Genomic DNA, 144,179 nt, shown 5'->3' on the forward strand with positions numbered 1-144,179 from the left:
TCCATCCTGCCTTCGAGCTGGAAGAAATAAGTTATTTTATGCGCGTCGCCTCGCCTGCTGCAGCGCCGCGTTGAACTCACCGGCCTTCTCAGCATCTTCACATTTCACCGCATCCTCCTGCATGTTACCGCCGCACTCTGGCACCTAAGGAGAAGACAAGAACAGCAAGGTGAGCCAAGGGAATACACAGAGGAATACCCCCAAATAGACTTACCTGATTTTACCACCGGGGGTACTATTCTTCTTCACGGGTCGGCACAGCTTCCACTGCTCCTAGCCGAACCCCGGCCCCTAAGGGGAAACAAAAGGACAGCAAGGTGAAACAAGGCACTAACAAGGGGAACCCTCATCACCACAAAAGACTTACTTAATTTTACCACCGGAGGCATTATTCCCTGAGACTTCATACTTTCTCTCAGCGCCTGAATAAGGGAGAAAGCAACAGGTTACATATGGACATTATTTTATCGAACTGTGTTGGATAATACAAATCCTTACCAGAACATTACCGGTTGCCACGAGGAACTCTTCAGTAGGGTCAAGCTGCAACCTGCAAGGAATCGGACAAGAGTGAAAGTCAGGCATTTGAACTCTTACGAACAACATACTTATGACGTCTTGCTGGGAATATCGGAGTCAATATTGTCCTCGAACTCACCAATTCCTTCGAGCCAGGTGAAGCAACTGGTTATCTACGTGCCCCTGCGCTCAATGCAGGATGGAGAGCTCATCTTTTCAAATCATCAGGTGAGACTATAAGAGGGAACATCCAAGGTGATCAGTGGGGAGAACAGCGGGGTGGGAGGTTTTACGCTCAACTCCACGGGTGGTTAATTCCCTTTCTCCACTTGCAGAAGAATATTCCTATGGGCCAAGCGAAGGAAGCTAGGTGGGCCAGTCCAGTCCGTCATCTCGGCCCTACGCATCACATTGGTGCAGACCGCAGCAGTCCAGTCCAGATCGACGCCTCTGTCGGAGCCAGGTGAGCGTAACACATACAGTAATAAAGCTGGAATCGCTGGTTCTTTTTCTGTGAAAAAAACTGTGTAATATGCTAGCAGGATAGTTTAAAAGCTTTAATTGCATAACATTTTACATGTACATTTACTTTCTTTGACCCGTTTAAACAGTATATTCTATGTACTATGTTTGGTATAACATTAGTGTGGGCAACACTGTTGAAGTATTGACATTAAATAATCATTGGCTCATTAGAAGAACAATAGAGGATTAAAAAAAGCTATTATAATTATTTGAGTGTAGGTGTGATAGTATGTTTGAAGTGTGTTGTAATTAAGGGAATGTAAAGTAGTTGGATACCTGTTGGCGTATTCTAACTATATTAGACTTTACAAGACGTTTTGCAGTAACGAGAACTGTGATGGCCTTTTTGAAGTGTATTGCAATGAAGGGTATTTTTTAATTAGTTAGATACCTGTTGGCGTATTCTAACTATCTTGGCTTTTAATTGTAGCATTATGGATGTAGTTAGATACCCGTTGGCATATTCTAACTGTTTGGTGTGCTACACTTTAGTGAGTACATTTGGGTTGAGGGATTATTAAGGGGGCATTAGTTAGCTTTGCTGGTAACCTATGTTTTGGATTAACAGAGGTGTTGTTACATTCAAAGCAACCCCTTATTTTTTTTGACATATGCAGCATAGTGGCCTGGAGTGGTTGTAGCACCAGTGTGTGAGGGTTTCCTTGCCAAGAGATACTTGTCCGTGTGTGTAGCCTTTAGGCGTACATCTGCATTGTACCTTAGAAGCATTAGTATCACATATTGGCCGTGTGAGTTCATTTGTATATTGGTACGATTGTTTGAATTAAAACCAAGGCATAATATGCTATGATTTGCATTCTGCAGAAGCTGGTGAAATTGAATGAATTCAGAAGTTGGTATGGATGCATACACAAATCGTTCATTTGGGATGTGCTCTTGTGAAACATAACATGGTTACAGAAAGTGAATGTATGTTTCCACATGTATGAAATAGGGATGTTTGTGGTTTCTAGTACTTGTAGTAAGTATATTAGGAATTCTTGTGGATCTTCCTGTATGTTTATGGTACATTTCACCATTCCTGTACAGTAGTCCAATTATTGCCTTATACCTGAGACACTGTAAGTGCTGTCAGGATTATTTGTGGCATTTCTATGAAGGATGAGCATTTGCGAACACAACTGCTCTGAGCTGTTTAAGTAAATGTTGCAAACAATTGAAGGCAATCGGAAGAGAAGATTGATTGTTACATTTGCATAGCAATTTACTCCAGGTGTGTTGCTGAATTTAAATGAACCAGCAAGTTGTGCCTCTGCATCCGTTGATGGGCCTGTAGTTCTTTTTTGAGGCTTGATATTTGTCTCTTTGTCTTCTGATGCACTTCCAGTTGAGCGTCTAATAGGCAGTTTTGTGGTTGTATTATTTGATGGAGAAGCAGTTAGTCATTGCTTCGTTAGCGGTATTGTTGGGAGATCTGATATAGGTTATGTTTTTATTTGTTTTCTTTTGAAAGGTTTTCTTTTTCGAGGTACGGAGTACATATCCATATGGGGTGTACAGTGCACATAGACTGTTGTATTTGTTACGCTCACCTGGTATCCACAGGGACGCCACCCAGCTGGGTTACTCGCTGGTATGCTTCTCAGCTTTGCCCTGATGCGGTCTGCTGGAAGGTTCTGCCTTGTGGTAGAATTAGGCGTGCTCTCCGTCCTGCCTTCTTTGCAGGGGCGCGTTGTCTTTCATGGGCGAGTGCGGTCCAGTTACTTCACTGACGCCGGTCCCGTTTGATATTGTTCAGGTAGGTCTTATTGCTGTTCTTTAGTTTTGTTGCTATCCTAATGCCTTTCTTTGTTTAAAATGTCTCTTTTTTCTCCCTTAGGTATGCGGAGCTTCAGCGCGGCGAACTGGCTTGGTTGAGCCCCGCTGGTAAATGATGGCGCATTAAGAGCGCTATGATGCGGTAAATAAGCGCTATCTGCAGCGCTGCGAAGTCTTGCCTTTGCTAACCTGTGTTTTCCTTCCTTGTAGGTCGCAGTGTTCTTCAGCGCGAGTGGAATGTCCGGAGTGGTGCCAGCCGAGAGGCGGCCAGCCAGGTAAGCCTTTTGAGCAGTTTGTAATTTGTAAATGTCTCTTGCCTCTATCTTCCTCTTTCAGGTCGTTTTGTCCGGGGGGCGTGCAGATTCAAGGAAGCTGTTCTCAGTAGCTACAAGTGTTTAAAGATGAAGACTGCAGGTAAAATGCTGCTGCTAATGATGTTCCTTTTGTCTCCTTGCAGGTTCTGCTTCTCCGAGGTTCGAGGGAATAGCTGGACACAGTGAGCGTCACATTGCAAGCTGCAAAGTAACACGAAGCATGTTCTGCAGTCAGGGTGTGGTTTATATAGGTAAAGTAGTACCAGGGAAAGTAGCTCCAGGCCTGCCACACCCAAAACACTAGACCCCATAGCTTGGTTCTTAGGGCCCAAGCTATGTGGATGCTTCCATGTTGGCTGACAACACAATAAAGTTGTTCCCAAGCACATTGTTGTTCATGGTGTATGAGCCTGGTGCCTTAGGCACCAGGACTGGCCCCATGAGGGCTTTTGAAGAGGATGCCAGGCTCTAGAGGCCTGAGTCCTGACTCCACCTGGCCAATGGGTTTGCCAGAGGGGGTTTTGGGCGAGGGTCGTGACAGTATTCTAGGATGCAGCAAATGTCAGCATTGACTTTGTTTGCATCAAAGTTAACTAGGAATAGACCATTGAGTGTATGAAGACATGAAAGTGCTACATAACTCATACCTTCTTTAAAGACTGTGCTGCCAATGTCAATCAATGCATGTTCTAGGGTTAGACCATGCGATTTGTAAACAGTGACAGCATATGCAAGAGATAGAGAGAATTGTTCTCTGCGTATCTACATGTCTTTGAAAAGAAGGAAACATACTATTGTGCAGCCTATTTTTTTAACTTCTGCAAGTTTGTCAAAGTGGATGTTGACAAACTGAACGTTGTTGTCATGTGGATATGTTTGAAAGCCAACAACTGTACCAATTGCTCCATTGACTAAACCTTATTCTACATCAAGGTTATGTTTTAGAATTACTCTGCAGTTTAGACACAGAGTTAATACTTTTTCTAATCCAGCTGTGTTGGAGATACATTTTTCTAAGCTATTTAGCCATGCTGGTGCTTGTTGGCACATTGGAGTGTCATGCCATGCACTTCTAGTTTGTCTGTGGAGCTAATATGCAATATGGGTTGCATTTCTTTTTTTAACATTGTCTTGTTGAATTGACTATAGCTTGCAAGTGTTGGCATTAAGGACATGCCTTTTATATTTTGTTGAGTTAATTGTGCCATGACATCAGGAGCAGATGTGTTTTGCCCATGTGGCTCATGGATTAGTCTACTATTTAAGATGGATTTTGCATCTTTAGTAAGCAGACCAGTTCTAATGCTTTTTAAAATGTTAGCATGGGTGAGGTCTGCAGACTGATGCATGTTTTGAGTTAGTTCTCTGTAGTGAATATGTTGCCAAAGATTTACATTTCCAATGCTGCCAAGTGTGTAACAGCATTGTTTGTGTCTTAATGTTTTGAAAATAGGTTGGTGTTTTACTGTTGTTAATTGTAGGAGGTCTCCGAAAACAATAGTGTGTTTTCGTCCGAACAATTTTCATAGTCGTTTTTTTTGGACTTCTTGCATTCTGAGGTGAATTAAAGCCAACATGAGGTTGGAAACCATGCCTACTTCATCTATCAGGAGCACTTTCATTTGTTTCAGAATTCGGTGTACTTCAGTAACAGGTTGTTTCGGTGTTCTACTGGGAGGAGCAGTAATCGGTGTAAAGTTAGACTTCCTATGTTGTAGACAGCTAAACATGTGGGGGCTGTTACAACAGCCGAAAGGTTATTTGTTACGTTTTGTAGAAATATGCTGATTATTTTAATTAAGAATGTCTTACCAGAACCAGCTTCACCACATACATACAGGAGCAGAGGTTTATCATTTTTACAGCTACAAGTTTTAGTTCCATGTTTAAAACCATGTTCAATTTCTTCAGTGACTTCTAGATAAATGGTGAGTTGTTCATCATTTACCTGTAATTTGAGCACTGATAAGTCTTCTTCAGATTGTTTATATTTATACACGGTATGTTCTACCTCAGTCATGGCTATATCTGCTTAATTAAGTATGGGTGGTTCTCCAAGTGGTTCTTGGGTTCCTCCAAGTTTCAAAAAGTTGCTGTAGGGCCAAGTAATAAAGTACTGTATGTTGCAGAGATTTAAATGATAACTTTATATTACTAATTCGGCTGGGTTTGGTAAGTTTCACTAGGCTTCTGTGACAATTTGTGAAAGCCTTGAATAAAGTGTCCCTTTGGTTAACACTGGTTGTACAAAAAGAATCATCAACCTGTATCAGATGCCGTCAATAAGCTGCAGTGAGAATCCATCTGGTCACTCTCCCTTTGCCTGAGACGAAACACGGGGAAGGGTGAGTTTTCAGGGAAACCTTCTGGGGGAGAAAACCCTGTGTAGCGCCATGGTGGGATGCACGTCTCTCGATGAGGTGACGGGAAGTGGCCCTGATGAGGTGCTCAGTAGTGGATTGCTGGAGCTGCGAAGGTAAGGGAAGGTATTAGGGATTGGTTCAAGACAGGTACAGGGGCTTCCCTATGGAGGGCGGGGGTGTACCTGAAGCTCGAATATATTATAGGAATGGCTCTGGGTCAGTTTCAGTGTTGCAGTATGTAGTCGTGTCTCTCTGTCGGTGGAAGGTAAGAGTGTGACAGAGAGAGAGCACAAAGGAGTATTGTAGAATTAGATGGCAGGATCTATACCTACTAGGAAAGGTAGCCGTGAAACGCTCACACGCGGCAGCTGTTGCCTGGATACGAGCTCGCTAGGAGTCAGGGAATGCTTGAAGGCACAGAGAAGTCCCGGAAGAACGGGGAGCTGTTCTGTTGCCGGAAAGGAAGAGCATACACGGTAAGTGAGGGAATAGGAATAGGGAAAGAGCCCAAGTACGGACCAGGAGGGAATGAAAAGTCACATAACAAAACAGGGCAGAGTCTCCGAAGTTCCGATGTGAGGCGTTGTCCTTGGGAAACCGCTGAAAGTACAATGAGACACGGAAAGGGAGTCTGAAAGAGCAGGAAGGAGAATGAAAAAGTAGCAAACATTGTCAGCAGAAAGGTACGTACAGATTTAGAAAACCTAGGCAAACTTACAGAGTGTGGTTTAATACAGAGTAGCAACGTGAGGTGGCTCTGACAGAGGCTGCTGATAAACTTCCACCCATGTGGGGGGAGGAGCCAAACCCACAGAGCTAACATGGAAAACTGAAATGATACCCAGAGATCACACCACCATATTAGAGGGAATGAAACAACGCACTGCTAAGCGCTTCCACATGTCCCACACAGACCATCCCCTAGCCCGAGGCATGATAGTATGGCCCCTCTGAAAAAAGACAGCACCTGGCTTACCAGATACTGGCGATGAAAACTGCACACCAGGCACGGGGCAGGAACCCCCAAAGTATGTTCCCAAGTACACTCTGCCGGGGAATACCCCTTCCAATCGATGAGATACTGGACTGTGCCCCGTCGGTATCTAAAGTCACAAATACCAGCAACTTCGTACTCCGGGCCAGAAGAGGTAGCTACTGGAGGAGGATGAGGTGGTCGAGACTGGAGGTAATGGCTAGGGACATCCTTCTTGAGTTGAGAGACATGGAACACTGGGTGGATCCTGTGCCATGAAGGAGGCAGACGAAGATGGAAGGCAGCAGGACCACGCAAACCACGCACTATGAAGGGACCAAAGTATCTGGGAGACAATTTGGAGGGTACCAAATGCCAGAGGAGAAATCAAGAGGCCAACCACACGTTGTTGCCAATCTGAATCACTAGAGCAGGGGTCCTCTGCCGATCCGCAAAGTATTTTATCTGATCCTGAGCATTCTGCAGGGCTGTACGGGCTGCCTTATGGCCTTGCTGAATCTGCACAAACAAGCTGTCGATGTCTGGGAAAACCGTAGCTGGAGGAAGAAGGGATGGAAAGGTAGCAGGATGGTAGCCATCGGTGCACGAGAAAGGGCTGATTTTGATGGATGAATGAACCGCATTAATATAAGCAAATTCTGCCAAGAGGAGCAGTTCCTTCCAATTATCCTGGCCAGCAGATATGCAACAGCTTAGGTATCCTTCGAGAGTTTGGTTCACTCACTCTGTTTGGCCATTGGATTGGGGGTGATATCTGGAATTTAGCACCCGTTTGATACCCAATTTAATGCAGATCTGCTTCCAGTACCTAGAGGTATACTGCGAACCATGATCGGACACAATGATTTTGGGAAGACCATGGAGTGAAAAGATGCGGTCGATGAAAAGACGTGCCATTCGGGCTGCTGAGGGAATTCCAGGCTACGGCAAAAAGTGGGCTAGCTTGGTAAAATAGTCAACTGTGACTATTACAGTGGTGCACCCATGTGAAGGCGGTAAGACTATTATAAAATCTGTTGATATTCTCTGCCAAGGCCTGTCCGGCAAGGGTATGCGGGCCAGATTTCTGACCGGTGGAGAACGGGGTTTCTTGTTCAGTAAACACACAGCGCAGGAAGATACTTACTCCTAAACATCAGACTGCAGAAAGGGCCACCAAAAGTGTCTTTGGATGTGTTCCATGGTGTTGTTCTCTCCTCATGGACCTGCTGCTACTGAGTCATGGCATAGCCATAGTCCTCTCTCCGAAGCGTCTCGTGGGTAAGTAGGCCTTGTTCTCCAGAAAATAACACCCCTGGTCCTGTTCGGGCTGATATTGTGCAACCACTTGAGGGGCCTGTGTCTCTAAGTTTTGAGACTGAACAGCGAACTGTTGTAAGAAATCAGTGATGACGTGAATTAACTTAGATTTCAGAAAGGTGCGTTCAGAGTGAAATTGAGAATTCCGTACAGGGTCCTTCTGGGAAAGAGCATCTGCTCGAAGGTTATCACGGCCTGGAATGAACGTGAATTCAATGTGATAAGGGGAAAAGAAATGGGCCCCCCTGGCTTACCTACTGTTGCAGGTTTGAGCATATTGGAGGGCCCAAAGGTTATGATGGTCGGTGCGGACTTCGATAGTGTGTTGGGCTCCAAGCAAGAGATGCCACCATTCCTCAAATGATTGATCGCTAAAAGCCCTTTTTCCAAGACTGTGTAATTTATCTCAGCTGGTGTCAGGGTCTTGGAGAGATAAGCAATTGGCCTTTCTTCCCCTTGCTCTTCAACCTGTAATAGTACTGCTCCAATGGCATGAGAATTGGGTGTTGAGCTCGTCAAAGGCTTGCTGTGCACCTGTTGTCCATTGAAAGGGTGTGTTCTTCTTCAGTAGAGATGTCAGAGGTCAGATACAATCTGAAAATGTGGGGATGAATCACCTGTAAAAATTGGCAAAACCTATGAATCGCTGAATCTCCTTCACCGAAGATGGGGACGGCCAGTTCATGATTGCAGCCACTTTCCGCGGATCCATAGCGATTACGTCTGAGGAGAGGATGTAACACAAATAGGCAACCTTGCACCTATGGAATTCACATTTTTCGATCTTACAAAAAAGATGGTTTTGTTGTAGTCATCATAACACTTCTCTGACATGGCCTTCTTGTTCGGAAGGGTAAGAGGAAAACACCAGAATATCGTCCAGATAGACAATTACATAGTGGAGTAGAATATCTGAGAATGTATGGTCCATAAAACGCTGAAAAACAGCCGGTGCATTGCACAAGCCAAAGGGCATTACTCGATACTCGTAGCGGCCGAATGGTGTTCGAAAGGCAGTTTTCCACTTGTCCCTTTGTTTTATTCTAATGAGATGGTAAGCACATCTTAAGTCTAGCTTGGTGTAGATAGTAGCTCCCTGCACCTCCAAAATATACGGCATGAGTGGTATGAGTGGTATGGGGTACCAGTCTGGCACGGTTATTCGATCCAAGCCACAAAAATCAATACAGGGCTGTAGTTCTTGAGAGTCTTTTTTGAGTATAAAAAATAGAGACACCCCTGCAGGGGAAGTAGACTCTGCAATTAGACCATTTTGGAGATTGGTCTCGAGATGGTCCTTCAACACTTCCTTTTCCTGTGCCGACAAGATGTACATGCACCCAAAGGCAATGGATGGTCGGGGATGAGAGTGATCTCACAGTCATCTCTATGATGGGGTGGTAATGTGGAGTATTCAGCCTTAGTAAAGACTTCTTGGCACTGAAGATAACACTAAGGTAGCCCCTGTATATGGTTGAGCATAGTAGGATGGGATGGGTGAGAATGGCAAACCGAAGGCGTATGTTGCCCTACAGCCCCTTGAGATAAACAATGAGCAAGGCAGTATTCTGACGCTAAGAAGAATGTTCCGGCAGTCCAATTCACAAAGGGATTATGGACCCTTAACCACAGTAAACCCAGGATTATGGGATATTCGGCGTCCTTTATAATGTCAAACATGATCTCTTCTTGATGGGAAACAATGTTCATGAGGAGCGGAAAAGTCTGTTCTTCAATCCCTGAGGTGAGATGACTCCCATCCATGCTCTCGAATGGGATGGAAATGGCGTTGGAGGCGCGGGGTGTGCTATGTTGCGCTGCCCACATATCGTCAATGAAATTGCCTGCCACTCCACTATGCACCAGAGCTAGAATGTTGATGATCTGTGACTTGCCAAAGGTGAAACAAAGTTGGAGAACCTTCATGGATGTCTTAGTAGAAACAGAGCTATGAGAAGCAACGCATGAATTTGGGGAACCATTGTGATTGTTCCGAACCGTGGTTCCCATTACGGTCAGACGGGGGCATTTCCCAATCTCCTAGGGGGAATGATGGGGCATTCCTGTACTATATGGTCCTTAGACCCACAATACATGCAAAGCTTGAGGTTCCTCCTACGAGCGCGTTCCTCCGGGTACAAAGGTCCTCCCGCTATCCCTAATTGCATGGGTTACTCGGAGGAAGCGGGTTTGTCGTGTAGGGGAGACAAATCAGGAAGTGCACGAGAAGGGAGATTTCTTCTCCTCTCGGAATGTCTTTCTTGGAGCCTATAATCAAGCTGCATGGTAAGGGATATCATCTCTGCAAAATGTCCTGGTCTTGGTACCCATGAGACCTCATTTTTCAGTTTTTAAGTTAGCGCTCAACGAAATAAGGTAATGAACGCATCGTCAGGCCAGGTGGTGTCAGCCGCCATCTGTTTGAATCAAGTTATGAACGTAAGCAGATCCTGACTTCCTTGCTTAAGTTCCAAAATGCGCTCCTGAGAGGCCACAGTGATTTCCTGCCTCCCAAACATAGTCATTAAACTGTTTGAAAAGGCGGGGAAGGAGTCTAGGATAGGGTTATTCGTGGTGATTCATGGGGTTGCCCATGCTAAAGCAGCCCCCGTTTGGTTGGAGATCATATGTCCCACTTGTCTCTATTCGTGGGAAAAAAGGCTGCCTCAAAGGCAAATTGCACTGTGCAAGATTCCAGAAACTCTTTTAACCTATGGGGGTTTCCGTGGAATCTACCTCCTGGAAGAGGGCCCGGGGTAGTTTGGAGCTCTGTGGTGAGCGAACCATTTGTTGTCATAAGACTTCATTTTCTTGTTTGAGGTTTTGGGCCTCTGAAGGTATGGATTTCAATGCTACAACCAGCTGCTGCATCTTTTCCATGTTGGTAAACATTCAGGTGTTGCTAACTGTGACAATTTGTGAAAGCCTTGAATAAAGTGTCCCTTTGGCAAACACTGGTTGCACAAAAAGAATCACCAACCTGTATCAGATACCGTCGACAAGCTGCAGTGAGAATCCACCTGGCCACTCTCCCTTTGCCTGACACTAAGCCCGGAGAAGGGTGAGTTTTCATGGAAACCCTCTGGGGGAGAAAACCCTGTGTAGTGCCATGGAGATATGCATGTCTCTCGATGAGGTGACGGGAAGTGACCCTGATGAGGTGCGCAGTAGCGGATTGCTGGAGCTGCAAAGGTAAGGAGAAGTATTAGGGATTGGTTCAAGTGATTCCCTATGGAGGGCAGGGGTGTACCTGAAGCTCGAATATGTGATAGGAATGGCTCTGGGTCGGTTGCATTGTTGCAGTAGGTAGTCTTGTCTCTCTGTCGGTGGAAGGTAAGAGTGAAAGAGAGAGAGAGAGAGAGAGAGAGAGAGAGAGAGAGAGAGCACAGAGGAGTATTGTGGAATTAGACAGCAGGATCTACACCTACCGGGAAAGGTAGCAGTGAACTGCTCACACGCGGCAGCTGTTGCCGGGATACGGGCTCGTCGGGAGTCAGGGAATGCCTGCACGGATAGAGAAGTTCCAGAAGAACAGGGAGCTGTTCTGTTGCCAGAAAGAAAGAGCATACACGGTAAGTGACGGAATAGGAATAGGGAAAGAGCCCAAGTAGGGACCAGGAGGGAATGAGAAGTCACGTACCAAAATGGGGCAGAGTCTCCAAAGTTCCGATGTGAGGCTCGTCCCTTGGGAAACCGCTGAAAGTACAATGAGGCACGGAAAGGGAGTCTGAAAGAGCAGGAAGGAGAATGAAAAAGTAGTAAACGTTGTCAGAAGAATAGTATGTGCAGATTAGGAAAACCTAGGCGAATTTACGGAGCATGGCTTCATACGAGTAGCAATGCGAGGTGGCTCTGACAGAGGCTGCTGATAAACTTCCACCCATGTGGGGGGAGGAGCCGAACCCACGGGGCTAGCAGGGAAAACTGAAACTATACCCAGAGATCACACCACCATATTAGAGGAATTGCAACAGCACACTGCTAAGCGCTTCCACATGTCCCACACAGATCATCCCCTATCCCGAGGCATGACAGCTTCCTTCACATGTTGGGACTGAATATTTGCCAGTTGTCTCATATGGTGTGACATTGTTTTTGTAGGAGTAGTTTTGGGCTATGGAGTACAGGCACATGTTTTCCAAAGCAGTACTTCTGTTTGGGTAGTATGTGTCAGTTACATTGTTTTTAAAAATGTCCTGGTTGTTTGGATCATTTGTGGCTATTGTTTCTATCTCTTGATAGGATTTTAATACTCTTTTTCAGAATTAAGCTGGACCAAGGTTTAGCCAGACATTGGGCCTCATTACGAACCTGGCGGAACGGGTTAAACGGCGCCGTAAAAGGCCGTTCAACCCGTTCCGCCACATTACGAGGTCCCCTCGCGGGACACGTTAAGCACGCCTGGGAAAACCAGGCGTGCATACGGGTCCCGCGAGAGGAAGAGGGAGCAAACAACGGGCCATCTCGTAATGGCCCGTTGTTTACTCCCTCTCCCATTCCCATTCAGCCCTATGGGGACTGAAATGGGAATGGGGATGAACCGTGTCCGTGTCCTCGAGTGAGGAATTACCGGGCCATCCGAACTCGGAATGGTCCGGTAAGTCCTCATTCCGATGACACGGACACAGATGCGGTTTTGCCGGCAGCCATGCCGCCAATAGCAGCATGGCTACTGGCATACCTTGTAATGAGGCCCAATGTGTTCAGATTTTCCATATAAGGCTGTACCTGTTCAGTCTGCAGCATCATAGCACCCGCATTCTCTATGGGAGAGCATTTTTATACCGAAGATGTACAATTTATAGGAGAATGTTTTGTCAGATGATATGGTACCCCAGAAGTCTTTTAGCTCTGTTTTCTCAGCTTTGGTGAGATAGGCTGTGACATAGCTGGCAACTACAGTGGAATTGTCTGCAATGTATAGTATGTCTATATTTGCATTCCACAAGAGGGCAATGATTGCATTGTAATCGTTGATATACATGGATCCTTCATCCCTTTTAAGGTTGTATGTGTTTCTAGGGTATTTGCCTTTTACACTATGTCTAACAGAAGACATCAAGCTATTTACTTGTCCTTTTTGCAAACTGGTCTAGGGAAGCCAAAGCGACATTTGGTATAGTATTTACCTTTTGTTTTTATACCTACGTCAGCAGTATTTGCCACACTTATTTTTTTAGAAGGGTAAGATTTGTGTACTTAAGTTACTATGTGTGGTTTCTGAAGGGATGTTGCAGGTAATGTATTTTTAATCACTGTCATGGCTGGATTTGGGAGCATCTTTTATCCACAAAAGCATGTGGATGTGTGGTACTCCACTGGATTGATATTCTTTTTGCCAGAAGAAGCGTTGCACTTCTCTGAGCGGGAGGGGTAGTTTTATTGCAGATGAAGTGCAGCATAGCAATGAAGCGATGGAGAAAGTACCTTTATACATTGACAGGGTCAACAGAACATAATTCTCCTGGTGTTTTAGATCTACCATCTTTATTTTGGTTTGCAGTGTGTAAGAAGTCGTGCAAGTCATTCCATGTGTACTCTGCACAACTTAATGTAACATACCACGTGGGTGGGCCTATGTTCCTTGGCATACAATGTACATCAATGTATCGTCAAAACCAGTATTCTTTTGTACCATGCATGTTTGCCTAGAGATGTGTGACACTTGACTGCAAAACTTCATCTTTATCTTTTATCTTTTGGAGCAGTTGGGTAGCAGACATGTTTAAAATATTAGAGCCTGTTTTTAATGTGTGTTCAACTGCATAACATAAGTTGCTAGTTCACTTTCAAACAGGAGGTGGAAAATGTATTCTATATTTTGTCTGAATCTGGGGTCTTCTGAATACATTCGTAAATAGCGATATTCTAATGCACTAATTTGTGTAAATCTTTCATCATATCTTCCTCCTTGTCCTGTAGGAAAGGGTAGAGAAAAAGAATGTTATTCTACACTTTTTTCCCATATGCTCATTGGGGATCCTTTGGCATGACGCATTCGATAGGTTTCTAATACATCTTCAATGATGTCTTTGGAGTGTAGTGGGTGAATTGTATACTGGTCTTAAATGTTGGCTGCAGTAACAGGACTATACATTCAAATTGGCCAGTTGCTGGTGAATCTTGAATTATTTGCGTGGTTTCTCTAAAGTCTTCCTCTATGTTTATATCTTTGTAGTATTCATTGTTTTCTTTCAGATATTGTAGGACTTAACTAACTTTGTTTAAGTTGAATAGTTTTTGTCAAATATTTGTGTCTTTTGTTGGTACACCATTAACTAGTAAAATCAAAAATTGATCTGTTGGCCATTGTACTCCTAGAGTTTCTGCATTCTCTTTAGGATATAATCGCAAATATACTACCTTGCTACAGATGCTTTTTATTTACTCAGATGGAGGCAATTAGGCTGTTTTCAGTTGAAGGCGTATTATAGCTTGAAATCGGTGTATTGTTTGGATTATAATGCTCTCATACAAGTTAAGTTGTTGGAGATAATTTGGAAGTGGGAATATTTCTAAGTTATTAGTGATAGCATGTGGTAACATTTGGTTATTGTCAAGCTTTGTATTGGACTACATTTAAACTATTGAGCGGTCCGTTATTTTGTATTTATCTTCTGCTGTTAGATATAAAGCTAATTGGAAACATTGGGATTCCTCATTGTCCTCTATTTTGTAGGTCATATCTACTATTTTGGTGCTCTTTTTATGAAAGGTTTTGTGACAAATGACACATATTTGTTCTGGTATGACCAAATACCAGCAGATGTGTTTTGAAACATAACTATTTCTTTTTTGTATGTGTTTGTTAGGAGGTTGGTGTTCATGAGGTTTTCGCTAATGTTTTCTGAAGTTACAGAATTTTGTAAGTCAATTTCAGTTCCAAAGTATTTACTTTGGATGTGCTCTATTTATCAAATGAATTCTTTGGCTGTTCCATGTAGGAGAATGTTTTTTTAAAATTTTGCAGTTCTAGAGCAGGACTTTTTGCATAGTATAGTCTATGCACAACATTCCGTATAGCGGAATGGTGTGTTGCTAACATTTTGATGTGGTTGAAGGTGCTTTTGCAAGCAGTTCCTGAAATGCAGACTAATGAATGTCCTCGAAGTCCAGTGTGGCTGAGCACTGGACAAGCATCCATGGTTTGTACATTTTCATTTTACTTTTGTCTTTTAGTTTCACATAGTGATTGAGGAATTGTCTAGAAGATTTCAAGTATTGTTGGCGTACTTTACACATTGAGATGAATGTCCATTTACACATTGGATTTTTTTTTGTGTTAAAGGAATATTTGGTGGAAAGTTTGTTGGGGAAGTTTTTCTGTAAGGGTTTCTGCTGCCATAATGGTGTCTCCTACTATTTCACACCCTCGGCCATTACTGTCTACAGAAATTGTTTTTTGTCCTGTGCTGCTTGTGTGAATCCATTCACCTTCACAAAGGTTTGAAAAGGTATCAATACTGACATTGTGCATGTTTAGAAGTACTTTTTGTAATTTATTGATTCATTTAGTTAGTGGTTTCATTCTAATTAAAATCAATGTAAAAAACATTCTCTTTAGTAGAAATGCGCTGTCAGTTAGAGCTTCAAGGATTAGTATTCTGTGGTCCTTTTTAAGTGTAGATCGTGACTTTTCAGCTGTCTTTATAAGATTGTGAAGAACTCTACGGTAGAATATACTTTGTTAAATACATTTTTTGGAATGCTTTAGTGTGGCTACGTTAACATTGGTAGAAATAGTGTTAGGTTCATTAGTAGGTCTGCTTTTGTTTGTACTTCTTTTTTTACTTTTAGATTTGGAAGAGGGGCTGTACTTTTTTTAGTAGTCGCTCGTTTAGTTTTGTTGAGTGAGGTTACTAGCTGTTTTGTTTTAATGTTTTCTATACATTGTTTTAGAGGTGGATGACTATATGACTTGTTTTTATTCTTATCTGCTCTATGTTTCATTTGTTTTCGACTGAGTTGCTTTTCAGTAGGCATTCTGTTATGTCTGTTGGAAAAAAATAAAGTTTGGGTTTGAAAGTTGTGAAATGTATATGCATGTATTGTGGATGAGTGTGTGAGTGTGATTGTAGAGATGTATAGAGTGCTGTGTGATTGTGTAGTGTGATGATAGGTGTAGTTGGGAAGGTTTTAAGAGTAAGAGTCGATGCAGGTGTGATGGGCTTGGGTTAGTGAGTAAGGGAGTGATGGTGTGAGTGAATAAGTAGGGACATTATGATGTTTTGAGGAAAAAGGTGGTTGTTATAATGATGGTGTTTAGATAAGAATAGAATACTGTGAATGTTGCAGTATAATGAGTAAGAGTGAAATAAATGGTGTTGATTCGAAAAGAATACTCTAGGCTAATATATAGTGTAAGTACATTGTTGCAATTAGAAAGATATACATTCTGCATTAATGTACTTACCTTGAAGGATGTGAAGAGTGTTCTTTTTTCACTAGCTATCTTTGTCAATCTTCTTCTTTCCTGTAATTGAAAAAGAAAGTTACTGGGTATATGTGTTAATGGTGAAGTACTTTTAGTAAGTGAGGTTGTTATTTATGAAGGTAGGAGTATTTGTGGGAAAAACGAGTGAATAAAGTTGTGTTATGGGCGGTGTACGAAAGCGTGTTAAGTATGTTGTTAAAACAATTGGAGTATGAGTAGTGCTGTTTGGCACATTAGAAAGAACAGGGCAAAAATGGGTGTGAGAAAAAGGTGCATATCTAGGTTATTTTTGTGCTGCTGATTTTAGTTAAAGAAGTGCTGTGTTTGTGGTGTAATGTATTTGTAATATGTTGCAGTGTTTTTACCGAATATGAAACTGTCACCTACTGGTAATGCAATATTGGATTGTTGTTGCAGAAGTGTTTGATGTCTTATAGCAAAGGTTGGGAAAGAAGAGTACTTTATACATAAGGTGAAGTGTTGTATATTGATACTTTGGCAGTATACACATGTGTGTGAGCTGTTGGAGAATGGTGGCAGTGTAAGGGATGAAAAGAGTGAGGTTGGAAAGTGTGACATTTATATGGAATGAAAAATGGAAAATGTTGACTGTTTAAAAATGTTTTTCATGAAAGTTAAAAAATGCAGATGTGCATTTATAGCAGCACTGTGTGTAACTTATTTGTAAAAGAAAAGAAAAGCAGATGGAAAAGATTTGTAGCAGATTGTTTTTAAGTGGCAGTTGGTGTGTGGAAGTTTATGTTGGCAGTACATGCATACTTGCCAACTTGATCCATTCCAATATGTAGGTGCTTATGAAGTCTTGTTCTTTTTCTTTGCATTCTGGGAGTTGTAGTTGCTCTTTTCCATTAGAAAACTTGGACTACAAGTCACAGAATGCATAGAAGAACCTAGGACTGGATAAACACCTACAGATTGGAATGAGTCATTTTAGCAAGTATGCATGTACTGTCAAGATATTAAACTTCCACACACGATGTGTCACTTAGAAATGTTGTACACATGTTTTGCATCTGCCTTTTCATTCTTTTACAAAGAAGTTACATACAGTGCTGCTGTAAATGCATATATGCATTTCTTAAATTTAGCATAGCATAACATAGCATTTTCCAATCTTCATTTCATATACATGTGACACTTTTGAATCTTCTAGTCCAGTCCTGTTTTTTTTTTATTTTGCATTCTGGGACTTCTATTCTGAGTTGTGTAAATAGGAGAAGTGGTATTTTAAGTCGCAGAATTCAAAGGAAGAAACCAAGATTTGCTAAGCAGCTATAGAGTGGAATGGGTCATGTTGGTAAGTATGCATGTTTGTTTGTTTTTTAATTTATTTATGTAGCACTCCAAACCCAGAGGTATCTGGGCATGTGACAGGTTTCTTAAGATACTTTTTACACAATAAATTGTTCCAGTTACAAGAAAGTACAAATTACATAACAATTAATACAAATAAGGTTTTCACATAATTTACAATATTTACACAGTTAAACAGTCATCAGAGAGTAAGGTCTACTGGGGAAGGTGACCCTAAGATGTCGGTCCTAGATCCCTAGCAAGAAGCCAACATTCTGGGGGGTTTCTGAAACTGAAGAATGAAGGCTCAGCTCTTAAGTCTCTTGTCATGAAATTCCACAACTGTGCTGCAATGACAGGAAAACTACTTCCCCGTGCCTTTTTGAGGTTATATCTGTGGACTTTCAGAGAATGTAAGTACATAGTCCGGGTTGGTTGAGTAGATATATTTCTGGCAAATTTATCCACCAAATATTTAGGTGCTGAATTGGCTAGGCATTTGTGGGTCAGAGTTAATGCTTTAAGTTGTATTCGATCATTGACTGCAAGCTACTTGGTGTTTCGTCTAGCCACAGAGATATGTTGCGTTTTCGAGATGCTTAGTCCAGTTCTAAGAACGTTGTTTTGCAGGATTTGTAATTTATTGATGTTTTGTTTGCTAGAACCAAGATATAGTGCATTACAATAGTCTAGTTTTGATAGGACTAGGGCTCTGGCTAAGGTAATGCAGCTGGTTGTCGAGAGGAAAGAATTGCATGCATGGATAAGCTTGCATGTGTATGCTGTCACCGAAGCAGTAGCGTTGACTTGCCTGTGTAAATTCAGAGCAGAATCTAGGTGGACATGCAGGGTTTTTACATCTTTAGCCATTTTGATATCTTTTCCATCAATGTTAAAAGATTGAAACTGGTTACTAAGTTTGCTAAATTTAGCTGGAGCCCCAATGATCAGGAGTTAGTTTTTTTTCATCATTCAGACAGTGGCCATGAAAGGCCATCTAAGTCCGAATGAAGAAGTAGAGTTTATCCAGCAGGGCAGAGTCAGCCTCATAATCACCAGACATAGGTATGAGGATCTGGGTAACATCTGCACAATTAGTCTAGGTGACACCCGGATTGTCTAGGTCATCAAACAGCGGCTTAATGAAAATGTTGTGCATCAGAGGTGATACACATGAGCCTTGCGGGACTCCACAGGTTATCATGTCAGCTCTGCTGATACAGAGGGAGAGAGGACTCTTATGGAGTCATTATCTAGAAAGGATTAGACCCAAGCCATTGCTTCTGGAGAGAAATGGGCAGCTGTAGATAAATGTTTGCATAGCGCTTTATGATCCACTAAGTCAAACACGGCTAACAGGTCTAGTAGAAGGAGGAGAGACAATTTTCCTTTGTCCTTTATGTCATCTATTTGGGTTTTCAAGTCGACCAGGGTGGTTACTGTGCCATTTTTAGGCTGAAAGCCAGATTGTCGGACTCCCAGCAGATTGTGAGTCTCAAGGTAGGCCTGAATTTGAATGTAAGCAGCTTTATCAATAATTCTTAACAGAAATGGAACCGTAGTTATCAGTCTGTAATTTATTGGGATATTTGGATCCAGAGTTGGTTTCTTTAATAATGGGAGGACCCAGGCATCCTTGAGATTTTTGGGAGCCGAGAAGGAATTGAATAAAGCGTTAATTAAGGTAGTGATAAATGGGGCTAGGACCCTAGCTGCTTCTTTAATTATGTAAGCCGGGCATGTGTCACCCTGACTTCTGGATGGTTTGAGGGAAGTAATGATGTTCTCCACATCCCAGAAAGAGACAGGTGAGAATTTGAATCGATTAGGTGGTTTGATAAGGTGTGGCAAAGTTCCCTGCGGAATAGGGGAGAGCTGGAAGTATTGTATTTTAGTTTTGATTTTATCTTGTAGGAGTGATATTTTTTAGACAGCGCAGATTGAATATTAGTGCACCAGGCCTTATCCTTGATGCACATATCAGTTGGAGGTGAAGGAGACTCAAGTTCTCTTAGGATAACAAAGAGCTTTCTGGTAGTTGAACTCGCTTTGTTAATCCTTTCACTCTAGGTATCACATTTGGTTTGGAGGATCTCAGATTTGTATCTAGCTGAAATTTTGATGAGATTCTCCATATTTAGTAGTGAAGGATTGTTTTTCCACAGGTGTTAAGCTTTCCTTTTTCTGCTCGTAGGGCTTTGAGATTGGGGGTGAACCATGAATTAAGGTGGGCTCTCGTTTTACCTTTGCACATTTTTTATGGAACAATATTATCGATGGCTTGATTAATTGTTGAGTTGTATAAATCTACTAGGGCTGCCAGGTCAGAGCAGATAGGCATAGGAGTAGTAATGGGATGGAGGAACGGTCGTAGATTGTCCACTGTTATATTCTGTTTATTTCTCGTGAGTAGAGGGGGTGCCAGGAGGTCAATCCGTGTGAGTTGTAGGCTATCCTGGATAGTGAATATTAAAATGTGATGGTCTGTCCATGCGCACGGTTCATTGGACAGTATAGTAGTATCACAGTTAAGGTCAGCCAACCAATCTAAGGTTCTACATTTAGAATGTGTTGGTGTGTTAACGCTCTGAGCAAAGCCTAATTCTGCAATAGTATATGGCAAGTGCCAATGCATGCTGATCCTTTGGGTCACCGAGACCTTGATTGAAGTCTCCAAGTATTATTATTTGAGAAGAAGGTTTGGTATTGGTTGAGAGTAAAGTTGTGATGTCTTCTTCAAAAGAAGCAATGGGGCCAGGTGGTCTGTATATCATGGCATAGTTATGGTCCGTGAGGCAGAGAGTGGCAATTTAACTGTCAAAAGTTCACATGATGGGAGAGGCTGAAGAGTTGAGACCCTTAGTTCTCGATTAGTTCTGGCTATGAAGGCGATGCCCCCTCCTCCAGTGGTTTCTCTATCAAGTCTCAGAATGATAAAATTGTCTGGAATAGCAAGTGTGAGGGCGGAACCTGCAGCTGCATGAAGCCAGGTCTCTGTAACTGGTAGAAAGTTGGATTGATTGACTGTTATCAGGTCTGCAATGTCTAGAGCATGGGTAACCATGGACCTTGTGTTAATAAGAGAGCCTTTAAAGTGTAGAGACTTAATATTTGAGGCATTGGGCACAGTTAACTGGTCAGACAGGTTGGTGGTGTAGTTGGTTTTAGGTTTTGGGCTCTTCTTTGCCAGAGGTTGGCACGTGGAGTTGTCCTTGAGAGCAGGAGAAGCTGTGTATGTTCTTTGCTGGTCCCCCTCAATCTCTCAGCACTCCTCGCCTCCCCTGTCTCTACCCACCACCTCTCTCCCGCAATCTCCGCCTTCCCCCATGGCCCCCCCTTCCTGAAACCCCTCTCCCTCGATTTCTCAGCAACTGCAACTAAAACTCCCAACCGCCCACACCTCTCCCTCAAATCCCCCAACCCAAACCCGATCATCCTATCACACCCAGCCACCCAGCCCTACCCGAAACCTGCCAATTTTTCCGCCCGCCCACTATTCCCTTCTAGCATCACCCACCTTACCCCCCGTTCCACTCCCACCGCCTCAACCCGCTCCAGCACCGAGACCTACCTTGCCTGCCGATGTGAACTGTATCCTATTTAACGCCCGTTCCGTAGCAAAAAACAGACATTCCATCTATGACCTCCTCGCCTCTGCCAAACCTGACCTAGTTTTTATCACTGAAACCTGGTTCTCCGATGACTTTGGCCCAATTCGCTAGTGAAGCCTTTCCCCCTGACTAATCCCTCTTCCCACTGAACCGTCCGTCCAGAGGAGGTGGGGTAGCATTCGTCTTCAAATCTCTCTTCCGCGCCTCAATCATAGACAACCAATCCTCCATCCCATCCTGCGAATCTCTCCTCGTTAAACTTTCCCTCTCCCCATCGCTCTCACACAGCTTCCTAATAATCTACAGGCCCCCTGTCTACGATAGACAATTCGCAAACAACCTTTGCGATTCCATTGCCCCTCTCCAACTAAACCATCCCAACCTCACCCTCCTTGGTGACTTCAACATATGGCTCGACAACCCCATCAACCCTATGACACACTCCCTGGTTGACGGTTTAGATGCAATTAATCTCCAACCCCACATAAACGGCCCAACCCACTACAAAGGACACACTCTAGATGCCATCTTTAGCTCCAACACCCTGATTCATTTAAAGCCCCCCACCCCAGTAATCTGGTCCGATCACTTCATACTCTCATTCGCCATCCACTCACCCAACCCCCTTCCCGTACTCGCATCCGAACCTCCGAATTTACGCAAATGCTGGAAAAAACTAATGATCACCCCGGACCTAGCCGAGGCACTCCTCCAATCTCCACCACCCACCTGCCGTCCCAATAACCAACTAACCCCTGAGGCCTTTGACTCATGGCTCAATGCATCTCTTCTGCGACTCAACCCCCCATGTAAACCATCAACCCGCTGTGGCCCTTTCCCCAGATGGTTCACCCCTGAGTTAAAGACCACTAAACAAATTTACAAATACCTAGAACTTAAATGGCAGAAAGAGAAAACCCACGAGAGCAGGACCACCTTGGCCCGACACCTATATCAATACAAGGCCGAAATTCGGAAAGCAAAAAAAAGCCCACTACAACTCCCGAATCCTAAACTGCAAAAACCCAAGCAAAGAACTCCACAAAATCATCTCAGAATTCACCAATCCAGCTTGTAATACAACCGTCCCGACCCCCTCACAATCACTCTCCCTCCACTTTTACAACACGGCTATTGAAAGAAGAAAAACTCTAAATACCAAACTGGCTCTACTACAGCCTCCAGGCAACCCTCTGCCCGTACCGGCCAGCCCTTCACCCGCGACCTCTACGCAACCAACGTTTGAATCCTTTAGTCCAATATCACCAGAACAATTTCTCAAACTTCTATCTGCTCGCAAACCATCTGGATCACCACTGGACCCTTGCCCTGCCACAACCCTTAAAGAAATTTTTGCTTCCACCTGCGCAGGCGAACACGCAAGATCTATCACAAATTCCTCCCCTCTCCTCCGGTATCTTTCCCGACGCATTCAAAATGGTGCACGTTAAAACCTCTAATTAAAAAACCTTCACTCGACCCTCTCGAGCCCAAAAACTACCGCCCAATCTCAAACACCAAGTTCCTTGCCAAACTCATTGACCAAACCGCCTACTCCCAACTAAATGCCTTTGTCGAAACCAACAACCTTCTAGACCCCGCCCAATCAGGCTTCAAATCATGTCACGGAACTGAAACCACCCTAACCTCGATCTGGGATGACCTTAAAATGACAGCAGACTCTGCGGGATGCGCCGCACTAATCCTCCTCGACCCATTGGCCGCCTTTGACACGATCAATCACTCAATCCTCCTAGACCGCCTCCACTCCCTAGGAATTCGTGGAACCGCCCTTAAATGGATTGCTTCATTCCTCAAAGATAGGCACCAAATAACGACACTCTCCAGCTTTACCTCACAAGCCCAACCAGTCGACACGGGAGTCCCCCAAGGAGCATGTCTATCCACCCTCCTGTTCAACCTCTACCTGATCACCCTCCCACCAATAATTCGTTCACACAATATCCTGTGTTACAACTATGCCGACGACACTCAACTAATTCTAAAACTCCTGAACTCGAAACACAACTCCCGACCTGACCTGGCATTCTGCCTCCTTAACATAGAACTCTGGATGACCCAAAGCCACCTCCTTTTAAACCCCTCCAAAACAGAAATCATGGTCTGCGGCAACTCCGACCTTCTTCCGCACCCACTACCCTGGCCACCCGCCATGGGCAACTCACCGACACCCTCCAACACAGTGGAAAATCTTGGATGCACCCTGGACTCCGACCTAACACTCTCGCGCCAAGTCAACAATGTCTCGAAATCCTGCCACTACCACCTCAAAAACCTTAGCCGCATCCTTCCATACCTCTCATTTCCCAACAGAGTCTCTGCACTCCAATCAATCGTCATATCAAGACTCTACTATGGAAACCCCCTATACCTCGGAATTCATACCTACCAACTAAATAAACTCCAAAGAGCACAAAACGCGGCAGCCAAAATGCTACTTGCGCTTGGTCCACGAGACCACGTATCCCCAGCCCTTAAGACACTGCACTGGCTTCCAGTAGCCCGGAGGGTGGCTTTCAAAACCTTATGCCTCTCCCATCGAGCACTGCATAAAACTGGACCTCAATATCTTCAAGACAAGCTAATACCTTACCACCCCACTCGCACCCTAAGATCAAGCTCAGCCGGCCTCCTAGTAATTCCTAAGACAAACTCAGTCAGGTTAGGCGGATCATCATTCTCAGCCCTGGCCCCAACCCTGTGGAACTCGCTCCCATCCCACAACCGCCTAACTGAAGACTTAACGGCCTTCCGCAAACTACTGAAAACCTGGCTCTTCCCCTAAGACTAAACGGTTCCAAACTAGCTTCATCACAATAACACCGACCCAGCAATCGACCTGATGCAAGAAATTTACAGCTGAACAATCTCAAATGTAAACTATAAAGACAAACAGTACTAAACGAGCAATGTAATGATGAGCGCGTAGAGCGGATGAACGCGTAGAGCGGATGAGTAGGAACGAATGTAGAGGATTAATGCAGTTGGAGGAAGAGTGTGGAGGGCGGAAGAGTGTGGAGGGCGGAAGAGTGTGGAGGGCGGAAGAGTGTGGAGGGCGGAAGAGTGTGGAGGGCGGAAGAGTGTGGATGCATACCTCTTATCACACCCCACGCTTACTCTCTCCTTACACCACCATTCAACTAGAACACAGAGATACTATGACACCATTCGGTATAACTGTTCTCATATCAACATCTGCCGCTCACTCCCCATCACTCTAAGTAAACATTGCTGGTCTCACACCCCCAGCCAAGCGTTCTCCTCAGGCCTAACGCTGCCACTCTCGGTCTGGATAATTCCGGCCAGATCGAACACATACTCCTGATCTATCAGCCACCACACCTACCGCTAGGAAGCAGCTGCCACAGGAATTCCGCACCAGCTGCACACATACCTGGTGCGCACATGCACCTTTGGACTCTGTCTACTCCCTCTACTGACCAGGACTTCGGCTCCCAAGGGCGTTCAACCTACCAGCGCCTTCAGACCATACCAATGGTATATAAGGCGCTATATAAGTGCAAAATAACATAACATAACATAACATATCAACCTATAGTTTCTTATGTTAGTGGGACAGGATTGGTTAGGAGTAGGTCTAGTGGCAAATTGTCAAATCCATTGGTCAGGAGTTAATGTACAGGTAGAACCCAAGTTAGCCAATTTCGGGGAGATTTAGGTTATTGGCTACAGGATTTTGTTGCGGCACACTTATAGTCGGTTTTGTAGTTTTAGCCGAGGGCAATGTTTTAGGATGGTCAGTGGTTGGAGTTAATGGGGGAGGGAATATGGTAGGATTGCTGTCATATCCTAAAGTCATAGAAGTTGTCATAGTATGATAGCTCCTGTTAAAAACCTTAATGAAGTTGCAGGTGGCAAATGTTAGGCGATCAATCTTATAGTTGGCAGTATCTTTGGCTACAGCAGGTTTACTGTTGCCAATCAGTAGTATCAGTCTACCCACAAATAATAAGGTGATGGCATACATAGCTTGGGTTACTAGTTGGCTTCCAAGTCAAAGAGTCCTTCAAAAGTATGAAGTATTTTAGTCAGAGGTAGACCTTAATAATACATGGTAAAGAGGAGGTTATCTTAAGGATTATTACCTGACAGACCTAATGGGAAGCCTAACATAATGGCACGGTATGTTAGGATGTGACAGGACACTACTACAAGTCCTACAAGATAGGCTATCACGTTTATACAGTACATAGATTCAAAGCAACAGTCTTATTCTGCATGCCGAGGCGAACGTGTAAGACTGTGGCCGATCTAACACAATGCATTTTGCTTGTAGCCAAGGTGGAAGCAAAGGTAACACATTTCTGATTTAGACAACTATGTAGGTGAGATTGTGACCTTTCATAGTGAGAGTTGATTGTCATGAACGTAAACGGTACATAAAATTGCACTAAAAATACTATTAACGTGATGCTGCTATATAAGGAATAATGGCAATCAGTATGCTTAGCAATGACAAAGTATCATAGTTCTTAGTGTAAGTGGAGACACCAATTAGCAGGAACCGGTCTTTTGGGTAACAACAGAAAGAAGCATAAAAGTACAGACTGCCGGTCTTACGGAAGTGTTACAATACAAATGTAGTAGTGTGGTACAATGAGAAATAGGTTATAGATGCAGGAGCTGTGAGAGCCCCTAGGACAATTAGTACATGCACAACCGATCGTAGACACGTTCCGGTAATTATCGATAAGTGCTGTGGGTAGTCATGTACATTGGTGTAGCAAGTTGATCAACATGAAAGACAAGACTTTGCAGCTGTTTATGGACTTACTATAGTGTTGCCGGTCATATAGACCCAAGGTGGCATATTTTCTTACACTACAAGCAGAATGTCCCCTGGTGCTCGAACGAAGTCAAGAGAGCTGGTATCCCGTTGGGCGTCTGATAGCTAATAACTCGGTGCCAGCGCAACGTGGCGGCGCAACATTCGGTTCGTCCTAGGGCAATGGCCCGGTATTGGGGTGCAGTTTCCTCAGGTTGCAGGTCAAACAAGAGCAGCGGTGGCCATCTTAGATTGGTTAAACCTCATGGTTAAATTATATGAAGCGTTTCAGTGCAGCTCAGAAACGAACATTCGCACTAACTCACATTTCGCCGAGGATATATCACTAATAATGCTGCCAAGTGGGGTGCTCCATACAGATAAAGGTGAGGCACATATATAGTGGCAAGAAGGAATCAGAGCCTGTAGGCTTATCTCCTGTAGTAGAATAATGATGCATGTGTACTGCTCCTGCAGAACACATGATGGTGGAGCTCCAGCTCTGGACAACGGGGTAATCGTAGAATGAGGCTCGGGACAGGAGCCTTTGATGGTGGCCTTCAACAAGGGGTTGGCTTTGCCTCCGGCTAGCCCTGATTGACAGGATAAGCAAAGCAGCCACCAATCGGCAGTGGGGGGCAGTTTCTTCAGGTTGCAGGTCAGACAAGAGCAGCAGCACCCATCTTAGATTGGTAAATGTACTGAAAACAATTTAAACTTCCACACACCAAGTGCCACATAACACACATTCTACTAATCTTTTCCATCTGCTTTTCCTTTCTTTTATACAAATGTTTATGCACAGTGTTGCTATAAATGCACATATGCATTTTGTTAATTTCATGAAAATGCTGCTAAAAAGAAACATGTTTAAACACACTGCATTGTAAGTAACTGCCAATTGATGTGAGCAGGTGCTGAATGCTGCAATACATTCATGTCATTTGCAAGATTGCTTAAAAAAAGAATATGCTTATTGAGAAGCTTATTACAGGGTAAGTGGCAGGAACCCTGTATATATATATATATTTGCAAAAGAGTTGAAAAAAATACTTTAAAATATATAAGCACACCTGTAGTATGTCTTATTAGATGCAGATGTCTTTGAATCTGCAACTAGAAATCTTGGAGAGTTTTACTGTTGTTTTTGATGCAGATGGCTGTGAGTAACAGGAGGCATGTACTCTGAGATTTCAAGAGTAGATCTGAAGTGTTGAACTGAGATGACAGGGTTACATGTAGACTTTTTGGGTATTCTTGGTGGATGGATGTGTGACTGTTTGAAAGCAATTAATGAGGGAGTGTTACAAACATGAAAGTAGAAAGGGTAAAAGGGCTGCCCTGTGCTACAGTGTCCGCGGTCCCCCCGGTATTCCACCCATGCCACCTGGGTCTTTTAAGGCTGCCTGCCATGGAAACAGGACAGTGGAGCCCATGGACAGTTGTGGTGTCCGCAGACATCAGGGGATCAGCAAATCAGGTTTTGTGGCTGTGGTGTACAGGAAAACTGCGTAGGAAGAGTTATCTTTGTTGTGTGCAGTGAAGATGACTGTAGCTATGTGTTTGAGGAAGCAGAGGTATGGATTCTGGGAGACTCTTGGATCCATTGGCTGAAGGTGTATTCTGAGCACCATGGATTGTCTGAGAATCTTGGATTCGATGAATTTCAAGTTTCATGGTGTGGAGTTTGAGGAATGATGTGCACAGAATTCTCCTGTAATGTGAGAATATGGTTCACTTGAAGCATCCGGACATCATTGTAGTTCAATGTGGAGGCAACACTTTGGGCTATGTTACCGGAATATCATTACAGTTTGAAATGAAGGATACATTTGGAAAGTTGATGGAACTGTTTCAACATACAAACATTATTTTTTCTCAGATAGCTTAGAGACAAATGTTGATGCATTTGAATTTATTTTGTCCACAAATTGAGGAAGCAAGGCGCAATGTGAACAAAGTTGTATATGCCTTTTTGTGGGATGTTCGCATGACATCTTTTCACAATGAAAATATCAAATATGATATTGTCAACATTTTTCGAAAAAGATGGAGTGCATCTAACTGATGTGGGCAATCTGATTTTTCTTGAAACGTGCAAAATGCATTGAAGCAGTTTCTGTGAACACATAAAATATGATTTGTGTTTTCTTTAGTACATGAATTAAACAAAAAGGAAAAAAAGAAAAAAAATGAGAAACACTTTTTGTGAAAGTTAGAAAAAATAATTAAGCTCAGCAGAATATTCGTTAGATTAGTACATGAAACCAAATAATCAAAAAACTATATACAATCCAAAAAGAGAAAAATAAAAGATTATTTTAAGAGCCACCATTTTTTAACGGAAAACAAAATAAATTTCCTTCCCCCACCCCACGCCTGAAATTTCCGCGCTGTGTAGGCTTCAAAGGGGGCTGTGATTTTATTTTTCAGTTCTACTTTTTAACTGTGAAAGGTCGCTCCTAAAGGAACCGTTTCTTTTTAGTTTAGTGACTTAGGGCCTCATTACACGGTAGGCGGTGAGCCATGGCGCTATTAGCGCCATGGCTCATGCCGGTAAAATACCGGCACCGCCTTGGCGGAAAGGGGATTTACCGCCCCATTCCAAGGTTGGAGGGGCGGTAAATCCCCTTTCCGCCATTGCCCTTCCCCATTCCCATTTCTGCCCCATAGGGCTCTATGGAAATGGGGAAGGCGCTAATTACGGCACCGCAATTTTGCGGTGCCGTAATTAGCTCCGAGGTCCCTTAGCGGGTTGGATTTTAACGCCTGCAAGAAGCAGGCGTTAAATCCTCCAACCCGCAAAGGGACCTCGTAGTACGGCGGTAAGGGTTAACGGTCACCGTTGCCATTAACGGTGACCGTTAACCCTTACCGCCGTCCGTGTAATGAGACTCTTAGTATTGTTTTGGCTTTTTTGTTTTTTCCAGGAGAGGCAAGGTCAGGTGGGGGAGGGAAGGGACGGAACAGGCACCAACCACAGAAAGGGAAGGGCAGGTGGACAGAGGAATATGTTGGGGGGGCCTTAAATCTAAGGTAGGTGGAAGTGTTTCTCGTGCTCCTTGACCGCGGCCTCAAAATCACTTCGAAATTGCTCCCTCTGCAGATCGGTGCTTCGCAGTACAAACATAGTACTGTGACCCTCGAAAGGTAAAGGTCAACAGTGTTCTGAATGGCCTGTGAGGTGGCCGCCAGGATCCACTGCCCTAAAGGAGAATTTTGTGTGGTGGCAGGAGTGGTAAAGGAAGATGGAGAAGAGGCCATCAACCTGCTTCTCCCTGAGAAAGGAACAGCCTTTCTCAGAGCACGCAAGTGGTTGGATCTTGTGTGGTGGTGCATGGAGGTGGACCCGTAGGAGTACAGCCCAGGTTTTCCATGACTGAGTATGTCTCTGCACTCAGTGCATCTCACCTTAGCTGCCTGAGCCTTTGGTACACCCCCAATGGTGGTAAAAAACCACCAAACCCAGGACTCACTTCGGGGGCTGGAGGTAGGCACTTCCTCTACCCCATCTTGATCTTCCTCTTCATCCTCATCTGCATCTCCACACCTGGTCCTCTTTCCAGGCCCTCCAGAAAGTGATGGTGTTGGTGGGGCTGGCTGGTGAGGAGGCATGGCCATGACAGATGCCATTGGATTGAAATGTAGCTGTTCTGCAAAGCAGGTGCTGTGAGCTGCTCTCCCTGGATAGCCAGATTGAGAATGACTGGAAATAATGGGTGGGTCCCTTCAGAGGAACCGCCCATGGACCGGCCAACTGTCTGTGGTCTACCGAGTCGAAAATAGGCCTGGGAAAGTTGCAAAAAGTTGCCAAATCAACTAAGATTGGGTCTAGGAGCTGTGGGAGGGTAAACTTTCAACTTGAAACACCCTAGATTGGCTGCAAATGCAGTTTCAAACTGTCCGTGGTGACAGACTGTGTCTGCAAACACACCGTCACGCTGCACGGGTGCAGTCACATGATGATGTCTGGGGATATCTGCGATGCTGACAGCTGTCTACAGACACCAATCGGACAGGAGATACAGGGCACATGTGCATTGGTGCCTGCAAAAAGGCATGCAGTCCGCGGACTAATTAAAAGTGCGTGATGCGAAAACAGCCATGTCCATACACGCCGTGCTGTCCGCGGATGCCCTATTTCATAGACCGGAAAAAACCTGTATAGTCTGCAAAATATTCACTGGGGTTTTAAAAAAAAATTATTATGACAGGATAATATACAAGATTTCTATAGCATACAAAATTAATATATTTATGAAAGGGATGGGGTATCGGAATGGGAAACATAAATGGAATAATTTGGAATTTCTAGACAATGATGATCAGGGGTGGGAGGGAGGGAGGGAGGGTGTGAAGTTTCATCAAAGCGTCTTTCATTTCTATTTTGGGAATTTGATGGGGATGTTTGCTGGGGACAATGGGACAGGTACAAGAAGAACAGTGATAATCTACATTTCTAATTACATGATTTTTGACATAATTTCAAAGTTCCTTAAAGTCATTACTAAGTTCATCCAATTTTGCAGACAAGATCATGATTTCATTATGTACAGTTGGGGATAGTGATTGTCTTTGTGATTCTTGGGATTCTCCATAATTAAATTGGGGTGTTGTTTCTTCATGTAAAGTATGTACTATATGAAAAGAAAAAAATATTATTTCACTGAGGGCTGTATAAATCACATTATTTGTTTATATTGAAATGTATATTGTTTACCATTAGAGATGTTATCATCACACATTTCTTATTTTGGCAAGTTTTCTTCCAACCACTCACGTTTGTTTGCCATTTCTAATAGAATAAAAAATGTGTGATATTCAGATATAAGAAATATTTATATAATCAATGGTAATGATAAAGAAATAAATTCAGTGTAGTTACTATTTGGTGAGAGAGTGGGCTTCATTACGAGGTTGGAGGTAGCCTTGCCGGTTTTGCCAGCATGGCTATCCCCAAACTCGGCTCCGGCACCCGCGAAAGGGGAATCACTGGGCCATTCCAACCTCAGCAGACCCGGTAATTCCCCTTGTCTGGGTGCCGGAGCCGGTACGTCCACATTCCCATTAAGCCCCTATAGGGCTCAATGGCAATGGGGAGGATGGTAGCAGCGGTACGGTTCATAATGGTACCGTTGCTACCATCATATTCTGCTCACAGGTGCCGGTACGGCCACCTGATCAGACCAGGTGGCTGCTAGGGCACCCACGAGCAGAAGTCCTAATATGGCGGTATGGTAGCAATGGTGCCGGTAGCGATTCCGGCGCCGTTGTTGCCTTACCGCCATACTCATAATGAGGCCCATTGTTTTGGAATGACTGCCTGGTGTATGTGAGTCTGTATGAACAGTTGTATGGAAGTGATAATATGAGGTGTACAGTTATAGTTTGTGCTTGGTGCATTCCATTATATTGTGTGATAATTAAAATAATAATTTGGACATTTTGAAGTGATGATTTGTTCAAAAAGGTATATTTGGGTGTAGTAAATATAAATAATGTTTTTTTATGCATATGTGTTTGTTGGTTGAAGGGTACAACATTTTCTGTTGTCCACTGTGCTTCTGGGCCTTATGAATACCACCTGCTGTCTGCGCATTTTCATACTGTCCGCGGACTTCAGAGCCTCCTTTCCCTCTCTCATCTCTGATTGACTAACTGCCATTCAAGATTGGTGTGCCGCCAATGATCTTTGTCTGAATGCAAGCAAGACGGAGATCCTCCTCATCGGCACACCTTCACCATCCTTTCCCCTCACTCTCTGGCTGGCCTCCCTTGGCCCTCCTACTACCCCCACCTGCGAGGCTAAGAACCTCAGGGTCATCTTTGACTCCACACTTTCCTTCTCCGTCCACATCTCTGTTGTCTCTAAAAAGTCAAACTTCCTACTGCACCTCCTCAGAGGATCTCTGCCTTTCCTCTCCTTCCTCCAGAAGCTCATTATCTCCCAAGCTCTCTTTCTAAATCTACCTGCCTCTCTGTCCTCTACAACTAATCCAGACCAGGACTGTCAGACTTGTCATTCGCCTCATGCCCTGAGATTGTATCTCTCCAGCTCTGAAATCTCTCCATTGGCTCCCAGTGGATGCAAGGATTAAATTCAAAAACCTCTGCATTGTCCACAAGGCTTTCTGGGGCCTGGGTCCAAAATACTTTCAGCTATCCCTCTGCAAATACCTCCCCTCTCGAGCTCTTCGCTCCTCTACCTCTAACTCCTTCAGGGTCAGTCGTTTTTCAAAGAATCGTGTGGGGGGTAGATCTCTGTCTTCGCCTGGGGCCTCCCTCTGGAACAGCCTCCCTGCCACTCTAAAACTTGAGGAGAACCATCTCCGGTTCCGGAAGCACCTCAAGACCTTCCGCTTTGCTTCTGCCTTGCTCCCCCTCTCCCCTGCTGATCTGTTCTCTCTTGGCACCGTGCACCTGGCCACCCTCTGTCCTCCAGGCCCAGGTACCTGCTCACCCTGCCACCCTCCTGCACTCCCTCCGGGCTACCCCTTGCACTGGGGTCTGTATCTGTACCCATACAGTCCTCCCCCCTTTTTTCTTCCTGCACTTATTAGACCTACCCTGTCTGCTGCCTTAAACCCAGCACTTGCCAATTGCTGGCTGCACTACCACTGTTTGCTGCCTTTATTATTTATTTATTATTGTTTATCTGTTTCTCCTTTGCTCCCCACTTTCCACTTCTCCCCACTTCCATGAACTTTTCCCCTCCTCATCTCCCATGCACTTGCGCGTTCTCAATGTGACTGGGCCTAGTAAGATCGTTGTTTTGTTCTTCCCTGTTCCCCTCCCTTGCCTTGTCACGCTCTGAACCACATGTGTACGATTGCGATAAAAATGAAATATCAATATCACTATATAGAAAACCCACGGGTTCGATGCTTCAATACATGCCACTCGTGGTCATCCAAAAAACCTCATATGGAGTAAACCTTATGGTGAATTCATCAGAATATGAAGAAACTGCACTAACATCACAAAGACTTTGACACAGCCAGTAAAATCACTGCATTTTTTTTTTAAACAGCAATATCCCAAGAACATCGTCGAACAGGCTTATTTGAAGGCGCAGGCCTTGAACAGACATGTTCTGCTAACCAACCAGCGATTTAACAACACAAGTAACACTAACGATGATGCCACACAACTAATTCTCACTTTTGGAAACCATACACAACCTGTCAGGCGCATCCTGAATAAATATTGGAAAGTATTAAAAGCAGACAAAGATCTTGTGGTAATACTTAACGAACACCCAGATATCACTTTCCGGAAAAGTAGTTCTATTAACAGCTTTATGAACTCAGAAGATCCGATTGAAAGAAAAAATTGTCTGACCAACAGTGGAGAGGGTTTTTTCAAGTGTACCCGGTGTAAAATTTGTAAATACGCCCAGAATTGTAATATTTATAACCATCCAGTACTGGGGCATCCCATCAACATCAAAGGAAAAATCACATTCCAATCAGAATTCGTAGTCTAAATCCTGGTATGTCCCTGCTTAAAATAGTACATGGGAAGCACACAATGTAAATTAAAAATCTGGATCTTGCAACATGTAAGAGTGATTAAAAATAAGGACAGTGCCTATCCATGGCCAATCACTTCTCTGAGCAACATGGAGGAGATCCAATAGAAAAGACTTTCTTTGGGATATACAAAATAGATGTAGGACCTAGAGGAGGGGATAAGGAACATCTACTCCAACAGGAAGAGACATGATTTATCATAGACTTTGAGAGCAAGAATCCAGGTGGACACAATTTGGATGAGGAACTGCATACATTTTTGGGAGTGGAATGAACGTGTGATTTCCTCCAACTTCAAGGAATGAATTATTTGTCCTTAGTCGCCGTACATCTGCCATCATCCAGGCGGGGATAGGAACCTCTGCATTTGTTGTTCTGAACTTAGCTGCTAGTAACATTTGCTGCTGCTTTGAATTTAGATGTGCCCAGTGACTACCCTATGCTACCCCTTCCTGCTTTTCCCCACATCCTGTCTACCCCTCCACCCTCCCTCCGCTACTATCTCTTTCTTCCCCTTCCTCCACGACACCTATGACACTCTCCGTCCCTCCCATTTTCTCTAACTGTTTCTCCATTGACTATCCTAAGTCTGGCAGGAAGAAGTTCAAAAAGGATATCTTGGCCTTAACCCTGGTCTCCCTTTCGCTGACACTTACTCCAGCGACTTCCTTTATACAGACCCTCACCGACATCCTCTTTATCGTTCCTTCGCTGGAATTTTGGACTCTTCGTATGGTCTCTGTGCACTCTCCTTTCTCTTCCTCGCCCATTAAAGCTGGCACCCTTTGGGAGGCACTCCTGGACCCCTTCCACTCCTCTAAGTTAATCATTAATGTCTGCCTGAATGGCACTGTCATGGTCCAAGGTCCTCAGGCCAACCTTCTCCTCTTTGATAGATGCTTACCACGCCTCATCAATTTCATTTCATCTCCTGCTGTCTCATCTCTCCCTTCTGCTTCCCCCATCTGCCTCTTACTTGGCTACCTTGCCCTCTCCTCCTTCCTCTTCCGCCCCCCTCGTGCCCCCTCTACACCTCCACAGGGCGTACCTCTGATTTATACCCCTCCCCAGAAGTCCTTGAGGGATGGCAACCTTCTCCATATTGCCACTCTCAATTCTCGCTCTGCTGTCAAACACTCCTCTGACATCTGCCACCTCCTTGAAGAACTTGATGTCAATGTCCTCGGTCTCACAGAGACATGGTTCACGGCCAGCTCTGTCACAAGTTTTGACACTCTCCTCGCTGATGGCTACAAGATCCTATCCACACCCAGACCCAAACGTTCCGGAGGTGGTGTAGTCTTCATCTTCCCGGAGTGGACTCCTGCCACTGTTCTTCCTATTGTGGGCTACATTGACCCACTCAACAGAATTCTTCTCCATAACCAAGCTGCGGTTCTGCAGCCAACAGCAAAATGGCTGCGCTGGCTCTTTGGGGGCACCGTTGCGTCAAAACTGCACCTTGCAGCGACAAAAGGATGGCTGCACCATCTTGCCAAACACAAAATGGGCGAGTTGGAACAGGGAGCACACAGAGAAAGGTGCAAGTGTGTACTGGGGTGCACCCAAAAGAAGCAAGTCAAAGCAGTGCTGCTCTGCTGCTTGCAAAAACAAAAAGTGCCCATTGAAAAAGGGAATATTTCAAATTAAAAAGAATGCTGCTCTGATGCTATTTTCATCTGTTTTTCACCAAACTACTTTTATTAATAAGGCCTTGCCATGCCCATCCATTTCTACATGGTGCTTCAGCAGAAGAAAGCATGACCCCTGAATGACAGGCTCTGTCAAGCCAAACTTGGGAAAATAAAAAGAAGCTTCATTTTCAGCCGCACGGGAAACACTTTACTTTTTGAGTTCCAAAGTGTCAAAGACCAATAATTCTAAGAAACTCCAGCTCTGTGAGCTGTGTCAATTTCAGTGCATCTGTGTTCAAACAAATTGCTGCCTACAAGAAACTAACTATGGCTGCAAAACAATATTGGGAAGTCAGATGGAAAAACTGAATTTGAAAGGAAAATGCCAGCTTTCACCACATGTGTCAAAATGGGCTTTTGCATACCAAAGAAAAAAGGCTTGTTTTAAAAATACAATGTTGAATTAAAACGTATCCTTGCCTAGCAATGTGAAAGGGGATTGTGCTGTGATATATATATATGGGAGGTTTTATTCAGCAGGCTTTCTTCAGATTCAGGACAGAAAATAAACAAGATAAGGAATTATGAAGAAGTGGCTACATGGGGGAAAATTAACTTAAAACAGGTTTCTGCTTGGAGGATGCTAGCAACAGAAGGCCCCTCACAGTAGATCCTAGAAAACAAGTAATAATTGCTACCTTTACAGACTTTGGTCTGTGCTCCAGTCTCTTACAATAGGATTTCTGGGACACGGATGTGCGAAGTGGATAAGGGGCAATAAACCTTCAATCAAGCTGGGAAACCCCCATCCTCCCTCTGGGGGAGATGACAATTGGTGGTAGCTGAAGAGAAAAAAATAGTCCAGTGAAGGACAGAGGCCAGCCCATTTGCTTCCAAAGACTATGTTATTAATAAAACTTGTAAGACTTTTATCTTTGCAACAGGACTTCGCAAAAATGTAAAAGGTTAACAGTTTAAATGTGATTTTATGGGCTTTAATTTAAGATGTTGTGGACTTTACTGCCATGTTGGGAACAGAAATGGCAAAGAAGTGGATATTCTGAGGAAAGTGTACTGGATGCCACTGTAAAATGTAATACTGATATGCCTAATAATAATCTATACACATGTGTAAAGTTATAGAATTTTAAGTAATATAATTCTCACTGAAAAGTGCAAAAAAACTGGTAGAAGGGCGAAACAAGGTCCTACAACTGTGAGGATTGGACTGCTATGCTCTACATAAAATATATAATCTGCCCATGTGATTTGTTTAAGTGCCACAACTGTACAAATGTGTAAATTATGTTATGATGGATTTTTGGCAAAAAGGACTGTGGGAAGGCTTTCACCTCATAAAATGCAACCTCATAAACTGAGACTCCTCCTCGAGGAGGCGATTAACTTAGGCTGACCTATCCGAGTCTTCGAGGCAGGCCTAGCTCTGTTCTGCCCACCAATAATTCTGTGATGTTGTCAGGAATAAGGGCAAGCGTGTGTATACTGGGCTCAGAGGGCTAAAACACTGAAAGATCCAGCAAAACTACAATTCCCAGCAGTACTTGGGAGGCTGGGTAGTTTACTGCCGTGCGCGCGTGGGGACCAGCTGATCTTGATTGCTAACGGTTTATGAGCGGCTCACGGCGCACGGCAGGTGTGGCTTATTTTGTTTGGAGGTCGAAGCTGCGTCGGTCGAAGCTGCATCTGAGAAGTCAGGAGCCGCCCGCTATGGAATTGGTATGAACGCGGAGGCGGCGGGCATGAGCACTTTACAGCGGGGAGAGGAGTGATCCCGACGGCTGCTACGGGCAACAGCATTCAACGTCCGGGAAGGCTCAGGAGCTTCCCGGACACAAGATAAGTGCAGAAAGGGCTAATCTTTTCTTTGACGAAATGCACACGTGATTACGAGCATGCTAACAGAAGTACCCAGTGTTTGTTAGGTGTATGCTTTGCAAAACGCAAAACTTGTTTGTCAAAACTATGGGCAGTACGCAGAGGTGCCTTTAGAATTGCATTGTCCCACATTGTTCCAACCCAGCAGGGGTTACTACGGGGTATTTATGGAGACAACTACATACTGAGAGACTGTGCATATCTTTCTCTTATGATGCAAGGAAGCACTTGACAAATCTTTATGTTCTATACGTTTATGTGCTTGTTAGTAACTATAAGTGTTGCATATACCAGCCCAGGGGGCCATGTGTCATGTCTTCATCTTGGGAGTATTCCCATTGTATGTTTCATCTGGTAACCATGCTTGTTTTGTTTCATGTCAATGACACACAGTGTGTGAGATACATGTATTAAGGTGTTCTCAAGATATAGGTTATCAGGTAACAGGTGTCATGATCTCTGCTTCCAAAAGATCAGGACTTGCCCGACTCCCTTGGAAGCAGACCCATAACCCCGGTTCCGAGTGCCAGCCAGTCCCAATTGGGACCTTTTGGACCCTGTCCTGGCGCCAGTGGCACCAGGCTCATAAAGATGCCCAGTCCCAGCGCTGGAAGCGCCGGGCTCATAATGCTTGGGTGGACTTACCTGCAGTAGAACATGCTGCTTACTTACCTGCCAGTTGAACCCCTGATCCTCTTCTGTTTGGGACTACTTTTCCTGTTGGGTGGGGCAGGAGCCACTCCCTAGGTTCAGAATACTGGAACTCTTCTGGAAAGCAGGAACTCTTTTCTTACCTAGGCGTGGCTGTGGAAGGAGACACCTAAGCACTACAGGAGGCTATTTAAACCACACCCGATGGATGAATCTTGCTTTGTGTTATTCTGCATTCTCTGCAGCAGAACGCTCATCGTGTCTTCTGCTTCTGACCCTGGGCCTAAGGGAACAAAGGCTTACCATCCTGGAATCCAGTCTTCAGCAGCACCTGTAAAGACAAAGAAAGAACAGGTTAGCACTACGGTCTTCAGTGGAAGCACATCTCTTACCTGGTCCATCGGCTGTCACCAACGCCTCGCGCTGCATTCCGGCATCTGAAAGACAAAGGCTTACCTACTCTTCGCATGCTCCGGAGGTCTTCGCACTGCATTCCGGCATCTGAAAGACAAAAGCTTACCAGCTCTTCACACGCTCCGGAGGCCTTCGGCGCTGCATCCCGCATCTGAAAGACAAAAGAAGGTGCGTTTAAAGACATTGGGCAACTTTATTACTCACATGCCATTACTCCTTCCCACGCCGAATCCAGTGGGTATTCCAGCACCCTTCAGCTTCTCTAAAGCTCCGAACTTGTACCTGCAAGATAAAAGGGACAGTTAGTGCGCATCGTGAAGCAGGCTACAAGGGCTTACTTACGTGCTTCCAGGCGCTTCTATTCCTCACGCGGGTTCGATCCTCAACTCTCATCAGCCCGCCATCCGCCATCGCCGGAACCCTGCAAAACAAGAGATATCATTACAAAAGACTTTTAAGACATTTGAAGTGCCCAGAACTTACCGTTCGTGCAGTTAACGACGGACAGCAGTCCTCTGAGGTCAAGAGGCCTGCACCCTTATCCAGTGAAGAAACTGGTTACGGCACCCTGCCCCGAGGCAGATGGAGAGCTCGGCGTTCACTTACCTAAGGTGAGGGCGTTAACCTTTGGGGTTCTACAGGAGAAGAGAAAGGGAAGAGGAGAGAGGCACCCAATAACCCCAGTTCATTAATCCCATATTTTCTATCTGCAGACATCTTACTCTTCGAGTCAGACATACAGTGCACAGAGGTCCAGCCCAAAGAGCCAACCGTGTGTTACACATCACCTTTGAAGATACGGCATTCACCCAGTCAAGACCGGCGCCTCTGTGGGAATCAGGTGAGCGTTACAGAACACAAAGCCTACCGCAAAACTCCCACCCAGGCGCTATGGAAACCTCGGATACCGACCAGCTAGCCCAGTTACTTGGGGAACTAAGAGCAGAAGTGCATGCAGCCCGTCAGGGGACGAATGCTCTAAGAAGGGAACTGATTATTTCCAAGGAGCGAACAGACGATCTCGCTAGACAATTGCTACAGTCACAAGCCGGACAAACTCCGTTACCTGCATCAGGGGCAAATCTTCCTTCAACATCCTCTACGAACCCAGTGCAGATTAACCTACCTGGGAATGTACCTCTGGCTCCGCCCGAACGATTTTCTGGTGACCCAAAGAGGTTTGCAGTATTTATTAATCAGTGCCGGTTGCACTTCTTATGCCGGCCAGCAGCCTTTCCAACTGATCAAGCTAAGGTAGCTTTCGTGCTTTCGTACCTTAGTGGCAATGCGGCAGACTGGTCGATCCCTCTAGTTAATCAAGATGATCCGTTTCTCCATGATTTTCAAGCTTTTCAGCTCAGTATGGAAAAACTGTTTGCAAGACATTCACAGGGGCAGGCCTTGGACAATGAGCTCCTTTCATTGCGACAGGGTAATCAAGACCTTTTGGCTTATATTGCGTCTTTCAACAGACTGATAGTGGAAACTTGATGGCCTGAGGACAAAAGAATTACGCTGTTTTATAGAGGTCTACGTGGAGAGCTCAAAGATGTGTTAGCCCAAGTAGTGAATCCCCCGCAAGACTGTTCGGACTATATTGACTTAGTCGTTCAAATTGACCACAGACTGCAGAACAGGAAGGCCGATCGTTCCAAGTTTGATGCTCGAGTATTTTCCAAACCACCAACTTCTACCAAAGGAGTAGACTCCGGGGAACCCATGCAAATAGGGGGCCTGAAAGGACCACTAACACAAAAGGAGCGGGAAAGGAGAAAACAGCTGCAATTATGCCTCTATTGCGGAAACTCGGGGCACTTTCTTCGAGACTGTCCGGTGAAACCAGCCAAGAAGGCAGTAGGAGCTGCAGTTACCAGGGTCACAAACTCTGAGCAGGGAAACGACCTCGCCCGACAAGAATAGAGGTCCTCTTGCCGAGCGTTAAAACCAGTTCAGTGACCTCGCATTTCGTGATACCTATGGTCCTCATTAGCCCTGAACATCCGGATCGATTACATGCGATTGAAGCTTACGTCGACAGCGGTGCCATCAGCAATTATGTGGATCATGAAATGGTTTTGAGGATGAATCTGACTCTTTGTCCAAAGGCTGTAAAGGACGTCATTACTACGGTGGATGGTACGGAGATAGCCTCCGGACCAGTAACACATACCACCCAAGAAGTGACGCTAGTAAGTCAAGATGGACACCATGAGAAGATCGTGTTCGATGTGATCAAGGCCCCTCAGTTCCAGATTATTCTAGGAATTCCTTGGTTAGAGAAGCACAATCCTCAGATCGATTGGCGAGCAAGAACGGTTCAGTTTCCAGAATGTGTCTCTACTTGTCACCCTCGACCTGGTGTTGCACTGGCAGCAATTTCCTCGGAGGCTCCCCAGTTACCTCCTGAATACCTAGAATTCCAAGATATTTCCGGAAGGATCAGGCTAACTCTCTACCTCCTCATAGGTCTTATGACTGCCAGATAGATCTGATACCTGGATCTACTCCTCCTTGTAGTAGAATTTATGCCCTCACCGAGCCTGAGAATCTTCACCTCCGACAATACCTGGATCAATACCTAGCGAATGGGTTTATTCGTCCTTCCAAGTCCCCTGCTTCCTCAGCTTTGTTCTTCGTTCCAAAAAAAGAAGGGGCCCTTAGAACTTGTATAGATTATCGTGCCCTGAACCAGATCACTGTTAAGAATAGATATCCGTTACCTTTGATCCCTGAACTCCTGGACCAAGTCAGAAAAGCATGCATATATACAAAGCTGGATCTTAGAGGAGCCTACCACTTGGTACGAGTAAAAGAGGGCGATGAATGGAAGACGGCCTTCCGCACCAAGTATGGGCTATTTGAATATCAGGTCATGCCCTTCGGACTTTGCAATGCCCCGGCCGCCTTTCAATATTTTATGAACGATGTCCTCAGAGAGCTCATAGATGTGTGTGTTGTTGTTTACATTGACGACATCCTCGTTTATTCTTCATCGGAAACTGAACATCGGAAACACGTGAAAATGGTCCTCGAGAGATTGTGTCAACACAAACTTTTCGCTAAGTTGGAAAAATGTGTTTTCAATGTGACTGAAGTTGAATTCTTGGGATTCATATTATCACCTAGCGGAGTGCGTATGGATTCAAAGAAGGTCGATGCAATTCTCAAATGGCCATCGCCATCCTCCGTAAAAGGTGTTCAAAGCATGTTAGGCTTCGCTAACTTTTACCGCAGGTTTATCCCCGAATTCTCTCGAATAGTCCAGCCCATCACCGCCTTGTTAAAGAAAAACAAACGTTTTGAATGGTCTACCGAGGCGGAACAAGCTTTCCAGAATTTGAAGACTAGATTTATCTCTGCACCGATCTTAAAACATCCTCGCCCAGAACTCCCCTACATCGTAGAAACTGATGCTTCGAGCCTTGCCATGGGGGCAGTTCTATCACAAAAGGACCCAGTAACCAATCAGTTGCATCCCGTGGCATTTTGGTCCCACAAATTCTCGCCTCCTGAAATCAATTACACTATTACTGATAAGGAACTTCTAGCTATCAAGTCCGCCTTTAAGGCTTGGCGGCATTATCTTCTGGGGGCCCGACACACCGTTACTGTGATTACAGATCACCGAAACCTGCAATATTTGAAAACCGCAAAAGCTCAATCCTCTAGGCAACTCCGTTGGGCACTATTCTTTGCCGAGTTTGACTTCATAATTACCTATCGACCTGGTACAAAAAACGGTAAAGCTGATGCCCTTTCTCGGATGGGAGTGGAAGAACATTTGATCAATCCTAAACCTGTACCTATCATTCCCGAACAAAGAATTCTAGGTGTAATCGCCACACAATCCATAGAGGAAGTTAAGGATAAAGCCAGGCTACTGGTAACTCCAGCAGACATACAGAATTGGCATCTGCAGGGAAAGGACTTTACGGTGAAGGACAACCTATTATATTTCCAAGAACGGTTATACCTGCCCAGCACAGATTTACAGAAAAAGGTAATCTCTTGTTATCACCATTCTTTAATGGAAGGACATCCCGGTATGACCAAGACCTCGGAAAAGATCAAGCGCTACTTCTGGTGGCCGTCTTGGAAAAAAGATATCAGAGACTTTATAATGTCCTGTGGAGTATGCGCCCAAAACAAGAGTCAAAAGGAAAAACCAGTCGGCCTCTTACACCCTATTGACATCCCGCCTCACCCTTGGCATACGCTTTCTATGGACTTCATCACCGATCTACCTCCATGCTCCGGTTACAATATGATCCTAGTAATCGTGGACCTATTCTCCAAGATGGCGCATTTCATTCCACTCAAAGGCTTACCAACAGCAGCAACTCTGGCCCGAGAATTTCTCGAAAACATCGTCCGACTGCACGGTTTTCCTTCAGTTCTAATTTCGGATCGAGGTAGTCAATTTATTTTTCATTTTTGGCGAAGTTGCTGTCGGTCGGCTCAAATTGATGTGAGACTTTCGACCAGCCACCACCCTCAAACCGACGGACAAACCGAGAGGACCAATCAAACTCTGGAACAGTATTTGCGCTGCATGCTACAACAAACTGAAAAAACTTGGAAAGATATCCTTTGGATAGCCGAATATGCCTACAATAACTCTGTCCACTCGGGAACTGGGAAGACCCCGTTTTTTCTTTTATACGGTAGTCACCCTCGAACCTCGGAGTTGGATCCACTCCAAGATCTTGGAACACCAGCATTAGACCACCTGCATTCTACAATCACCCAAGCCTTTAAGGAAGCCGTTTCTCACCTTCAAAGGGCTAAAGAACAATACAAGAAAGGAGCAGACCAACATCGGAAGGAAGTCCCCCAATATCAAGTAGGAGATCAAGTCTGGTTATCCACCAAATATCTACCTCTAAAAGGACCACGCACATTCAACCCAAGATACCTTGGTCCCTATTCCATCACTACCATAGTAAATCCAGTAGCGGTCAAGTTGGACTTGCCCCCTCACATGAAGATACATCCGGTCTTCCACGTCTCTCTATTAAAACCCATGCAACCTCAAACCCGACTAACTACATCTCCAAAACCTATTCTAGTTGATGGAGAACTCGAGTTTGAAGTCAAAAGCATCCTGGATTCCAAGATCTCCAAATCTAAACTATTTTACCTGATTGACTGGAAAGGCTACGGTCCCCAAGAAAGATCCTGGGAACCTGCAGAATATGTCCACGCGCTTCGTCTAATCAAAAGATTTCATCGAACATTTCCTAACAAGCCCAAACCCCCGGAGAAGCCCGGTTTGGGAGGGGCCTTGAGGGGGGCTGCTGTCATGATCTCTGCTTCCAAAAGATCAGGACTTGCCCGACTCCCTTGGAAGCAGACCCATAACCCCGGTTCCGAGTGCCAGCCAGTCCCAATTGGGACCTTTTGGACCCTGTCCTGGCGCCAGTGGCACCAGGCTCATAAAGATGCCCAGTCCCAGCGCTGGAAGCGCCGGGCTCATAATGCTTGGGTGGACTTACCTGCAGTAGAACATGCTGCTTACTTACCTGCCAGTTGAACCCCTGATCCTCTTCTGTTTGGGACTACTTTTCCTGTTGGGTGGGGCAGGAGCCACTCCCTAGGTTCAGAATACTGGAACTCTTCTGGAAAGCAGGAACTCTTTTCTTACCTAGGCGTGGCTGTGGAAGGAGACACCTAAGCACTACAGGAGGCTATTTAAACCACACCCGATGGATGAATCTTGCTTTGTGTTATTCTGCATTCTCTGCAGCAGAACGCTCATCGTGTCTTCTGCTTCTGACCCTGGGCCTAAGGGAACAAAGGCTTACCATCCTGGAATCCAGTCTTCAGCAGCACCTGTAAAGACAAAGAAAGAACAGGTTAGCACTACGGTCTTCAGTGGCAGCACATCTCTTACCTGGTCCATCGGCTGTCACCAACGCCTCGCGCTGCATTCCGGCATCTGAAAGACAAAGGCTTACCTACTCTTCGCATGCTCCGGAGGTCTTCGCACTGCATTCCGGCATCTGAAAGACAAAAGCTTACCAGCTCTTCACACGCTCCGGAGGCCTTCGGCGCTGCATCCCGCATCTGAAAGACAAAAGAAGGTGCGTTTAAAGACATTGGGCAACTTTATTACTCACATGCCATTACTCCTTCCCACGCCGAATCCAGTGGGTATTCCAGCACCCTTCAGCTTCTCTAAAGCTCCGAACTTGTACCTGCAAGATAAAAGGGACAGTTAGTGCGCATCGTGAAGCAGGCTACAAGGGCTTACTTACGTGCTTCCAGGCGCTTCTATTCCTCACGCGGGTTCGATCCTCAACTCTCATCAGCCCGCCATCCGCCATCGCCGGAACCCTGCAAAACAAGAGATATCATTACAAAAGACTTTTAAGACATTTGAAGTGCCCAGAACTTACCGTTCGTGCAGTTAACGACGGACAGCAGTCCTCTGAGGTCAAGAGGCCTGCACCCTTATCCAGTGAAGAAACTGGTTACGGCACCCTGCCCCGAGGCAGATGGAGAGCTCGGCGTTCACTTACCTAAGGTGAGGGCGTTAACCTTTGGGGTTCTACAGGAGAAGAGAAAGGGAAGAGGAGAGAGGCACCCAATAACCCCAGTTCATTAATCCCATATTTTCTATCTGCAGACATCTTACTCTTCGAGTCAGACATACAGTGCACAGAGGTCCAGCCCAAAGAGCCAACCGTGTGTTACACATCACCTTTGAAGATACGGCATTCACCCAGTCAAGACCGGCGCCTCTGCGGGAATCAGGTGATCGTTACAACAGGCAGTACTACCGCATAGGATATCAAGTAATCAAAGTATTGCAGGTTATGGTGTTACAAGTATTACTAAGTGTAGGATTTTTCCCTGTACTTTCCCCAGTCCTATCCAAACTAGGTTTTCCTCTACCCTCTATCCGGTGTTCCTAAAACTCCTCACCCTGTCCACAACCTCTCCCTAACCCTCTTCCCCCCACTGGCTGCCACGTGGTATCCTGTCTATATATATATATATATCAGGTACCTGTGCCAACCACGGTGGGAGGGTCGACTTCATTCGGCTTCTGTGGTTCAGGGGAGAGTGTCGACCTCTCCTCCTATTATTGTGTATCTTGACATAATAAGCCACCCCCATATTGGGATACTCAAACCACCCAAGCCAAATGGAAGCGACTCCTCCGCCTTTGGCCGATGTGCTAAAGGCCCTCCAAGATATGCAGTTGGAATTAGCTCAGACAAGACAAGAAGCTGATAATTTGAAGACTCAAGTTCAAAGTTTGGTTGCTCAGAGAACTCCATTGGAGGGAGCAAGTGCAATGGGAGTTGCCTCTTCCAGTCAGAATTCCACGGTAATTGTCCACCCTCCCAGTAGTGTCCCTTTGGCAGCCCCCGAACATTTTTCGGGGGATCCCCGAAAGTACATGATGTTCCTTACACAATGTAGACTACATTTCCTGTGTAAACCTACAGCCTTCGAGACTATCCAAGCTAGAACGGCTTTTGTCATTTCTTATTTGAACGGGGATGCTGCAGCATGGGCGATGCCCTTGGTACAAAAAGATGATCCTCTATTATATAACTGGGATGAGTTTTTGATGGAATTTGGTCGGCTATTTGATCGCAGAGAGGTGCCTCTAGCTCAGGATAAGGAATTGTTGGGATTAAAACAAGGAGTGCGAGATCTAGTAAAGTATGTAACTCAGTTTAACAGGTTAGTCATAGAGACGGAGTGGCCAGCAGCCAAACAAACAGTATTATTTTATCAAGGATCACGGGAGGAACTAAAAGATGCCATTGCACAAGTGGAGCCTCAACCGCGCACATGTACTGCTATGATAGATTTAGCGCTGAGGTTGGATCATCGCATGAACGAAGGAAAGGTGATAAAAAGAGACCGGAAGTAACACCTTTTGTACGACTAGACAGAAGTAGGGGAGGAAGGGCAAGTGAAGTAGAGCCAATGCAGATTGGAAGTGTCAGAGGGCCATTATCGGCGGCAGAAAAAGAACAACGTAGGTCCAATAAGTTGTGTTTGTATTGTGGGCAAGCAGGGCATTTTATACGGACATGTCCCAATACCCCTCAGAAGAGTGGTGAAAAGAGTTCGAAGGAGGCGGGAAAAGAATTGGGCCAGCCTTGAGGGGAACACAGGTGTCAGGCCCATTAGAAGTAAGATTCCCCAGGTGGATTGCAAACACGGTGGATGGTAAAACTTCCCATTTCTACATTCTTGTTACATTATGTTTTGTTTTCACGAAACAGGAGGTTAGGGCTATGGTGGACTCAGGGGCCACAGGTAACTTTGTAGAAATCTCACTGGCTACTCAGTTAGGGTTACCTGTAGTTGACAAGCAGCAGGTAGAAGGAGTCCAGTCGGTAGATGGTTCAGCATTAACATCAGGTCCCATACGACAACAGACTGAGAAATTGGAAATGATTTGTGAAGGAGGTCATCAAGAGATAATTACCTTTGACCTTATAGCAGCCCCACAGTTTGGGTTGATTCTGGGAATGCCATGATTAAAATTACATAACCCGCAAATTGATTGGGTACTACGGACAGTAAGGTTTGATGAACAACGGTGTCAAGAACACATTCTACTCGAAACAGGCCCCACAGCATTGTTAATTGAGAAGGTAGCAGGGCCCCAAGTGGTGAGAGCAGTGGAAAAGAGAATTCCCTCACAGTACATAGAATTTGCAAAAGTGTTCGACAAAAGAGGGGCGGAGCATTTGCCTCTTCATAGAACCTATGATTGTGTTATTGAACTTGAAGAAGGGGCGAAATTACCTTGTAGTAGAATATATGCCCTTACGGAGAAGGAAAATGAACACTTGCGAGAGTATCTTGATGAAATGTTGTCTAAAGGATTTATTAGGCACTCTACTTCTCCAGTTTCTTCTCCATTATTTTTTGTCCCTAAAAAGGAAGGGACGTTACGCACTTGCATAGACTATCGTGCATTAAACAAGGTGACCATCAAGAATCGATTCCCTTTACCTTTGATTTCGGTTCTATTGGACCAAGTAAAGAATGCAAAGATTTATACCAAATTGGATCTAAGGGGAGCCTATCATTTGATACAGGTAAAAGAGGGTGATGAGTGGAAGACGGCATTCAGAACAAAGTTTGGATTGTTTGAGTATCTTGTCATGCCGTTTGGTTTATGTAATGCCCCTGCCGCTTTTCAGTTTTTTATGCAAGAAGTATTGCATGAGTTTATTGATCTTTTTGTAATTGTGTACATTGATGATATTTTGATTTACTCAGATTCTCCAGAACAACATGTAAAACATGTAACAGCAGTGTTGAAAAGGTTACAAGAATATCAATTATGTGTGAAATCAGAGAAATGCGCATTTCATGTAAGCCAGGTGGAATTTCTGGGGTTTATATTGACAAACACCGGGATTGTGATGGATCCAAGGAAGGTGCAAGCAGTGTTGAATTGGCCTTCTCCACAATGTATAAAAGACATACAATCCTTCTTGGGGTTTGCTAACTTCTACAGACGTTTCATTGGCAATTTCTCCAAGATCGTTAGTCCAATTACACAACTACTAAAAAAGGCAGTGAGATTTACATGGAGTGTGGAGGCAGAGCGAGCATTTCAACAACTAAAAACAGCATTCACTACCGCTCCTGTGTTAAGACATCCTAAACTAGAGAGAGCCTTTCAGGTGGAGACAGATGCTAGTAATGTGGCAGTAGGAGCTATTTTATCGCAGAAGGATGAAGAGGGAATTTTGCATCCTGTGGCCTTTTTCTCTAAGAAATTGTCAGGGTGTGAACAAAACTATTCTATTACGGATAAAGAATTATTGGCCATTCGATTAGCATTTGTGGAATTGAGACATTATTTGATGGGTGCAAGACATCAGGTGGTGGTAGTAACAGACCATAAAAATTTGCAATACTTCACAACGGCACAATCACTAAGCCCTAGGTAGCTACGTTGGTCTCAATATTTTAATGAATTTGACTTTGTGGTTACATTCAGACCAGGTAGCAAGAATGGAAAAGCGGATGCTTTATCTAGACAACAAAATGTGGATAATTCAGTGGGGGAAATTAAAACTGTTATTTCACCTGAAAGAATTGTCGGGGCTATTACACAGAAAGTCATTGAACAGGTCAAGAAGGCATTACCAGTTAGACAACTGCAGGAATGGAGTAAAACTCATCCCGCACGTACCATACGAGAAGGTTTGCCCTATCATCAGGGTAGACTGTATTTGCCCACCAAGGAATTACAGAAGCAAGCATTATACTGGTGCCATAATTCTCCATTGGCAGGGCATGCAGGTTTGAGAAAGATGCAAGAGATGCTAGGGAAATATTTCTGGTGGCCCACAGTAAAACAAGACTCTGAGAAGTACGTAAGGTTGTGTGAGAATTGTGCACGTAACAAGGCAGAGCATGGGAAGAAGAGAGGGTTGTTACAACCCTTACCAACCCCAGGTCAGCTATGGACTTCCATTTCGATGGATTTCATTACGGATTTACCTCCTGATAATGGTTATGATACCATTTGGGTAGTAGTGGATTTCATGTCTAAGCAGGCTCACTTTGTTCCATGTGTAGGAATACCAGGAGCAGGAAAGTTGGCAGAGTTATTCTTGCAAAATGTGGTCAGATTGCATGGACTACCAAAGTGTATAATTTCGGATAGAGGTTCACAATTCACCTCCAGGTTTTGGCGTGCCTTTTGTCAGATGCTGGGAATCAACTGTGTGCTCTCTACTAGCTATCATCCTCAAACTGATGGGCAGACAGAGCGCGTGAATCAGACCCTAGAGCAATATTTAAGAGGGTACTTGGGTGATGGCAGAGATTCTTGGGTACAAGCTTTATGGTTGGCAGAATTCACATACAATAATACCTATCACACTTCCCTGGGGATGGCACCAAATGAATGTTTATATGGACAAGTGCAGAATATGATACCCAAACATTTGCCAGAAGTGGGACAAATCCGTGCGTTACAAGAGCGAAAGCAGTTGCTTCTGGAGATCAGGCAAAAGGCACGGGCAAATTTAGAACAAGCAAAGAGACAATATAAAAGTCAAGCTGACAGACATAGACAAGCAGGTCCTAAATATGCAGTGGGAGATAAGGTGTGGTTATCCACACGAAATCTAGCCTTGATAGGCTCGCGGAAATTTCTGCCTCGTTTTATTGGGCCCTACGTGATAATTAAATGTGTGTCAGCCACTGCTATGAAATTGCGTTTGCCAAAAAATGTACCTATCCATCCGGTATTCAATGTCTCTTTACTTAAACCCGCAGCTCCGGGGATGACTGCTAAGAGACCACCAGCCATCATGAAAGAAGGTCAGATGGAGTATGAAGTGAAAAGTATTCTGGATGCCAAAAAAAGGAATCAACGCTTATGGTACCTGATTAACTGGAAAGGTTATGGGCCGGAGGACTGTTCTTGGGAGCCGGCGGAATCAGTACATGCTCCAGGGTTGGTTAAACAATTTCATCGACAACATCCGGGTAAGCCAGGTTCTGGGAAGGGCCCTCGGAGAGGAGGTAATGTCAGGAATAAGGGCAAGCGTGTGTATACTGGGTTCAGAGGGCTAAAACACTGAAAGATCCAGCAAAACTACAATTCCCAGCAGTACTTGGGAGGCTGGGTAGTTTACTGCCGTGCGCGCGTGGGGGCCAGCTGATCTTGATTGCTAACGGTTTATGAGCGGCTCACGGCGCACGGCAGGTGTGGCTTATTTTGTTTGGAGGTCGAAGCTGCGTCGGTCGAAGCTGCATCTGAGAAGTCAGGAACCGCCCGCTATGGAATTGGTATAAACGCGGAGGCGGCGGGCATGAGCACTTTACAGCGGGGAGAGGAGTGATCCCGACGGCTGCTACGGGCAACAGCATTCAACGTCCGGGAAGGCTCAGGAGCTTCCCGGACACAAGATAAGTGCAGAAAGGGCTAATCTTTTCTTTGACGAAATGCACACGTGATTACGAGCAAGCTAACAGAAGTACCCAGTGTTTGTTAGGTGTATGCTTTGCAAAACGCAAAACTTGTTTGTCAAAACTATGGGCAGTACGCAGAGGTGCCTTTAGAATTGCATTGTCCCACATTGTTCCAACCCAGCAGGGGTTACTACGGGGTATTTATGGAGACAACTACATACTGAGAGACTGTGCATATCTTTCTGTTATGATGCAAGGAAGCACTTGACAAATCTTTATGTTCTATACGTTTATGTGCTTGTTAGTAACTATAAGTGTTGCATATACCAGCCCAGGGGGCCATGTGTCATGTCTTCATCTTGGGAGTATTCCCATTGAATGTTTCATCTGCTAACCATGCTTGTTTTGTTTCATGTCAATGACACACAGTGTGTGAGATACATGTATTAAGGTGTTCTCAAGATATAGGTTATCAGGTAACAGGCAGTACTACCGCATAGGATATCAAGTAATCAAAGTATTGCAGGTTATGGTGTTACAAGTATTACTAAGTGTAGGATTTTTCCCTGTACTTTCCCCAGTCCTATCCAAACTAGGTTTTCCTCTACCCTCTATCCGGTGTTCCTAAAACTCCTCACCCTGTCCACAACCTCTCCCTAACCCTCTTCCCCCCACTGGCTGCCACGTGGTGCCCTGTCTATATATATATATCAGGTACCTGTGCCAACCACGGTGGGAGGGTCGACTTCATTCGGCTTCTGTGGTTCGGGGGAGAGTGTCGACCTCTCCTCCTATTATTGTGTATCTTGACAGATGTCACCATGCTCTATATAAAGGGTGGCTGACAGGACTTTAGAAACTCTTTCCTGAATTTCCTGCGCCTGCGTTCCTGATCTACCAAATTCATCCTGTCTGATTCCAGATCCCACTTCAAAGCCAAAGCATAGCTGATTCCGCTGCAAGGCCAAAGCATTACTGATCCTATCCCCAGCAAGATCTGAATCAAGAGAATCCCACTAAAGAAAAAGTCCAATTAACCAAAGGGAAAAGCTGTGGTATTCTTTTGGCAAGCATCCTGAGACCAGCCTGGCTTTTTGCCCACTAACTGCATTCCCGCTGCAACCCTGACATCCAGCTGTCCTTGTTATCCGGTGACCAGACCTTTCCCCAGCTGTCTTTTACCAGGAGAGTCCGCCATCCAGTGACCAGAATCTTTGATGACCAGAACCCAGACTGTTCCAAAATCACAAAGCTCAAGCGTGGACTGTGAGTATATGCCCATCCCAGAGAAACACATAGTCTCCGCATCTTGACCCTTTGGTCTTTATTCCACTCTGTAAGCAATCCCTTAGTCATATTTTGAGTAATCAAACTAATTTCCACATAAAGTTGAACGCTGGGGTGACAAGGTTGACGTTGCAAATCAACCTTGGCTCTTACTGTGTCCCTCTTTAACAATATAGTCTTCATAATCTAGTTTAAGTGAAACTGTCCTGTTTCTAAGCTGATTTTCTCTCTTCCACAGCTTTATTTTACCAAAAGTGAACCTGCTTCTATCTTGCAAATCTCATCCAGTTCTGTAGCTAGAGACCTCCTTTCACCTCTATATTGCCCCTGTGATGGGGGGCGTGGCTAACTGCCATGTAGAGCGGACGTGTCTCCTGTGTGCTCCGCGCCGATGTGCCATCATAAGCTGTTTTCATGTAATTTTGCTAACTTTTAAATTTAAAGTTGCAACTTGCACCATTCGCCGCCGGATCCCATCCGCAATCGTTTGATCCGCCTCTCAGACGGCTGGGGACAACTAACGCCGCCATATGCCGAGTGAGCAGTGCCGGAGCAGAGAACAAAAATGGCGGCTCCCGCGTCCTGAGTCTCGGGGGACTGAAGCGCGCCTCCACCGCAGAAGACGTCGCCCACCGGAGCGCATAGAGGAGCCGGAGCAGCCAGCCTGCGCCGGGCTCTCGAGAGAGGAGCGGAGCATCTGTGCTCGCAGACGGAGCGGGCCGGCCCCTGGGCCTTCATCCAGCAGCGTCCTGCCCGTGGAGCGCGGCGGAGCCCCGCGAAGACCAGCGGGGCCCTGACAAGACCAGCGGCCGGCCGGTGCCGCGAAGGTAAGCGGGGCGGGGGGTAACCAGCCCTGACTCGTGCTTCGGGAGCGGAGTGATAGAGGACCCGCGGTCGCATAGTGCTCCGTCCCCCTGCTGCGGGGCTGGCCTCCCCGAGTTGCTGGGACCTCGGCCCCCTGGCCCCCGCCAGCGCGAATCTACATCAGGGTGAGTCGCATGAGTGGATCCCAGTAGTCCCCCGTCGGCTGGAACCGCCTTGCGCCCCGCAGTCGACACCGAGGGCGGCCCAAGCCCGGCGCACTGTGCACCCACAAGAACTGGTGAGCCCATGGGCGGCCATAGCTGACCCGCCACCCAACATTGACTACACCCACAGGACGGGGCGTGGGCACGGTGCAACTCCCTGACCTCACCACCTGCCACCTCGGATGTACGGAGCCCCACCTTGGCGCCCAGAAATGACCGCCTAAAGGCCCCACTGCTCGTTCACCACGAAAAGAGGGTGCCAAACAATTGTAATACGGCGAGGGATCGGAGCATAACCACCTTCGAGCAGCCTGCGTATTACCCCTTCCTTGACATCTGAAACGGGTGCTGTCTGCCACCTTACTGGGCCGAAGCTTCTCCCCCCTCTACAGTGACCTTTGGGTCCCCCCGGGACACACGAGCAGCCTCACACCTTCACCCCGGTCCCGAGCGGTACGGCCTTGTGGGCCCTGCGGCAACAGTGAGAAGCACCCCTCCATGACTGTGACTAGCGGCCAACCACCTGCGCCCCCGGTGCCCTCGGCGTGAGGGGACTGTGTGCTCACAAGATGGCTGGTAAAAACGGTAGGCCCAAGCAGCGACAGACCACCATGGACACTTACGCAGCCAGTCAATCTCCGAACCTTGAGAGCTTGAATAGAGTGACCACAGACGTCCAATCAGACCCTACGGCAACGACAACACCCGAACCCAGGAACACCCAGCTCCTCGAAGCCATCAGACTACTCCAAACAACAATGGAACATAAAATCGATCCCGTTGCCATAGACCTGGGCCTCCTGCGCCAGGATGTCCGCTCCTTAGCCGGCAGGACTGAGGTGCTCGAAACACAAGTCAAAGAAAACACTGAATCCAAAACGCACCTCCTCCGAGACGTCGACGAGCTACAACAAAGGGTCAAGAGCTTGGAGGATAGGGCAGAGGAAGCGGAGGGAAGAACCCGTCGTAATAATATTCGTCTCCTCGGGCTGCCGGAGGGTCCTGAGGGCTCCGACCCCAGTAACTATGTAGAGAACCTCCTGCTACAGCTGATAAACTCTCCCAAGGCTTCACCACTGAAAGGGCCCACAGATCCCTTGCTAAGAAACCTCCACCGGGCGCCCCATCCAGGCCGGTGATAGCAAAAGTTCTTAACTACAAGGACCGAGAGGTAATCCTGGCTTTTTCCCGAGCAGATGGCCAAATCAAACGGGACTCCGCCACAATCGCTATCTACCCTGATTATACCTTCCAGGTTCAAATGAACAGAGCCCAGTTTATACACACGAAGGCCAGATTGAAGGCAGCTGGGTTGCGTTATATGCTCCTGTACCCTTCAAGACTCAAAGTGCTGCACAACAATAGGGCACACCTGTTCGACACTCCGGCACAGGCCAGAGACTGGATGGACGGACTGCAAATACCTGATGTTGAGTAAAGAAAGCGGAAACCGAGATAATGTTTCTCCCGCCGTCTCTATAGGAATCATGCAGCCTCTACCCACCGCCGGCGGGCAAATTGAGCTTCCACACAGCTGATCAGATCCTTACACGGAGACACTGGAGTCAAGGTTCACTCCACCCCCTGGAAAATTTCTTCCCTTTTTTGGGTGTACATACCCACCCGTAGGGCACCTGGAGACCTATGCACGGTCCTACGGAGCAGAAACGGGATTGTCATAACGAGGGTGACCTCGCTGCGCTAGTTCTATGTTTGGGTTGTTTACAGTTAAAGGGGGGGGTGGGAAACAGGGAGTTATTATTGCAGTTGGGAATTACAAACAGAAATTACCGAGACCACAGAAGCTCTCGATATGCACTGCTGCACTAACTAGATCCTGAGTCCTGCTGGCCCCACATGTCCGTCTACGGAACACCTATGGCTGACACAGTAAAGATCGTTACTTGGAACGTCAGAGGCTTGAACAGCTTCGTCAAACAGCGACGCGTCCAATCCTACTTGAAGAGATGCAGGGTCGGAATCGCCATGCTCCAAGAGACTCACCTAACTGCCAAAAAGCTAGATGCCCTAGCCAAAACCTGGCATGGCACCCTAGTGGGTTCCACTTACTCCTCCTATGCCACAGGGGTCTTGATCTGGATTGCCCCCACGGTCCCCTTCAGGCTTACTAGTGCCAAATCGGACAACGAGGGGAGGATGGTTGTGGTTTGTGGCTCTATCGAGGGAAAAGAGCTATGCCTAGTTAGTACTTACGCACCCAACCACGACATAACTGTCTTCTTCCACTCCCTCTATACACGGCTCACACCATATATGGACAGAATTATGATATGGGGAGGCGACCGTAACTGCACCCTTGACCCTCTACTGGATAGGTCCGACAATAAACACGATCGCCCCTCCCCCCTGGCCAAAATACTCTCCAAACTAGTCCAACAATTACAACTCAGTGATATTTGGAGGGACCAGCACCTGGAGCAACGTGAGTACTCCTTCTACTCCCCACCACATGCCGTGCATACCAGGCTAGATTATATTTTTCTCAGCCAGATACAACAGTCTGCATTTGTTGACGGGCACTATTTGCCAAGGGTACTGTCCGATCACTCTCCCCTGATGGTCACCTGGGAGGTGTTCCCGCCTAGACCCCCCATTCCCACTTGGAGATTGAGAGCGGAAGCCCTACTTGACACAGCAGTCAGAGAGCGCATAAGAGACGGTACTGAAGAATATTGGCAGAACAACCTACATAGCGTTAAATACATGAGCACCGCCTGGGAGACATATAAGGTGGTCATGAGGGGTGAGATGATCGCAGCAGTTGGGGGTGCCCAGAGATCCATCACAACCCTGTTGGAACGAGCCGAGGGAGACCTGTGTGCCCTCGAGGGCAGGGCTGACCCATCCCCTGATCATTTACTTAAAGTTACCGAACTTAGACAAACCTGCTTAAAGCATTGGAAAGCCCTAGGTAAACTAAGCTACGCCAAACACACGGAAAGAGTCCATGCCCTGGGGGACAAACCCAGGAAACTCTTAGCTTGGCTCTATAAAAGGGAAACCCCCAGGCCACCCATTTGCCACATACTCACACCAGACGGCACTGCCATGCATACCCAACAGGAAATTAATTTGTTTTTCACTAACTACTATCGCAACTTGTACTCCGAGACCCCCCCCTTCTGACACAGGGATCGAAGACGCCCTCAACGTCATCAACTTACCTAAACTAGACTCGCATATGGCTGAGACCCTTGACGAGCCCATCACTCCCGACGAGGTCAAGGTGGTAATTAGATCTCTACCAGCTGGGAAAACCCCGGGCTCGGATGGCCTCCCCGGGGAGTTCTATAAAACCTGTGAGGAAACACTCGCCCCTATATTAGCTCAGGTCTATAATGAGGCCTTCGAGCGTGGCGCCCACCCGGATTCCCTGAGCGAGGCCGTGATAATACCCCTACTCAAACCAGGGAAGGACGGGGCAGATTGTGGCTCATACAGGCCCCTCTCTATGCTAAATGTAGACTGCAAGATCCTCACAGCACTGCTCGCTAACAGACTAGGCAGAGTGATCCCACTGTTGATTCCCCAAGACCAAACCGGATATGTCCCCGGACGATCCATCACTGAGAACCTGCGTAGGTTACATAACGTCATTTATAGTACCGAGGGAAGACCACAGAAACTTGCAGTGGCATCACTGGACACCACCAAAGCTTTTGATTCCGTGAGGTGGGAATGGCTATATGCTACCATGGCAAAGATGGGAATAGGCCCCGTATTTCTGAAATGGACTCGGCTGGTTCACGCCAACCCCACTGCAAGGGTACGAACCAATAGAACCTTTTCCGCTAAATGGTCCCTACACAGAGGCACCCGTCAGGGTTGCCCTCTGTCCCCCATGTTGTACATCATTGCCGCTGAGCCTGTAGCAGCCTACCTGAGACAGGAATATGGAGATGGGGGCATTAAAATAGACGGAGCGACTCACCTCATCTATATGTATGCCGATGACACCCTCTTGTACTTACAGGACCCTGAACACTTCCTACTCTACATTCTTGAAACCCTGGACAGCTTTCACAAGCACACCGGGATCCAGATTAATTAGAGTAAATCTTGCCTCTTCCCCCTAGCTGCACTACACAGTGAAGATTATGGATCTCTCCCTCCCCTAGACCTCGAATGGCAGGCGACATCGTTCAAATATTTGGGGATAACTATACATCGAAACCCCACCACGGAACATATTCTTAACACCGTAAGGGCCAAAGCCTCTCTTAAAATCCATGGAGTTTTGGGGGCGGCTCCTGCTTTCGGTGGCCGGGAAGGCTGGCCTCCTTAAAATGGTCGCCCTACCCTGCCTATTACATAACTTCACTAACATTCCCTTCTTCATCCCCCCCGCGTTCTTTAAAGACCTCAACAAACTCTATAGGGGCTTCCTCTGGCAGGGAGGCAGGCACATGGTGGCACTGGAGACTCTCCAGAGACCATACGAGAGGGGTGGGCTGAAGATCCCCAATTTCGAACTCTACTTCCTTGCTAGCCAGTTACGACACATTGTGCGGTGGATGGCCGATGAAAGCACAACAGACACTCACCTCCTCCAGCCGGCCCTCCCCCAGCTGTTACTTAGGGATTTGCTGTGGACCAGAAAGAGTGCCATTGAACATTGCCCTTACCTCGTTAAGTTGGGGATCCGACTCTGGAAAAGGGCCTGCAAGCTAGTCGGGTCCGAGGATCCGTACTCCCCACAGATCCCCATTGCAGCACTCATGTCCAATCATTCCTGGGGGCAACTTGAGACTCGTACACAATGGGAGCCCTTCGGGGTGGCCACACTGGGGGACCTGATCCAAGAACAGGCGGTTTTGGACTTCCCGGATCTCTGCGATGCCACGGGCCTCCCGGCCGGGCAATTTCTATTGCACAGAGCGGTCATACAGGCCTTGATTAGCAGATGGCCTGTCACTATCGACCAGACTGATGAAAACGAATGCATCAAAACAATACTGAACGCTGCTGAGGGGGGTCACGAAACCTCATGTATCTACGAGGCCCTACTATTGGGCTCCACCAAAGATGATCTCAAATGCCGAGACAAATGGGAGACCGAATTAAACCTTGTTTTTGAAGACAAAACCTGGGGTGATATAACCCACTACCACAAAAAAACTCTCGAAACGCCTGCTTACAGCTCATCCAACTGTATATTATGAACAGAGCGAACCTCACCCCGGAATCTATATCAAGGTTTACCGGCGCAGGCACCCAATCATGTCCCAAATGTAGTGAGCCCAAGGTTGGTATGACTCACATGTTCTGGGGATGCCCAGTGATTAGAGAGTTCTGGACACAAGTGAAGGAAAGAGTGGCTGGTGCAGACATTGACATTGAAGTGGACGAACCCTCGGCATGTATCCTGGGCGGGCATAGGCGCAGCAGGAAGAATAAACCCCTGAATAAGCTTAGATACCTTTTATATATAACGGCCAAAAGGCGTATAGCCATGTGGTGGAAAAGCCCCAGAGGCCCGCTTATGCCCCTATGGTGGGGTGATCTTGCGAAGTGGATCACAGCCGAAACCGCGGCATGGGAAACGGCGATCCAAGTGCAGAGACTTGGTTCTAGCGAGGAGCTACACCGTTGGGTGGCCTTAACAGTACCCCTGCTCCATCCAGAGTCGCAGGAAGGTGAGACAATTGGGGAAGGCGACCCAGGCCTGGGCCTGGACTCATAATGAACAAAGAACTAACCGTGGTCTTGGAAGGGAAGGGGAGGGATGGGTGGAGGGGAGTTGGGGTCTTTATTTTTTTGATATGCTTGACCTACCGCCACTGATGCCAGTTTTGTAATCCTATGTTATGAAACCAATAACATATATTTCAATATTGCCCTGTGATACGCATCTATCCCCTGCCCAAAAACCGCATTCCAATTCAGTGTTTTCCCCCCGTTTTCTGAAAAAAACTTTTTTTTTTTGCATTTAAAACTGCAAACCAGAAAAAATTCAACTTTTCCATGTGTGAATCTGACTGCTCAGGGTTTTCATTTTCAATCTGTTTTGTGAACTGTATGCTTTTGTGATACCTTGCCTGATGGTTGATAGTGAGATAACATCCCAGATACTGTGATAAAACATATGTATATCATTTTTTAACACACATATAATTAATTATTTTTCAAAATCCGAGTGTGATTTAGGCTGCTTCTTATCCCTGACTACCTGCGGCTTCTTTCTATCCACTCAGAATTCGATTATATGTGGGTTGAGGGAACATTGCAGGGGGAAACCTTAACTTGGGTGCTATCTACCCTAATTCAAAAACTGCTCCTATTCACTTTGCGATTTGGATATGTTCTACTAGAAGGTTAACCAAGTGCATTGCTTCCATTTCCGTTGTCATTATCACCCCATTGGTGATTGCTGCCCAATATAAAAATGTGTGTGATTTTAAAAAATAAATCAACATTGTATTTTCACCAACTGGCCTGGTTCATGGTCCATTGTGATCCGGGATATTTGTAAAAGGGGCTGTGAGACGGGTTGGGTATCGGCTCAATTTGAATTTGTTGAAATTAAAGAAAAAGCATTCCTATTGAGCACCACATCCCAGGCTAAACCCAAGTGTCCTGGTTCAGTGTGTGACGCCCGATTGGAATCCTTAACAAATTGGGGGCTCGAGTCAGGAATTTAGTTTGTTTATTCACCCATGACAGCCTAACACAGCAGACTAACCTTCAAGGTAGTAATACCTTCTGTAGTTGGAATAATGGGTTACACTGTAGAAGTGCCTCCCCAAAACAAAAATCCTAAGTACCAGGCCTGTGTATAAAATTAAAGTTAAATTAACCCCAAAAATAGATTGGCCACGGTAGGGATCAACATAACTAGGGAACACCTTCTGCACAAATTATTTGTCAGGGGGGATGGCCAGAACAAGATGAAAAAGTCTGGCTAGAAGAAATAACGCAACAGGTCACCGCCATAGACATGGATATATGGCAGGACGGTGCAGGACTGGACTGGGAACTAAAAGAGGCCCTGGAAATAATTACTGGGGACCAAAAGAGGCCCTGGAAATAAAGTTCAACGTGGCCCTGTATGACACCTTTTCAGCAAGCCCAATGCTTTTCCTATGAGAAAATTTGGAAATACCACAGAAAAGAGGCCCAGGGTGCAGAGGCCCACCGGGAAATCTCCAAAGTTCCCTATGGGCCAGTCCACCCCTGGGACGCTCAAGCTTTGAGCGAATTATACATGACTCCGAAAATTAAAGAGGAGCAGATTAAAATTGTCAGAATTGTGGCCTATATGTATCTTCATATTGGAGTGATGTGGGAAAAGCATGAGGAAAATACAGCTCTTGCACAAAATCAATCCAAACTTTTAGCTCAAATCCAGACTAAACTGAAATTAGCGGAACAAAAACTGCAAAAGAGCCAAGATTCTGAGGCAGAATCTGGAGATTACATCAAAAAGCTAAAAGAGGACTTGGTTCTCCAACAGCAAAATAATGTAGACCAAGAGGCACAATTAGGTGCATTGAATGCATGTGTCACATTGGAATGCTCTTCCCACTCACTTACGTATGATTGATTCCCACCTAGTATTCCGCAAAGCTATCAAAACCAAGCTTTTTGTTTAAAGATAACACCCTGTGTTAAGTACAGAATCTACTTAAATGTTTATATGCACTGCTGCTCTCTCACCTTTGTTTCGGTAACCAAGCCTGCTAACGCTTATTTGTTACCATTTAATAAAATCTTCGTACAACTTCGTACAACTTCATGTAACAGCGCCTCAATGCCTCTGGGCTGCAAGTGCACTATACAAATGCAAATAAATAAATAAATTGACAGAGCGCAGAGCAGATAGTTACTTTACAAGATCAGATAAAAAAATTGGAAGAGAAAAATAATACATTAATTATGAGAGACCTCCATTCCCAAGCAGATGAAGAGCGCCAGAAATTAGGCACCATAACACAACAAAAGGATGACCTGGCAGAACCCAGGGGCACTCTGTATCAGGAGAAAGAGGCCCTCCACCAGGAAATGGGTAATTTAAAAACCGATCTGGAGAGAAGGGAGTCAGACCTGCAGGGACTGACTGGCCTAAAAGAAGAATATGATAAATTAATGGGACATAGGAGACAAATTGAACTCAAGTTAGAGCAGGCCATAGAGGCTCTAAATGTGCAGAAACGGGAGGCTCACCTCCTACAACAAAAATTGGCTCAGGGTTCCCAAACTATACAGGCAGCACAAAGAGATAATGAGGCCCTCTGTGAGGAGAATTATGGACTCCACAAACAAGTGATAGCTCAAGAGCGGGTCATAGAGGCCAGTAAAACCCTAATAGCCGAGCAAAAGGCTCAGATCTTTGCCTATTATCAAGAGATAGGGGCTGAGAAGGAAAAACTGCCAGGTTGGAGAAAGAGCATTCTAGATCTAATACAAACTGGAGGGACCCCGAACAGGTGGCGAGGGACGGGGCAACCCCTGATCATAGTATGATGACCTCTGTGCTAAGGGACTCAAATCCATTCAATACATTGAACACTGCTGACTTCCTGTCTACTGGTTCACAGGGACCAGAAACCATGAGGCCGGCGGAATTAAATAGGTTTAGTATGATGGGTCTGACAGGTCAGTGTCCCCCAGAAAGTGATGGACGGGCGTCCCAGTATAGATACCAAAATATTAAAGCTGAGGACTATGACCAGGAAGTTTCCGATGAGGGGAAAGACAGGGAATTAGATCTACAAAAATACTACCTTCCAAGGGACCAGTTGGTTCAATTTGATGAAAAACCAAATGAAATAAGGCCCAAAAAGAGCATTTTGAAGACTACTCTCCTGTGCGCCACAGGGAAGTAGAAACTAGGCCCCACCATTCTGCAAGCCCTCCCAAGCTCAAAGAATCAGGGAGCGCCTAGAAGATCAGGAGGGGTCCTCCAACAGTAGCGCCTCTGAGTCTGAGTGCGAGTGGACTCAGGTGACAAGGCCAAATCACAAAAGACCCCATTAGGCAGATTAAGGCCATTAGGAATGTTATAACCCCATACCACAAAAACGCTAAATATTCTGTCTGGGAACATTTGGAACTCTACGAGCAGATGATGGATACTTTTTACCTTAAAGACAACCAGAACTGCATAGACTATGCTAAGTGGACGTTCTCTCCAGAGTACTCCAGCTTCTTTGCTGGGCTGGAGGGCCAGAACCATTCAAGATGGTCCACCTACAGGGCGGCCATCTTGAAACACTTTTCCGCCCACAGAAATCCCCAAGAGGCTTGCAAAGTGGCCTACAATTTGCAGTGCACAGAAGATCAGGCCCCACGAGAATTTGTGCAGGAGATAAAACGTACCTTCACACAATCCACTAGGAGGGTGTGCACAGATAGCAGGGAGTTTATATAGCTACCTTCTTTCATTCGCTCCCAAAATATATCATGACCCAGCGCGTGAGGGATTTACATGATAAAAGATCTCTGGACTGGGTAATAGAGCAGGCGACCCGCATTTATGAAGTCCACAAACCTGCTGAAAATAAAAATCTGGTTAAAAACCCCAAACCAGCCAACACCCCTGCTGCTGCTAAGGTGGCAGAGGTGACGGTTGCCCCCATTTTAGACCTAGAAATAGGGGAGCCTAAAAATGCATCAATCCCAAACCAGAAAAACCAGAGGCCAAGAAGGCCTTGAGGCCAATCACAAACAGGTGGCAATCAGGGAGGTAATCCTACTAATGGGACCCCTAAATCTCCTGAGTATATAAGTCCCAGATACAAGGGCAACCAACCTATCTTGGGGTATGTATGAACTCACCCAGCCCAAGGGGGGTCCCACCAGGTAAGTAGCCCCCCAGGAAACTTCCCTCCTGACTTTCCTCAGGAGGGCAGTAATTCCCCAAATCCTGGGTTAAGTTTCTTTCCCCAGGACCCTCAAAACCCCAACCTGCAGGGCAACCCTCCTTTCTTTCCCCGGTTTCAGGAGCCCAGACAACCCAATCCGGGAGAGGGGAGGCCAAGGGGGAGGACTACCAAAATCCACCATATCCAGGGAACTACGGGAGAAGAAATAGTTACCCTTCCTGTGAACAACCGAGGTATGAGCAGAGACCCCCGTACCAGCCGGAACGCATGTCCCAACTGGAGCACCAGGTTCTCAACCTCACCCAGGGTCTGGGTTGCATGTTGAGGGCTCAACATAACCCTCAGATGAGCAAGGCGGCTCAGAACCCCACAAACCAAGGGTCTGGCACCCCAGAATAATGACGGGGAGAGAACCCCGACAATTCACCTTTTCCAGAGGAGGAGGCACGGGGGAAAGGGAGATTTAAAGCCCTAGAGGAAGCTTCCTTCCTCACCCAGGAACCGGAACAAAAATCTCCTGCCCCTGAAAATCTGCAACCCAGGGAACAGAGGGTGGGTAGGAGAAATAAAGCCAATAAAAAGGCCCACTTTGTGGAGGAAACTAGTGTCCTCCAGTTTGAAGGGGTAGAATCCTCAGAGGATTCTGGGAACAAAATCTTCTCCTTCAGTGATGGGGGAATTCCTCACAAAGATAAATGGATCCCAAGAGATCTAAATGAAAATGAGGTGGGTGTGAGGACTGATTCAGAATCGCCCATCCCTGAACCCCAGAATGAGCATTCAGAGAATCAAATAGTAAAGGAGGGATCCCAAACCTCACCAACCGATTTGGGTGACTGTCCCCAAGAAGGGGGGTGGGCGGCAGCCCAGAATCAGGAAAAGAGGATTCCCAAACGTCCCAAACCAATTCTGGTGACTGCCTCCAAGAAGGGGGGGAGCCCAGAATCAGAAAAAGAGGATTCCCAAACTGTCCAAATCAATTCTGGGGACTGTCTCCAAAAAGGGGGGGACAGCACAGAACCCAGAGAGAAAGGGGAGCCCAAAAATCCCCAAATATCAGAATGCCAAATTTTGCTTTCAGATTCCCAAACTCCGACACAGAATTATGTCCAAAATACCCCTGTGTAGGAGTCTGAAATAAAGAAAATGACCACCCAACTTGCCCAAAATACATATTACTTTGCCCACTTGAGGAGAAGGAGGGTAGATTTTATGCCCCGGTCCAAGTGCAAGGGCAATGTACATTTTCAGCACTGGTGGACACTAGATCCCAAGCCACTCTTCTGTCAAAAAGGGCCTTTGATCAACTAAATTCAGGAAGGGGGAAGAGATATCAGATCCCTCTCACCCCCTCTTCCTGGACAACTCCAGAATTTCGACAGGAATGAAATTCCTGCCGAGGGGACTGCAGAGCTGGAAATTAAAATAGGGCGACACAAGATGAAGCACCCGGTCATAGTCGTGGCTCCAGAGGGAACCCCCTGTCTATTAGGGAATGACATCCTTCATAGGTTGTCGCCCCTAATAGGTACTGTGTGAACAAGGTACTCTGGACTCACAGGCCAATAAAATTAAAACAGAGTGTCAACCATGTTAGTCTGAATGGCACATGCCACATGATTGAACAAAAATCAGATCAAATTAAGTTTCATCTTCAAAATAATAAAATACCCAAAGTTACAATAATTGCTGAAGGACAACAAACGGGTGATGGGAACTCCTCTCCATTCCTGAAAATCAACCTTCCTTGCAGTTTTAAGTGGCATTCCACACTGAAAGGAAATACTTTGAAATTGTATACTGATTCACAATCTGAAAACCCCAATCCTTTAGTCAAAAGTGATGAGAAACCAGCTCAAAGTTTAGCTGATATTCAGAAAATTAGAGAACAGTTGTTCATCCCTATTCAGTTAAATAAGGGGAAGAAGTCTGTTCTCGCCCGAGTGTGCGTGAACAACGGTAAGAGCTTCATCAGCGAAGCCACGTTCAGACAGCTCCTAAAAGACCCAGCCATGCCCATATTTAAATTGATCAATAAGTGGGAAATGGGCCTGGAAACTCCCAATTCCAAACATCTCCTGCCTAGCAGGTGTATGCTCAAAATTTCTATAGGTAACAAAAGCATAGAACATAATTGTTGGGTTGTGCGAGATGTCCCCGTTGCATTCTATTTAGGCAGTGACATTCTCAATCGGTTTGCCATTTATTTGGACCTGATAAATTACAAAGCCTGGTCCCGACTAGGGGGAAATCCCATGGACTTTGATGATTCAGAAAAAGCATTTTGGTCAGCCCAATTGGGCCGTATGCAGTTGAAGTTCAAATTGGAGAGGAGGTCACCATCCCAGGACGGACACAACTATTCCCACTTGAATTAAAAATTAAAAGAGGACAGAAACTGCAAAATCCTGACTCATATGTACACCTGCATGCCCATCTCCAACAGCAGGGGTTGGGGGTAAACCCAACGCCACTAGTCAATGTAGAACACAACACCATTCCAATATTGATGGATAACAGCGACCCTACGAGTATCACTCTGGGCGCAGGCACCATCATTGGAATGGCAGTTGATGACCAACATTTTTCCATGGATCTAGGAAATGAACTGATAGGACCAATCCCCAATGACTACTTTGACAATGACAGTGACAATGACTTACCACCAGACAGCATCTTCACCCGGCAAGGGGGAAATTCCCTGGTGTACTCTTCCTGCCCTTACGGTGAGAAAGAGGTGAGCTGTGACATCTGGCAGGATGAGGTGATATTCCAGGTCCACAATGACTGCCTTTCCTACCTGAAACCCTCTGTCCAGGTCAATACTCTAACCAAAGACCTCTCCACCCAATTGGAGGAGGACGCTTAGGTAGCAAAACCGGAAGTCTTTCCACGCTTCAGGCAAATGGTTGAATAGCGAGTTAACCTAGCTGATGCCTGTGAGACTCCAGAGCAAAAGCAAAAGTTGAAACAGGTGTTCTTAGATTTTCAAGATCTCTTTGCGGTGGACTTGTATGACTGTGGTCGCACTGAAATCCATACTACAATAATTTCCACTGACCCTGGAATGACTCCAGTGTTTGTGAAGCAATATTGCCTGCCTCTTGCATCCATGGTGTCCCTGACGGAAATCATCAAGAACCTTGAATCCCGTGGGATAATTCGTCCAGTCCACAGCATCTTTAATAATCCGGTGCTGGGGATTTTAAAACCGAACGGCAAGTGGAGACTCTGTGTTGACCTTAGGGAGCTAAATAAATGGGTCCACATGTGTGGATGGCCTCTCCCATACATTGGCCAAAGACTGGCACAGATCCAGGGGTCAAAGGTATACACTGCCATTGACCTGACCCATGGGTACTGGACCATGCCCATCAGTAGGAAGGACCAATACAAGCTGGACTTTACCTTCGGGGGGCAGCAGTAGACGTGGACCTGGACTCCCTTCGGATACATCAACTCCGGCAACAAATTCAACATCTTCCTACATAAGGCCATGCCCGACTTGGGTGAAAGGGGTAACCTGGCCTATGTGGCTTATATCCTGATAAAAAGCTCAACTGTGGGGGAACACATAGCGGAAATCCATTATGTTCTGGCCCAGTTGAGGGTTGCCGGAGCAAAACTGTCCTTCCAAAAGGCACAGTGGTGCAGGACCTGTGTCAACCTCTTGGGGCATGAGATAACTCCTGAGGGTCTCTGTCCCCAGGAGAAGAAAGTGGAAGCACAAAACTAAAAGACCCCACAACTCTGCATGAGCTAAGAAGCCTCCTTGGACTGACTTATTACAGTACGAAGTTCATTGGGGATTACGTAGAGATCACAAGATCCCTGAGGCATCTGTTGAATGGGGGGTCAAGTGGGATTGGGGTCCAGAACAAGCCGAGGCAGTAAAGCAACTCAAAAGAAGCCTCTCACAAGCTCCATGCCTAGCTTACAGTGTCAAAAACAAGGAATTCTTCCTGGAGACAGGGTTCTCGAATACATGCTTGACAGCAGAATTATATCAAAAGCATGACAAAGTCAATGAAGTCATCTCCTATGCAAGCAAGACTTTATCCTCCGTGGAGGAAAAATTCAACGATTGTGAGAAGGCACTCCTGGCAACGGTGTGGGCATTGAAGAATTACCACCCGTTCATCCAGGGGGAACACATCATAGTGGAAACTCCACACCAGCCTTTGCAATACCTCCAAAGTGACAGAATCTGGGCTGGAAATGTGAGTAATTCCAGAATTACTACCTGGATTCTGTCAATGCAAGGCTTTCCTGTGGAGGTCAGATATGACCAAAACAAGAAGAGTCCCTTCGCACAAGGTCTGGCTGACTTGCATGATTGTGCCAGAGAAAACTGTCTCGAGGACGAAAATCTTAAAACCCAGGACAAAAAGGAGGCATACCTGAAATTCCCTGCACAAAGTCTATGTAGAAGACAAGTGCGAAGGAATGCCCACAGTTTATGTGGACGGGTGCTCCTACCATGCTGACAACAACGGGGAAAAGGAACCTCCGCCGGGTACAAAATCGGTCCCCGGAGTAGTCAGGTGGCAGAGTTGATGGCAGTTCATCAGGCCATCCTCCCTGCCGTCCAACACCAACTCCACAAACTGGTCATAATCACTGATTCAGATTATGTCCGGAACAGGTTCGTGGAGCACCTGGTTAATTGTAAAACCAGAGGCATGCTATATGCGAATAACAAACCTCTCAAACATGGCAAGCTAATCCAAAATATTGATGATCTGGTCACCTCTAGTGGGAGATCAAGGGTCATTCCAGAATATAGGGGCCAGACAAAACTGGAAACGACCTAGCTGATCAGCTGGCCAAAACCAGAGTCATCCAGGGTGACTTCCTCGAGATCGAGTCCCTGTTGGAGGAAATCCAGGTCACTGCGGTTGGTTCCGCGGATCAACTCTAGAGCTTACTGTGTTTCAGTCTGGTAACCTAGCCTGAATGCCCTAGTGTAGAGATAACTATCCTTGTAAAAATTGATTTCTGTTTTCTTTTTCACACCATTTTTTTCCAAAAACGCCTCTCATTCAACATTGCATAACTCACTCAGTTTAGTAGCTTTCAACCCTGGATTATACCTAAGACCTGTAGCTACATCCCAACCTAAAAACCGCACTCAGAATCAGTGTATTTCACCCGTTTTTCTTAAAAACCGTTTGGTCATTTTGAGGTGGGAATCTGCATTTCTGCAAAGTTTTACACGTGTGATTTTCACTTTAGATTATTTCCAACCTTCCATTCAGATTCAAAGTGTTTACTTTTACTCAAACTATAGCTCATGCTTGTTAGCATCTTTTCAATGTTGCTCCCATAAGAATATGTACTGATTTAAGGATTTTTTTGCACACTTTTCATTGTTTTGCTAAGCCATTTTCGAATGTCACTGTAAAAAGTGTAAGATTGCAACCCGTTTTTCTCTCTTGTTTGGGGAGGGAAGGTGGTATTTAAATTCTGTTTACTGTTCTTTATTCCTGAATACCTGCTGCTTCCTTATATCTATTCAGAATTGCTTAATGGTGGGTTGAGGAATATTGCAGGGGGAAATCCTAACCTAAGTGATATCTTTTCAAACACGCCAAAAGTGTTCTTTTCTCTGATGTTTTATATTTTGTGTTGCTAAAAGTAAATTTAACTGCCTTACATACCTTCTTATCTGTTATTGTCACCACCTTGGTGATTGCTGCTCCCTATTCAAAAGTATATGTTTAATTTGAATTTTAAATAAAGAAATAAAGAAATAAATACATAAATATTACCTTTACCAACCAGCCTGATTCCTGGTCCATTGTAACCTGGGGGGTATTTTGAGAAGGGGTGTGATATGAGTGGTATATCACTCAGAATATTGAACCTATAGACATAATAAAATAAGCATTTCAGCTGTGCGCTGCATACTAGGCTGAGACCAGGGTATCTCGCCTGATTGAAATATTTAACAACTGCAAGACTTGTCCTTGGCCTCAAGCCCTGGGATCGGATCTCTCCAGCCCTGAAATCTCTTCATTGACTCCCAGTGGCTGCAAGGGTTAAATTCAAGACCCTCTGCATTGTGCACAAGGCTTTCTGCGGCCTGAGACCAAAATACCTTCAACTTTCCCAGCGTAAATACCTTCCCACTCAAGCTTTTTGCTCCTCCACCTCCAACTCCCTCGGGGTCTTCTTCTTCTTCTTAATTATCGGATGCATGGGCGGACCCACGCAGGCGCTTACCCATCCTAAAGGATGATGTGCACCAGACCCACCAAACAATACTTAGCTTACATAAACTCACAACTCCTCCCACCGCCCCGTTTGCCGCACAAAATCCAACATCACACTATTCCTCCTCCTGCCTCTCTCCCCTTCACCTCCCAGCAAAGTCTTCCCACTCAGCTCAGCCACACCCAGCGCAGACAATCGAACCCTCATCAATTCTCTCTCCTCAACATGTCTCTCACACCTAAGCAGAAAATTTCCCACAGTCTCAGGCACACCACACACCGCACAATCTCTCGACTCACGTTTCCCCACTTGAAACAGACAATCATTCAGTCCCGCATGTCCTATCCTCAACCGATTCAGCATCACCTCCTCGCCCTCCTCCATTCCAGACTCCCCGCATCCACCTTCACCGACACTTTCCCACGAACACCAAACATCCACCTGCCCTTCACCCCACTCACCCACCTCTCCTGCCACTTATCTATGACCCGTCTCACCACCACCGCCTTCACCTCATCCACACTCAAAGGTAATCTCACATCAACCGCTCCCCTTCTCATACCCTCAGCCGCCACCAGATCCACTAACTCATTACCCAAAATACCACTGTGACTGGGTACCCACGCCAACTCCAAATCCATTCCCCCGTGTACGCACCGATCAATCTTCCTCCTGATGTCCATAATCACGTCCTTCCTATCTCCATCCCCTGCCATAATCGCCTGCAACCCACTCAATGAATCTGAAAATATCACCACCTTATTTAACCCCAACTCGCACACCCTATTGATCGCCAATGCAATCGCCACCAACTCAGCCGTACAAACTGACACATCATTCGTCAATCATCCCACTTTATACTCCCCAGTGCTTTCCAGATAATACGCTGTACCCACTCTCCCAGACACGGGATCCTTCGAACCATCCGTAAACACCTTGCATCCTTCCTTTCCTGCCACATACGCCTGGCCCAAAGCTTTGATTTCACTCCGCAATCCTCTTTTCTTCAACACCACATTCGCTAACTCCAAACACACCTTTGGAGACCCCATCATCCACCTCGGCCATCTCTCCAAATCCGTATCTGTTACAGTCATCAAATCGCCCACACCCCACTGCACTCCCTTTTCCCACATGTGAAACCCAAAAGTGCCTCCTTTCCTCCTCCACCGGTCTCTATAATAATCAAACCTCCAATTATACTTCAAACATTCACGCACCGGATGAGCCACACTCTTCGCACTGCACTTCACCCACCATTTCATATTCAATGCCTCTCTCCTCAACCCCAACGGCATCTCCCCCACAAGCACCTGAACCGCATTCACTGGAGAGGACCTCATCACACCCGAACACACCCTCAATGCCCTTGCCTGAACCCTGTCCGACCGCAACTTATGACTTGCCGTGAAACCCTCTGACACTTGACATCCGAAATCCATCACACTCAAAATTAACCCCTTATACAACATTCGTAGACACTTCCGTTGAGCACCCCACTCTTTCCCAGTCACCGCCCGCAACAAATTCAACCTTCGTTTGCTCTTATCCACCATTCCATTCACCTGCAAATTCCAGTTTAACTTCCTATCCAATATCACCCCCAAATACCGAAACTCTTCCACGCTTTTCACCCTCTCACCTTTCAAAACCAAGTCCAACCCTGGCTGCACTCTTCTCCTTGAGAAAACCATACTCACGCTTTTATCCACAGACATCCAAAAGCCCCATTTCCCACACCACTCCTCCATACGCACTATCGCAGCTTGCAACCAATTCTGTTTCAACAAAAAACTTCACCCTCTTACCCATACCACACCATCATCTGCAAAGAAATCCACCTGACACCTGAAACCCTCCAAAGCTCGAATCAACCCGTCATTCATCACATTAAACAGCATTGCACTAATCACACTCCCCTGCCGTGTCCCATTCTCCATCTTCCAAACCTCAGACAACACCCCCCTCACTCTCACCTGAAAGGTCCTGTCAGCCAAAAACGCCTTAAAGGCATGGTCCAGTAAAAAAATGTATTGTCGCTACGGGTTGGCCATGTTTTTTTAAGCCTAAGTGGCTCGATTTTAGAAAACTTTCCTATGGACCTTACCCGAGTTTTCGTCCATTAAACGCACGCGAAAACAGGCACCAGGGAGCCACCATTTTGTGATAATCCTATCACTTGCCGCATCGCCCTGGCTGACCTGCTTCTGCGGCACTAAATCAATTCCCCCGCCCCTGAGCCTGACATTATCAAAACATTCATATTCCCCGCCTCTCTCCGTGACGTTACTGTGCTGCGTAGGCAAACGCGCCCAGTCGTCTTCTACGCGACTCCACACAGAACCCGGAAACCAACAGAGACCATCTCACAACACAGCGTGCCACAATTCGGAATATGAAACTGTACTTTAAAATCAAACAGCAACACGGTACATTTGGTAAAGTACATGTATTTGACATTAAATGTTTAGAGAATATTCAGCAATTGCCATATGAACTGCGAAAGCCATTTATTTTCTTTTACCTGTATCCGCAATGGTACACAGGGTGTTGCTTTTCGTTAAAAGAAGCACTTTGGAAGCACGGTGAACCGCAAGGCTGTTCCATCAACTAGGCACTAGTCCATCATAAAGGTTGATATGTTGCTTCTAGCCACTAGTACAGCGTAAGGGCATGTGGGCCCTTGGCGATCGTCCAATAAAATTGTCAGTGTGCTCCAGTTGTTCACACGAAGCTGCAGGTGTCTCACGAAGAATCCGTCTGCCGGTGTCTCAAACCGATGACAGTAGCAGAAGGGGAGCAAATACCTGTTATGAAAACAAAAAAATTATAATTAGTCTCGCCAGCCGATCTTCATTAATATTACTCATTTTATTTATTACGGCCGATCAGAAACTATTTGCTTGCAAGGATAGTTCAATGGAGTATGTTCGGCTCTAAAATCAATGCGAAAAGTAACAAAATAAATCCAGGCCAACACACAATGATAAACGACAGTTAGTCTACATGCGTGTGGAATGATATGATATATGATATGGCATTTGTAACGCGCCTATACACAAGTGTTTCAAGGCGCGACGAGGCAGGGGGGGAACAAGGGCAGACAGACAACGATCCTACTAGGCCAGGTGTCTTTCAGATCGCGCATGGGGAAGTGGGGAGGGGGTTAAAAGTGCTGTACATGGTTAGTCGAATACAAGATAAATAATAGGGCCAGCTGGTGGCAAGTGCAAGGTAAATGCCGGGAGAAGGGGCTGAAGGATACAGAGACAGTCCCGTAGTGCAGGTAGGCAGTGCAGGGAAAAGTGGCTGTGCCAAGGACCGAGATCGGTGAGACCAGTGGACCTGCATGCCCATGTGCCCATTACGAACACGTTTTCCTTGCTTTTCCTAGCTCTTCATTCATTCATTTATTCATGCATCCATTCATTCATTCTTAATTCCAGTATAAAAGCGTCTAAAGATTTACTCACATTATATTTGAAATTTCCATTGTGTCTCTTCGTAATGCAGTCTGTAAAACGGACCGTGCTCTTGACAACGATTTTTCGTATACTGAACTAAAATGAAACTCGGTCAAGTTTCTGAATTTTCTGCCTTATCGTCTCTTACGTTATTGCGCACCCCCTTCAAATGTAGTTCTTTCGGCATGGTCCCTGTCTCAAGGTCAAAAAACAATAGACCCTTATACTTCCAGTGCCACTTGTGGGTCTCTTCTTGGCGCGAGCTGAAAATCAAAGCCGCTGTCCTTTGCATTCTTTATTTGCAACATCACGTAGTAAAGGCATCTGTGAGAACTTGAAGTTTAGAATCCCTCGATCTAGTACGCCTCAATGTGCAAATGCGAACTGGCTTCTCTCCCAAATGCCACGGTCCGCTTGGCGCGTTCTAAGGCCCCCAATTCTGTCCCCGTTGTCTGCAAGCTTTGCAGCCCCAAACAATCATAACTATGGAGACATTTAATTTTTTGCGGAAGGTCAGGGAAAGTATAAAGTACCACAAGAGTTGTGTTAAAAGTGAGATTTATTGTTTGTTTGTTTGTTTTATTATTTGCAATACGCAAGCCTCCCCTCCGTTAACAGTGCGTAGCATTTACATTTACATGAGAAGAGACATGAGAAAAATATATACATACACATATATGAGGTGAATAGAGAGAATTCAAAGATGACACCCAGCTTGTTCGCCACCCATGATGGTGAAGGTAGGGGTTAGGGTTACAGGTACACTGTACAATAACATTTATTTACAAAAAGACAATCGTATTGCAATTATTTAAACCGGGATTTGTACTTCACAACCAGCTTTGCTTCGGTTGGACATGGCACAGTTGCAATGTTCGGTGGCAATGGATCACTGCTCTGCACAGAAACGTCCAAAATTCCATATCTGTGCTTCTCTAACATAGCAACAATAAGGCCTTTCACAAAGTGGAACTGCATTTCATCATAGACTGGTTTGATCACCCATTGCTTACTTCGTTTTGAAAACACCTTAGTGTAGCGAGGCATCCTTACTTTACCCCTAGTCCTAGATTGTTCACGTCCGACATTGCTGTTATGTGCCAAGACCGCTAGTAGAGTGCGATGTTTCATGCCCCGAAAGCCAAAATGCAAGCGCTTTGGCCTGTACTTTAGGCACATATTGTGGAAGACCGCCAAATCTCCTGTGTGACAGAATTCTGTCAGTCCTCTCAAATCTCTTGATAGAGTTTTGTCGAAAACAATCTTCTCAATGGCTTTGTGTGTCGGTGAAGATGGAATCAACCACTTCTTCTTCCGTGCCTCCTCTGGGGACAAAGGGCCATTTTCACATTGGTGGAAATGTTGATTTTCTGTCCAGCGGTGAACGTTGGTACAGTGGTGCATCAGTGACCGCCATTTTTCAAGTAGTATTTCCACTGACCCTTCACAAGTTTTTGAGCTCCACCAAAGATGGTTGGTGATAGAATGGGACCACTGCAAAATACTTTCAAAACCTTTTTTTTTTCCTGCAGCCGAGATTTTCTTACTGATTGATTTAGCAAGATGCCATACGTCAAATTGATGATTAATATGCGGGAACTGCTCTCTCATTGTCTTGGCAATTGAAACGTGTCTGTCCGTGGCTATGAGGTCGATGTGCATTCCCCTTGATTGTAGATATTCCACTGATTTTATAAATCCTAGTTTCTCCATGGCCACTGAGGATGTACATTGTGTTACCTGCACGACCACGGAACTCACAATTTTCTTACTATCCATGTCCTGAAAGTGGTAGGTGCAGTACTTGGCAGAAAATCCAGGGCTGTCGCACTGTCCATCGTCGGCTAGCCTGAAACGTTTCCCTTCGAATGTACTTACTAGAGACAATTGTTCAATTTTCCAAGCATCACTAATGGCCGGAAACAGATAATCACGTTGGTATATGTAGTACAGCGATTTAGAAATGAAATGGAGTCCCACAAACTGAAAGAAAGCCTCTAACTTTCTAAAACTGGAGCCACTAAAAAGTGATGCAGTTGCACACAGTAGATTGCCTGCTGGCATTTTCCCCAGCATCGTTTGTGCAGACCATGAGAACCTATGATTTAATCTACAGGCGGCATTTATTTTGACGTTACTGCCTTTTATTTGACGAGTCACATTAATCAATGGCTTCCCACATACTTTCCCTCTAACGGAATGCACACATTTCAGCATACTTATAATTTCCATCAAACAACTGTCGGATAAAATGTATTTGCTCTCTTTCATTAGACTGTCATCCTGCGTCAACGTTGTTTCGGCCTGTGACGTTGCGGAGATTTCAACACATTGAAAAGTAATATCGCTGATATCAAGTTCTGATGCGTCTATGGATGCTGTGGCTGGTTCATTCTCTGTCATTTCGACATCTATTACTTCAACATTGATGGGAGAACACAACAATGTCGACATGTTTTTGGGTGGCAAATTTTTGGCGGGTGTAGATTGTGTGAACTGATCTGCAACTACTTCAGAGCTATCTTCAATACATTCAATATTATCTTCTTGTGGTGGTGCGGTCGCACTGTACCAATGGTCCAATGCAACTTTGCTGTATTCTCCAAACACAGTTAATTCATGTTCTGGCCATTGGACATGAGCATCTCGAGCCTGAACACGCCTCGCCTCAATTAATAGTTCCTCCATAGTGTACATGGTCTGGCAAGCAACATCTCTCATTCGTTTCACTGTCTGTGTATGTATAGTTCTGAAACCCACGGGTAACTACAGGAGAGATTGGAAAAGGGATGTTCAGTTTAAACACAAGATAAAGTGTAGTCCAATTGACTGGAAAAAAACATAAAATAGTCCCCAGCACAAAACATTTTTTAAAGTTATGAACTGTTTGTAACTAACCTTTTTTGTTTTTTTTTCTTTGCAACTTTTTTGACTCGACCTTCAACCTCTGCACGCTGTAGCTCCGATTCATTTCGGCATGTCCTCCCTTCCTCTTGCGCTGCAACAACTATATTTTCTGTATCCGCATAGACAGCACGGAATGAGGCTCCATCGTCTCCCTGAAACATAGTACTTTCATTATTATGTATCAAAATATTGTTAGCATAAAACACACGTGAGGACGAACACACAGGTACATCTCAATAGCCAAACACGATTTAAACATTGTGTGCAACTATCAAACGACAAGTATTCGACCAGTGATGATCTATTTCGATGGAGCTGTCAGTATCCATACCTCTGGCTCTGCATGGACTCCCATGAATGATTGTATTGAAGAGGAGGCATCAGCATCTCCCTGAAACACAGTACTTGCATTAGTATGGTTTTCAATATTGGAAACATAACACACACTTGGGGTCGACGGCACAGGTACATATAAAGAGATAACCACAAATGATGCATTGTCTAAAACAATCAAGGAAAATATAAATATGCAGATTTCATCGACTTTTTTTCCGATTCCTTTACATCTGCATCATCAAAATGGGATGTTGTGATTGTAGTGGAAGCTCCGTCGTCTCCCTGAAACACAGTACTTGCATTAGTATGGTTTTCAATATTGGGAACATAACACACACTTGGGGTCGAACGCACAGGTACATATAAAGAGATAACCACAAATGATGCATTGTCTAAATCAATCAAGGAAAATATAAATATGCTGATTTCATCGACTTATTTCTGCGATTTATTTACATCTGCATCATCTAAATGGAATGTTGTGATTGTAGTGGAAGCTCCGTCGTCTCCCTGAAACACAGCACTTGCGTTTATAGGGAAGAAAGTATAGCAAATGGAATCACGTTATATGATCACGCATGATGGAGCTGTCAGTATCCATACCTCGTGCTGCTGAAGAATATCTATGGATGTTGCAAATGTAGTGCGAACTTCCGAAAGCTGTTGCGCCGATTCATATATGCATGGTCCCGCTTCCACTTCCCCTGGAATTACTTGAATGTCAGGCTCCGCATCAAGTGCAGAGGTTGACGCTCCATCAACTGCCTGAAACATAGTACTTGCGTTAGTGAGGATTACAATAGTGAAAACATAACACACACCTGGGGTCGACAGCAGAGGTACATATCAACGGCTAACCACGAATGAAACATTGTGTAGAACAATCAAATGACAAGAATTCCAGCTCTGATCATGACGCTCGATGGAGCTGTCAGTATCCATACCTCCTGCTGATGAAGAACATCTAGAAATGTTGTAGATGTGGCGGACGCTTCAGCATCTCCCTGAAAGACAGTACTTGCATTAGTATGGATAACACTAATTATAACTGAAAACAAACACCAGTGGACGATAACTAAGGTGTATATCAATTGGAAAGCACTAACCAAACATTCGGTAAAATATTTACACGATAGAATAAAACTATTACTTGACATGCATAAAACAAGTCTGTAGCGGATTAGCCTAGTAAGATTACCTGATACGCGCTAGAAGTGGTTGATAACTGCAACCACGTCAAGGATGTAGAATGTTCTTGCTTCAGATTCAAGGGATAGTCAAGAAGTTGTAAAGGTAAATTAATGATTGATAATGAAATGCCAATATTAAAAATAGCCATGTAAGGCGACAGAATACTAGAAAAATGCTCAATACAGCACAGTTCCCTGTTCCCATATATATACATTTCGTTTGTGGGTTATGAAATGGAAAAAGAATATATTGATAAATGTCATTATTCAAAAAGCTATACACTCATATCAATATCGAAATTATTACAAGGGATAGAACACCTACAATATCAATTAATCCATTCGGCTACCTACACACTACCGCAAGGCCTAAAGCTAGATTCGGACACTTGACTCACCGGTGGCGGAATGTGGACGAATAGAGTGGGAATACCGTTTTCGATCAATTTCCGTGTCGTTCGCCGTTTATTCTTCTTTGTTACCCAAGATGTTGTGTACATGTCCAAGGAAAAGTGCCGGCTGCAGATGCGGTATCGATCACCCCTCTTGTCCTGTAAGACCTGTTGGACTCTACTTTCCAGCTCATCCAGTGGATATCCGCAATGTCTGACCCATTCTCTTATTCGATCAACAGTTTTCGGGAATACATGCCTTGTAGTGCCTTCAGATTTCGCATGGGTCTTCGAAGGGCAACCGCTAATCGAACAGGCAGACATTGCTGATAAATCTGAAAAGTAAATATCGACATTATTATACAATCTTCATGAATAAAGATTTGATACAAAAGTAAATGAATCATACAATGATCAATGCAAGGTTTGTTTTGGTCGCAGGAACTATACCAGTTCATTATGTGCGGCTAAGTATTTGTATAAATTGCAGAAATGTATAAATGATGTGACTAAAATCTGAACATGTGACTCGTCCCTTGGATGTTCTGTCTTGCACGAGAAGGAAACATGCTTACATTATAGACTGGACCCCCGAAGGATGCAATTCGATGACAATAGACAAAGATGAAAATAAATAGATCTATCGATAGCATAGCAATGGAAACTCAAGTCAATAGCAATGAGACCAATGAACATAGCACTATTGTGTACTCTACTCGCAAATAGATAGAAATTTAAAAATCTGCGAAATATGACTAGGATACATGGCCTTACCTTCACCAACAAACAGTTGGATTCAGCAAGCAGAGCAGTATGTTGCAGGAGAATAGGTCGGTGGCCACAGGTAGCACACTGATGGGATTGCTCTAAGCGGTCACAGAAGTTCACGGATAGCACGACGACGAGCAGATTAGCGTACATCTCAGTGGTTGCCAGGTAGCACGTTCAGGAGTTGACTTGCAAAGCACAAAGATGTTCTCATGAGACGTATCAAGTGGTTTATAAAGTATTAGAAACAGGGGTCTGTTTGTGAATGAATGACGTATGTATGTCGTGGTATTAGGGGGGCGGCCTGCTTCAAGGGGAGGCCTGGCTGGAAACACGGGGTCTGAGGAGACCATGTGACCGATGGCCCCTTGGCGTGGGATACCTTTTGAAGTGTACATGCAGTTTGGCACCTTGGCCATTCGCACCCCTGACAGCGTGCATCCCCGGGTGCAAACCGCCTTTGATAGAGGGGGTGGGATGGATGGGCCTGGGGCGTGCAGATAAGGCACAGGAAGACAGCTGAATGGAGACACATGTATGTGGAATGCAGGGGGGCGGCCTGCTTCAAGGGGAGGCCTGGCTGGAGACACGGGGTCTGAGATGACCATGTGACCGATGGCCCCTTGGCGTGAGATACCTTTTGAAGTGTACAAGCATTTTGGCACCTTGGCCTTTCGCGCCCCTGACAGCGTGCATCCCCGGGTGCGAATCGCCTTTGATAGAGGGGGTGGGATGGATGGGCCTGGGGCGTGCAGATAAGGCACAGGAAGACTGCTGAATGGAGACACACTTATGTGGATTGCAGGGGGGCGGCCTGCTTCAAGGTGAGGCATGGCTGGAGACACGGGGTCTGAGGAGACCATGTGACCGATGGCCCCTTGGCGTGGGATACCTTTTGAAGTGTACATGCAGTTTGGCACCTTGGCCCTTCGTGCCCCTGACAGCGCGCATCCCCGGGTGCAAACCGCCTTTGATAGAGGGGGTGGGATGGATGGGCCTGGGGCGTGCAGATAAGGCACAGGAAGACTGCTGAATGGAGACACACTTATGTGGATTGCAGGGGGGCGGCCTACTTCAAGGGGAGGCCTGGCTGGAGACACGGGGTCTGAGAAGACCATGTGACCGATGGCCCCTTGGCGTGGGATACCTTTTGAAGTGTACATGCAGTTTGGCACCTTGGCCTTTCGCGCCCCTGACAGCGTGCATCCCGGGTGCGAACCGCCTTTGATAGAGGGGGTGGGATGGATGGGCCTGGGGCGTGCAGATAAGGCACAGGAAGACTGCTGAATGGAGACACACTTATGTGGATTGCAGGGGGCGGCCTGCTTCAAGGGGAGGCCTGGCTGGATACACGGGGTCTGAGGAGACTATGTGACCGATGGCCCGTTGGCATGGGATACCTTTTGAAGTGTACATGCAGTTTGGCACCTTGGCCTTTCGCGCCCCTGACAGCCCCCCATGCCAGCGCTCATCCACTAGCTCGAACCGCCTTTGATAGTATATCGTTGCTCATCAATAACAAATGCCACATACCGGAGATTCTTGTGAGCACAGACCCACACTTCAACCAGTGTATTATAGTGGTCAAGACCCTAAGGCCTGTATAATCCAATGGTAATTATTAGTATAGATATATGTGTGACTTTTATAGAGACATAACCTACTGAAAGAGTTTGAACAAGTGTTATTTAGTGCATGCATTATCGAGAATATGTTATGTTAGCTTAGATAGATAGTGACCACCCTGCTTCACAGCGACCAGACCTTCACCCATTCGGAGCACAGATATCTGACGTCCATCCTTGAATGGAGACACACTTGATTCATTTAAAAAATCGAAACAACCGTTGTTAAAATATATGTGGTGTTTTATTTTGTATCTTATTTTCATGACACAAAAATACAAGACTTTAAAGATTAGACAGGTCAGGTTGCAGCACAGCGAGAGAAAATCCCCTGTACTGACCGCTGTCACTCGGGAACGTTTCTCTAACGGCACGAACGGCACATGCGGGTATCACTCTTCGAACGCGGTGTCTAAGCCTCCCGTGGAGCCACCATGTAAAGGAACGATAGGCCACCAGCCTGTACCACCTGTGAAAAGGAATGAAACAAACTGTTTTTAAATGACCAAGATAAGTTTAATAAACGTTTGTTGTCAATGACAATTCTTGTAATTAATGGCATTCTGCATGGACAAATGCTATCTAGACAATGCACACTATTGAACGACGTTCATGCGTTACTATGATATGAATATATAATTTTGGATAGAGTAGAAGAACATGAAATCGGAGTGGCATGACAAGCAGAGTATACTTACTCGTTACTCGGATTACGAGGACGAACAGTTGCACGAAGTTCGTGCATAAGCACCATCATTATTCTCAACACGACCCGTGAGAGGCAGGATGCCCTGAAGTCTGGCAGCTCAGTGATGCATTGCGGTCGTGGCTCGCCTTCCGAAATGTAGGCCAGGCATCCCGAGTTTTCTCGGCAGCAGCAGTTCTCCTCCTCGGTTGGCATTAGCTTGCACCGATTGCATGTGCACCAGGTGGAGACGCCGTCCATGCGACTAGGCCCAGGCTCTTCATCTGTTGATTCGTCCTGCCAACTGCCGTCCGAATCCCCATCGTTTTCGTGTGCTTCCCTTTCCAGTAGTTCCTCCTCGGTATACTCGGGCTTGTACATGTAGGGCATTATTGTAGCCATTGTGTGGTAAACAGAGTAAAATAATTTACCGAGATGGTACAGGTGTTCACACGGGCTACAAGCGGCGAAGGTAGCTGACCAGAGCACAGAAACGAGTCACAAAATACTCTAGGTAACACTGAGAGAGGATTGGAATCGAAATTCTGCTGCTGTGTGTTGTGAAACGGTCTGTTTATACTTATTGAGGAAAGAGGCGTCCTGCCATTTCCATGGCGACACGTCATTAGCTGAAGCGCAGAGAATCTTGACACAAGACGTACTTTGACGTTGGGAAATGGGCGGTACGAGTCTGCTGATGACAGGCTCAGGGGCGGGGGAATTGATTTAGTGCCGCAGAAGCAGGTCAGCCAGGGCGATGCGGCAAGTGATAGTATTATCACGAAATGGCGGCTCCCTGGTGCCTGTTTTCGCGTGCGTTTAATGGACGAAAACTCAGGTAAGGTCCATAGGAAAGTTTTCACTTAGGCTTAAAAAAACATGGCCGACCCGTAGGGACAATAAAAAGTTTTACTGGACCATGCCTTTAATCCACCGAAACATCCTCCCCTTCACACCCATCTCCAACAGTCTCACCAGGAACCTTTTCTTCCACACCATATCATACGCCTTCTCCAAATCCAAAAAGAACGCCCCCACCATCTCCCCATCACACAAAGCCTCCTCCACTCCAGTCACCAACCTCACTAACGGATCTGCCACTGACCGATTCTTCCTGAACCCACTCTGAAAATTGCTCAGACACCCATTCGACTCCAAATAGAACCCCAAGCGCTCAACTATCATCCGTTCCATAACCTTACACATCACGACAGTCAGCGCAATCGGCCTATATGACTTACACTCCGTCGGGACCTTGCCACTCTTCAAAATCGCTACCACAATCGCTCTCTTCCATAATCTCGGTAAAACTCCACTCTTCCAGATCTCATTGAACAATGCTAACACCTCCAACTTACATTCCACCGACAACTTCTCCAAAAATACATACATGACTCCATCCACCCCTGGACTTGACCACTTCCCCTTCCGAATCGCCCTATCCAACTCCGCCATAGAAAACAGAGCCTCATACTGCTCTTCCCAAGGCCCAACATTCGCCAACAACTCCCGCATCTCCTCCTCAACCACTCCCATACTTAGTCTCACTGCCTCCGGGAAGTTCTCTGAACTTTGCACTCCCGCAAAATGTTCCCCCAGCAAATCCACCTTCTCCCCATCTTCACTGACCACCTCCACCCCTTTCAACAACACAGACATGCCACCCTGCAACTTCATTAACCCGGACATCCGCTTGAACTGCTTCCAAACCTCACCCACATCAGAATTACTCCCCAGAGACCCACAATAGCTCCTCCAATATCTGCGCTTTCTTTCCCTAATCACCCTCTGCACCACCGCCTTCGACCTTCTTATATGCCAACAAATCCTCCAACATTCCCGTTCCCATCGCCCTGGCCCTCGCCTTCTTACGCGCTGCCACAGCCCGTGAACATTCCACCGACCACCAAAGAACCTCAACCTTCCCCCCTTTCCCCTTCTCTACCTCCGGAACTGCCGCTACCGACGCAGCTCTCATTCCCTGCACCAAATGCTCATTCCATTCATCCACCCCCCATCCCTATCCCGAGAAACAATCAATTCCTGACACAATTTCTTATACAACTCCTAATCAGCCTTCCTAAAATTCAACCGACTTCCAAGCATCCGGGACCTGACCCCTACCTCACCCCTTACAGTCACTAAAATGCCAGAGTGATCACTCCCCATATCCCCATCCTCACGCACCATCCAGTCACATTCACCCGCAATCGCAGCAAACACCCAGGTCAGATCCAAACACGACAACTTCCCAGTCCTCACATCCAATCGTGTGCCCGAACCGACATTCAGCAAAAACAGACTCAATTCATCCGCCATACCCTCCAACAGTTCCGCATTTGCATCCGTCTGATCACTGCCCCACAACGTATTGGCACTGTTGAAATCACCACATAAAACACAACGTCCCACATGTCCCCTTATCACTTCAGACAGCACATCCACCTCCACCACCTTACACGGATTATAATAATTCAACACTAAGACTTCTGATCCTCCTACCCGAATCCCCGCCCCGATAACCTCCACTACTCCATCTACCACAATCTCCCTTGTAACCAACCCCTTCTGAACTGCCACAGCTACACCCCCCCTCTTCCCTCCGTCCTATCCTTACGAAACAACTCAAAACCCGGAATCACAAACCTCAGATCACCCCTTAACCACGTTTCCTGAATACAAACCACATCAACATTCAATTCCCCACACAACACCGCTTTCAACTCCTGCCCATTCCTCAACAAGCTCCTCGCATTCCACTGCGAAATTCTCAGGCCGACGCCCCACTCTGTTTCCGCACTTTAGTAACCTTCTTCAACACATCTTCTTCCGACACATCTACAACATTCAAAAACCTCCTCCCTGCTTCCACCACTCCTTTCGTAAGATTCGACACACTGACTGACAAATTCCCCTGAACCAGCTCCAGCACATTTATTATAAAACACATAAACTCAGTTTTTGGGACAACCACCATTTCTTCGCCTTTCACCTCTCTCACCACTCCCTTCCTTCCCGCAGCCTCATCCACCACCGGCTCTCTCCTACATATTTCACTCACTACTCGAACCGGTTTCACCTTAGCCACAGCCTCCGCATAAGATAAACCTTCCACAGCCCTCACCTGCACCACCTCTCTCGCTGCTCTTTGACTCTCACACCCCCTAAACGCAGTAGAGTGCCCCCCCACAATTCACACACTTCTCCGGAGTTTCCACCTTAAATTGTTTAATATCATGATCTCCACCAAACCTCCCACAGTGCCTCTGATTCCTGCATACTCTGGCCACTTGTCCAAACTGCTGACACTTATAACATCTCAAAGGCAATGCTACATAAGCTTTCACACGAAACCTCTGATATCCCAAATTCACAACCTCCGGACACTCCGCTCTCGCAAACCTCACTGCCACAGTTGTAGACACCACATCCCATTTGTATCTCTACTCCCCAGCCTCCACGCCTCCACTACCCCCTCCTCTGCCATCTGCTCATCCACCTCAGACATATTCACAGTCAACGGTACCCCATACAACACCCCCTTACACGACACACCAGTCTGATCAAACACTCGCACTGCGCGCCTACCCAGACAACCCACCTCCAGTATCTTAGCCTTACTATCAGCACCCATCCCCTCCACCAACAACCGACCCCCAGACACCACTTGCACCCGTTGTCACGCGGTTTCACAAAGCCTTTATCATGTAACACTGATGGAGACTAGACCCAAATACTCCCTAATCGTAATTTTGTGTTAAAAACTGGGGCTATAGGCTTTAGACGGTGAAAAAGGGCGGCACAGTTGATGTAATGTTTAAAATTAAAAGGGTTGTTGGTGTAATCCCCATAAAAAGCAGTGTTGTCCACAAAACCAACACACTGACCATGTCGTACTAAGATCCTTCTAAACCATCCCACAACCTTTTCTATTATCTTCACAAAACCAATGATAATTATTTCAGGTAGCTGCCTCAAGAATAAGTTATCTTGACTGGCGACACATCAACCAGCAGGTATGATATGATGTGATATGATATGGCATTTATAACACGCCTGTAAATAAGTGCGACAAGACAAGGAGGGAAGGGGAGAAGTGCCAGGGGACAGAGGAAGGGGGAGTTCAATTAACTCACAAGTGCAGCCAGCAGGTGGTTCATAAGTGCAGAGAGAAGGGACTGTGGGGTTGCAGATACAGACCCGCAAGTGCTGGGGAGCCCGGAGGCAGCGCGAGCGCAAATGGACATGCAGCAGCCTGGGCCCGAGTTCACAGGGTGACCAGGTGGCCAGTGCGCGGAGCAGTCAGGTGCATCAGCAGGGGATAGGAAGAGAGAAAGCGGAAGCGAAAAGGAAGGTCTTAAATTGCTTCCGGAACCGGAGGTGGTTCAGCTCAAGTTTGAGAGAGGCTGGGAGGCTGTTCCAGAGGGAGGCCCCAGCCAAAGAGATAGATCTGCCCCAACTCTCTGCTTGGAGAAGCGGCTGACCCTCAGAGAGTTGGAGGTAGATGAGCAGAGAGCTTGAGAAGGAAGATTTTTTGGAAGAGAACGTTGGAGGTAGAGCGGTGCAAGGGCCCAGAAAGCCTTGTGGACGATGCAGAGGTATTTGAACATATTCCTTGCAGCCACAGGGAGCCAGTGAAGAGATTTCAGAGCTGAAGAGATAAAATCCCTGGGCTTGAGGCCAAGGACAAGTCTCGCAGTCCTGTGCTGGATAAGTTGTAAATGTCAAAAAGTAGAGGCAGGAAGATTTAGAAAGAGCCTGCTGCAATATTCGAGCTTAGAGAGGACCAGAGCTCTGGAGACAGTGAGCTTCTGGGGGGAAGTGAGAAAAGGAAGAATACCTCTGAGGAGGTGCAGCTGATAGTTTCACTTCTTAGAGACGTTAGAGATGTGAGGAGAGAAGGAGAGGATGGAGCCAAAGATGACACCAAGGTTCTTAGCCTCACAGGAAAGAGCAGGAAGAGGGTCGAGAGTAGGCGGCAATAGAGAGAGAGGAAAGGAGGGAGCGGGTGTCCCAATGAGGAGGATCTCAGTCTTACTGGCATTAAGGCAGAGATCACTGGTGGCACACCATTCCTGAATTGTGACCAGGCAGTCTAGTATGAGAGAAGAAGCAGAGGTGGCTGAGGGGAGCTTGAAAGAGAGTCGAGTGTCATATGCATAACATTGAAAATTGGAACAGAAAGTAATTATGCAGTGGGCAAGAGGTGCCAGGTAGTGGTTGAAGAGCCAGGGAGAGAGGTTAGACCCCTGGGGAACACCACAAGTAGACAGAGAGTTAGAAGAGAGGAAAGATCCCAGTTGGACCTGAGAGGGTCGGTTGATGAGAAAGGAGGTCAACCAGGCCAGGGCCTGATCAGTAATACCAAGGTTGTCCGGGAGATGATTGAGCAGGATGGCATGGTTGACCGTGTCAAAAGCAGAGGATAGATCAAAGAGAATGAGGACAGAAGGTAGATTAGAGTCAAGGTTGGAGAGCAAGTCTTCACGGGTGTTCAGAAAAGCAGTTTCCGTGCGTCTGGCAGCTCTGAAGCCAGACTGGTGGTCATGGAGGCAACCAACAGATTCAGTATATAGATTAAGCCGGAAGATGGCCAGCTTTTCCAAGAGTTTGCCCAGGAAAGGAGTGATGGAAATCGGGTGATAGTTAGCCGGAGAGGAAGGATCGGCCGAGGGCTTCTTTAGAAGGGGGTACACAAGACACTGCTTAAGGGGGAGGGGAAAGTTCCAGTGGCAAAGGAGTGATTGCAGAAATCAGCCAAGGCTGGATGGAGCAAGGGTGACGATGTGGGCCTTGATAGTTCTGGATGAGCAGGGGAGAACCTGCTTTGATGGGACTAACATAGATCAGACTTGTCTAGCAACATCGTCAGGGGTAAACAGGGGAAAGGAGGAGAAAGGAGGAGGAGAGGCGGCCTCAGGCGGGCCAGGAGTGGTAGAGGTGGAGGAAGAGGAGGTAGAGGAAGAGAGGATGGACAGGATGTCCTGAGTTTTAGTAATTAAATGATAGGCCAAGGCCGTGCAGAGGGCCTGGGACGGAAAAGCAGAGGTAGAGACTGCAGCAGGATTGGCCAGCTCCTTGCAGATTTTGAAAAGTTCAGCTCAGTTGTTAGATGCTACAGAGATGCGGCTTGGACTTAGGCTCTCTTCCTAGAGAGCACAGAGAGTCTGTACTGCCTTTGGAGCAGGCGGAAGGCCAGTTTGTCAGGGGGTGCACTCGAGGCCCTCCACTTCCTCTCCACCGCCCTAGACTTGCGATTAAGCGTGGCGAGGTCAGAATCATACCAAGAGTTGCACTTTGGGCTTCAAGTGGATCTTCCCGACAGGGGCAAGGACATCCAGAGTGTTAGAGATAGAGATATGAAAGTTAGAGAGGGCTGTGTCAGGGTGTGAGTCAGCCAAAGGTGGAGGAGGAGGAGAGAAAGTAGCAGCAAAAGCCTCAACTGACACACGTTTCATGGGTTGGATAACCAAGAAGGTATGTGACAGTGCTGGAGTCGGCTTGACCTGCGGGGAAGAGAGAGAGAGAGGTGGGAAGAAAGGAGAAAGTGATCACTTCAGGAGAGAGGAGTGGTGAGAGGGTTAGAGAAGGGGAGGTCTGAAGAGATCGGAACATCCAGGGTGTGTCCTGCAGAGTGAGTCGGGCAAGAGGGAAGAATAGAGAGAGAGAGAGGGAATCACAGAGGTTGCAAAAGAGTCCTGAAGGAGGGCTGGTAGCATCCAGGTGGATGTTCAATCCTCTGAGGAGGAGAAGTTGGGAGGTAGGAGGTTGGGAGGTTGGGAGGTAGAGGCAAGGAGTGAGGAGGAGGGATCAGCCCACTCAGAGAGGAAGAGGGCGACCTGGCCAGGTGGCCTGTAGATAGTGCCCACAGTGGGAGAGAAGCCAGGAGAGATGGAGAGCCTGCAGAGCAGGCATTCAAAGGAGGAGTAGTGCTGCATTAGAATGATAGATGCAGGGATCCACTCTGGGAAAATCAAGGCTACACCCCCACGGGATGGTTGGTTCAGGGTTAGTAGAGGATCTTGTAGCCATCGGGAAGGAGAGTGTCGAAACTCGTGACAGAGCTGGCCATGAACCAAATCTCGGTGAGACTGAGTACATCCAAACCAGCTCTTCCAGGAGATGGCAGATGTCAGAGGAGTGTTTGACAGCTGAACAAGAGTTGAGAGTAGCAATGTGGAGCAGGTTGCCACATTTGAAGGACGTCCGGGGATGGATACAGGCTAAAGGTACACCCTGCGGAGGTGTTGGAGGTGCCCAAGGATGGACAGAGGATAAAGGAAGAGAAAAAAGGGTAGTCAGAGAGGGAGAAGAGAGTGCCAGAGGGGAGGCAGAGGAGGGAGGCAATAGGGTGGCCAGAGAAGCATCAGAGGGTGCCAATGAGGTGGCAGAGGAAATAGGCAGCAGAGGAGCCAAGAGTGGTAAAACGGGATAGTAGGAGAGGAAAGGAAGTTGATAAGGCCCGGGAAGCATCTATCAAAGAGGAGGAGATTGGCCTGAGGGCCCTGGACCAAGACAGTGCCATTTAAGTAGACATTAATGATGGTCTTAGAGGAGAGGAAAGGAGCCAGGAGGGCCTCCCACCGGGTGCCACCATTAATGGGAGAAGAGGAAAACGGAGTGAGAACAGAGACCATATGAGGGGTCCATAGGCCTGGAGAGGGAACGACATAAAGTATGTCGGTAAGGGTCTGTCTGGAGGAAGCACTGGTATAGGTATCAGCGATAGGGAGGGCTGGGTTGGAGACCAGGATGTCCCTTTTGAAGTTCTTCCTTCCAGACTAGGTGAGAGGGATAGGATAGTCGATAGAAAAGCAGTGAGAAAAGATAGGTGGGACAGAGAGCACCATAAGGGGTGCAGGGAGGAAAGAGTGGGGGTAAGGAGCGGGGAGCCCAGGAGTGGAGGGGCTAGGGGAGTTCATGCAGGGGGGGCAGACAGGAGGGAGGCACCGGGGGGCACGAAGGGAGGGGGTAAAACAAAGAACAAGAACAAAAGACCTACAAATCAGATGCAGTACAGAACCATCAGAAAGAAAAGAGCACAACAGGGAACCAAAAAGTAGAGAATGCAGATGCAATGCAGGACCAAAAGCAAAACACAGAGGTGAACAGGAAACCTAGAAGTGAAGAATGCAGGCAATTGCAATGTGATGCCACAAACCATCGATATCAAGACCTGTAGAGGGCTAACACCAAGTCAATACAAGCAACAATGCAGTCAACAAGGCACAGAACACAACAGGAACCTAGAAGAAGAATGCAGGCAATGCAAAGTAATTCCAGAAAGACCGTGGAGCACGAGACAGTGTAAGAATAGTACACAATAGATCGAACAAGGAAGGGCTGGGATGCGAGAGGAAGGAAGGGAAACACAAGAGAAGGGCAACGGAACAGGATGCGGGGACCTACGATGCAAGGGAGTGCACAAGGCCAAGTTGTTGGCTAAGTATTTGAGCACAGCACAATACAACACATGCAGATTCGACTTTGCCAAAAGGGGGGAAAAAAATCTAAGTTTTGAGAACAGCATGGATCTCAAAGTCGGCGAAGTGCGAGAGGAGGTCAACCTACTCCGGCAGGATGTGAGGGCCCTGCCAGAGCGCACAGAGAGCCTGGAGAAGGAGGGGGGCCTGAACACAGCAGCTTGCGCCACACACAAATCAGGTCTACACGCCCTGGTGCAGAGAGTGGGAAACCTGGAAAGCAGAGCGGAGGAGGCGGAAGGACGTGCCCCAAAGAAACAATATCCACATCGTGGGTATACCGGAGGGGACAGAGGGCCGCAACCCCACAGAGTTCATTGAAAATATGTTGTTACAGGAAATCACTGGTGGAGTCCTGTCTCAGGGATTTACTGTAGAACGTGCGCATAGGGCTTTGGCGAGGAGGCCGCCGCCAGGCAATCCACCCAGGCCAATGATCGCTAAGATCCTCAATTATTGGGACCGGGAACGGATCCTCGAACACTTTCGCAAAGGCGGAACAATTAAACAAGGAGAAGCAAACATAACAGCTTACCCGGACTATACCTTGATGGTACAGAGGAGCCGAATGAACTTCGGGGCGGTTAAGAGGAGACTGAGGGAGGCGGGCCGGAAATACATGCTACTTTATCCGGTGAAACTGAAAGTTTTCCATAAGGACAGAACTCTATTTTTCGATACCCCGGAGGATGCCATGGGATGGCTTGATGCGCAGGACTGCCCCCAAGAAGTAGATGTCCGTGCGGCAGAAAGAAATGGAAAAGATAAGTAAAGAGTGCTGGGGGCGCAGCGAGATTGTGCTGCCTAGGATCATGAGACTGGAATATAGTTATTTAAGTCGCCTGTTGGTTGACAGGCCTGTAGTGGCATAGATAATGCACTGTTTGCACTGTGGCTGTTGCTTCATTAGGGAGCACTCAAGGGCTAGTTCTCACACCCCCAATTAGTATTATTAGTTAAGTGGCCATTAGGGCGACTTTACCCTACTGAGCTCTGAGCGTATCAGACAGGGCTAGATGTAGGGGCGCCTGAGATCCAGGGATGGAGCTGGGCAACAGTTGGGGCGGATGTTGTTGGGGAAGAGGTGGGAGGGCGGCGGGGAGTTTGAGGTGTACATAGTTTATGGGAGTGGGGAGAGAGGGGAAGATGGGAATAGTCCGAATAGATGGCGTCGGGTAATCTCAAGATTGTAACCTGGAATGTATGGGGCCTTAACAGCTACCTGAAACGGAATAAAGTGATGCTGTACTTAAAGAGGATGCGCATAGACATAGCCCTGCTGCAGGAGACCCACCTCACGAAGGAGAAGTTGGAGGTGGTTAGGAAGAAATGGAAGGGTACTGTGATAGGTGCTGCGTATTCGGCGTATGCAAGAGGGGTCATCACCTGGGTGGCGCCGCATGTGCCGTTCCGGGTGCTTGGCTCTACGATAGACCCGGAGGGTATGATGGTGGTGGTAACGGGCCTCCTGGAAAATAGGGAAGTGCACATCGTCAATGTGTACGCCCCCAATAATGACACGGCAGCTTACTTTAGGACTCTCTACAGTAAATTTGGGACCCTGGTAGGGGGTACGGTGGTGTGGGGGGGGGACTTTAATTGTACCCTGAATCCCGGGATGGATAGGTCAAAGGACAGAGCAGGAAAAGTGGCGCCGGCGGCTAAAGCGCTGGGAACATTATTGAAAGACCTAGGCCTAGAGGATGTGTGGAGGAGGTTGCACCCAGACGATAGGCAATACTCACATTACGCAGAGCCACATGATTTGCACACTAGGCTAGATTATATATTTGTGACGGCCGAGATTGTGGGAGATATGGTGGGAGCGGAATATAAAGCCCGAGTATTGTCTGACCACTCGCCCTTGGTGGTGGAGTGGAGACACCAGCCCCCAAGACCGCGGATCCCAACATGGAGGCTCCGGACCGAGGCGCTGCAGGACGAGGGGTTCCGTGAGAGTTTGCGGGATGCCATCAAAGAATACTTTGATATAAACACGGGAAGTGTGCGCTCTGTGGGAACTCTGTGGGAGGCGTTCAAAGTGGTGGTGCGGGGGGTCGCCATCTCCAAGGCTAAAGGGCTCCAGGGGGTATAGAAAGGGAACTCCAAGTAGCAGAAAGGGAGCTGGAGAGTCTCACGTGTCGTGAAAACACTGCCCACGACAACAGAATTAGGATAAAAGAGCTGCAGGTGTCCTGCAGTGCGCTCTGGGATAGGCTGAGCAGACTTAATTACAGGAAATATACAGAGAGGATACATGCAGGAGACGACAAGCCGGGCAGATTGCTAGCCTGGCTGTATAAGAGTGAGACCCCCCGCTCGGTGATTAGCGAGGTTAAGGATGAGGAAGGTTGCATGCGCAACACCCAAGATGAGGTGAACAAGGAGTTCCTTCAGTTTTATAGACACTTGTACGAGGACACAGGGGAGGATATGGGTCAGGACATACTAGACACACTGGAGGACATAGAGTTGCCCTCCCTGGATGACCTAGAATGCGCAGAATTAGACGCACCGGTCACTGCAGATGAGCTGGAGGTGGCGATTCAGAGTCTGCCCACATGTAAGGCACCTGGTTCAGACGGGTTGCCTAGTGAGTTTTACAAAACATATAAGCAGGAGCTTCTCCAGCCGCTGCTCGCCACTTTCAACGAGGCCAATGAGCAGGGGGAACTCCCATTGTCCCTCTGCGAGGCCGTGATCATCCGACTCTTGAAACCAGGTAAGCCGGCCGAGGAATGTGGGTCTTATAGACCATTGTCCATACTTAATCAGGACAGCAAAATACTTACTGCAGTGCTGGCCAATAGATTGAAGAGGGTGATTGGGAAGCTGATACACCCAGACCAGACGGGACACGTTCCGGGCAGGAACATTACCGATAACCACAGGAGGCTACACCATATATTAGACCAAACTGACGGAGATAAGGGCGAGCTAGCCATAGTGTCGTTAGACGCGGTCAAAGCCTTCGATTCGGTAAAATGGCACTGGTTGAAAGCGGTCCTGAAGGGGTATGGAATGGGACCTGGATACCTCAGGTGGGTCCAAATGCTCTACAGCGCCCCGATGGCAAGAGTCAAAACGGGGTCCATAATTTCAGACACCTGGCAACTTAGTAGAGGGACCAGACAGGGGTGCCCCTGATCGCCCATGCTATACATACTGGCATTAGAGCCGTTGGCAATATACCTACGTCACCAATACGGGGAGGTGGGCATAGACACAGGTAGCGGTAGGCACCTGATATCACTATATGCGGATGACATGCTTCTTTACTTGCGTTACCCGGAAGAAAATCTGCAGTATGTGCTGGAGGTAATGGAACGATACGCTGCCCTCCCTGGCATATCAGTTAACCCCAGAAAATCTAGTCTGTTTCCTCTGGGCAGGTACAAGAAAGTCCCGTTGCAGGGGTTGCCTATCCTACCAATTCCATGGCAGACGGAGACGTTCAGGTACTTGGGAGTAAATATATATCACAAAGTAGAGGCGGAACACAAAAATAATATAGAAAGAGCGATAGAGGGGATTAGGAACAGCATGGTGTTTTGGGCCAAATTGCCCCTGACCATGATGGGGAGAGCGGCCTTGCTCAAGATGGCGGTCTTACCTAGACTTCTGCATTTTTTCGTGAACGTCCCGTTTTTGATACCCAGAAGCCTATTCGCAAAACTCCATAGCGTGTGTAGGGGTTTTTTGTGGGCTAACTCCAGGAACAGGGTGGCCCTGTGGAAGCTTCAGAACCCACATGACAAGGGGGGCATAGGCCTCCCAGACTTTGAGCTCTACTATTTAGCGGGGCAGCTGCTGTATGTCGCCAGGTGGCTTTCGGTGGAAGACTCGGCGGAGTCGCGGCTTCTGCGTGGTGATTCGGCCCCATACTTCCTGAAGGAAGTGGTGTGGTTGCGTAGGGATAAACTGGTGGGCAAGGGGTGACTGCTAAGGCTGGGCTGGGAGATCTGGCAAAGGACTTGGAAGATGATGGGGGATCTGGAACCGTACTCCTAGCAGGCCCCGCTGGTGGCTTTGTGTGGGAGCGACTCTCAACTGCTAGAATCGGTCCGGAAATATTGGGAATGGGTGGGCCTGGCCACCCTTGGAGACATATGGCAGGATGGCGAGGCATTGGACTTCCAGAGGTTGCAGGAGGAGACAGGGGTGCACGGTGGCCAATATATAACCTACGCTAGGCTTGTGAAAAAGATTAGAGAAAGATGGCCCGAGACAGTATTAGCGGAAGAGCCGGACGCTTCCCAGGAAACCATGTATGATGTGTCAGAGGGCGGGCATGAAATCTCGAGGATACACAAGCTCTTGCGAATGAGAGTGGGGAAGGAGTTACCCCAACTAAGGCGGGATTGGGAAGAGGAGATGGGAGGACCCATGACAGATGGGCAATGGGAAAGGGCTCAGAGGTACCACAAAAAGGTGTTCCGGAATGTGAGATTCCAACAACTTCAACTATATGTTACTCACAGAGCTTACCTGACCCCTGGGAAGGTAGCAAGGTTTGGGGGACTAGCCACGCAGCAATGCCCTAGGTGTGGGGAGGTGGATGCAGGGCTGCTACACATGTTTTGAGCTTGCCCGGAAGTGCACAGGTTCTGGGTAGAGATTAAAACAAAGCTGGCTGGTGGGGGAGTGGAGCTGGATGTGGAATCGGCTTGGTCATGCATGTTGGGGCTCTTTCCCAGACCCGGGCACTCCAAACACATAAGCAAGATGAAGGACCTGGCTTATGTTCTGGCCAAGCGCAGGGTTGCAATGGGCTGGAAGGCGGTCCATAGACCCAGGGTGGAGCTATGGTGGGCGGACCTTCTGAAATGGGCGGAAGCTGAATCTTTTGTCTGGTTTGAAGCGGTTACCAGGGGGGGCGAGGAGGAAGTAGGGCCCCTTCTGGCATGGCGGCAACTGGTGACCTCTATAGTTAATCCCCACCAGGGTAACGATGAAACAGGAGATTCGGGAGATGACTGCTTAAGTATTGTGCCACCTGATAATGCTCCGGTAGAAGACAGGTGCGAATTGGCTCTAGTTTGTGGGGAAGGTAGGGGGGGAGTTGGGGAGTGTTAATGCAAATATGATGGTCTAATGATGTTTGTTGTGCATTGAAACAGTTGTAATGTTTGTTTTGTTTGGTTTTGAAAACATAATAAAAAAATAAAAAAAAAAAAAAAACCTTTTTGAGAACAGCACAATAAAATAAACCCAGATTCCACTTACCTGATCAGTCGCAGCAGGTCGACAGCTGCAGGCTATTTGCTACCACGGCGGACACCGGCAGACACCACTGGAGCTGTCCTTAGCCTCTGGTCCTTGGCCGAGGGGGCTACCACGACAGGGACTGCCTTGGGTGGCTGATTTAAAGGACCTGCCAACCAATATGAGCACGGTGGGATGGAGGGGGTGGCAAAAAACAAGTAAGCAAATGGGACAAAGGGAGAGGGGAGCAGGCACACACACGCTGCGGTGCGAGAATAAAACTTTTACAAATGCACAACTTACTGTGCCACGGAGCACCTGTCCTCACCCCAGCAGAGGAGAAGAGCAGAAAGGAAGAGTCAGGGCTAAGAAGGTGGGTGGTGCTTAGGGCAGGTGACCTAGATCCACTTGCACCTGCTCCCCATCTGCAAAGGAAAAGGGGCTGGAGGGCTGCTTAAGTAGGGAAAAGGAGCGGCAACCAGGAAGGCACCAGGTGAGCGGGGCTTAGGCAAGGGGCCTAGATCCACTTACAATTGCTCCCCATCTGCTCCTACACTGAAGATGTCCTCTCCACAGGGTATTTGAAGTTAGATACATGTAGAGCGCCAGCGTGAGCTAATCTGACAGTGGGTGACACATTGACCCTCTTAATAAAAAAACTCGCAGATACTATTACCAGCGTATAGGCTTCTGCATCACCGCTGTTAAGACTAAAGTTATCGTTATTTTGAGAGAGTTTGATTTTCAGTTCAACGCTGTTCACTATAAGTTTCTTGTGGATGAACAGAGTGTAGATGTCCTACTACATCAAAATTCCTGCTACCTCTCGCATACACTGCTCTCTTTATAAACCCAGTGTTGGGCCAATCTAGAGCAGAATCCTCCATATGCCCTTCTAAATCCTTATAAAAAAAAAGCCCTGGTGTGAGCTGAGTGTCCAAGGCATCATTGCTGTAGTTCAGAATGCATTCTATGTACGCTCTATAGGCCTACAAGTTATCACTCTGCGTAATCAGGCGGTCACCTAGAGTGATGTCCACCTGATTAAAAAGAGTGGCCACTGGATAGGCAATTGTGAGTGTTAGGGAGAATTTTCATTTCTTGTGCAAATTCACTGCAGCCTGAGAGACCCCCGCACTTTTGCTGGACTTCTGTGATTTTTTTCTTTACTCTCCTGAGTGGGTGGGCCTTTTCCCACTCCCTCATTCTTTTGCTCCGAAAGTGAAACCCTATTCTTTCTGCTACTTTATTCTTTTTACTTGTCATGGTGTCATGCTTTCCTCTTTTTTTCATTTAAAAATGTGTTTAGTACACAAAGTACTTTCACATTATCTCATAGTAACATCTTCACATATGCAAATCACATAAAAAATAGAAAATAGAAAAGTATTTCAGTGCTTCCCTACAACGCCTACAATTGTTACATTTACACCTCACAGCAGTATTTCTATATAACAGGCCAACACAACAAGCCAACAAAACGAAAGAAATAATATGCTTTTGTTAGATACCATTTAGCACCTCTAGTTGTGCCTGATCGATTATACCTTCAATATTAACAAAGGTTGTCATCAAACGTTTTACTAATGCCAGCATAAGTGACAGATGGGAGGTCGTCATTCGCCTATGCCAAAACTCTGAGGATATTCCTGCAGAAGGGGAATTTATAAAGGGGAAAACATGTGCAATCCTTTCGATCATCATCTCAAGACAGCACTGTACGAAATGTTTTAGCGATTCACACTCTTCTCAGCACAATCTGCAATTTCGTCATTCTTCAGGGATCTCTAATGTGGGATCTATCACATCAAGCATTGGTAGGCAGTTAACTCTGCATTTCAAATACCAAGCTCTATATTTGGCTGATGGAATGTGTTTTACATACAGTTGGACTTCACTACTTGGGATATATTCTAATTCACTCCCTCTGTATAATTTCAGCCTGGTTAGATCTTGCATATCAGCAATGATGTCCCATTTGTTAATCTTTCCCTTTAATGTCTGTTCAGAAACAAGTTCACCTAGACCAAGCTGTTCCATAAAGAAACCACATTTTTTCTTAAATATACATACAAATGTGTTCTGTTCTTTTTTAATCATATTATACAGGTAGAAATCAATGTGTGGTTTCACTGCTCTGGACAATTTGAAGAAAAAGGGGAGTGTCCAATTCATAATTTGTGCCCACCATGAAACCAGGCCCAGTTCTAGCTGAATAACGCTCACCAGTACTGAACGTGGGAGACCCAAAACACTTTTCAAAATCCGAACCTCCATTCTATCGAAGAATTTCCTATTCTCAATATTAAATAGTTCACAACCATGTTGCAGATGTTTTTTCTATATAAAACTCATCGGGATTAGAGAGAACACGCAAAACTCTTGCTTTACTGCTTTAGTAGTGATATACATGCTCCTACCTTCTTTTCGAGCTTGAGTGATTCAGTTCTTCTCTTCTGCATATAGGAAACAAAGTATCTAAGATAACATATTGTTAAGAAGGATTTCTGAACTCTGTTATGGAGGAGCAGAGGTTCAGAAGGCCAGCCTAGTTTCTTGGAACAGGGTAACCTCTGGACAAGCCAGACCAATCAGGGTAGCTATGGCAGACGGTCAAGACTAAGGGCCTCATTACAAATCAAGCGGAATGGGTTAATGGAGTCTGCTAATGGATGCGGACCCGTTATTCCCATTCTGCCTGATTAAGAGGTCCCCTCGCGGGACCCGGTAAGGACGCCTGGTAAAACCAGGCGTCGTTACCGGGTCCTGCAAGGGGAACAGGGAGCTAACAACGGTCCGGTCGTAATTGGCACGTTGTTAGCTCCTGCTCCCATTCCAATTGAGCCCTATGGGGGCTCAAATGGGAACGGGGAAGGTCCGGACCCGGGTTCCCTGAGGGAGGAATTACCGGGCCCTCCGAACTCGGAATGGCCCGGTAATTCCCCATTCAGGGAACCCGGACCCGGTTTTGGTGGCAGCCATGCCGCCAATAGTGGCATGGCTACCGCCAAAGCCGTAATGACGCCCCTAAGTCTCAAGAGGGGTGAGGGTGACTGAAGGACCTCAATGAGCATACAAAGCAAGGACACTTACAAATTACTCCAGACAGGTGTTATATCAAAAATATAGATACATTTATTACAAGGCCTTTGTAACATAGACCATAGCAAAAGAATCACAGTAACACTAAGTAAACCAATACATCACACTCAATACAATATATATACAAGACCCATGGGGTCTAAAGGGTTAAACGCACAAAATATGTTGACAACCTAAAGGGGAAGAAAACAGGCAGTGCGGGTAATCCTTAGAGCCAGTTCCACATCAATAATACACCTAACTAAGAGGCTGTCCAAGCCCTACGAAGAGAGGAGCCTTGTGCTCAATAGTACATGCACACGATTGTGCCATTGGACAGGATAGGGTCCCTTGAAGGGTCTCTATCAGCTCAGGAAGGTGGATGAGGCGATGCAGAACAAGTTCCCACTATTCACGAAGGACCTCCACTTGAGGGCAGAGGCAGTTTGAGAGTGCGGGATGGAGTCGCTATTTCGCAATAGCAGTGGAAAGGACAGGGGCCCTCATGGGCCACTCATGAGTAAAAGTGGGCTCCTGCGCTAGGGGCCACTGGTTGGGGTAAAGACTACTCACCGGTCCCTGATGCAGGGAAACCCAAACTTCGCCAGTACAGTCCGCTTCGCTGGCAGGTTCGAATGCAGCAAAAAGGACGTCTCGACACCTTGTAGTTCCCAAGATACAGTGAGGATTCCCAAACGGGACAGTGGTGATTTCTCTGCTTCGGATGGAGGAATCAGCAAAGTTTCACTGCAGCAGGCTTCAGGGTCAAGAGGGTCACAATTGCAGCGAATTTCCCCAGGTTGTTGCCACGGCAGGGCAACACGGTAACCGCGTTTACTCCAGTCCTGGCGCACTCGTCTCACTTCAGACCTGGGAATGCCAAGTTAACGAAATTCGGTGTGAGGGTGCCGTGGACACAGAGCTAGCAGTATACCGAGTTTTGAGGGCCTCCTCAAAACGGTGGCAGTGACAGAGCAAAGGTCCTGCGTAAACTGGTCAACCCACTGGTTCACCCAGGGACACTTCTGAGGCTTACTTGCAGGGTTTGATGAAGGTGCCGAGAATAGTTGGTGCCACTATTCTAATGTGTTGAAGCATCGGCGTAGACCTTCTAGGACGATCAGATGGAGAGGGATCCCACGGGACGCCAGTGGGCTCAGGGTGCCAAACCTTCCAGCGGGGCACCAGCGGTTCCTCGACTCGGCTTTGTGTTGCAGTATACTTGACTCCTATCCTTTGTTCAGTGTGAACTCAGGAGATTGACATGGTAGTGGTGTTTTCAGCCTCCTTTTATACAAAGTTCCCTTCTCGCCAAAACGGAGAGGACCCAATGGGAGATCTGCTCACAAACACACACTCCATATGTGGACCAATCACGGACCACGGTGGTCCCAGGTATTCAGGGAATTCCAGACTCTCAGACACTGAGGATGTGTAGTGGGATCAGACATCCCAGCCCACATCCTGGAAGCACACACACAAGGCATGAAGAAGCCTGCAAAAGCATTGGGATTTGCGGTAAAGTGCATGACCAAATAAGGACAACCCGGGTTGACTCGACCTGGGGAAGGTGAAGGGGCAAGATGGCTAAAGGACAGGACAAAGAACCTCGTGGCATGGCCATTTTGGAGCCGGCCCATCTATTCATGCCAAACGCGGTTAATGCGGTTAACATGGCAGGAAAGGATTAGAAATAATGCGAAAAGATAGCTCCCACCAGTCCTGTCAATGACACATCTGCACAGTTCATAAAAAGTCCAGCGAGAGTTTCTAGGCCCTTTGGTAATGACTAGAGACCCAAGTGTGCTGAATGGTAAGATACATTGCACACTTGTTACATGTTGCACAAAAGCTGCAACATGAGGAAAGGACTAAGGGAAACAAAGTCTCCCAGTACTGACTGCCTCAAGGGCATGTCAGTTTCCCCATAAAAAGTGAGCGAAAGCCCAGAGGAGTGCAGCTGAAGGCTGTGCTTCTCAGGCAAAGTCAGTCAATGTTGTTTAAACAGCAGCAAAAGGTTTGAGGGTTGACACATGGAGGGAAAATTACATACAATTATGAAATCTTTCCTAACACTCGCCCCTCCCAGACTAAGGACAGGGGGAACTAATCCACCCCTGGATGAGTTTCTTGTTCAGGTCAGTTAAACATTCTGGAAAACCCATCAGCATTGCTATGTTGGATGCCTGGCCTATGCTCAATAGTGAAGTCAAAGCCTTGCAAACTTATGGACCACCTAAGCAACTTTGGATTCTATCCCTTCATGTTCATTAGCCACTTTAAGGGTTTATGGTCAGTTTGCACAGTGAAGTGGGTCCCATAGAGGTAGGGCCTCAGCTTCCTTAGGGCCCACACAATAGAAAAACATTCTTTATGTGGACTATCTGAGCTCTCTGTCCTTAAACTGTCGACTAATGTGAGAAATATGTATTTCTATGTTTAGAAAAGATGGCTTGCAAAGTACACAAACCATAGTAAGGTACGCACACAGATATATAACATGCATATATATGTGTGTGTGTGCATACCTTACGGTTTGCCTACTTTTCAGGCCATTTTTTTTTTTAAACATTTCGGTTTTATAAAAGATGGCTTTGAAAGTACACAATTCAAGCCATCTTTTATAAAGCTTTCACTACGGACAAAATTGTCCGTCGGCAAAGCTTTATAAAAGATGTCTTGAATTGTGTACTTTTCAAGCCATCTTTCATAAACCTCGAAAAATGTCAAGGAATCCCCAGGTTCGCCGAGGGTTAAAGACGCCTCAGCGACCTGGGGAAACAAAGGGACAGTAACTGCCTCTGGTGACCCCTCGCGCGAGAGGTCACCAGAGGCAGTTACTATGACTTACAGAAGTGGCAGCCAGGCACAACATCGCTGTGGTTGGCTGTCACTTCTGTCAGATCGCCTGACTTCATGGCAGGCGCATATCCCGTCGCGGCTGCTGCCGCGACGGGATAATGCATCCCGCCAATGTTGCGTGTGGTGGGACGGCGGCCCCGGCAGGGCCCCGGCTCAGTCCCACTTTTTGGAGACTGCCGGGGCCCGGCCCCGGCAGGCCCTGGCCCACTTAAAGCCCTGATCACACTCACTGCAATATATATACAAGACCAATGGGGTGTAAAGCGTTAAACGCAGGAAATATGTTGACAATGTATAGGGGAAGAAAACAGGCATTGCGGGCAATCCTTAGACCCAGTTCCACATCAATAATACACCTAAGAGGCTGTCCAAGCCCTACGAAGAGAGGAGCCTTGTGCGCAATAGTACATGCACTTGCTTGTGCCAATGGGCAGGATAGGGTCTCTTGAAGGGTCTCTCGCAGATCAGGAAGGCGGATGAGGCGATGCAGAAAACGTTCCCACTATTCAAGAAGGACTTCCACTTGAGGGCAGAGGCAGTTTGAGAATGTGGGATGGAGTCGCTATTTCACAATAGCTGTGGAAAGGACAGGGGCCCTCAGGAGCCACTTGTGCGTAAAAGTGGGCTCCTCCGCTAGGGACCACTGGTTGGGGTAAGGACTACTCACCAGTCCACGACGCAGGCAGACCCAAACTTCGCCAGTGCAGTCCACTTCGCTGGCAGGTTCGAATGCGGCAAAAATTACGTCTCAACACCTTGTAGTTCCCAAAGTACAGCAAGGATTCCCAAATGGGACAGTGGCGATTTCTCCGCTCCGGGTGGAGGAATCGGCACAGTTTCACTGCAGCAGACTTCAGGGGCAAGAAGGTCACAACTGCAGCAAACTTGCCCAGGTCGTTGCCACGGCAGGGCAACACGGTAACCGCATTTACTCCGGTCCTGTCACACTCGTCTCACTTCAGACCTGGGAATGCCAAGTTAACGAAATTCTGTGTGAGGGTGCCGTGGACACAGAGCTAGCAGTATACCAAGTGTTGAGGGCCTCCTCGAAACGGTGGCGGTGACAGAGCAAATGTCCTGCGTAAGCTGGTCAGCCCACTGGTTGGCCCAGGGACACTTCCGAAGAGGCTTACTTGCAGGGTTTGATGAAGGTGCCGAGAATACTTGGTCCCACTATTCTAATGGGTCGAAGTGTCTTCTCAGACCTTCTAAGAAGATCAGATGCAGAGGGGTCCAACGGGACGACAGCGTGCTCAGGGTGCCAAACCTTCCAGCGGGTCACCAGCGGTCCCTCGACTCGGCTTCGTGTTGCAGGGTACTTGGCTCCTATCCTTTGTTCGGTGTGAACTCAGGAAATCGACATGGTAGTGGTGTTTTCAGCTTCCTCTTATTGAAAGTTCCCTTTGCGCCAAAACGGAGAGGACCCAATGGGAGATCTGCTCACAAACACACACTCCATACGTGGACCAATCACGGACCAGGGTGGTCCCAGGCATTCAGGGCATTCCAGACTCTCTGGCACCCAGGATGTGTAGTGGGATCAGACATCCCAGCGCACATCCTGGAGGCACACACACAAGGCATGCAGAAGCCAGCGAAAGCATTGGGATTCGCGGGAAAGTGCATGACCAAATAAGGACTGACCCGGGTCGACTCGGCCTGGGGAAGGTGAAGGGGCAAGATGGTCAAAGGACAGCACAAAGAACCTCGTGGCATGGCCATTTTGGAGCCATGCCACCTATTCGTGCCAAACACGGTTAAAGCGGTTAATATGGCAGGAAAGGATTAGAAATAATGCGAAAAGATAGCTGCCACCAGTCCTGTCCATGAAACATCTGCACAGTTCATACATAAAAAGTCCAGCGAGAGTTTCTAGGGCCTTTGGAAATGACTAGAGACCCAAGTGTGCTGTATGATAAGATACATTGCACACTTGTTACATGTTGCACAAAAGCTGCAACATGAGGAAAGGACTAAGGGAAACAAAGTCTGCCAGTACTGACTGTCTTAAGGGCATGTCAGTTTCCCCATAAAAAGTGAGCAAAAGCCCAGAGGAGTGCAGCTGAATGCTGTGCTTCTCTTGCAAAGTCAGTCAATGGTGTTTAAACAGCAGCAAAATGTTTGGGGGTTGACACATGGAGGGAAAATGACATACAATTATGAAATCTTTCCTAACACGTATGCTTTCTACCTTCTCAATAGGTGCATCATTTATCTTCCATGTGTAGTGTGTCTTTGTTTTCCTCTTACTACAGGTCATTGTATAAGATTTAGCTGGATTTACTGTCAAATGGTTGTGAGCCAAAGACTTCATCATGCCAGTTAGGCAACACTCTAAACCTGCAGGGGTGTAATCTTCCATAACTAAATCATCAGCATATGCTATTTATTGATTTATTTGTAAGTGCGCTCGCTCCTGACAAAATTAATCATATCTGGGTGCAGATGTATCACACAGTGACAAATCAACAGTCATTCAGAATGCTATCAATTAAGGAATTCAGATGGCTAAGGATCGATACCATCATTAGAAAAAATACTATGCACCCTACTCTCAAGTCCATCCATTGTGGTGCATACCCTTCCCAATTACTGAGCCTCCTCCCACAAATCAAATAAGTACAAATTAAAGAAAGTGGCTGTAATTACCCAGTCCTGTTGTACGCTCCTAGTTACAGTGATGTTCCTAGACAGTTCTCTCCTGGTACCTAACCTCACTTTCGTGTTATTATCTGAGTATAGCATTCAAATCATTCCAAGCAACTCTTTATCAATGCCCCATCTCTCTAGCTTTGCCCAAAGGCAAGATAGATCAACGTTGTCGAACGCTGGAGATAGATCGATGGCTGCAACATACACATTTTTCAGTTCTCTGCCATCAACTTCGGAGAGGCAGGCATGAAGTGTAATGCCGCTCTGTATTGTACCTATGCCCCTCCTAAACCCAGTTTGAAGCGTGTGCAAACAGTTTGACACTTCTGCCCAATTTTGTAATTCTCGCAGTATCAAATTGGCAAACGCCTTTGATGTGGTGTCTACTAGTGAGATTGGGCAGTAGTACTTTGGTAATCCTCTATCTCCCGTTTTACATATTGGGATTATGATTGCATTATGCCATGACTCTGGGCAAATACCGGTTTTAGCTATTTGATCGAAAACATTACAGAGTATCTCAGCCCATAGGCTGGGATTATTTTTCATTAACCTATTTGTCACTCCATCTGGGCCGCTTGCCAGAAAAAGTCCTAATCACTGACTCTACATCCTCAGTGTCAAAGCAGCAGTCCCACATTGTCTCCGCTCATCGTTAGCATCACTTCACCTCTGCTGAATTTAGCATGTAGAAAGTTAACCGAATCCTGTTCCAAGATAACAGATACTCGTGCAGGGGTCTGTGCTGTGTTCCTTCTATTTACAGTCCACCATTTGGCCCTCAAATCTTTTTTAATTAAGATAGACATTACATCTTGATTTTTTTGTGTATAGTTCTGTATCTTTCGATGTCCCAGCCATGGTCTATACTTTTGCTTTAGGGATTTTAGAATCTGCCCCATTCAGTTCTTCACTTTTATTTAATGTTCTTCTTCACCAACCTTATTTCTGCTCTCAACAGACGTCTTCTCTTAACAACCTCTCTATCATAAATAGGTTGTTTACCATCCAGCCATGATTTTGATAGGGATTGAAAAACTTCCTTTCTTACATTACCAATTTTTTCGAGTAATACCGGCGTAGCGAACCCTCTTCTTTCTCCCATGGATAGGCCATACCACCATCTTGACAGCCTCAAATTTATTTTTTCAACATTGTGACTATGCTGAACCAATCTTCCTTTTGCGCCTAACACTACCAAATATCTCCTGCCCATGGAGTCCATTCTTACCCATGAGGCTCATGTGACAAGGGACAATAGAAGGATTGAATGGTCACTTAGATTCTTTTTCACTGTTTTTAGCTCGTTTATCTTTCCAGGTTCAATATTTTTTGTAAAAATATAATGGATGGTTGAAGACGTCATGGCTTTGGACCAAGTCGGCAAATCCCCTAAACCATAATTTCCCAGCAGATTAGACTGTAAAAACCCCCATCTAGACAAAAATTGTGACCACTCTCACCCACTATTTCTCGAGGTTGACATCCTCACACCATCCAATTCAAACCCTTCCAAATCTTCGAATTCAGCTATGGTCAGCTTACATTTGCAATTTAATGTCCCCCACACCCCATGATAATATCACCTCCCTTCTTTTGCCAATCTATTAAGATGTTCTCTGTCTCATTTGTTATATTCATGAAGTCTCCACCAAGGGAATTAAAACAGATATTGATTATAAGGGTAGTAGATACTTGGCCTTCAATCTTACCCATCATGTTGGTTACTAGTTGGCCATAATAGCAAGTTTTTACATATTATATTGTTCATCAGTTCCGAGATCTTACGGCTGTAATCAGCCCTCCTACAGGATGCCCTTTGAGACCTTTTATTGCATTTTTGGCATTGATCATATAAACATCAAATACAGTCTTTTTACTTAGCCATGTTTCTTGCAGGAGGATTATTCAGCACCATGGAACAAATCGTTAACATAGGCATTCAGAAAAGAGTTATGACCCCTTGCATTCCAGCTTCCTATTACAAATACATTTTCACTAGAATCTGGGTTGTTTCTTTGTGCTAGTGGGGAGTGATTTGCCAAGCAACCACCAACTAGATGGGGCTTCATCCTGGTTGATTTGCATGCGTTGGTCAGGCTTAAATGAGCATATCACTTTGACGTTGACACGTCCCATATCCTGCCACTCTGTCCCTTTGCTATGGCATAATAGGTCTCAAAGCCATTCAGCAGTAGTTCTTCCTGGCATTCATTCACCATAGTTTCCATCATGTTTTAGGAGAAATGTACCGCATATTTCCCCAGTCGAGCACGATCAAACATATGCACAAATTTCAAGTCAGCCGAGGAGATATTTTTCAGTGAAGGCAAGGAGGCAAACAATGCTAAAATTCTTCCTCTATTCAACTGAATATTCATATACTCTTCAAATATCTGGGAGTAATTCTTGATGGCAGCACCCATGACGCTAAAATGCAGGACCACCTCAGGGCTAAAGCAAAATCTTTAACTTCGCAACTAAGAATGGTGGACCGCAAGTATGGCAAAATCTCTTTGATTCCGGCCATTAATTTCTACAAAGGAAAAATGGTTCCGGCACTGACTTACGGTATGGATGCCACACTTTCCATACCTACTTCTTTTTGGCAGAAACTGGAAGGCTTCATCTGGAAATCTGTTCTCGGCCTTCCTAACTCTGTTCCTATTGCGGCCGTAAGAAGAGAGCTGGGCCTTCTATCACTAAGTGCTACGGTGAATGCTTCGTCTTTAGCTCTATTTAGAAAGACTCTTATAACAGACGGTCTCCCTATCTTCAACATCATCGGCCAAGAGATGGCTTCCTCAGAATGCAAGACTCTTGTGAACTGGGTTAAACGCCAAAAAAATAAACTGCAGGAGATTATGTGCTCCGTGGACGATCTGATCACCAACCCAGTTAAAGTCGCCAAAAAACTGAAGGATCTGGATTGGATAACAACAAACGACCAAGTACAAGCATGCAAGCTGCTGACCCATCTTCCTCCTACGTTCAATAGACTGCACATTCCTCTAGCCTATTGTTCGAAATTTCCAGACAGAAAATTAAGATCTACCTTCTTAAGAGCACGTTTGAATTTACTCCACACAAGAGAAATCTTGACGATAAGACAACAAACAGCCACAAAAAGCTGCAGGCTATGCAAAGCCACAGACTCTATTGAGATAGTTTGTCACCTTCTTTTGCATTGTCCCTCCTTAACGAATGAACGCACCGCTTTCCTATCACCTTGCTGGCTCGACCCCCGTCTGATAGAAGAAAATACTTGGTGGTGTCGTCTCATTTCAGGGGAGAAAATCCGATGGGTGATAGCTTCAGCTAAACTGTTGGAAGCAGCGTTTAGTAAAATCAACGCCGTGGGATGTAGCAAAATATAAATTTTTTTTTTTTTTTCGATGTTTGATGTTCAGCCTTGTAAAACTCATATATTTTGATTATACACAAGTAAATAAATAATAATAATAATACTCTTCGAATACCGATTCAAAGATGATCGGACACATACTTGGCAACAGAGTCACCCCCCTTCCATTCTTCTTTCTGTGATAGTTCCTGCTTCTCGTGTCTGTACCTGCCCCCTTCCATTTTGTTGTGGGATACTGAGCCGGGCTATTTTTTGGAAGCAGGCTTTTACTTGCGCTTCTTAATAAGACCCTATCTGGTTGCACGCTCTTCGGTATCCATGGCATCCGTCTTCCTCATTTTCTTTGTTACATACCGTGGTATTTGAGTCCTTAATTATTTTTGCCTTCTCAAAGATTTTTTTCGGTCGCACAACAGGAGGCTCATCATGGTGATTCCTCTGACCATGTAATTTTCCTTGCCCCGACACTAGCTCTGTGTCCTGAATGGTTATTATATCAAATGTCTGTTTCCTCATTCTTATATTTGCCCCTTTCCACATCTTCCTACGAAATTTACGTGATCCCATATTTGGGGGATTTGCTCCTTTTTAACATTCTTTGATTTTGTTGTCGTTGGGATATTTTGGCCCTGTTTTGTGTGACTCTTTTCCCTCTGGCTCTCAAAATAAGGCTTGGACAACAGCAGACCTCTTTCATCCGTCAATTTCAAGGACCCTTCTTTCGCATCCATCACTGACTTTTCTCATTGATTTGTAGGCGCTTTAGCTCCCTGGGAAAATACACCTTGCCCACCATTTTCAAGATGATTTTTGATCTCCATGAGCATATTCGTGTTTGTTTTTACATCAATGGCAATTATGTCATAGGGTCTTATGAAGGATTGGAGGACCATGTTAAGTGTTGCCAGTGAAGTCATACTTTCATCCAATTTGTCCAGTCAATATGAATCATTGCCGTGAAACAGCAGAGAAGAGCGCTCAGCTGTTAGGAATGTTGAATCGATTGAGCCATTGACATTTTCCACTCTATCCAAATTGTTATCCGGTTCAGTATCAGGGATAGTAAAAACTCCAGCTTGTTCTCTCTTAAAAATAGCGGGTGTTAAACATAACCGCTTATTAACACCTTCTGCTGCTCTAATTTCATTTTCCAAGCTCATACATACCTCCATCAGGGGAGGGCTCGCCTCTAATTCTCCTAGCTCAGCTTCTGAGATATCGTGATCCTGTATTACCTGGACTGTTTCTCTCATATTGCTATTAGCCTGCGTTGTTTCACACGGAGCAGCCACTTGGCTGTATAGTTTTGTGGGTTTGGGGTGGGAATACTTTGTTAAGATTTGTGCATAAGTAGTTGTGCTTTCGCAGCCTTCAGAGGATTTTCCTTCTCCCTCTTTATAAGCTGGTACAGTTTCCATTTCCGCACGTCTCAAATAATAACGTTTAAGTTTGTCCTTACCACGCATATTAGGACTAAAGAGAATATCTTCTTTGATATTCAAAGTCGTTGGCCAAGGGGGCATGTTAGATCGCTAGGAAGTCTTATTGCATAGTTACTTCACATAAAACCTGCACCTAGCCACAGTAACTACGCTATGTTAACATTAAATCGAACGCGTTCCCACCTTCTTATCTGGACTGCTGGACATCTAGGAGCTTCGCAAAATATTCCTTCCAAACCCCCTAAGACACCTAAGCACGGAAAACGAAACATTCTGCTTAGCACTCCACTTTTCGCAGCACTTAGTGTTGGGGATTATGAGTCCTATTCCATAGTCTGTACTGACAACAGACTCTGCACCGCTCACATGGAAATCAGACTTTCCCCACATGAAACACTCTGCTAAGCACTCCGCTTTCCTCTTTGTATTTCACTACAGGCATTTGTACTAATTTGTTGCAGCACCCAGCAACCTATGTGCAGTGTTACTGGGGAGTCCCCTGGGCTGCCCCTCGTATTCTTTATGACTTTTTCCTTAGAATTACTGTTCTCAAGAATAGTAGGATCATTTTATCCTACCTACCTTTCTTTTTGTGGGATCAGTACACACCACCTTATGTGGAGTGCTGAGGAGCTACATTGTAACACCTTTCCCACTGCTCCTGTAACTTTTATAGTTAAAGAAATAGACAAACCTAAATGGCTGGTTACAGTGGATACCTTTAAACCATGTGTTGTGTTAGTTACTCACCGGATATTTCCACAGCTGCAGTACAGCACCCATGGATTACCATTTTCCCAAATTGGCCAGAGTCTTGTTTTATCACCATTTTTCATTTGTGTGTTCCTTCTTGGCCCTTCTCCAACCATTTGAGGTGTGGGTGGGTCCTCTTTGAGTTTTGCCTTTGGGGGTATCCCTTTGTGAAGCCAGCCAGGGCTCCAGTGTATCTGCTGAGGCAGGATGTGAGGGAGGAGCCCAAACCTTCTCTGGCCTTTGTCTTATGGTATGGCTGTCTGGAACGAGTTTGAACCTGCAAAGACAGCCACCCCAGGTGATTGATAGGTCCATAGGACTGAATGAATGGATTGCTGAATAAAAGGCAAGGCTTTTGGGACAGAAGGCAGAGTCGACCACTGGAACTGAAGTTATGAAGAAGATAATCAGAGACACCTGCAGCACCTCCAATGACTGCAGAAGCACAGCTGAAATACTACTGCTGTTCTGATCCTGTTTTCGAATCAACAGGGAAGCTCTGCCACGGGTGACTTCCCCCTCTGTGCTAATGGGCATAACCAGCCTCAAGACATTCTTCAATTTGAGCCACCCCCGACATCCTGCGACCTTCCTGGGCTGCAGAATCCCTATACCTGGGGGCACCTCAACCGGCATGAAGTGCATTGCCTTGCCGTTGATGAATCTCGCAAGAACTTTGGTGGCATCTGTGTGGATCACCAGAAGCACAAATCCTCTCCTCAGAGCCCCCTCACCAGAGTGCAGGACCGAGAAACAAAGAAGTTTCAACCAGCAGCAATCGTTAGCTACTTGTGCTGAGAAAAAGGCGCCGAAACCACAAACCAAGGTGGGAGTAACGCGGGAGTAAGAATAATTCTTCGCTGGTGAGTCCCTCTCTCGACTACTGCTGCAGGAGCCCATCCACAGTACCCCCTTTCATCGCCACGACCAAGGAAAAGGAGACCGGGTTTGCAGGTGTGGATACAGAAGGCGACCAGCTGCTTCAGCTTCTTCACTTTCAAGGTACTGTGGGACTTAACAGAAACGTACATGAAGCCTTTTCTGTCACGCCTTTGCTTTTGGAGCATAGTTTTTTTCTGTTTGGGTGTTCACCCACTTTCAGTCGCCCAGGCCTAACAGCCTGTGTCCCTCCAGGACGGCTTATCCTAAGCCCCTGAACTTTTACCAAGACCAACTAACTTGTTATTTACTTGTGCTAAGAAGATTTGCGTCAGAACAGTTGCATTCATATTGACTTGGGCATTGTTGGTTTCCTAACAGTAAATCCTATGAGGCTCTTGGCTTGGGCATTGCTTGTTTCCCCCCCAAAAAACGGAACTGACGAACCCCTTTCTTGTTAGGGAAAAGACTGCCTAAACCTTATAATAGTTGCTAATAGTATTGCTTACCTGTGTTTGTTGCTCTTTAAATTCTTGAACTTACCTAAACTTGAATAATGCAGAGTTAATTTACAATAAGTACTTTTACTGACCTGAACTGAAGTCAATCTGTGTGTGGATAGGATAAGTACATAACAAGTCACTCACCTGCTTTATTCCTCCTTACTATCCTAAATGTATGGTTGATGTTGCTAGTTGAAACAAGATTCTTCGGTTTCTAACTGCCTTCTGCATATATAAAATACATCACTGTTTTTTATATAACTACAAGTGTGTAAGTGTTTCTTTGGATCTACGAGTATTCTGGTTTCTTTGTACTGATTTACAGCTCACATTCCCCCTCCTAAAATAAGCCTGGCTGCTCTGCCACTCTACCAACCTTGGGGAGTACAGGGCTATATTAGAAGTTGGGGCTCTAAAACCAAGGGATAAGTCTTGTAGAGTCCAATACCAATTGAACTGAAGAAAAACGTACCTAACACTGGTGGCCGCTGTGGGATTTGTGTACATTAAATTGCAATGACTATTAGAAATACCTGTGTACAGAGAATCCAGCCACAAGGCTAACACTGCTGAAAATAATAAACACTAACAACTGTTACAATTGATACTTTTAAGGAAGAGGCTCTTACAGCTCTCACAGTAGATACATTGAAAGAGTTGTGCAAAGAGAGAAACCTCAGTTGTAAAGGTAGAAAGAATGGACTGATTCAAACTTTCCTGCATCATCAAAACCCTAGGAGTAGACCTGTAATCTCTATTCCCAACATTGATTTAGAAGAAATTAATGAGGATAAAAGTTATGCCGTAATTTACCTCAGGTATCAGAAGCTGAGGGGGAACGAAGAGGGGGTGAAACCCCTCCTGGCAAACCTTCACCTGTACCCTAGTTTCCTTCTACCATGGCCCCGTCCGGTCACAATGTAAGCCCTGACTATCTTTGGAGAAAATGAGTCTTGAGCTAGAATTTAGAACGCTAACCATCCCATCTGAAGACAAAGAGAAGAGACTCAGAGAAAGAGAAATTTTACATGAATATGACATGAGAAAGTTGTCTCTTGGCTCTACTTCCTTTTCAGGGTCCTCTCAGTCTGATGTCTCTAAGAAGCCTTGCTTGTCTAAAGAAGTAATGAGTGTGTAAGAAACAAAGCTTGATATATTGGATTGGTTGTGTACTTTTGAGCTTAACTGTGGTATGCAAAGTATTAGTGGGGGTGAGTTATTCAATGGGTTATGTTTAGGCTCCTGCTAAATGGCTTTGATGCTGTGATGGAGTTGAATGTTGTGGACAGAAAGGAATATGAGAAAGTCAAAGAGGCTCTTATATCTAGATTTGGGAAGACCCCTTCCCAGTATCTAAAAAGGTTCAGAGACCATAAAAAGAAAGACGGTGTGCTGTGGACTACCTGGATATGTGAGTGCCTGAAAACATAGATGGTTGGATTAAGGGCCATACAATCAGCTCATTTGGGAGCAGGAGAAGTTGTTTCATGCTTAAAAGTGTTTTGATGCCTGTTCCCCAGAGCTGTGACAGCATTTAGCTTACTCCATAGAACTTGACCCCAAGAGGTTAGCCCATGCTGCTGACTTGTGGGTAGCCAACAGGGCCACCCATAAGGATTCTGGGGCTCATCATAAGAAGGAGGAGTGGAGGAATCCCATGAAAGAGGGGAAAGAGAACCCTAATGTCCCACCATCCAAAGAGCCCCCCAAATATAAAAAGGGTAAATACAGGGGAAACCTTAACGGGCTAGTGAATCCTCTGTGGCCAAACCAGAGGGTGGTTACCAGAAACCCCCATTCCAGAAAACCTTTGGTAAATGTGTGGCTGGTGGGTCTGGTGACCATGTGAAAGGGGATCCCAGATGTAAGGTTGGATCTTCAAGGATCCCATCTGTATCCTTAGCCTTCATCCCTGAGGGAGAAGTTCTTATAATAGGTGCTAGCTTTCACACTCTAGCGGAAGAGCCCCTTAGTGTTCAAGCCACAGTTTCTTTAGTGTCACTGGGTCTGTGGGAACAACAGAATGTAGAGGTTTACCATACCATTCCTGATAATATCAAAGAATATTATAAGGACGGTGTACTCGTAAATGGTCAGGAGACCCCTGCAATTAGAGACACTGGGGCCAGAATAACTGTGGTGGATGAACGTTTTTTGAACCCAGAGGATGTAGCTAAGGCAGCCAAAGTGCCCACCAAGCTTGCAGGAGGCCCTCTCCAAATGTGTCACATAATGCCCACTCTAATACAGTGCAAGAGCATGATTGTCAGAATTCCTGTTAGAGTGCAGTATGAAGTGCCTGAACACGCTAAAAATTATCGTTTTCAACAAGCCTCTTATGGGAGGCATTAGGAAGAGTCTTTGTCAGTTAGACAAACCCACCAAAGGGCATCCACACCCACAGACAGGACTGGCCCCAGAAACTGATGTTGAGCCCATATATGCGGTCCTCCATTTTCTAAACAAAACCAATTTTGCATACATGCGTTTAACGGAAACAAACGTGTACTTTTAGAGACATATTGGAAACTGCTAACAAGTACCAGAAACTTAAAGCCATCCATTCAATTCCTCCTGATGAGCCAGCACTCTACCTGCTGGTGAAACACATGTAGAGAACCAGGAAATCAAGGATATTTTTAACCCAAATCTGTACGATGATTAACTGCATTTAAAATATATGTAAATAAAGTCAAAAATCTTTTTTTACAAAAAACAAGTGACTTCATCTTGGATACCAACCTAGTTTGATGTGATCAAAGCTGCTCTTATCTCGCTATCTCTATGGTACTTCTGGGTAATGATCTATCTGAATACTCTGGGAGTAGTTTCCAGCACCCCACGGCCTCCCAGTAAAAAGAAAAGGACTTACTGGATTGGCCAGGGCAGCAACCTTAAGAGACCTCCCCTTTGAGATCATAGAAGAATCCAGTATCTCCAATGGACCCTCAGGTCTGTCAGCCACTTATCTCACACGTAGGAAAGACACCAAGGAGAAATCCAGAGTCTCAAAGAAGAAGAAAGGCTTCAAGCGCAAACCTTCCCTACCAAGGAGAGTTTCTCCTAGAGTAAAACTCCAGGTCACCCCAGTGACCACACCTACATCTGAGGCTGAAGTGGATGAAGAATAACCCACTACAGGTGAAATAGAGGCAGAACTAATACTTCCATGCATAGAAAATTGGGATCCTAGAGACCACACTGAGCAGCGAACTTTGCTTGCAGAAGGTGGACCCTCTAGCACAGACTTCAGCAGAGGACAAAGAAAGTGTCCGTCTCTTGAAAGTCTGCATCAGCAGGCAGCCTCCCCAGCTGCAAGGGAAAGAGCCAGGGAAGCATAGACTCTACAGGGAGGATGGGCTCCTCTACAGTGAGCCTATAGAGACTACTCCAGGGAACCTCAGGAGACTGGTGGTACCCCCCCCCCCGAGAGATAAGACCAAGGTTTCTACAGTTGGCCCATGGGTATCCAGTCATTTATTCAACAGGAATTCTGCCAAAGTACTTTACTTTGACAGAATTCTGCCAAAAAAACTAATTGAATTATGTGGAGAAGGGGTTAAAATGGGTGGGCAGGGGCCCGGGGTATGGTGATTAGTGTAGGGCATGTGCGGGCTTCAGGGACAACTCCCATTCCCCCAATAATAATTTTTAAAAAATCAATGAGTTTTTTTGGCAGAATTCCAGAGAAGTAAAGTACTTTGGCAGAGTTCAAGTCGAAAAAATAACATAGAACCGCCCCAAGAGATCCCTCTGGGTGGTCATTGGGGCACCAAGAGGACCAAAGTGAGAATCTCCTTGTACATCTACTGTCCCAAGATGGTTGCATAAGTAGGCAAACACTATAGAAGCTGCCAGACTTGCCAATTGTTTGACAAAAGTGGTTCTACTAATGTGGCACGTTTTGTAAGACTGTAACAATTGTAAACCACTGTATTATTCATACACATCTGATATCAGAATATAGCAAGGACTTGATCCTCAATAAAGGACTCAACAGCGGAGTAGGATTCTTGAACACGTCTGTGTCCGTGGCTCAGGACAAATGAAGCTATAGGAAACCCCTCTCTCACTCCGTGACAAAGCCCCAGACGGAAAGAAGAACTCCAGGGAAACCCTCAGGGGAATAAAACACTGTGCATCTGGAAATCGTCTGCTTCGGGTGTTACTTCTAAGCGGGAGCTGATTCGAAGTAGCTCATTTGTGGTGTCTACTCAGAAAGATGAGAAAGACAAGGTAAGTAATAATACAGAGAAGATAAAGTATGGTGAGTAAATGAAAGAGAAGCTGACAAGATTCACCCCTTAAATGCCGACTGCGGTGCAAAATGACACATAGACCAAAAATCTCAAACCTTGGAAGTATTCACTACCAAAGAAATGAGAGTTAGACAAGAGTAGTGAGGAGGAGCAGTGCCTGTATCTCTGCCGGCTGGTATGTACCTGATGTGAGAAGCGGAATAGCATGTCAGCTGTGAATCAATTGCCGAATATTGCTACGGTAAGAAGAAGACTGTAACAAAGAAGATTGTAGAGTTTAGTGAAATCTAGTGATTGAACTGAACTCAGAGACTAGTACTGTCCTTCGTACCTCGGAGGTAGCCAGGGAAAGATTGGAGTTGGAACGCAAAGGTAATCCGGGAAAAGTCTGTGTCAGCACAAGCGTTTGTTCCGGGGGCACTGGAAAGAGGTTTCAGATCCGCAGGTGGAAGTAAAAACGCGCTGGTATTTAGAAGACAGAAACAGAAAGCGATCATGAATAGAGTTCGAAATATGGACAGGAAGACAAAGTCTAGGTCCATACTTACGAAGCGTTGTTTTAGCAGAGTAGCAACGCATCTGCTCGTTGTGGAGAGAGACAGGTATGCTGTGTGCGGCGTAGGGGGCGGAGCCAGACTGCCATTCGGGAGCCGAACAACTACACTGTAGCAAGCGGATCGAACCGCCATCCTAGGAGAAAGAATTGATGCTGTATACCATCAAGTCCAACGATGCCAGAGGGACTAGCGCCTCCTAAGGGACGTGACACGTTTAGTGCACCTAGACAGAACGGAACCGTGTGTTACCACCCGGTAGCCCCATATGCACTCCAATTGGGAACAAAAAGTTTTCCCAAATTTTACTCATGGGTCTGTCTCCCCAGTAATCCCAACACTGGGATCCATAGGGGAGTACCGACTACAACCAGTTAAGTTTCTTACAAGAAAAATATTTATGAACAATTCACTAGTGTTGCTCTCAAACTGACAGAGGGTAAACTTTAAATATGCAATTATTAGAACATTATTATCTTTCTCAAGAAAGAACGTAAATATGCCTCAAGCGTTTTTTTTTAATACAGAAAAGTAAATCATAAAGAAGAGTACAATTGTAAACCAACAAGTACCCCACACTTTGTTACAGAGAGTCCTATATTACATTCTCAGAGTAGCTCTGAAGTAATGGTTGCTACTAACAGAAAATAGGAAGAAGGAACATTTTCAAACCAATTTGCAATGACTAGTGTTCATAATAATCACACTAGAACATTGTTTTGAGTAAATCAGCAACGTCCATTTAAATGATTCCAAACAGCACCATTGAACTCAAACAATTGCCAACGCCTTTCGGATTACTACAGAATCCATTCTCAGAGCTATGGTTGCTATTTGTTCCAACTCTTTCAGGTTTCCCACAATTCTGATTCCTATAAAGTAACAAGAAAATACAAAAAAAGTAACCACTAATGGTTCTTACGATACTAAACACAATCAAATCACTTATGTTATTGGGAAAACCACCGACCTTGTGGATCATCAGCAGTGGATAACAGGTAGTAAAAACAGGTTAGCTGGATCGCAGTGCTTCACTGAGTCCGGCTACAGATTTGTGTCGAATATGGGAGTACCCCGTATCCTATAGGGAGGAGAGGATGGTGTGTCAGGATAAACCGTGGACTGCATCATTGTCAATTAGCATCAAACTTTAGAGATCTCAAAATTAGTGCAATGTGTACATAATCTCAACATCCCACGCATACTACAGGGTCACCAACAGTTTAAGATGTGCTTATCTGACCCTTGTGCATTTATCGCTATATATGGCCAGCTGTGGGTGAAGGCCATCCCACTCTGCATTCCCAAAACCGTCATGGTCTTAACTTTGGTGTAGAGAGCACTAAACACAGTGCCCCAAAACTTACAGAGAATGCCATGTTATCCATTTAACATCCATGAAACTCTCCCAAACTCGCAGGGGTGCACACCGTATGGGGGGCATCCCCGCGTGTCAATCCATGGTATTAAGTCACCCCTAACCCAAATACCAACTCTACATATATCATGATGATAGTCTCGCAACACTAGGTCTAAATCCTCAACAAGGGCTCCGACTGTGCTCAACATCCCCGCGTTGTCTGTCACCCAACACACGGAAGCACTATACTTCCTGATCACCCGCACGGCGGCAGAAAGTTAAAATTCAGGAAAACTACGCAGGGTGAACACTAATCTGGCAGCACCGACGGAGAGCCAGCCATCCGACGCATAAGCGTGGGGCTGCTTTCCATTGTATATATTGGTTGCCATGGCAACTTCGCACATGCGTGCGAGTGCCAACGGCCGCCATACTGGTATGGGCAGGTTAAAGCCCAATACAACGTGTAGAGTCCATACATAAGTAAAGCGCCAGTGCGCGCATGGCTCAAGGGAATCCCAAGGGACATAATTAGACCGTTATACAATGTTAGCACCTCGACACTAAAAAAAGCCGAGTAGGCGTCAAGGCAGTTAAGCATACACTGCCTCTAACTCAATGGGCATACGTGGTAAACATAACATCTCAATAGAATGTACTGTACTGGATTTCCGTTGGTCCAGGGAACGAGGCCTTCAGATCCCTGCAGCAGCCAGGAACACTTGTTCCCATCATTGGCAGAGGATTTGGAGGCCTCCATGTCATGGGGTAAAGGGAAGCCGTATTACTTTAAAAAGAAATGGTTTCTTTTTGAAGTCACCCTGACTTCATAAAGAAATTATTTCCGTTAAGGGACCGAACCATAACGGAAATTATTTTTTAATGAAGGAAGAGTGACATCCAAAAGAAACTATTGCTATTTTGAAGTAATTATTTCTGTATCCTGTATAAAATAAGGATTTTCAAATGTTTGTTTTTATAAGCAGTTTTTTAAGCGTCCTGCAATGTGTGTGTCTGTTCGAAATTTTCAGCATACTTACCAACATGCCAAAAACCTGAAATTGGGCATGTGGGTAGGTTCCATGGTGTAGACAATGTAAAAAGTATAAAATATAAATATACCTTTGTCTATTTATTTTTTAGGATGAATTACCGGGCAAAGCACGGGTACAACTGCTAACATTATATATATGTATATATACATATAATATATATATATTATATATATATAATATATATATATATATATATTATATATATATATATCACTAAAAAGACTTGTTAAGGGGATGTCACGGTTAAGTTGCGCTACTAAAAACCTGTGAAATTCCCTTAACAAAATTTGTGATGTCATCTTTGATGTCCTGGGTGTTAGTGTTAGGTGTGCACAGTGGTGTGGGCAGTTATGGTTGCCTAGGCTACCATAACTGGCGAATTTCAGGGTTTTTTCGGTTTTACTTGTAACCATAATGTGACGTTTATAAAGTTTTGTTAAGGAAATTTCACAGGTTTTTACTAGCGCAACTTAACCATAACGTCCCCTTAACAAGGTTTTTTTTAGTGAATTTCACAGGTTTTTTTAATGGGAACCTAATCATAACATCACGTTAATTAAGTTTTTTTGCTCAATATACACTATCATCATGTGATCATTGGAGATATAGGGCCTCATTACGAGTCAGGCGTTAAGGGGTTAACGGCGCCGTAAACGGCGCCGACCCTTAACGCCTGATTACAAGGTCCCTTAGCGCCATGGTGATATTAACGCCTGCTTTTTGCAGGCGTTAAAATCCATGGCGCTAAGGGACCATAGTGCTAATTACGCCACCGTAATTTACGGTGGCGTAATTAGCGCCTTCCCCACTCCCATTATGCCCTATGGGGCAAAAATGGGAATGGGGAAGGGTAAAATGGGAAATGGGGATTTACCGCCCCACTCACCTTGGAATGGGGCGGTAAATCCGCCATCCACCATGGTGTAAACATAGTTTACACCATGGTGGTAAGGGTACGACCCAGGCGGTAACTTACCGCCTGGGTTGTAATCTTTGTTATATTGTGTAATCTGCTTACTTTATATACATGTAACATATAACATACAGAACCCCCTTGCTCTTTCATATTTGAAAGGCACGGACTGAGTGCCTGTCTAGAGACAGGCGCGGACGAGACGAACAGTACCCAAACAGTCAGGGGGTATCTGAAATTGTACTAATGTCTTACACAAAAAATGCGCAACTTAGAAAAAGGACACACAAAGACATTATAAGTACTAGTATATAAATAGGGAAACCTAAACGTCTGAAACAAAAACATGCATTTAATGACCATGTGAAATTAAATGGATTATACCATAAAAAAAAAATATATGCCTCCAACGTAATTACTTCACAGAAACTCTGCAGCCAGGACCGACAGTAGACGCACGCACTACAACCAACACAAATTACAAGAAAATAGTAAGTGAACTTCCTATATGTGTGTGTACTTCTTTTGCTATGAGGGACAGAAAAAATAATTTTGTTTTGTTATTTTGACACAGAAATGTGCAGTACTTTGGAGTGGCTCGAGGAGAATTTCCTGGGTTGTAATCTTTGTTATATTGTGTAATCTGCTTACTTTATATACATGTAACATATAACATACAGAACCCCCTTGCTCTTTCATATTTGAAAGGCACGGACTGAGTGCCTGTCTAGAGACAGGCGCGGACGAGACGAACAGTACCCAAACAGTCAGGGGGTATCTGAAATTGTACTAATGTCTTACACAAAAAATGCGCAACTTAGAAAAAGGACACACAAAGACATTATAAGTACTAGTATATAAATAGGGAAACCTAAACGTCTGAAACAAAAACATGCATTTAATGACCATGTGAAATTAAATGGATTATACCATAAAAAAAAAATATATGCCTCCAACGTAATTACTTCACAGAAACTCTGCAGCCAGGACCGACAGTAGACGCACGCACTACAACCAACACAAATTACAAGAAAATAGTAAGTGAACTTCCTATATGTGTGTGTACTTCTTTTGCTATGAGGGACAGAAAAAATAATTTTGTTTTGTTATTTTGACACAGAAATGTGCAGTACTTTGGAGTGGCTCGAGGAGAATTTCCTGCATGGGGAAATGTCTGAAGATAGCGATAATAATGGTACACAGTGCTCTGCATGTGCAAAATAATGGCGAGTATTGTATGGTCATTTAACATATGTATATTTATTTTTAACAGACCAGGAAAAAAAGAAGAAAGGCCAACAAACGACACAGAGGAAGACAGGCTGAAAAGAATAGAACTTAAAATGGACACACTGAATGACTATTTTAATAGTTTAAGGCAATTTGTGGAGGAGCTTGTGAGAGGAAAAATACGTTATCATTGTCCCACCTGTACCTGCCCCCCTTCTCTATTTGCTAGTGAACCATTCCCAAACCTTCAAGGAGAAAATAGACGTTTTGATGAAACATCCATTCCTTCTTTCCCTCACAAATCATCTCCTGACAATCAGCCCATGTTGAACCCTAATTCCCCTATATTCGTGTCAGTATCTGCTTCCCCCGGTATTTCTGTTGATTGAAGTGTGTATGTGTTTTTAGAAAGTTTTTGTATGTTTACTGTAGTCGCAATGTTTGAGGATTTTCTTTTTTTTTAAAAGACTTAAAATGTTCGCGAACAGCGCGCCTTTTCGAGCTAGCTGTAAGCAATAGAATATGGATGTTCTAACGCCAATACAGCTATCCGTACCAATGCCACTCAAGATGAAAGTGATCTTAGAACGCACCATCTGTGCAAGTTATGCGTAAATTAACAGAATGGGACATCCTAAGGACTTTGTACCTCTCTGTACCAGTCACAAACGAGATAAAACATGTTCCTAGAACACACCAGGAGGTGGGATTGTCTGTAAAAGAGCAAAGTGGTAGTGTCCTAAGGATACTATAACCGTCCGTATCGTCCGCAGCCAAAATGGAACCGTCCGTAGAACAGGCACAGTGGCTGGCATGTTCGTAGTCAAACAAAATGGAGGTGTCCTAAGGACCCTGGCCCTGTCCGTACAGTCTTCAGATCATGTACGCACATGCGCAGTACACCCATAAGTACTGCGAACAGCGCGCCTTTCCCTAACTGTCCGTCTCACTTGTGTCGCACTTTTAATTAGTTTCAGGACCCGAACACTGTCCGTAGAACACTGGCGTGCATGCTCACGTTTGTTACTCTGCATTTGCTGTCCAGAGGGTAGGCATTTCCCGCGCTGATGTGTTCAGGACGTCATCATGTGACCGCACCCACACTGAGCGTGTGGACTAATTTTATACATACATAAGAAAATATTTTACAGTATAAAATCACCATTTCACATGTTGTATACAGTAGATCTACCTGAGAACGTGTCGTTTAGAATTTTTTCAGCGCTTTTGAGTGATCAATATGGTCACGAGTCGCACCCCTCCACCCCTATTAATGGCCACACCCCTGAGCTCATCTTCATTGTGCTTCTCGCTATAGCTGTTAGAAGTGTACTGCCTTTACTGCTGTAGCGACCATTAGGTAACTAATCCTTATGGCATCCATGGCTACTGTTGCTTCATTAGCCTCAGCACCACCGCCACCACCTCCCCAAGGGCCTGCAGAGGGATATACGGGTAAGGATGTAGAGATGGAGAAAGAAGAGGAAGAAGAGAATGAGGTGGAGGAACTCCGCACTACTAACACTCGGCAAGAGTCGTGGGTGTGGCGTTTATTTTCAGTTTTAGGGAACGTACCGAAAGCATGTGCGAACTTTGTCAGGTGTAACCGGTGCCAGTTGGTGCTCAGTCGCGGGAGACCTAGTACGTACAGCTTTGGTATGACAACCATGAAGCGACACCTAACTTCGTTCCACAGTGCAGACATTCGCAAGGTGGTGCCATGCGAAGAACGTAGTAGATTGAGTTCTCCACAGCATCCTCTGTGTCCGATCCTCTCACCACAAGAGACACTCCTATGGAGGAGCGCATCCCTCCAGCTGCCTCACAAGCCATTCACAATGCTGTTGACCCTTACCTTTCGAGGGTCACAATATTGTGTGTGTATTGTGACGCAGTACTCTGCAGGGGCGAGAGTCTTCCAAGTGCTTTTGAGGCTACGGTCACAGAGAACCAGAAGAACTGCTCCCTACCTAAGTAAAGGCAACCCTATATCTTTCTCTCTGCACCTGCCCCTTCTTATTCCCGTGGTTGGTGTCCCTTCCTTACCCTCCTTTGCCTTCCTCTCCTAGTGTGTCGTGTTGTCAAAAGTAGTAAACTGGAAAATTACTAAAATTAATAAAAAGGCTCTTTTCAGAGTCGCCTTTCGCAGTTAAAGAATAGAACTATCAAGTGACAGTTTTAGGCCCCCGCACATTTTTTGAAAAGTCAGCAGACAGTCGTAGGACACATAGAGTAAGCATAACAAAACCAATTGACTTTTTGCTGGGAGTAAGTGGTGGATCTGAAAAGAGCCTTTCGGTGGTGGTGTGTGTCCCTCAAAAAATTTAGTTTAGAAAAAACGGATTGTCACATACGTGACTATGAAGTCAAAAAAAGTCGTAAAGCATTTTGTACATTGCGAAGAAAGATCTGATTACCAGCATATGTGAGATGGACTCCATCTGTACAAAAAATTAAAGAACTACGAAACAAAATATTTTCATTGTGGAATGAGGACATGCCGAAATCTCTTAGAAAGGCGCAAACAGCCTTATTCTTATTGCGCCTCGCTTTCTCCATTTGTGGACCAAATGCAGAGGAACGCAACCATATCTGTCTTTGTGCAATACGGGAAAAAACAATTTGGCAATTTGGAAACATGTCCATGACCTTCGCAAGTCCTTCCTTCATTACAAATTGCAAAGAAATTCCAGACACATGCCTAAACTATTTCCTCCGCAATGAATGATAAGTATGTCCGGATGACGCTCTGTCTGTAAAGTTGCACATAGAGGTACCAAGTCCAGCCATCTCATTCCACGCAAGCCAAGCCAGTGCACTTCTACATTAGGAAATCCAAAATCTACACATAGACCGCAACTTTCAGCATGCACCTTCAACCAATGTATCCATGAGTCTCCCAAAATCCAGATTATCTGTTTTCGAGCACACAGAGCCATGGCTGTCTGGTCTCCTGTCAGTGAAAAGACGTTCTCACTAAATGTCTCCGAACAAAACACACCCACTGAACTTTACTAAGCAAGCCTCACATTCCAAAAGAACATGGCATTTCCCAAAGAAGATAACGCAACACCATCTGCTTCAAAATAAGCCGCATTACTGGTCACAATGTTCTCGTGGCTGCAGAAACACATACCAGCGCGTAACATAAAAGCATGCATGCCGCGATTGATGGTACACCTCCCAATTCCTTGATCAGGACAGAAAACAGAACTGTTGTCCCATTTTCCTCTAGAGAGCAACCCAGAAAAAATTAATTTTGCAGTTGGAAATATGTTCATGACTGCTTGCAGCAACTGTTCCAAATCGTCCAACAAAGTATGTGCACTCACATAGCCCAAATGACAAGCACTGTAGTGCAAAAGTACCACATGAGGAGTGGTCATCGCACGCATCTCGGTGCAAACTCGGAGAATTGGCGCAACATTGCGATCAGTCTCAGCGCTCCACATCACCTCTACTCCTCTCACATCGAAATGGTGCACTACATTTCTACTTTCGGCATAGTGCTGTAAACCATGCACAAAAATATCTCCAACGACCAAAACCTTCACCCTCTGCACCTCTGCCATCTTCAGTATATGTACCGTCTTTCGACACAAAAGAGCAATGTGAATATCTGATTGGATGATGGCTACAGTTCCCTTTCCATGCTAGATTTGCTGTAGAAACCTGTATCTGACACGCCCTACCCACGCAAAAGCATTGTGTACGTGCAGCAAGTAATTCTTAACTGGTCCTTCTACCCTTTCCACATCACTCGCGAATCCATTCCCTAATTGGACACACCTAAGCAGTCACACACCCATCCACCAATCAGATTCAACAACCCTACATGTAACTCCGTCATCACAATTTCGGTGTGTACTATGTACTATTGTACTAAATGTACTATTGATCACTCTAACTACAAGTTGCATATCATTGCAAAGCACCTACTTCGAAAAGTACTGTACAAGTTTCACGGATTTCTACGTACAGCTACATCGATGCGCACATGCATGCGTATAAAGTACAGGTATGCATATTTTAATCAGAGAACATGTACAACCCGTGTGATTTTATTTAAACAAATGAATGCCACTAAATCTGCATAGCCAATACATACCAACGCTCCCCCTTTAAGTGCAAGATGTCTGATTGTTCATTAACAAACCGCACTACTTCTTACTGTCTCCCAAATAACCTATACATACGTTACAACCTTCCCTATTTAGTACGAAACTCGATTTTCCATTAGAAAATGGCACCATTTTTTACTGAATACCGCCTACATCAATGCTACTTCTAATGCGTATGAGAAAAATAAACGCTCCCGATTGCTGTGTTGACATGGCCCTCTGAGGGTCTCCCGATCTTTCGAAATTGTACTTGTAATAAGAAAGTACCAAAATGTTTCCCAGCAAGTTTAATGAGCTATCGCTTACAAACCTCTCTGCTACAGATAACACAGCTTAAAAGAAACAAGGCATTTTCATAATCTAAAAATGTTACTCATTTCTGAAGCACTTGCAACTAACATACTGCAAGTAACATACAAAGGCAGCAGATAGTGAAGTGAAATGCACACATGCATTGTGTGAAATATCAAAGGAGAATACTCCGACGACAGATGCAAAATTAACATCTACAGTAACATCACTACTTTAAACACACAAAGTTACTAACTTCTTATTTTTACAATCGCAGTGAAGACTACAGTCCTGAAAATCAACAGCATCTACATTGCAAACAACATATCCGAAGAAACCTGGTCATTCTGCAAAAGAAAGTAAGTACAGGACGACCTTTATATTTCAACTATTCCTGAAACAGAGAGTGTGGGTTATGTTTTTAATTTGTGCACCAAAGCAAACAGTGATTTCTAAACCATTCTACCCACAAATCCCTATTTATTAAACATAGATTAACAGGCAGAATGGCTCACAAATCCCCATCTGTTTGGAACCCAAATAACATACAGATGCCTTACAATGTTAGTAGTAGAAAACAAATAGCTGTTTCAATTTAATGCCATTACGTTTACTATTAATGCATCTCCTCACCACTAGGCCTCTTTGTACTCTCAACTGAAGCACATTGTAGTAGTATACAAACCAAAAAATATCCTCCCCAAATCATTGTAAGAGACCAATGCACATTCACACACCACCACAAAAAGCTTCCCCATCAAACTCATGCACGCATGAACACAGCACACATACATTATACAACAGACCAAACCATGCCTTCTTTTTTTCAACAGACCCCAAAGAATGCCTACCAAAAAGCAGGTTCGTAGAAAGGAACGCAGAAGTAGAGCCAATAAAAATAAAAGTGTCCAACCTAACCATCCATCTGTAGCTGAGTTTGTAGAGAACGTTGGAACAATACAGCTAACACAGTCATTTAGCAAAACAAAGGAAGCTTCAACTACCAAAACTACCAAAACTTTACCTCCTCCAACAAAATGTGGCACGGTAAGGACACCGGTGCCGGTAATCCCTTACCACCCTATTCAGAGGTCCCTTAGCGGGTCCCTCCCTTATCACCTGGTTTTACCAGGCGTTATGGAAGGGACCCGTTAAGGGACTTCAGAGCTAATAACGGTACTGCAAATTGCGGTACCGTTATTAGCTCCATCCCCATTCCCATTGAGCCCTATGGGGGCTCAAATGGGAATGGGGAATGGTTCCCGGAATGGAGACTTACCGGGTCCTCCAAGGTTGGAATGACCCGGGAAGTCCCTATTTCGGGAACCCGGATCCGGAATGCGGTAAGGGGGTAGCCATGGTGCTAATAGCGCCATGGCTACCTCCTACCTCGTAATGAGGCCCACAGTTTTTAAAGAGGGCATGAGCTACGTAGCACTATCACGCTTACATACACTTGACGGTCTATTTCTAATCAACTTTGATGCAAGTAAAGTGAACGCTGATATTCCTTGCATTTTAGAATACAATAGACTATGTTCACTGTACAGCCCCCATCTCAAACAATATCCTGTTCCAGAAAAAGTAAAACGTGGTAAAAGAAAACTAATTGAAACAGAAATGCAACAGAATCTCACAGCAAATCCTTCAAAGAAAACAAAGGAAGGTAAAGCTTCCTCAAGTACCACAAGCAAAGAAGACCCTATTAGGGAAAGTAAACCAGGTACTTCTTCAAAAAAGGAAGACAAACTCTGAAAAAAGCACTCAGATACAGAACTAGCTGGTCCATTCAAATTTTCAAATGAAACTGGTGTAAATTGCTTTGCAAATGTAGCAATAAATATTCTATTGCAATTGCCACCAATTGTTAACAACATTTACTTACACAGTACAGACCAATTGTGTTTACAAATGTTAGTCCTTCATAGAAACGCAACTCACGTACAGTGTTCATGGAATAAGACAAAAATTGGACTACTCTGCTGGAATAGTGAAATTCACTATACACTCACAAGAAGATCCACAAGAATTTCTAATGTACTCACTACATGTACTGGAAAACAAAAGCATAGCTATAAATGAAATCTTCCAGATTTCATTCATGTGGAAACATACATGGAGTCTCTGTAGCAATGTGATACAGGAACAAATCCCAAATGAGCGATTTGTATATGTATCCATACCTAATTGTGAATCCATTCCATTTCAGCATCTTGTACAGAATGCAAACCACGGCAGATTATGTACTATGTGTAATTCAGACAATCGCTCCACCTTTCTAATACAAACACATAGTAAGTGCATAATACTTATGCTGCTACGTTATAAAGCAGATGGTACCAAAAACAACTGCAAGCTGACTGGATTCACACACGGTCAAGTGTCACTTGGAAAGAAAATCTTTACAACAGTAGGTATAATCTAACATGCAGGAGCCACAACCAATGCAGGTCACTACACTGCATACATTAAAAATAAATGTGGATGGGTGGAATGTAATGATACCACCATTACTCTAAAGCAGAGATTACCAGCTAATCTTACAAATGCGTATTTAATCTTCTTGAAGACAAAGTTTAATAACTAATGTGTACTTCTACATTACCAAAAAACGAAGTGAAAGACTACAAACAGTTAGAATACGCCATCAGGCATCTAACTGCCCGAGACTGTATAACAAGGACACAGATAAATGAATACCACACAACCGTAAAAATAAATGCACAGTTAGAATACGCCAACAGGTATCTAGCTGTTGTTAAAAACCGGCAACAAGGCAACAAACATAACACACGCAAAGAAAACAAAGAAATAGTTTGTAGCATAGCAAATTAAGGTTTTTTTTAATCCGACAAGGATTCTTTTTCCCCCAGACCCAAGGATTAGAAAAACAAACACAGAAACAGAGCACAATGCACAGTACACTGGTTTATGAGCTAAATATGTGGGTCAAAAAACACAAACGTGCTTTTTTCTTTTATCACAGAAATTTAAAAAAGTCTACTTTTGGCAAGTATTGCAATGATGTAACACATGTATGGATTCTGAACAAATTAAAGAGTAATTATAATAACAGTCATTTCATACATATGCAAATGTACACGACTAATCTATGGCAGTAATATGGTGCAGTGCCTGCAGACTGGCCTAGCATCTTCGATGAACAACCTACCACCTACACCCTACAGCCAAGCAAGAAAGACTATAGGTCCTACCTACCCACAACCATCACTCCATATAAAAGCCATGGTGCTTCTATTTTCACTACTTCTAAGTTTAATTTTCTGTGCATGGTCTGTAGCCCTGCAGCTAAGACACTACAACGTGCACACAACCACCACACCACACCACGCCCATGTTCACTTATAACCTCACTGCTTATGACTTCAGTGTTGGGTGCATTGCCTTTGGCCATGCACCCAAGACCCTGGGTGCTGGCCAGAACCACCAAAGCATATCGCAACCATTGTGGCATCTAATTTCAGTACGTATAAACTTGGTTTTGGGAGCAGGGCCTTTGGCCATGCTCCCAAAACGGTACGCCCTCCCCACAACCACCTGAGTAATGTTTCATAGTACGAGTGTACCTAAACCTGTGATATGCTGCAGTAGTTGCGACCACAGGTTACAGAGTTGGCTGTAAATCCAGAGATTTCTCAATGTATGGGTATGCAGTATATAAAATCCATAGTGGGTTACATCTGCAGTGCTTATAACTTTGTTCTTGGCTGCATGCCCTTCGGCCATGCACCAAAGACTCTACGTCTGGTCCACAACTACCACACCATATCATACCCATTGTGCTTTTAACAACACTACGTATGAATGTGCTGTTGGGTGCATGGCCATCGGTGCACCCATGACTGCAGGCCCTCCCCACAGCCACCTGAGTGATGGTCAATGCTATGGGTGTATCTATAGCTGTGATATGCTGCAGTGGTTGTGGCCAGGGCCTAATGTCTTAGGGGTATGTCCATACATATTTCAATGTGTGGGTATGAATTGGCTTATACAACTTTGTTCTTGGGTGCATGGCCTTCGGCCATGCAGCCAAGACTCTACACACTCCGCACAACCATATGAGCGATAACGAATACTACAGGTGTACCCATTGCTGTGACATGATGTGGTGGTTGTGGGCAGGGCCTAAAGCTTTGGAAGTATGGCCTGCGGCCTACAGCCTACAGCCATGCACCCAAGAGTCTACGGCCTGCCCACACCTACCAGATACATACTCGATTGTATGGGAGTCATGTATGAATATGATATGCTGCAGTGGTTGTGGGCAGAGTGTGCATACTTGGGTGTAAGGCATACAGCCTGCAGCCATACATCCAAATGTTTATGTCTTGCCCACAACCACCGTAGTATGTAAAACCCATGTTGGCTGATAAGTTAAGAGGTTATAACTTTTTTGTTGGGTGCATGGCCTTTGGCCATGCACCCAAGAATGCAGGGCCTCCGCACAACCACCTGAGTGATGTGAAAACCTACGGTTGTGTCTATAGGTGTGTATGCAGCAGTGGATGTGGCGAGAGTATAGACTCTTACCTGTATATCCATAGATATTGCAATGTATGGGTGTGCAGTAGCTTGTTACTGTCATGCTTACAACTTTGTTCTTTGGTGCATGGCCTTCGGCCTACGGCCATGCATCCAAGACTCTAGGCCCTGGCCACAACCGCCGCAGCATGTCACACCCAAGGCGGTGTACTAATGAACAGCAGACCCATTGGGAATAGTAATGTAGTAACGATATGTACTCAATTTCAATGTTCGCTAACACCACGCGTGTCCTTAGAACAGTTTCAAGGTGCCTTTGCACAGCACTGACTGCACCCATGGCGGCGTACTAATCAACAGCACACCCATAGGAAAAAATTATGTAATAACGATATGTACTCAATTTCAATGTTCGCCAACACCACGCGTGTCCTTAGAACAGTTTCAAGGTGCCTTTGCACATCACTGACTGCACCCATGGTGGCGTACTAATCAACAGCACACCCATAGGAAAAAATAATGCAATAACGATATGTACTCAATTTCAATGTTCGCTAACATCACGCGTGTCCTTAGAACAGTTTCAAGGTGCCTTTTCTGTGTGAAATACGACTCTTATTAAACCCCTCATTTTCTGTAGGTGCAAACATTTTGAACAAGGCAGGCATAGAAAATACATCATTAACACCTACCGCCTGAACAAATACAGTTATTCACCCATCTCTTAGTCTGTAAACCTCCCCAAGCACTATGACATAGCAAAATAGTTTTCGAAATAGCATATTCCCGCTGGTCGTCGCTACGCTGTCAACGGATCCAAGATGTCGGACGCATAAAACAATCTGACGCAGAACACGTCTCACTGCAGCCAATCGGCAGACACGTTGCGTGTCCGGGTCCATGACGGCAGCCCCTTAGCCAATCGGTATCTTGTTCGCTGAGCGAACAGGGAAGTGTGACCGCAGAGCGGACATAGATATCACTAATTTTTAGAGACCTACTTTTTGGTCGTTTTAAAGAAAAGTACTGCATGGATTGTCACCAAATATACAAAAGCACGCTTTCGGGACCAAGACCCTGCCACAAATTTGGTGAAAATCCATCCAGCGGTTTAGACTGTAGGTGTGCACAAAGTTTTTCCCCCATTCAGTCTAAGGGAAAAAAAGACGTTTTGGGACCCCCCCTATAACTTTTCCCCCCCTGGACCAAACATTACCAAACTTTGCAAAGTTTCCATGGTGTAGACAATGTGAAAAGAATAAAAGATAAATATGCCTTTGTCTGATTTATTACTTGGGGGGAAATGTGTGGATATGTGTGTGCATCTGTTCAAAATGTTCAGCACTTTTCCCAACATGCTATAAACCTGAAATGTGGCATGTGGGTAGGTTCCATGTTGTAGACAATGTAAAAAGTATAACAAATATTTTTCTATTTTATTTTTTTAAGCAGTTTTTTAAGCAGTCTGCAATGCTTGGACATATGTGTGCGTCTGTTCTAAATGTTCATCATACTTCCCAACATGCTACAAAACTGCAATTTGTCATGTGCGTAGGTTCCGTGGTGTAGAGAATGTAAAATGTATAAAATATAAATATAACTTTGTCCAATTTTCTTTTAGTAGGATTACCGTGCAAAGCACACGTACAACTGCTAGTGTATATATACAATAAATCACTATTTATAATATAACTGCAAGTGTGTAACTGTTTGTTTGTTTGGTTCTATGACTACTCTGGTTTTTTGTACTCATTTACAGCTCACACTGCTCCTCCTAAATTAAGCCTGGTTGCTCTGCCACTCTACCAACGTTGGGTAGAACAGGCCTTTATTAGAAGTTGGGGCCCTAAAACCAAGGGATAGGTCTTGTCGAGTCCAATACCAATTGGACTGTAGAAAAACATACCTAAGAGTGGCTACCTTGGCAGCAGCTGTAATAACTGTCCCCTCGGCTTTTGTTATTTTACAGTTCAGGTAGAGTGTCATTCAGATCCAGGTACATTTCCGTTGAGCCCGATATGAAAAACTCTATGGGTACTAGAGGAGATAGTGCAGTGAGGGGCACAACTTCCATGAAAAAACTGTTTGCAATGCTCATCTTTGTTGGAGGTACGGCAAACAGGTCTAGCTAGGATTTTACACATTACCCTGATGCACAATGGATGAAGACCATTGTTCAGAAAATATTGATGTTGGGGCTGTTTTTATTTCTATTGTTCAGTCTGTTATTCCAAGTGAGTTTTCTCTTATGAGCGGCTCTCGGTGTTGATCTTCATTTTTTGTGCGGTTTCGGAGGCCCCCACCTGTGGGATGCTCTCCTTTTTCTTTTTGCTGGAGCTCTTTCTACATAAACAAGGCCTGAACCGTCCTGCATTGGTTTGTTGTGATGGCAGTTGTTGCACTAGTCACCACATCCTTAGCGTAGCTGCGATGTTCACATATGGTTTGGCTATTTCAAACCCTTTTCACAAGAAGAACATTGCTCTCCAAAAAAGGCTTCTGAAAATACTCCCTAAACCGGCTCCATACATAACGGAAGTGCCTTGGAAGTAGGGTTAATTGCCATAACCGGCCTGCCTACGATAATAATCCCTTTAGACAGGTGGCTCCCCATAGTTCTTCATGGATACCATGTTTTAGTTCTCTTTCACTCTCCTCGGGTGCACCTGGAGTTTCATTAGGACCTTCCCGTATTTAAATGAGACCATTTCCCCCTGATGATTCCTTATCTGTATATTGATAGTGTCAAAATGGCACCAACAAATGGGTATATTATCAGGCTTAATGTGCTGTATATTAAGAATACTGTTATTTTCACCTTTGACTTGGGTGGTTCTCATTAGGGGCATATGAGTCACCAACCCTTTGATATTCTACTATATCACTGTAGAGAATGAGGCTGTAAAATCTATTAATATCAGCGCATGTTCTGTCCAAAGCTTTATTACTTTTCACATGTTGAACAGTTCCCAACATCCTAGAGAGTTTCCCAGTACATATAAACTGTGTGATAAGATCCATCGATCTTAGAAATACTTTCCTCTGGGTATTATCCAGAACAGTTGTATATCAGTATAGTTCTAGATGTTTGCAAGCGACTTGTTCTTAGCATCTAACAGAACTTGTATGGTGCTGTGAAAACTGTGAGGGAAACCCACATGTAACAGTTCAATAGGCCCTGCACGCTTGATGGTAAACCTTGCCTCACTTCTCTCTACAGTGTCCCATGTATGGGGGTATTGAATCTCCATCAGCCCGCTTCCCACAATCTTTGGAAATCAACTGGTTGAGCCATCTGAACACAAACGTTTGATATTTTCTTTTTGGGTATGCGTCTAAAGAAGTGTTACTGGGAAAATGAAGTAAAATGAAGTGTTTTCCATCTTCTCAGCGAGCTCCTGGACTTTTTAGATCCTTTAGAGATGCAGCGCTGACCCAACTGTTACATTTCCCAGGCCATCCCACCCATTTCACAAGGTGTTGTTTCTTAGACCCCTTACCTTTACTCTGAATAATTTTTCTTGACCCTATAAAGACACTGTGGATCATTTGTACCCCTCTGTAACTCCTCGGTATAGAAATGACAGTGTACAACTTCCCCAGCATAATCAACAAATTGGTAGATGTATATCCCCTCTTTCACAGAGACTTCAGCCACTATAAAAATGTCATCCGTAAAGGACTGGTGATACCCCTTTGTAAAGAAGAATTTGAAAAGGAGTGTGGGAGCCTCTCTACTGAGAACGAACATGGATCAAATACCCTGTTCTATGGAATTTCTTCCACTCAGGAGGATCTACAACCACCTTTTTATCTCACTGCACGCTTCACAGAAGAGAAATATCCATTTGCATATCAGTCTTTGTCCACCCACAAGGGCAGTCCAGCACTGAAATGCTCTGCAATTCTCCTCTGAACAAGAGTACCATCAGCAACCCCAGACAAGTGTTTCTGCCTTGTTGTGCCTCCTCAGTGAGGTGAAGCTGAGCCTCTCAGAGGCACAGTGAGCAAGGGGTCAGTGTCTGTATTAGGCTTGGTTTCTTAGGGTGCACCCCAAGTTTTACAAATTTGAAAAGGAGTGTGAGAGCCCCCTTGTAAAGACACCTTTTAACTTGGAGACTCTGACGTGTTCCCCTAATCGCAAGGGTATTTTCTTGACCTTCTCCGATAACCTTTGTGCATACAAGTTTCTCCACACTGTTAATTCATTTTCAGGCGTTACAGAATTTTGAGTCATTTTAACAGACCTGTGATAGCTGTTGTTATACATATCTATAAAAGGCTGTAATGTGTCCACATAACGATGTGTATTATTAGCTGTAAAAAATCTCCAGAGTTTAGATTTCAAGGTTCTGTAAAAGTGCTCAACAATAGCCGCCTTAACCTCATTGGCCCTCATTACGACCCTGGCGGAAAGTGACTGACCTGACCGCCATAGCGTAAATAGCGTTTCCGCCATTGCACGACGGAGCAAAGTGCGGCTCATTCCGACCCATCGGGCACGAGCACCACGCCATGGCGGAAGTGCAAAGTCCGCGATGGCGGAAATGACCCCAAAACGGCCCACACCGCCGCCGTACGGCGCCCTAGGTGCAATTCCGCCACCCATCTTAGCGGTCACCGCAATGAGCGGCAATCGGAAAGTACGGTGACCGTAAATATACGGAAACGGAAGTAAAAACATGGTCCCGGAACGGGAAACAGCACGCCGTACACCTATAAAAACACAATTTCCACACAACCATTAAAAATACTACCCTGAGACTCATCCCAACCCGTCATCCACCCTAGTGAAACCAAGAAAAATGGGAAAAGTAGCGAAGAAAGCGTGCGACCGCAAGCGGCAGGTCCACTTCTCCCGTGAGGAACTCACCGTGCTCACAGAGACCCTCCAGGAGAATGCTGCCGTCGTCTTCTCGACGCAAATGACCAGGACGGCACTTGCGAGCAAGAAGGCCATATGGGCCCTGGTGGCACAGCGGGTAAGTGCGGTGGGGACCGCACCCCGCAACCCACAGCAATGCAGAAAGCGATGGGACGACTTGCGGATACGCGTCCGGAGCATACTTTCTGCCAACCGAAACATTGCCACAGCTACCGGGGGAGGATCGGAATCGCCCATCAAGTTGACCCCCTGGGAAGAAATCTGTGCCTCCACCATTGGAATGGAGAGTATAGAGGGAGTCGGAGGGATGGAGAAAGGAGTGCAGACATCCGAAGAATCAGGTAGGTGGGCCAAATAAAACAATGCCAAATCCACAATGTCCAATCATGTGAAGTACCATGTGTCCACATATTGCAACAGTAACACATGTCCAGGAGAACGTCCACATACATAGGCCTGATAGCACACTTTAAAACTCACATTAAATACATAAATAATTAAAAATCCTAAAAACACCCTCTACACGTGCAGCAGGCACACCCTAACTGCAGGCTGCAAAACAACTGTATCCTCAATCCACACAAAAATGAAACCACCTCCAAGGCCCCAACCCAAATCACCCTCAGGTACCACCCCAATGCATGTGATACATTGCCATTCCAATTTCCACAGACCCATTTATAACGCTCGCCCTCCTTTACTCCACCACAGGGTCCGATTCAAACGACGAGCTCCAGGACACCCCTACCAGCACACCTGCAAAGCGGGCCAAGACCAACGGCCAAAGACCCTCCACCTCAGCTGCACGCATCAAGACACGGCAGCAGCACAAATCAAGTGGCAGCACACAGGAGGGAACTTCAACAGGCACCCCAGCAGCCAGCATGCCCACAACAGCACCACCACAGGTCCCCCCAATGGATGCCACAGAAGGCACTGCTTCTGGTGGCAGCAGCACCATAGGTGACACTGCATTAATGGCAGCATGCTCCGACACAGAAAACGGGGATGTCGAAGTAAGATCCGTCCATGACCTGTCTCAATCCCCCTGTCTGTTCCATCCCGTACACCATGAGGATACCACGCAGGGGCACCCACAAGACGACGACTGGCCATCCCCCACAAGCCCTGTGGCAAGGCAACATGAGGTGACCAGCCCCTCTGTGACACCACCGCAAATGGCCATGGCACAGCAGAGGCAACAGTCCCTCGACCAGGTGATCGTGCAACAGCAGCAACTGGCCACGCTCCTCAAGGACCATGCTGATGAATGTGGGGGCACTAAGGCAGCCATAGAAACATCAACTGAGACACTTAGGGCAGAAATGGAGAGAAGCACCGAGAGCCTGAGGGGGGAACTGCATGCGACGTCCAAAGACGTATGTGCTGAACTTGCCGCTGTGCGCCGTGTGCTCACTGAGCTCTCACAAACCCTTAGGGACATGCATGGACGTGAGCAGGCAGAGACATCATCCGTTGCAAGTTCCGTCCAGGGCAGCCCCCAACGTAGATCTGGGAGGAACCTGCGCTCCACAGGCAGGGGTGCCCCTGATACCCGGAGAGGGGGCTTGCAATAGCGACTGCCCACTGACAATGAGCATCTTTGGACACTGGTGTTCGGGGGGGAGGTAGGAGGGTGGAGGGGGGGTGTTGGGCTCACTTGGGTGGCGGGTCGATGGGGTGTGTAACATGATTTCACATATGCCATAAACAATGCACGATCATCCAACGAGATGTGTGGACATTGATCTTTGTGTACGAGGCCATTATAGGCGTACAGTCCATATTGTGCATGTTCCAGACACACACAGTGCCACAAGTCCCGTGTCCATGTATCAGCCACCAGGCGTGAGTGCTAGAAGCATGCATCTATGATATGCTGACGAATGTCACGGCCCTCCTGTGCCTCGCAGACTCCTTGAGGTGCTGCCACATCCCCACCCTCATCATGACCATCTTCAGGTGCTTGCAGTTCTGCGTCAGGGGGCATGGGCACATTTCTACGTACGCACATGTTGTGTAGCATGACACATGCCATGACCATCTTTGCAACCTTCTCATGGCGGTACAGGAGTGCCCCGCCAGACCTGCTGAGGCAGCGGAAACGAGTCTTCAGTAGGCCGAATGCCTGTTCTATGACTACACGGGTACGTGAGTGGGCATGGTTGTAGTCCTCCTCATGCTGGTCCTGTGGGTTCCGGAGTGGTGTAAGGAGCCATCTCTTCAGTGGATACCCGGCATCACCTGTATGTGGACAATAAAGGATGTTTGTGGAATGACATTGCTACGTACGCACCCCCCCTTCCTGCCAGGTCATTGCCGCATCACATACTCCACATTATCATGCTTGAAATGAGACTCACCGAGTAGCCAGGATCTGTTCCCTGCGTGTCGCTCCATGTAGCGTGGTATTGTAGAGTTCCTCAAGACCATAGAATCATGGGTTGATCCAGGAAATCGGGCACAACAATGTGTAATGATCCTGTTGGAGTCACACACCATTTGTACATTCAGAGAATGAAATTGTTTTCGGTTGCGGTACTGGGCCTCCATGGCATGTGGGACGACCAATTCCACATGGGTGCAGTCGATGGCACCAATGCAACCCGGTATGCCGCCAAGTGCATGGAATCCCACTTTTGTGTTCGTAATTTCCTGCTCCGAGCGTGGTAGACAGATGTAGTCGTCTGCGTGCCTCAGGAGGGCATCGAGCACTTGCAATAGTGTCCGTGAGAACACTGGCTGTGAAATGCCATGCAACTGTCCGACTGTGTGCTGGTAGGTGCCTGTGGCCAGGAAGTGGAGTACAGACTTCAGTAGGGGTGGGATGGCGGTTGGACTATCTATCATGCTGACAAGGTCAGCCTGTGTCATGTCCACAATGGCGGTTATGGTGTCCCGGTCCAAACGGTAGAGGGTATGGATCTGCTCATCAGTGAGGTTGAACGGATGTGCTCGGAGGCGTGGGATTGCGGGCTGCCTGCGTGGTGGTAGTGGCTGTGCTGGCGGCCCTTGCTGGCCCTGCCTTGCCCTCCTCCTCCTCCTGCGTCTCCTCTGTGCGGCCGGTTGTTGTAGTAGTTGGGGTTCGTCTTCTTCTTGAAGTTGGAGTACTTGCAGTGCTATCAGGTCCCCCAGGGCCAACATCGCTAGTCCTGCCGGTAGCATTTCTGAGTGGGTGTGGTTGTGGGAGGGGTTTGGGTGTGCAATTTATGTGTTTTCAGGCTGTATAGCCTCCACCTGTGGTGATTCATTCCACCTGTGCAAGCTGCAATCCCCTTTGGGCGAGCACGTCACGCACACAACGCTGCAATTCGACGAATGGCATCTTGCTATTACAATCATGTATTTGTTCCCGATGGCAGTGTAATATTGGTTCATATGTTCATTCTGCTATGGTCCCATTGTTTCACATACTATCTTTGCAGTCGCGAACAGACTTGTGAAGGGTCAGTGGAACGTAGTACTCGAGTAACGGTGGACCCTCATGCAACACTGTACCGAGGTTCACCGACGGGCGGGGCGTCCCATTTGTGAGTGAAGCCAGTTGCCATTTTCACACACAGCCGCACTAGATGGATTAATTTGTGATTTCAAGCGGTCACAGTTGCCTTTTCGACGTGATGTTGCAAATGAGGAATTCGAAGGACGGCGCTTTCGGTTTTCAGCTAGCGGCGAGGAGATGCCCACAGGTCTGACTGCAAATATAACGTTCTATTGTTCAATGTCCTTGGGACAGGGGCCATGGCGAGAATGCAATGATTGATATGAATAGTATGGGATGCGCAATAGCGTAGTGGACGATGAGGCCGGACGTTCCGAAATACATGTTACTTCACAACACTGGAATTACGGGCTGGAGCAGTGGATTTTGCAGACTGCATAACGCACAGACTCAATGGAAATTTCACATGTTATGTGAGTATGAAATCAGGCGTTTTCATTACGGGATGAGGGAATGATGTATGGATGCATGGACAGATGATTTAATACAGAGTTTGCCATGTACAGGGCTTCTTGGAATCTATCCACCTCCCCTGCGCTATGTGATCCAGTGCTGCCATAGTGGGACCATCGTCTATCTGCCCTTGTTGAACCCTCCCTGTCTCGACGCGCCTTCAAACACTTGTGTCTATGCACGTTACTAATCCCATCTGATGGATTCTGTTTTAACAGACGCATGCACAAAAACACTCCTTTGTAATAGTGTTTTCACCTCGATATATATAGTTATGATTCGCAAGTGGTTTTTGGGTGGAAATAATCCTTTGGAGTGGGCTAGCATGCATATGGCTGTGGATTTAGTGTGATCATTGAAGTGAGTAATTCAAATGAAGTTCTGATGCCCATACTATTCTTTTTCATTTAATTTGGGTGGCAGGTATCTCCTCCCCTTTTGCCACTGCCATCTGTATGCCACTCCTGCAGATGGATTTTACTCCCGACACCTGCTGCTTCGTGTTAATCAGTGGAGCACCATTTCGATCTTATGGGACGATCGCCAATGGGCCACATGCCCTTACGCAGTACTAGTGGCTAGGAGCAACATTTCGGCCTTTCAGCTGGACTAGTGCCTACCTAATGGGACGGCCCTGCGGTTCTAGGCGCTTCCATGTTGCCTTTTTGAACATGAATGTAGCCCCTGTGTACCATGAAGGAACAGGGCGTCACACAAGAAGAAGCTGGTCATTTATTGCGGATGCAGCCCACAATGATGAAATCTATTTTGGAGTTCATGACCTAATGGCTGTATGGGCTTGGTGATTTTGTTGTGCATTAAATTTCTATTCTGATATGAACCGTGTAGCGTTCTTCTTTGCAAGTGATGTAGCATATTCCTATTTGTGGAGCGATGTATTGTGAGGAGATCTGCATTGGGTTCCAGCTTCTGAGTATAGTTGCGTGGTACTGTACTGGGCGCGTTTGCCTACGAAGCCCAGTGAGGTCAGGGATAGGGGCTGCCGATATGACTGTTTTAATGATGTCATGCTCAGGGGCGGGGGATTAGCATTTGTGTAACAGATGCCGGTCAGCCAGGTGGATTGGTGGAATGATGTGATTATCAGAATATGGCTGGTCACAGGTGCCTGTGTTTGTGTGCGTTTCTTGGAGGGAGACTGTGGTCATGTCCATTTGAATGGCTTCTGTATTCGTGCCATCTGTGCCCTGCAGCTCCCATTGGCCCCTCTTGAGATGAGCCTGGCTGCTCAGTCACTCTGCCCACTTGTGTGGTACATGCTTATGCTGATGGTTGGTTTGTTTACTGGCAGGAGTACAGGGCTGGTGCAGTCTCACTCAGGATACTGCTTTGGATGTTGCCTTACACTGGTGTCAGTCGATGGGGGGGCCTGTTTTTGTTTGTGTCATTTTTCTGTTCATGTTGCTGGACTTGACCCTTCACATGCCTGTGCTGCATCAGTGCGGCAATGGTGCCATGGCAATTATGGATGGCCACTCACAAGGCACTTGGAGCCCCTAGATTCATTTGTTCGTTGGCAGGCATGGGTGACTTGTACATTTCACTGGTTGCATTGTGTGACTTCATTGCACCTACGAGGAGTTGTGCAATGTGGCCAGGGAGTGGTGTACAGGCACTCAGTAGGGCCGTTTACGGTTGGTTCGCGATGCCGTACTTCTCACCATGGCGGAATGGTACTTTCCGCCGTGCTGGATGGCGTTAGGTACATGTCCGCTAGGGTCAGAATTCGCGTACCGTTGCGCCATGGTGGTAATTACGGTTTGGCATGGCGCACGTGCGCGTACTTTGTGCAGTTAGCGTTGGCGTTCACTACGGTGTCGCTAATGGCATCGTACTTTACGGTGACGGGTCATGATCGCACCGAGCGCTATTCGATGGCGGTATTGCATTTCCGCCATCGTTTTTCGATTTCCGCCAGGGTCGTAATGAGGGCCATTGTGTGTTATAAAATGATGCACGCTGTGTTATTTTAGAAGAATTTGGAGGGCCCTATTTTAAAACTTCGTGCCAGCATCGGTTTGTAATTTTGCCGGTACACGTCCTTTACTGAAGACATGCTTGAAAGCGGATGTCACTCTTGAACCATTCTTATCCCTCAGTACCCCAGAACAAGTATTTGGATAAAATATCTATAACCATCAAGATGTAATGTGCTCCATCGTTCTGCTTTTTGAAAGGGCTCACATCCACTAAATCTGCCTGCCACTGTCTGTCACGATGAGATACCATGGTCATTCTTCTTTTAAAGCATTTTTTAGTGCTTTTATGAAGGGTATATGACTCTTGACCAGATAGCGATTTCTTGACAGCTCCATGGGTGATGGACTGTTTGTCAAGTTGTAGTTTTCTATAAAAAGCATCAACACCACCATAGCTGCGAGTTCCACTTTCATCATAATAGCTTTTATGCATTCTTACACGAGAGTTGTCATCCATTGAAGCACTCGAAAAATAGAAACAGAGGCCTGGTTGGTGAAGGACATTTTATTTTTATTACAGATATTGTGCATGTAGGGTCTGACACTTGTGATATTTTTTCTGCAGCATTATGAATGGCCTTGTACAGCCCCACCCGTTGCCACGCGTATAACCCTGCATGCACAAGAGACTTGAAGCATTTAAAAGTTCTTACAACCCCTGGAACTGCAACAAATATCCTTTAATGCTGGAAAGGTGCTCATACAGTTCATCCAGCAGCTGCTGCAATACCGCTCTCTGGTGTAGGTATAGAGAGCCCACACTATGTAAGGGTACCTGGTACAGTCTTGATCACCCAGGTGATAACAAAACTACAAAATGAACAAAGATCAAGATCTAAAGTAATAGACAGAACTGATCATACTCTAACATGCATCTCAAGAATAGTTTTTAATTCCAATCAAAGTTTCCACCGATATGCAATATACACAATTTAAAGAAAAACATTTTGACACACATAATGTCACTCACTTCATGTAGATGGGTACATACATACCACTCAGGTCATGCATAACCTTTCACAACCACACCAACAGTTTCAACAAACATCAAAAAATATATACAGGCCCTTTTTGTAAATGAGGGCTCCAGACTAACAATATGAATAACTCATTACAATGCACCTGATTATTTTTTACAGTGTGTCTATTTCTTAACAATATACAGTCGACACGTGTTTCAGCCGGAATATATGAGCCCTCTGGTGCGGCCCTTTGATGCTCCGGCCTTCGTCATGACACGAGTGAGTAGCGCAATATGCCCCACTCCTTACATCATTTTGAAACCATATGGCTAACATTAGGATATATGTTCTGTCTATACTTGTCAATTCACTATTGAATAAATCAACCCACAATTTACACATCAATTCATGCAAAAACCAAGATGAATACCTCAAGGTTGAGCTCTGGACCTTGGTTTCTGTTGTCAATCATTCATTGGTGACTAATCCACTTCAAAATCGTCCCGTCTAGTGGCACAAAGATACAGGCACAAGAAGAGGAAGAACTGAGATTCCTACAGCTCTGTCCAATGAAAAATGAACATCATACTGGCAAGGCTTAACTTCCGCCTGATAGCTCAAATTGCTCCCAGAGTACTTATAGCATAGCACACTTAGCGTGTGGAAGAACCATCACTGTCACCCCTATTGTGTGCCGATATTTTGTGCAGTCACAATTGTAATAAAGGTATCTGTGGAAACAAAACTCAGACATCCCCTCAGTATTCAAATTCTACCATTCTGCGCCATTCTTTTTATAATTTGCTACATTCAACTCAGTCTTACCTATGCACTGAATTCTGTGGCAGGAAGGAGTTTTATACATCAAAATAATCATTGTGGAACACTGGATGTCCACTTATTCTCATAATGCTGCTGCATCAACCGCCCTCTACCTCTGCTACAATCTGAAAGACATAACAGCAGACATGCTGGCATATCAGAATGGCGCCTGGAATACATGATCTCCTACACCAAATACTGCAAAATGCTTATGCTCCTAACCTTCTAAATAATAATGCTGGGAACATGCCAATAATGACTCACTGGGCAGTGGTTGCCCCATGTATATACATTCTTGTAGTATCGTATAGATACTGCTGGCATCCATGATCAGGGTTCCAGAATAGGAACGCGTAGGGTGGAATGCAGGAGAGAGCTGGCAGTTTAAGAAGGTGAAGGAGCTGTAGCTGTATATATATATATATATATATATATATATATATATATATCTCCTCCCTTGTACGTGGTCACTTCAATTCTCCGTGTAAAACATGTGCTTGAAAGCTTGCGGTAACGTCACCGCTCACTAGAATGGTAGCCGCGCAAGCCTCTCTTGTTAACCTCAAACCAGACTTCCCTGCTGTCCTGTGTAGCTCGACTGTTCGGACGACTAAAGGGAAGCCTGCTTTGCCTGAATTAACTGTATAAACATCCAAATAGCGCCCGCGGGAGCCTTACCAGAGTTTTGGAAATGCAGGACGAGGTCTCGCGGCTCCTACAATTCTAAGCGCAGGTGCTGAATACGAGCACCATATCTTCTCTTATATAGAGGATATGGTAGAAGGACTACACAATACGAGCACCATATCTTCTCTTATATAGAGGATATGGTAGAAGGACTACACAATGGGAAACAATCGCATACAAATCAAAGAGACTTTTTTAGAGCAGCCATGGAAATGCATGCTTGTGCAACTATTACACCCAAAGGGGCCATTATGTTCCTCACCACGCATATAAAAAAGATGGTATTATACTATATTAAACAGCTGTGCGGGGCATTGTATGCCCTTGCTGTCACACGAAAGAGGGAGCCGAAAAACCTAATTTCTGCCTAAGGACAGATATGGTGCCCTCAAGTCTCCCAACCCAAAATAAATTAGAGACCTCATTCAACAAGTTTGAAAAAAATTGGGAACCACCAGAAAAGAAATGTTTGAAGACCATCCTGGGACTATCTTACACTGCGCCCAACATACCTGTATTTACAGAAACAGGGATGCAATGCATCGAATCGATCGGCCATTTGCGACCAGTTTTTTACTGGGAACGCTTATGGTTGAGCGATTCCTTGCTTGAATTTAAAGAAGCAGTGCTGGACGACAGTTCTCAGGATGGTGATCTGTCACTCCCCTGGTCTGCCCACATTAAGGAGGAACTGCTCACCTTGGGCGTGGGAGAATATTGGACTGAGCCAAGTAATATAACTAGCTCAGCCAAGGCAGCTATCACAACAGCGGGGCTCTTGGCGGCCTTCTTGGCTGGAGCAGCTTTGGGCTTTTTAGGGCTCTTGGCTGCTGCCGGTTTCTTAACCTTCTTGGGACTCTTCTTGACTCCGGCGGGAGCCTTTTTGGGTTTCTTGGCAGCACCGGCAGGCTTCTTTGCTGAGGGCGTCTTGCTCTTCACCGCAGCTTTCTTTGCTGTACATGCTGTTTTTTGGTGACTGATTCAAGATTGTAATTTGCTTCTGTTATTACTGTTTTTGTTATGTTAAATGTACTCTGTTGTTGTAAATGTCCAGCGCTTTGGTATAAAGCGCTATATAAGAATAATAAATACAAATACAAGATAGGACAGCATCACTGCTATGGGCTGACTGAGACATTTTTTCCAAAGTAGCAGGATCATCTGCCTTGTCACGCTACTGCAGCATGAAGGTGGACCAGGGTTATGAGCCTTATTTGGATTATGTAAGCCCCAAATATGAAAGAGAATTGTACATCAAACGCTGCATTTGGATTCTCCCGATTGCCAGCCTTTGCAACAAATAGAACAATGCCCCATCTCCAGTATGCCTTTTATGCGACTGTTTCTGTGAAACTTTGGTTCCCTTCTTATTGATATGTCCTGCTAACCTGTCAGTAAGGAAAGAGTACCTAAAGCCACTGGTGTGGGCTCGAGGAAGTCGCAGGACTTCAGAGGCCTTGGCTTATGTACTAAGTCTAGCAATGTTCTTGCAGTCCATTCAATTTGCAAGTATCTTGTGTGGGCTTGGAGGTCAAGACAGAAGAAGATACAGATGTGTGATTAATGTTATTATGGAATTGTATGTTACTGCAGCTATTGGTTTTATCATGTTCTTAACATTATTTTAATGAATTGTATGTGATGCTAATTGGTTTCTTATATGACATATGACATTTTCTGTCGAAAGAAAGCTTATCTGATAATTACTTGTATCATTCCAGTTCAACTGATTCATGATACACTAGTGAGCTCTGCATCCCCCATCGCTTGGTGGGTTACAGCCTATCGTGCCCACTACGGAACGAGTGCACTAAGGCCATGCCCCCAAGCTAGAAGCCCTCTCGCCTAAGAGACTTCAGACATTACATACAACACAGACCACATACAGCAGCTTCTTTGAAGGGCCATTCAACCACGCAATCGACCTCAGCCCATGTTGAACAACATCCTTTGGGAAAATAGCCCTCAAGCGAAGGGTCTTTGATAAAGGCATTACAGTCATTGGAATTTCCACTTTTGGTGCATGTGCGGAGGACCAAAATCTGATAACAGAAGATCAAACAGGTCTTGGGCTGGAAGACAAAGAAAGAGATGGGCAGCACTGTTATTACAGAGGCGTCTTATGAGCGACAGCAGAGATGAGAAAGTTGCTTTTTGTAAGCAATTACCATGACAGTCAATTTTTATATACATTATCGATCTTATTTTCTTCAACCTTGGAAATCTCAATCAGGTGAATCTTTCATGAATTCACAAATGCACATGAGCGCTTCTAGGGCATACAGGGAAGCTGCATTATTGCTAGAGTTCAGGTCTTCTTGCAAAAATGGTACATGCGCCATCTAGTTCAGGTTTCTGCAACCAGTGAATCTCCAGATGTTTTACCTGCTCATTGAGTGGTAAAAAAAAAGTGGAGTTGACATTGCTGCCTTTGGTGCTCCCAGCCCCAAAAGGAGGGGCTGGGCGCACCAAAGCTGTGACACTTGTGCACCCCAGCTCCCACGCTCAGCAGGCAGACCTTTTATTCAAGGAGCCGCATGGTTAAAAATCACGGGCTCCTTGAGTGAAAGGTCTGCCTGCTGCGTGATGTCTCTGTACTCTGTATGTGATGACTCTGTACTAGCTGGAGTGCCCTTACTCCTTCTGCTTCTGAGTAAAGAATCATCAAGCAGCAGGAAGCCCTGCAGGGCATGAGCTGTTGAATTGGCAAATTTTTCAAGACCTGCAGAAATGTTGACAAGAGCGTTCTCTAGCTCTAGCACTCCTAACCTAGGATAAGATGCTCTCACGGATGCATGAAACCCAGTACCTCTTTCCACCAGAGATTTTTTTACCTTTTCTGGTGGCTAACACAGGAGCATAAATGCTGATAGCTGGACGTAATGTTCCTATCCTGCATGTGCCTGACCAATTGGAGGGCAACATTTTAAATGGTTATTTCCCACATAGCCAATGACCCAATAAGCCTCATTACACGGATGGCGCTAAGGGATTACCGGCACCGGTAAGGGCACCGGTGCCGGTAATCCCTTAGCGCCATACTACAAGGTCCCTCAGTAGGTCCCGTCCTTAACGTGTGGCCAGACCACACGTTAAGGAAGGGACCCGCTGAGGGACTTCAGGGCAAATAACGGTACCGCTAATAGCGGTACTGTTATTTGCTCCTTCTCCATTCCCATTGAGCCCTATGGGGGTGAAGATACTTCTTCCTCGGGTAGCCACTAAATTCAGGACAGGAGGTCACTGTTTGTCCCCCACCGCTAATGTCCCTTAAAGGTCTACCCATTTTATTCTAGTGCACAGTCACATTACAATATGGATGCAATCCCACCTGAGTAGAGCTTTTGCCAAACTGGTAACACAAAGAGGCCACTCCTGGGCTTGTTCAGAAAGAGATTGTAGAGTTTGGATATATGAACTAAAATGTAGCGCCTTGAGGGGCAACCATGCTGCAGCTCCCAATGGTGTGGAAACTATAGCTAATCCTTGGGACATGTCTATAGGGCCATTTACACAGACCCAGCAATCTGAAATGCTCGCAGGGGTTGATGCACTTTGAGCGAGATTAAAAACTACATTTTCTAACCATAAGCAAGCTGCTAGCAATGCCAGC

This window comes from Ambystoma mexicanum, chromosome 6p (genome assembly GCF_040938575.1).
Source record: "Ambystoma mexicanum isolate Mex_15411 chromosome 6p, UKY_AmexF1_1, whole genome shotgun sequence".
Classification (NCBI taxonomy): Eukaryota; Metazoa; Chordata; class Amphibia; order Caudata; family Ambystomatidae; genus Ambystoma; species Ambystoma mexicanum.